This window comes from Haliotis cracherodii, unplaced genomic scaffold (genome assembly GCF_022045235.1).
Source record: "Haliotis cracherodii isolate W230 unplaced genomic scaffold, xgHalCrac1.p SCAF_2, whole genome shotgun sequence".
NCBI classification, from domain to species: domain Eukaryota; kingdom Metazoa; phylum Mollusca; class Gastropoda; order Lepetellida; family Haliotidae; genus Haliotis; species Haliotis cracherodii.
In genome coordinates this window covers 75,093,293-75,237,471 of record NW_027266275.1, presented here as the reverse complement: position 1 = coordinate 75,237,471, position 144,179 = coordinate 75,093,293, and the positions used below count along the sequence as shown (strand labels likewise).

General features: G+C 41.2%; 4 protein-coding genes across 6 annotated transcripts in view; 2 read left to right on the top strand and 2 right to left on the bottom strand.

The window, feature by feature from the left end:
* The window catches only part of LOC139468517 (chondroitin sulfate N-acetylgalactosaminyltransferase 1-like), a 65,975-nt gene extending 8,774 nt beyond the window's left edge, over window positions 1-57,201 (top strand). The window contains exons 2-3 of one of the 2 annotated variants that reach the window (XM_071250520.1): window positions 15,732-15,946; window positions 48,397-57,201. In XM_071250520.1, the coding sequence (XP_071106621.1) occupies window positions 48,483-50,081 (1,599 nt within the window). In that variant the 5' untranslated portion in view covers window positions 15,732-15,946; window positions 48,397-48,482 and the 3' untranslated portion in view covers window positions 50,082-57,201. Of the gene's footprint in view, window positions 1-15,731; window positions 15,947-43,907; window positions 43,998-48,396 lie in introns of those variants that run through there. The other variant, XM_071250521.1, reaches the window with a different exon arrangement.
* On the bottom strand, window positions 37,529-38,314 carry LOC139467802 (uncharacterized). Its single transcript, XM_071249309.1, has one exon. It carries the CDS (start codon window positions 38,312-38,314, stop codon window positions 37,529-37,531), a length of 786 nt encoding a protein of 261 aa, XP_071105410.1.
* A 26,922-nt stretch (window positions 57,202-84,123) lies between the features above and the next one.
* LOC139469642 (uncharacterized) lies at window positions 84,124-119,628 on the bottom strand. Its single transcript, XM_071251870.1, has 13 exons — window positions 119,162-119,628; window positions 117,764-117,887; window positions 116,192-116,290; window positions 116,013-116,078; window positions 114,680-114,745; window positions 112,868-112,959; window positions 111,846-111,943; window positions 111,070-111,257; window positions 109,936-110,010; window positions 106,319-106,438; window positions 103,611-103,742; window positions 102,087-102,217; window positions 84,124-84,894 (listed from the first exon to the last, which is right to left on the bottom strand). Exons 1-13 carry the CDS (start codon window positions 119,272-119,274, stop codon window positions 84,786-84,788), a joined length of 1,413 nt encoding a protein of 470 aa, XP_071107971.1. The 5' UTR covers window positions 119,275-119,628; the 3' UTR covers window positions 84,124-84,785.
* An 11,442-nt stretch (window positions 119,629-131,070) lies between these two features.
* On the top strand, window positions 131,071-138,505 carry LOC139469641 (uncharacterized). Of its 2 annotated transcripts, none has more exons than XM_071251868.1 (2): window positions 131,071-131,276; window positions 136,463-138,505. In XM_071251868.1, exon 2 carries the CDS (start codon window positions 136,531-136,533, stop codon window positions 137,395-137,397), a length of 867 nt encoding a protein of 288 aa, XP_071107969.1. In that variant the 5' UTR covers window positions 131,071-131,276; window positions 136,463-136,530; the 3' UTR covers window positions 137,398-138,505. The 2 variants fall into 2 exon arrangements, with proteins under 2 accessions (XP_071107969.1, XP_071107970.1); XM_071251869.1 differs by lacking the exon at window positions 131,071-131,276 and adding an exon at window positions 136,072-136,205.
* Window positions 138,506-144,179: the final 5,674 nt, after the last annotated feature.

Below are 144,179 nucleotides of genomic sequence, written 5' to 3'. Positions count from 1 at the left end.
TCGTAACTCCTGTACTGTAACATAGACTTAAACAATCGTAACTCCCGTACTGTAACATAGACTTACAACAATCGTAACTCCCGTACTGTAACATAGACTTACAACAATCGTAACTCCCGTACTGTAACATAGACTTACAACAATCGTAACTCCCGTACTGTAACATAGACTTACAACAATCGTAATTCCCGTACTGTAACATAGACTTACAACAATCGTAACTCCTGTACTCCCATACTTTAACATAGACTTACAACAATCGTAACTCCCATACTTTAACATAGACTCATGGCGATCGTTGCGCAAAAGTCGCTTTGTGGAATGAGGCCCTAGACAAGATGAAGGTGATTGCCTCCTGCGGCCATCATCCTCCCTTCTTGCCTTCACACACATTCAGCATATACTAGGTGCTGCTTTCCTGCAGACCCATGATAGATAGGTTACATCAAGCAGATCCTTGAATAACTAAGGGATGCAACTCTGCAGAGTGGGTTGAGAGGGAGCTAACTGTGGCCCTGTGGTTTCGAATAGATGGCAGGATAGTATACACATTGCCAATACCAGGGTTAGGAATGAATTCCTATTTTCACTAGTCTGTTAAAATGATATTCTATGGAGTTGCCAAGAGTGGTGGTCTACAATGAAATATCACCAGTCCTTCCTTAATTGTCTCTGACAAATGTTAGTTTCAAATCGTGATACTATATATATAAACCAGACATTTAGGACAAACAGCTGGTTTATCACTTCCTGAAGAAATGTGTTTTTCTAATATTTCTATTTTTAAAGGAACTATTTTTTTCAATTTCAGATGTAGTAAGAATTTTATACAGGTTTTCATATTCATTTTGTAAAAGTTTATTTTTACATGTGTTTCAAAGGTGTGGGGACATTTTCCTGTGTAGACATCAGAGCTCCGGAAGTGGAGAACAAATGAACCATGTCAGGGCTTGTATTTTTTGTGTTCACAAGCCACAAACCACATCAGGCCTATCACATGTTAAACTTGTCTTCACTCGTGTCTAAAAACACCATATGTCTGGAGCTGTGGAGAAGGATTGGCCCATGATGTAATACCTTCTCACAAGTTCTTCACAGTCAACATAGTTATCTTACACACTTATCTTACACCATTATCGGAGTGGAATTAAATTAGCTGTAATCATTGTCTTTTTACCATGTTTATACTAAAAAACACTGGCATGGTTTTATGGGTTTGTCACATCTAAACTATGTGGATGTTGGAAAATTAGGCTCATTGTAGCGCTGTTTTGAAGATATTGAATAACATCAACTGTTAGATGTACAAGTAGTGTAGGAAGCGATAGGTTTTCAACACTCTGTTGCCATTGGGTTTGTGAAAACTTTAGCTATCAGCTCCTAGATTGAATATGGTGATATCAAACCATGTGGGCAGTGGGAGGTCACAAGCCTGCAAAGCAAATACATAATTGATATTATGAAACTAAAAGAGCACGGTGAGCAAATTGAGATTAGAGAAATCTTGAAAATGTGAAATTTTCTTCATCTCATCTTTTCTGTTTAAGGCCATTAAGAAATAGAGCTTTTGAATTTAGCAGGGTTAGGTTGAAGTGGTTGGGAAATCAAAATATATGAGTAGAATGTGACCTACCCAGATCTACCAACTCACTCACACACTCACTCACTCACTCACCCATCTACCAATTGACTCACTCACTCACTCACTCACTCACTCTCACCCACTCATCCAACCCACTCATCCAACACAACACACTCCTGTAATTTAGGCTGCGTATACATGTTGAGAGACATGTTCACCCAACACCCAACACCCATAAGTATTAAGTATGGAATAGTGCTGACTTCCTGTAGACCTCAACAAATGCATTAAAACTGAAGATTGCTATCATGTGACATGTGAGATGTCTGCATGGGCCACTGGTGCTTGTCAGCCAGTGCTGCTTTATGTCCACTCAAGTGTTTCTCAGGTCACAGATCTCACTTCCTGTGAGAACATCACGGGTCCATTATCAGATCCTCATACACCTTCCCTTTCCTGTCTCAGGCTGTGCTTCTAACACTAGTCCTGCACCATGACTGTGGAATTTATAGTTTTTAAATAATTTTTACTAAAAGCCTAAGGCAAGTCTAGATCAAACTAAACCAAGTCTAGTTTCCTTGATTCACATGACTGAAAACAGCAGAGGGGGAAAGATTCTTTTGGAAACAAAAATTATAATAATTAGAAAGAAATGTTTTCATAGAAGTATTAATGTATTCTAGCAATTGTTAGTAGTGTTACAAACTTCAACAGTAGATCTATGTACTATGGCAGTGAAGAAGAAGAAGAAGAAGAAGAAGAAGATTTATTGTACATAAATAACTAGTCTGTCTTACAGACCCTGATACAAAAATATATCAAATACCGATCATGCAAGTCTATAATGTTTGGCAAGTCTAAATAAGTACAGTATCAGGAAGAGAGTCACTGGGCTCCCTTTTATTATATTTTTATTAACATAACTGAACAACTGGGGTTTTTTTTGTACGATATGTTCATTTCAGAGACTAGATGTTGGTCTAATTAATACCCACAGGGGGCAGGTTACAAATCATGAACATGGCTAGTTATAGCGAAAAGTTACAAACTTTGAAATACACCATGTGATACGCATATTGCTATTGTGTGCGTGGCGTGGTGTGATTTGTTTAGGTTTCCAGAAACAGTTCAATGGACTTGATGGGACGTTTACTTCTTTAAGATCAGATCTTTTACTCCGATGTGATACCTTGATCTCTGCTTGAAGATTTGAGGACGCCTCAATAGAAGGTCCTGTCGGATGACCTCTGAGTGAACTTTGACTGTCCAATCTAAATTAGGGATGTGTGGGTTCTTTAGGCAATCAGATGTCAGCTGTCTAAAACAATTCGTCAAAAACTCCTTGATAGTATTTTGGGTGTAGATGCCATGTCACTCAAAAATGACAGAATGCATGAAATATGCACAGCAATATAATAGCACAGCTTTATTATTTTGCATTTAGAACTCCCCAATTATTTTCAGTTTCGAGATGCAGAAATCAGATATTCTTGTCTGAATTCTTTGCTCCGTCACTGATGCTGATATGCTGATCAGAAAGTTTATGGGGTGTTCTAAGATCTGTATGAACAGAGGTATCAAATTGCAGTAAAAGTTCTGATTTTAATGAGATTGGTGTTGTTGACAGCTTTGGCAATATGTCAACCGGATAATCAGCGATAATCTCCGATATGAAATCAGATTTGTTACGAACCAATGGCTGATACAAGTCCCGACACAACATCAAGGCAATCAGGTTGTATTCAAAGGTAGCAGCCACTGTAGCCATCTGGCCCTCACTTTTAGGACATTTTCACAATACGCATGATAAAAGGAATTGTGTGGCTGGCAGCCCTGTAGGGATGCAGGAAGCAGACTAGGGTAAGTCTTCTGGTTGTGTCATCAAGCAGCCCTGTTGTCTGTACTCGATGGACACCACCTTTTTCTTCATTGCTGTGCATAACTGTCATGGCCAGGCTTAACTAGTTTCAAGCAAGTTATGACACTGGTCTTGGTTTGAATCCCAGATTCCAGCTGATTATGATCCTTGGTCTCCGGGTGCCGTACCCATTGTCACAGGTTTTAAAAAAAAGTAAACATCTGAGACCTGCATCACTTTGGGCTTTCCACCCAACACCTTCGACATGAAGGGATGTGACTGATATATTTTTTAAACCCACCTCTAGGACTGCTGTCATAGACATAAGACACTGATGTCATGATGCCCAGCGGGGTGACCAGGCTGACATCTTCTGTAAACCATGATGTGCAGTTCCCCCTGAGTGGGTTTCCTCCTCCAACAGATGACGACATGGTGCCCAGCTGGGTGACCAGGCTGACATCTTCTGTAAACCATGAGGTGCAGTTCCCCCTGAATGGGTTTCCTCCTCCAACAGATGACGACATGGTGCCCAGCGGAGTGACCAGGCTGACACCTTCTGTAAACCATGAGGTGCAGTTCCCCCGAATGGGTTTCCTCCTCCAACAGATGACGACATAGTGCCCAGCAGGGTGACCAGGCTGACATCTTCTGTAAACCATGAGGTGCAGTTCCCCCTGAATGGGTTTCCTCCTCCAACAGATGACGACATAGTGCCCAGCAGGGTGACCAGGCTGACATCTTCTGTAAACCATGAGGTGCAGTTCCCCCCCTGAATGGGTCTCCTCCAACTAATGACATGGTGCCCAGCGGAGTGACCAGGCTGACATCTTCTGTAAACCATGAGGTGCAGTTCCCCCCCTGAATGGGTCTCCTCCTCCAACTGATGACATGATGCCCAGCAGACTGACCAGGCTGACATCTGTAAACCATGAGGTGCAGTTCCCCCTGGATGGGTCTCCTCCAACTGATGTCATAGTGCAGCACGTCCCTGATGTTTCCTGTCATCAGTTTTCTAGATTCAGACATGCAGATAATTGGAAGACATTCCATCTTGATACTTCACCATCTCACATTTCTCCTTGTGTTGTGTTGCTTGTCAGCCACTTTCTGCTGGGTTGGTTTGTCATGTTTACTTTTTGGTGACATCAATGGTGGATGAGATTTATATATTCAGCAGTCATGGCTTCATCTGTATGTATTCAGTAGACATGGTGTATATCTGTGTATATTCAGCTGACAAGATTAAATACATTCAAGATATTTTTTGTACCAAACACCCTAAAGGGGGAGGGTGCAGAATCTATACTACAAGTATAACATTGTTTACATAACTCACCATAGAAGGACTTACATTTTTGGCACAGTAAATAGAAAGGGATTAACAACAGCATTTGAAGAATTATGTAGCTACAGTTCATGCATTAATGGAGGTAGATATTCTGGACAATGTATCATGATTAATTTATTATGATTAGAATTTCTGCTGCAATAAAGATAATCATAGACATGACGGTGTACTGTGTATGTATATTCAGTAGATGTGATGGTGTATGTCTGTGTATATTCAGTAGACATAATGGTGTATATCTGTGTATATTCAGTAGACATGATGGTGTATATCTGTGTACATTATCTTGACATGATGGTGTATATCTGTGTATATTCAGTAGACATAATGGTGTATATCTATATATATTCAGTTGACATGATGGTGTATATCTGTGTATATTCAGTTGACATGATGGTGTATATCTGTGTATATTCAGTAGACATGATGGTGTATATCTGTGTACAATTAGTTGACATGATGGTGTATATCTGTGTATATTCGGTAGACATAATGGTGTATATCTGTGTATAATTAGTAGACATGATGTAGTTCAGTTGACATGACGGTCTATATCTGTGTACATTTACAGTCCGTTTGACTCCAAATGAGAACGATGAATTGCAAAATAACTCGAAATCCAGAAAAGTGTATGAAACATCAATACGGTACTTGACCATGAATACCCTGTACCCAACAAAATCTGAATTTTGTTTATTTTAAGACCCATGACGGATGAAGCTCTTTAAGAAACTATCATGTAATTTTGTATAGAAATGTGTACATGACACGTAGGGGGGACAAACCGTGGAAAGCACAGCGCAAGCACGCATGCACTGCACGTTCTGTGATAGGGGAAATGACAGAGCGTTAGAGGGGCCGTCTCATGATAATTTCAGTCGCAATCTGACTCGCTCATGCCATAGATCTCGTCGTCAGAACTGCTGGTGCCTGAACCGACTGCCACTATTATAGGTTGGACTGTTGCTGGCTGTAGTCCATCTCGTGACCAATAAGGTGGCTCTATCTCATCAACAACTGTGGCCAAACAACGCCTCCATGTTTCTACTGTTACCCGACCAAGGGATTCTTTTACGAGTTGTTCAGCGTCTTGTAATTTGAACGTTGTGTTCGATCGTCCAACGTCACCCTTGACGATGCCTCATACCAACTCGATTGGATTCAGGTCGCAGTGATAAGGTGGCAGTCGTAAGACAGCGTGACCCTGACCCTTGATGTAACTGTCAACTTTATACACGGGGTCAGGTTTCATAGTTTTGATGATTTCATAGACCTGTGGTTTCGTCCCTCGAGAAGGAAAGGTAATGTTCCTTCATTGCAGCCAAGTAACCATGTCTCCTTTACGGTTATTAGAGGTTGGAGTCTTGCTTTCTGGATCCTGCACACTATGATACGGTGCATTGTCCATGACAATGAGAGACTTGGTAGGCAAAGCAGGGACTTATTTATCTTTCACCCACTCCAGAAATACATTGCCATTCATTTCTGTGTGGAATTCCCTGTTGTCTTTGGCCTTGTATCTAAAGACGAGGTCACAGTCTGGGAGAAAACCCTGACTAGCAGAACCAGAATGGAGAACTATTAGTCTTTCACCCTTTCCCATTGGTAACTTTCTACCAGACTCCTTACAGTCACCACTGTGTACCAACTGACTGCTGGCTATGTGTGACGCATTTACCCATGTCTCATCTAAGAAGACGGGCTCATATCCTTCTTCACGTTTCTGCTTGATGGTACGAAGGTAATGATTTCGGAGACGAACAATGTCAGACCGTTCACACAACACAGCCCTATTTTCTCCAGTTATCTTTTTGTATTTGTAACCAAATGTATGCAACAGCTGCCATAGTTTGTACTTTGTAACACGTAAATCATGGTCAGTTTCAAGATGTTTCTTCAAAACATTTTTAACAGTTTAACAATTGCACGTCTGACTTGATCCCTCTGAAAACTGTCTAATTTATCAACCTTGCGTGGTTTTGACATGTTCCCTATCTCCTTGGTCTGACTATTTGTATCTCGTCGACTAAAAACATTTTAAGTGAGTGAGTGAGTGAGTTGGGTTTAACGCCGCATTTAACAGTATTCCAGTTATATCACGGCGTTAAAAACATTTTAAAGTTTCTGAGGGGACATACCAAGAGCTTTTGAAGCTCGTTTCAAGAATTTATTAATTGCATAAAAAGGCTTTGCTCTTTCTGCTTCACTTCTAAAGAAATCATACACATTCAACATCAACTGTTTAACATCTGCTGAGTAGCGCATCTTGTCATTGAATGAACACGGTCACTGTGTAGCATGTGCAGACCGTGCTTGCGCTGTTCCTTCTACGGTTTGTACCCCTACGTGTCATGTACACATTTCTATACAAAATTACATGATAGTTTTATAAAGAACTTCATCCGTCATGGGTCTTAAATTAAACAAAATTCAGATTTTGTTGGGTACAGGGTATTCATGGTCAAGTACCGTATTGATGTTTCATACACTTTTCTGGATTTCGAGTTATTTTGCAATTCATCGTTCTCATTTGGAGTCAAACGGACCGTAGTCATGGTAGTTGACATGATGATGTATATCTGTGTATATTCAGTAGACATGACGGTGTATATCTGTGTACCTTCAGTTGACATGACAGCGTATATCTGTGTATATTCAGTTGACATGACAGTGCATATCTGTGTTCATACAGTTGATATGATGGTGTATATCTGTGTATATTCAGTTGACATGATGGTGTATATCTGTGTACATTCAGTTGACATGATGGTGTATATCTGTGTATATTCAGTTGACATGATGGTGTATATCTGTGTACATTCAGTTGACATGACGATGTATATCTGTGTATATTCAGTAGACATGACGATGTATATCTGTGTACCTTCAGTTGACATGACGGTGTATATCTGTGTATATTCAGTTGACATGACGGTGTATATCTGTGTACCTTCAGTTGACATGACGGTGTATATCTGTGTATATTCAGTTGACATGATGGTGTATATCTGTGTACATTCAGTTGACATGATGGTGTATATCTGTGTATATATTAAGTTGACATGATGGTGTATATCTGTGTATATTCAGTTGACATGACGGTGTATAACTGTGTACATTCAGTAGACATGATGGTGTATATCTGTGTATATTCAGTTGACATGATGGTGTATATCTGTGTATATTCAGTTGACATGACGGTGTATAACTGTGTACATTCAGTAGACATGATGGTGTATATCTGTGTATATTCAGTTGACATGATGGTGTATATCTGTGTCTATTCAGTAGACATGACGGTGTATATCTGTGTCTATTCAGTAGACATGACGGCGTATATCTGTGTATATTCAGTAGACATGACGGTGTATATCTGTGTCTATTCAGTAGACATGATGGTGTATATCTGTGTATATTCAGTTGACATGACGGTGTATATCTGTGTCTATTCAGTAGACATGACGGTGTATATCTGTGTCTATTCAGTAGACATGATGCTGTATATCTGTGTATATTCAGTAGACATGACGGTGTATATCTGTGTCTATTCAGTAGACATGATGCTGTATATCTGTGTATATTCAGTAGACATGACGGTGTATATCTGTGTATATTCAGTAGACATGACGGTGTAGAATACCTTGTTCACTTACTACAGCAATAAACCGCACTCACTCATTCACTCACTCAATCACTCACTCAATCACTCACTCAATCACTGGAACATTAAACTTCCTTGCATCCCTCACTCACTCTTCACTCACTCACTCACTCGACATTGAACTTCATTCAGCCCTTACAGAAACATTATACCCCTCCATCCCTCATTCACTCGTGAATAAGATTAAACCTCCCTTCTTCCATCTCTCCATCCCTGCAGCCCACCCGTTCTCTCACTCACTCACTCACCCACATGAACATTGCTCTTCACTTGTCCCTCCATCCCACTCTCCCCCAGAGAGGGTTTGTAAGACCATGTCATTCGAAGTAATTTCTTTTCTGCCACATTTTTAATTGTTCATTTAACTTTGGCTAAATGTAAAAATAATTGCCAACACCTGAAGGGATGATGTAAATCACTCACTCACTCACTCACTCACTCACTCACTCACTCACTCCCAAACACCCACCCATGCACCCACGCACCCACTCACTCACTCACACCCAAACGCCCAGTATACATGCTATTCCGGTAACTATATGAATATATCCCCCTGGTGCCTCCAGTGGTCCCTCCACTGAGCCCAACAGCATCCCATCACACTGCCAACAGCATCCCATCACACTGCCAACAGCAGCAGAACAAATTGTGACCAGTTGTAAAGTAAAGAGCTCCCCAAGACATTCAGTCTCTCCAGGTGAAGCGGTACTTGCCATGGCTCATGACACCTGTCCTGACGAGTACAGGCCCACCTGGCCAGCTCTCCTGGAAGCATCTTATATTATCTTCTGACATTTGTACGGGGAATATGTAATGCCCTATCTATTGTTCCTCCCCTGGAGGGGGGGGTGTGGGGTGGGGGTTGATATTACAGTCAGATTGCTGAGCATCTACAGTTGCTGAAACAAAGATTATGGTGTAGTGTTCTTGTAAAGGGCAGAACAGAAATAGGAGAGCCAGGAACAGGGGTGGGAAATGATTGTTGGAACGTGCCGACATTTGTAGTTGGGCATAGACTCACATGTATTGCATATGTGTGCACAATGCACACAACTCGTGCACTTCCGCTGTTTGGAAATGTTTTTGTGGTTAGAAATGTAGACATTTTGATTAACATAAACTGATAAAGTACATCTGACTTAGGAAACTTTTAAATCTCTGTTGATGGAAGGGACAAGCATTGTTCAGGCAATAATTAGTGGATTTTCATTACAATCATTTTATGTGATACAGATGGAGTTTTATGTTTCAGTTTTGTGTTACTTGAAATTGATTATGTCATATCTTTGACTTTTATGACAGACTATCTTGAAGGATTACCATGGTTACAGAAAAAGATGGGTGGTGACAAATGGCTGGTGGCTATAAAAAGAATCAATTTATTGGGTGTGGACTGACATTTGCTTTCACTTATTACAGACTGGTGTGAAAACATTGTGAGAATGTGGTGAGCATCACACTGATGAAGGAAGTGAAATCTGAAGCTGCAATCGAGGTTGCATTATTGTACATTCAGGCCAACTCTCACTGTCGGTTGTTAAATTGTGTTGACTGCAGTTCAAAATGATGAAGTGATCAAAGAGATCTGATTTGTCCTGTATATGATGCTCGACAATGGCCCAATATGCTTACAAGAGGGATACAGATAGACTAACATCTAGTCTCTGAAATGCGCATATCTTACAGAAAAAAACAGTTGTTAAATTGTCTTAATAAAAATATAATGAAAAGGAGCACAGAAACTCTTTCCATTTTCAGATACTGCAGTAATCTAGACTTGCCAAACATTATAGACTTGCATGGGCAGACTAGGATACGGATACAATGTGAACAAACTGGCAGCAGCAAAGATTTTTCCGAATGCTTTAGCTTAGTATCATTATATTTAATATCTTTGTGATCATTATATTTATTTTCATTATCAAAACCTCCATGTTTTTGGCCACATATAAACAGGTGTTTGAGCCCTTGAATCATTCTGTCTTACACACCCTGATACAAATATATATCAAGTACAGCCCATGCAAGTCTATAATGTTTGGCAAGTCTAGATCACTGCAGTATCAGTATCTGAAAATGAAGAGAGCCACTGGGCTCCTTTTTATTATATTTTTATTAAGATAACTGAACAACTGTTTTTTTTATGTAAGATGTGTTCATTTCAGAGACTAGATGTTAGTCTACCCTTGAATCATTCGAGAGAGAAATGAGGTTTTATACCAATCAATGTTTATTACAGAAATGCTGAAAGGCCTTAGGCCTATAGTACATATCTTTGTGGATCGTGGGTGGACGTATTGATGTCTACTTGTTTAAGTCACTCATCTTATCATGTCTAAAATTCATTGCATGGAATATATATACGGTTTCATGTCAAGAGTGAACATTTTCCCAAGTCCCCTGATGATATCACCTAGTCAATCACCGCCATCATGACAAATGGACAGTGTCGCCCATGCTAACTGCTATCAGTATAAAGGGCATCATGATATTTGTAAATAAATACTATGAAATCATGCTGATGATGAGGGCGCAACTGCATTGATGCCAAATTTTGTACAGGCGTGGATACATCAAGATACGAATTTGAGGACGTTTATCAAAAAGTCATGTTCTCAAATGGTTTTGGTCACCATTTTTTTTCACCATTCAACCTTTTTTGCCAAGGAATGTATTCTTTGCTGGTTCAGATTGGCAGTATACAGCCAAGTCATATCTCAGCCATAATACAATTAGGGTGATTTGGCTTTCATGTTTTCTCAATTTACAACGTTGGACACATCCAGTCCTCTGTTTATCCTTAATGAATTTATCAGATTATCTATAACAAGCTGGATCCGTTTCAGCCTAGATAGCTATACAGAGGTGGCCGGGCCCACTGGGAGAAAGATGGGTGGGATAAACTGTCTGTCTCACTCATAGGGGTGTTTCCTTATAATCATATCTTGAGGCCTTGTCAGAAGCATGCTTCCATTTCCCTCTCATATCTTCTATTTACCCTTTATCAGCCTGTGAACTGTAAAATCTTGTGGGAAATGTAAACAGGTTAAGAAATAAACATGCCTGTATTCCCAAGCTTTTGATACCACACAATATGGTGGAGCATTAAAACAAGATGTGTGTATTTCATTGTTGACCCAGTATGATTCACTGGTTGTAACATGTTGTGTGGGAAGTGGTACCTTGTTTCACATTGGTGTCTGTTACATGTTGTGTGGGAAGTGGTACATTGTTTCACATTAGTGTCTGTTACATGTTGTGTGGGAAGTGGTACCTTGTTTCACATTTGTTGCCTGATAGATGTTGTGTGGGAAGTGGTACCTTGTTTCACATTGGTGTCTGTTACATGTTGTGTGGGAAGTGGTACCTTGTTTCACATTGGTGTCTGTTACATGTTGTGTGGGAAGTGGTACCTTGTTTCACATTGGTGTCTGTTACATGTTGTGTGGGAAGTGGTACCTTGTTTCACATTGGTGTCTGTTACATGTTGTGTGGGAAGTGGTACATTGTTTCACATTTGTTGCCAGATAGATGTTGTGTGGAATGAATGAATGAATAAATTGCTTTACCCCTCATAGATGTTGTGTGGAAGATAGTCTACATTGTTTCACATTGTGAAATGTTTCATGTTGTGTGGAATATATTACCTTGTTTCACATTTGTTGCCTGATAGATGTTGTGTGGAAGGAATGAATGAAAAAATTGCTTTACACCTCATAGATCTTGTGCATGTTGTGTGGAAGATAGTCTACCTTGTTTCACATTGTTGCCTGTTTGATGTTATGTGGGAGATATTACCTTGTTTCACATTGTTGCCTGTTAGACGTTGTGTGGGAGATTTACCTTGTTCAATGTCGCTGCATTTCATTCGTGAACAAAATAACAAGCACTAGTTATCAGCCCAAGAGCACACATCTAATGGGTCTCTGTCTGTTGTCGATGTGTTGTAAGATTTAGGAACACACATATAACTCCTCGGCTGACCATACCTGTTTCATATTTGCACAGCTGAGTATATTAGGAAACAGCTTCAAATCATGAAGTTAAGAGAGTAGGTTTTGTGAAATATCAAATCATGTCTTTTATTTATTGAGAGATTTACGACTGTTTTGTTATTGGCACATTGCCATGGTAACTAATTTGAAGTTTGTCACTCTTTCTATTGTAGTGATAAAATCCTTGATGGAGAATATTTTCTATTTTAATTTGTCAGTCTGATGTGATCAAGTTATGAAAGATCAGTGAGGAGAGCGGTGTCAGTGAGTCAATGATTGAGTGAGTGGACGAGTGAGTGAGTGAGTGGGTCAGTCAGTCAGTCAGTCAGTCAGTCAGTGTAACCAGCTCCCTAATGGAAATGCCTGTGTCTTTGATGATTATCAGTTTTGGGGTTTCAGTAAGGTGGTGGGATGTATAATTGTATTTATACAAGTTAAGAACCAGTCAAGGTCAAATTAGTTTGTGATAATGATTCATCTAGTAGTTCCACATGTACTTCACTGCTTGGCTAATGGTTAGAAGTGTATCAGCTGAAACAGGTTCTGTGGGATGGACTCTCCCCAGGGAGTTGAGAAAGCAGTTTGTATGCTGATCAGTTAACCAAGATATTGTTTGGATAGCATCATGAGTGTACTTTAGGGTGTGTAGCATAATATAATAGTTGAATATACATCATAAACAATCTTTATTGTTATGACATGTGCAGGAATATCATATTTATGTCATTTCAGTTTGGGACTGTTATTAAATTCATGACCTTTTGACCAGAAACCCAATTCCCTAATTCATCTTCTCAAATGTGGTAATATCTCTCTTCGTATGGTACTGTTTCTCCAGACAGTGTTATTTGTTTTGCCCTGGCTACGCTGATCAAATCATCGTGAGGTCAATGATGACACCCAAGCAAACCTACCTCCTCATACAGAAGGTCATATCCTGGTGGGACAGAGGCCGGTTTGGGATATTTTGAAGGGGTGTCAAATTTTGAATTTTAAAAATTATGTGAGGGGTGCATTCAAGTCAGACATTGAGATTAAGATGGAGAGGGATACTTATGAGTCTGACTGCATTCCATTGTTACTAATGAATGTTTTTGGTTCATGTCATCGTGGTCCATGTGTGGGGATCAGAAGGGATGAGGTGGGAAATCCCCCCCCTACTCACCTGGATCGTCCCCTTCTTTGAGAGGCATTTAGAAGCATTTTGCCCCCGATGTACACCTAACCCCTAGTCTGTCATACAGACCCTGAAACAAATAGTTCCAATACAGCCCATGCAAGTCAATAATATTTGGCAAGTCTAGATTACTGCAGATCAGGAGTATCTGAAAATGAAGAATGTCTCTGGGCTCCTTTTTATTATTTTTAATAACTATAATTTAACAACTGTTTTTTTTCTGTAAAGTATTTCATTTCAGAGACTAGATGTTTGTCTAACCCCCTCCCTCCTAGCATCATCAGGCACCACCTTTCAAGGAATTTCTTACTTCATTTTTTCTTTCAGTACCTGCAGTTTTCACCAAACATTGTTTTTTTTATTTCCCTATCAAATACACTGAAGTTATTGTATTCCTTTAATTAATTTCTACTTTCTAACAAGGTTTTAGTTAAGGGAAATATGTAAAACAAGACAACTTGGTTTGGCCTCAGATAAAAGACAGAATACTGGACATATTGAATCGAAAAGTCAAGTATATGTATTAGAATAGAAGTATATTGTACAGAGCATCCTCTGGGTAAGGGTACAAGCCAGGGCTTGATATATGGAACGTTTAACTTGTACTGGGTGCATGTTGACATAAATTCTAGTTGCACCAGACAAAACCGGGTTGCACCCTGGTCCCTACAAATTATCAGAGTTGAAACACAGGTGCCTAAACTAGACAAAATGTGAAGTAAAATCTCAGATCTCTGATGACTGTGCCATGATTTTACATAAATTTATGATATCTTGCTGTTAAACATAATAGGAACACATGATCTTGAAGTCCCAAAGTTTGATAATGTCAAGAAAGCATGACAAGTTACAAGTAACAGGGATTAGTGATGTAGTATGATAGTAAAGCTTAGCAGTTTTTAGTGTGTTGAAAGATCGATGTTGTGTGGAAAAGAAAGATTAAGCAGACACAAGTTTTTAATTTTTGGCATGCACTTAGTGCATGTAGACATAAATATTAGGTTGCATTTTTCAATAATAGGTTTTACTGGTACATGTTTTATGCAGCTCATCGAGCCCTGCAAGCATATTAGTTGTAATATATATTTGGCATAATAATACATTATATATTTACATAGAAACAAGCTGGACATATATGTAGTGACATACCGTATTCAACGTAATAAGTGCCCAGGGCGATATCAAAATCAGAATTAGGGGCTCTTAATAGAATATTATTTTGGTGAAAAAAAAACAGTTGAAAGAAAATTTTTGTGGTTTATGCAGACAGCCTGAAATGTTTATATACGACAGATACATTTTTCCAGAATTTAATTGCCCATAATTAAGGGTGCATATAACACATGAGTACGTATTATAAACGAATAAATAAGTCTTGTATACATTGATCAATCGGAAGGTGTGCTAATTGGGATTGTTCGCGAGCCAATATATTAGCAAATATAGCCGTGGGCGCTTATTGGAGCGGTACGCTTATTACGTCGTATAAAGTATATTGTTTGCTAAATTGGTATCGAATGGTTGCATCAAATTATGCCGATAATCTTAAAATACACACTGGGTCATGGCATTATATGTATTGACTGTAGTGTAGTCTCGGTGATATAGCAAAATATATAGTATCTTTTGTCTGAGGCAAAGATGGTTTGGATTGTACTTTGGCTTCTCTTCATAACACATATGCAATGAATGTTAACAGGTGATTGCTGAAGATATTGGGGTGAAAGCTATTGCATTATAAGATACTGTATGTTTGTACTTGTATTAATATGAAACAGTTGTAATAACAGTCTGTGTGTATATTAGATGTTGTTGTCCTGCATCCCCTCCCTCCTCCCCCTCCTCCTCCCCCTCCTCCTCCCCCTCCTCCTCCTCCTCACACCAGCAAGGGTTAACCCCTATCTTCATGCTGGTGTTCCTTTGTCAGTGCTAATTAGTGCCCTGTGGGGTTACCAATTACATGTCTTGATAAACTTGGCTGTTAATTGCTGAAACATTGCTGGTGTGGCATTCAGCAATTTAGCAATCAGCAGTTGCTCACTCTTGTAGTGATGTGTTTGATTGATGTAGAATGGCTTATGGATATTTTATGATTGTTTCCCTGCAGACTGGGGACGACTCCCTGACAGCTCCGGACAGCCCCATCAACCCCTACCCCCCTGGTGTCACGTTTCTCCTTCTGCACCATGAGGGTTGGACCGATGACCACGTGCGGGCTCTCATTCCCGCCCCTTCCCCTCCATGCTGCTGGCAGCCTCTGAGAGAGATGGCCAGTCAGACTCATACAGTGTTGCAGCTTGCACTGGGAGGGCAGCAGTATGGGTGAGTGATAAATGTCTTATAGAATGGTTTAAATGTGTTTGTGATATGGTATAATGAACTGTTGAGACTCACAGTGTTGCAGGATACTTTGGGAGGGCAGCACTATGGGTGAGTGATAAATGTCTTATAGAATGGTATGAGGTGATATATGTGTTTTTGATATGGTATGATGAATAGTTGAGACTGACAGTGTTGCAGGATACATTGGGAGGGCAGCACTATGGGTGAGAGATAAATGTCTTATAGAATGGTATGAGGTGATATATGGGTTTTTGATATGGTATGATGAATAGTTGAGACTCACAGTGTTGCAGGATACTTTGGGAGGGCAGCACTATGGGTGAGTGATAAATGTCTTATAGATCTTAGTGATTGCTATCCCCAGGAATGTAATACACAGGGATGAATGTGTCCATCTGTCCAATACTGCACACATGTCAACAAAATTGTGCCATTTTAATTTGATGGATAAGGAATTTGAAATTTCGTCATTTTCAAAGAATGAAGTTGGACTTGGCAATACTTGGTTTGTATGACAGCAAGGGTTGTTTCATTAGCACAACTTAAAAGTTACATGAGACATTGATACTTGACTTGGTAATTGGAAAGTTTGGCTTGTGTTTGCATTCAAATGTGAGTCCGAGTCAGTGTAAAGCTTGTCCTATGAGACTCAGTGTTGGGGGGTATGTCTGATGACTCTTATTCTGTAGGAGTCTTTTCATCTGGTAAAGGGTGCACGGGTGGCCCAGTCGTCCAAGGCGCCGCTTTTCGCTGTGCAGAGTTGCATCCCCTGGGCACGCCAGAAACCTATGATTGTGGGTTCGAATCCCGGTTCACCCCGATTATGTTTCTAGGCTTGTCAGCACCATACCCGTGCTCGTGGGTTTTACCAAAGTGGTAAACCTGTGAGACCTGCCACCTCCCACATTAAGCTGACACGACGTAATATAACTGTAATACTGTTAAAGGCGGCGATAAACACAACTCACTCACTCACTCATCTGGTGAATGTTCAGCAGGTCCAGCCACCATGAAGTTTAGAATAAATCTTCAACAACCCATGCCTGTCTCCCTGTTGAGACCCAGTTAGAATCGGTTTTCAGCAACCCATGCTTGTCTCCCCGTGAAGATCTGGGTTAGAATTGGTCTTTGGCAACCCATGCTTGTCTCCACGTAAAGATCTGGGTTAGAATTGGTCTTTGGCAACCCATGCTTGTCTCCACGTGAAGATCTGGGTTAGAATTGGTCTTCAGAAACCCATGCTTGTAAGAAGTGGCTAATGGGATTGGGTGGTCAGGCTTGCTGATTTGGTTGATGTATGTCATTGTATCTCGGTTGTGTAGATTGATGCTCATGATATCAATCACTGGATTGTCTTTTCCAGATTTGATTATTTACAGACAGCTGTCATATAGCTAGAACAGCTGAGTGTGGTGCTAAACAACAAACAGAATCATATTGATGTGTTTAGCTACATATAATCAGAGCGTCCTCCCTTAATGCCTAACAAAGTCGGGGAGTGCCCCAGTGGTCAAAGGCACTACACATTGATGTGCAGAGATGCATCCCTCAGCCATGCCAGAAACTTAGGACAATGGGTTCCAATCTGAATTGACGATGTTTACGAGCCTTGGTTCGACAGCATCCCCATGCTCATGGGTTTCCACGAAGTGGTAAATGTTTCCGACCTGCATCACTTCAGGCATTCCTCCCACTTGCACATGATCAAGCAGACAGGTAGTGATGTAACCAAGCAATCTAGGATCGGTTGGGAACTTTCATGGAATCTTGCTTGACCAAGATTCTACTGATGGTGACAAAACATATTAACCTTTGGGAGAAGGGTGCCTATACCTTGGTGGACATTTTGAAATTTTGACCCATATTGATAATTTAGTCACATGGAAATGTGCAAGAAATGGAAAATGCCTGCCTGTTCACTAACAAAATCCTTAGCAGTCTACAAAACCTAGGTTGTTGAATAAAGTCTTGACGGTTTGTGGGTCAGGGAATTGAAGCTATCTCCATAGTATTGCAATTGTTAAACTGCCAACAATGGTCACCTAACCAGGCACTGCTTGGCGGTATCGTATCGTATCGCAGTCAGATGGGAGAGGTTTGCAAACAGGCCCAGTGTGGCGGACATGTTTTACCTATTGCTACGCTGATGATAAATGCAGTCAGACACTGATAATGACAGCCACAGACATTGATTTGACAAGTGAAGCTGTGTACCAATGTTGGTAGAGGATAGATGATGTGTGAGGTAACTAGGATTTCAAAAAATAGGCCTGCTCGCTCGCTGTTTCCAAGAGGACAGTGGGAGTCGAGTCAGGTGGTTCTGCTCGGGAGTTATGATACAGTTGATAATGTCGCAAACATGGAACAGATTCCTTTAGCAATTGTATCTCTGATTGATGGATGTATTGGAGTGTCTGTGTTATGCAGACTGGATGTTTTCTGTCGGCATCTGGTTCCGTGAATTATGCACTGTTTGCTTGGTCCTGGAACTAGTGTTTATCTTCACTGATAAGAAATACGCACAAAAAATTCAACTTTTTGCTGTTGCTGTGAACTGATAATGGTTTGCAGTAAGATAAACACATTATCTGGGGTTAGCTCTTCAGTTACTCCTTCTTTGAGGAAAACTTTCTTTGCGGGGCACCAGCTTTCTGGACAGGTTTATATCATGCTAGGCAAGTGTGCATGGGAAAATGAGTCGTTTTTCACAAAAGGATAACAAACATCACTGATTTTCCTCCAAACTTTTGGTGTTAAACTGTTATTACTATCAAGCGTAACTGATGTGTTATTTTGATATTTCAGTATTTTGATAATTAGTAGATAAAAAATTACATTTATCGTGATGAAGATTAATTCTGGTGTATATGTTGTTGATAAGGTTATCGGTGGAGTGTGTGGCCAGCCCTCCTCTACTGGTGTGATTCCAACAGGCTGCATGAGCTGACCCATGAAATGCACTTTCTGGCCTCAAGATTAGCTGAAGCTGCCTAACAGTGTGACCAGCTGTTGGGGGGGGTGGGGGGGGGGGGTCACCCTGGGGCAAAGTGGAAGGGCAGAGTTCTGACTGCTTGATGCTTATATTATTATATTACTTTCAATCCACCATCTGCTGCTGTCTTGCCCATGGTGATTACTGCTTGTGCAACCCCCTCCCATTCACCCCCAGCTCCCTGTATATTCCCCCACTGTCCTCGAGCTCCCCTCTCCTCCCCCACTGTGTCCTTGCTTCTCCACCCCAATTGTGTCATTGCATCATCTGTCCTGTGAAGATCCAGGAGCATCCAGGAAGAGGATAGGTCTTCAGCAACCCCTACTTGACGTAAAAGGCGACTATGCTTGTTGCATGAGGCGACTTACAGGATCGGGTGGTCAGGCTCGCTGATGTGGTTGATGCATGTCATTGTATCCCTATGGTGTGGATAGATGCTCATGATGTCAACCATTAGATTGTCAGGTCCAGACTCGATTATTTACAGACCACCGTCATATAGCTGGAATAATGCTGAGTGCGGTATTAAACAACAAACTAAACAAACGTTGTGTTTTCTCTTCCCCACCCACACTGTGTCCTTTTCCCCCTCCCCCTCTTCCCCTCTCCCACTGAGTCATTGAGTCCTCACCTCCCCTCCCCCACTTTATCCTTTCCTCCCCCGCTGTATCCTCTTCCTTCCCTCTGTGTCTTCCTCTCCTCCCCCTCCCCCTCTTGTACTGTCCTCTCCTCCCCACTGCCTTCTCCCCCTCCCCCAGTGTGTACAGGTCCTGTGACCCCCAGTCACAACACACTTGGAGGGACGCTTCTCTTCAATGGGGGTAGATTAGACCAATTACTGACTGCCCCCTGCCAGGACCTGCTGTCCTGCTCAGACTCCTGTAGATCTGTGAGACAGGGAGTCCTAGGTGCTGAGACATGTGGCAGGGAGGAACTAGCTTCATTGTCCAGATTGTTCCAGTTTGGGCGAGACAGCTTTTAGTGGGGCTGGTAATATGTCATGTATGTTTGATAACATAACATTAAATTCCTGGCATTATCACAATTATCAGAAGGTTTATTTACATATTTAATTCCAATGTGAAGAATGTAAACAGCGTTGAAGAATATTTGTATAAAGAGGTTTTGAGGGTGTGATTAAATTATGTAAGTAGATATTAAACATGTCAGAGTGGTGATAGCTGTTGTTTGGGCACGATAAGGAAACGGAACAAATGCTGAATAAAAGCATGCATGCTTCTTGTGTGGAAATGGACTTAATGAACTGTATGATCTACAACAGGACAAGCAAGAGAGGTACGGAAACACTTGTATATTACATATATTTCTGTTCAACCACCTAAAGTTAAAAAAATATGAACAAAAATCCTTTTTTGAATGGTTCATGTTTGCTTGCAACAGCTTCCAAATTTTTCTGACTGAAGTAAGTAACGTGAGAGTCGGCCATTATTTGGGGAATGGTGTTAGAAGGATCATTAGGATAATGCATTTGAAATATGAAAGGCTTTCTTGAAAATAATCTCTTAACTTATTTTACTTTTTTGAGGCACAAGTTGTGAAATATGCATTTTTGTGTCAGGAAAGCATTAGCCTGTGCAGTGGAGTTGTATCTCTCTGCTGATGCTGCGGGCTGGTGATGACCTACATCAGGTCACCCAGTACAACCACCAATGTAATAGACAGAGACTCCCTGGATAGCTGGAGTAAAAGTGTAACCAACAGCGCCTGTGACTGATGGCTTCGGGGGTTCTTACCATAGCAAGATAGGTGTCTGGGTAGAACCCATCTTCACATCTTCCTTGTGGTATCCTGCTGGTTTAATGTGACCCATAAATGTGCATCCAATATGCACAATTATAAACTACCTACACGATAAGTCACTAAGATCAAAGAAGAACGAAGCATGGTTTATTTCACGATAAAACATTGTTCTATCATGACATCATTTCTGGAGATTTGGATAAGCGCTCGCAACTTGATGATGTCATATATTGAGCGCATTAATTTTGAGTGGGAAGTGTCTTGTAAGTTGTTCCCCATAGATGTAGCTGGGCCTCGCAGATGAACGAAATGGGTGAATGGTCATGACAATAGTATTCAGAGAAAGGGTACAGATACTGGATGTGAGAATTGCGAGAATATGCGGGAAATACCGAACTTCACCCACCTGTTCTTTAAAGGGGCACTAATCTCTGCCTTTTTCTCGGCTGTCTGACACTGCCTGCTAGTGCTCACCATCTGTCGTGAGTTGTTTTGCTCCATAATGCAACAGAGCGTACCGTCTGCAAGGACAACTAAATTAACTAGGAAGCAATATTTGTTTCACGGATTTTTAAACACGATTGTTTACCCCAGATCTATGAAGATTTCGACAAAGGGCACGTGTTGATTAATTTCTTTAGCCTAAACAAACAGACAAAAAGAACGCTGAAATCTCATCGGATGTTGTTATTTGTAAATACCCCTGATGGTTATAGTTTAAGTATAAAAATAAGTATTCCTGCAGTGAAAGCATTTTCGGAATTCAGATTCCATGGATAATACGTTTTCTACTCTCTTCTTGTCATCCATGTTTTCTGGTATAACCCTACACTTGTGTATTTGCCATCATTCACATGATGCTCAGTTAATGAATTTATTACAGGCATAATTAGTGGTAGCACCACTCAGATTACCTGATGAAGGTTCCCATTTGGCATTTCTTGTGTCTGTGGTAATTATTCAATCTAAATCCATGTTTGAAGTGAGGTGAAATGTGTGTTATGTAATATGCAGGTGAACCCAGCAAGAGATGAATGATCAGTTTGTATACTTTTCTGTAAATCAACGGATAATTCCTAGCCGTCAAAGGATCAACAGAAAATACGTTGATTACTTAATCACTGTTATCTTGCAAAGTGGATATGTCAAAAGTAAGTGTTTACATGTGTAGGTTTAATAAAGCCAAGGAAATACACTCATATCATGGCATTAAGTGCCGATGTAAAAACAACATAATTGTTCAAAGGGCTAATAGATAATACGTTGATTGAATGCTCATTGTTATCTAACTCAATGGATTTGGTACAATAAAACACTGTTTATTCCCCCTTGCAGCGTTTTATTGTATGATAAACATCTCTCATTCGTTGTTTATTTCTTAAATAAGGAGTCTCACACCTTTTGATATTAAATGTATCAGCACAAATCAATAAAAGTTTTTATCTCTGAGGCTTGGCTTTTGTTGATGAGTGTTGATATATTTCATATAGAAAATATGGGAGAAAATCTCTTTGTCATTAAAATCTTTCTTCCAACCGTTTCAGTTTGTAAACAGTAGTGAGCTGTGCCTAGAGTGTCCTAATTGTAAAAAGTACAGCTCACTAGCTTCAGTAGCAGAGAGATTAGTGATGTCATTTGATTGTGACCTCATGGTAGACGATGATGTCACAATGGTCTGCAAGCACTGACACATTCCATTGTAGCTGTATCTCCTGGGAGATCTCACCCAAGCCATATCATCTGTGGAAGCCAGATGTGGAAAATAAATATACAAAACATTAATCATTCTGCATTAAATTAATTAATTAATTTATCAGTGGTTTGAAGAGTTCCAGCTTCTTAATACACACTGTTTCTTATCATAATGATAACTTCTTAAGTTATACCATGTCATGGTGTAGTATGGCCACTTACACTTACGAGGACCCTTATGAAAATACTAATTGAGTTCTCGGGCCCCTCTTCAACAAACTAGAATAAAAAATCTGATGATGTATTCTAAACTCTTATTTGTCGACAGCCTTTCTAACGTTGATAACATTTTCCTATGGCACTTTCAGCTGGATGTGCTTATCATGATTAAGCTACTGGAGCCCCTTGGTCAAGGGAATACAGGAAGCGGGCATTGTAGACTTACCGTATTCGACGTAATAAGCGCCCTGCTCCAATAAGCGCCCATGTCGATATTTGCTAATATATTGGCTAGTGAACATTCCCAATTAACACCCCTTCCGATTGATCAATTTACTAGAGACTTATTTTTTGGCTAATAATATGCACTCATGTCTTATATGCAATTTTAGTTATGGGCAATTAAATTCTGGAAAAATATATCTGTCGTATATAAACATTTCGGGCTGTCTGCATAAACCACAAAAATTTTCTTTCAACTCTTGACTTTTTAACCAAGATAATATTCTAATACAACCCCCTTTTTCTAATTTGAGATCGCCCTGGGCACTCATTACGTCGGTGTTTGGGAGTATCCCAACAATGTGAAACTGTCTGGACCTCCTCTTGAACCATGCCTACATGTCTCAGAACTTTCAGGCCAAAGTCAGATACACATTGGAACAGGTTATTAGGGCCTGATGTTGTTGGTGCCTAAGGCTTTGTGATACACTGGGATGGTATCGTGTATAAGCCATCTGTTGAGTGCCAAGTTTGGTAGACACAGTGAAATCCCTTCATCATGTTTAGTCCAGACCCTGTCAGTCATGAAATCTTGCTTTCCTGTCGATGATGCAAGGAATGTCTATGTAATTTTATACAGTAAGGTATCGTTGATTCACTAATCCTGAAACGTATTAATCCAGATGATTAATCAAGAATACCAGAATAAGAATTTTTATTGTACAGAACACCCTTGTAGGGTAGGGTACAAACTGTCTACATATGGACATGTTTATGATTATAGACATGAAAGGAAGATATATATGATGTACATTATACATAGAGGTATTACATGTTATTTCACAGCATATAAACATTTATGTATATCATGAGGTGGCTGGCAGCGTACACTTAGTGTTGATACTGCATTGATGGACTAAAATAGAATTTCTCATTGCCTCAGCTTAAACATGTGGAATACATGATGATATGACTGGTAATCATACATCTGAATTAATGGGGTTTCACTTGTAAAAATGGTTCATCTGGATTAATGGGGTTTCACTTGTAAAAATGGTTCATCTGGATTAATGGGGTTTCACTTGTAACAGCACATCTAGATTAACAGGGTTTCTAAGGTAATGACACATCTGGATAAATGGGGTTTCACCGGCAAAAGCACATCTGGAAAGAAAGGATTTCACTGGTAATGGTACATCTGGATAAAAAGGATTTTACTGGTAATGGTACATCTGGATTAACAGTGTTTTACAGGTATTAGTACATCTGGATTAAAGGGGTTGCACTGGTAATAGTACATCTGGATTAAAGGGGTTTCACTGGTAATGGTACATCTGGATTAAAGGGGTTTCACTGGTAATGGTACATCTGGATTAAAGGGGTTTCACTGGTAATAGTACATCTGGATTAAAGGGGTTTCACTGGTAATAGTACATCTGGATTAAAGGGGTTTCACTGGTAATAGTACCTCTGGATTAAAGGGGTTTCACTGGTAATGGTATATCTGGATTAAAGGGGTTTCACTGGTAATAGTACATCTGGGTCAAAGGGGTTTCACTTGTAACAGTACATCTGGATTAAAGGGGTTTCACTGGTAATAGTACCTCTGGATTAAAGGGGTTTCACTGGTAATGGTATATCTGGATTAAAGGGGTTTCACTGGTAATAGTACATCTGGGTCAAAGGGGTTTCACTTGTAACAACAGTACATCTGGATTAAAGGGGTTTCACTGTATTTCAGAGTTAAACTGAGAAGGTACAAATGAACGACAATGTGAATTAAGTGCGTGTATTGGGTACAAAATCTCTTTGAAGGATGCTCATGGATGAACGCAAGATGAAGGCTGTGGCCGCCCATCCCCACCTGTCAACAGAAGCAGCAGCTGGTGGGGGAAGAGAGGTGGTGTGCGTGCCACTGTATCATGCACTCACCAGGGCTTCATCTCAAGTTCAGGGGCAGTCGGGTAGTGTAGTGGTTAAAGCTTTCGCTCATCACACAGAATGTGTGAAGCCCATTTCTGGTGTCCCCTGCAGTGATATTGCTGGAATATTGCTAGAAGTGGCGGAAAACTATACTCACTCACTCATCTGATGTTCACTGATAAGGATTGCATGTCTCTAAGGCAATAGAAGAGAGGGTGTCAATTAGACTTGCATAAGTCTCTAAGGCAATAGAAGAGAGGGTGTGAAGTAGACTTGCGCAAGTCTCTAAGGCAATAGAAGAGAGGGTGTGAATTCGACTTGCTCAAGTCTCTAAGGCAATAGAAGAGAGGGTGTGAATTCGACTTGCTCAAGTCTCTAAGGCAATAGAAGAGAGGGTGTGAATTAGACTTGCATAAGTCTCTAAGGCAATAGAAGAGAGGGTGTGAATTAGACTTGCACAAGTCTCTAAGGCAATAATTATTAGTTTAAATCATAATTTCCAGATTATGCAAATAATAAGAACAAATTGTCCCTATAAGAGACTGGAGTCCTTGTACTGTCCACTATACTAGACTTGCCTTTTAGGAGGATAGAATTACTACACATCCATGGACTTTTCTTTCAATACAGCCTGGGAGCAGGGCTAGGTGTGAATATACTGGGATCAAAATGAACCTATTTGAAAAGTTTGCAATTTTGCTCCCAATTCCTTTCTTTCTACTTGTATGTATTGATCAGCGTGTCCATCTGTCATCATCAGCTGATTGTGTTGTGGTGCCCACTGTCTGGGTGTTTTTGAAGCCTGTGATGTGTTTGGGCACATGAAGCTGACACTCCACACTGACTGAAATACTGTTTCAGTTAACATTAAACCAAACTTACTCTAAGCTTTTGGTCATTTTCAAGGAACTTGTTTGAGAAAGATTCCACTGATGATGTCAACTCAATAGCAGACCTCAATAGTCCTTTGAAGCAGACCTCAATAGTCCTTTGAAGCAGACCTCAATAGCCCTGTGAAGCAGACCGCAATAGTCCTTTGAAGCAGACCTCAATAGTCATGTGAAGCAGACCTCAATAGTTAGGTGAAGCAGAATTCAATAGTTAAGTGAAGCAGAATTCAATAGTCATGTGAAGCAGACCTCGATAGTCATGTGAAGCAGAATTCAATAGTTAGGTGAAGCAGAATTCAATAGTTAAGTGAAGCAGAATTCAATAGTCATGTGAAGCAGACCTCAATAGTCATGTGAAGCAGAATTCAATAGTTAGGTGAAGCAGAATTCAATAGTCATGTGAAGCAGACCTCAATAGTCATGTGAAGCAGACCTCAATAGTCATGTGAAGCAGACCTCAATAGTCATGTGAAGCAGACCTCAATAGTCAGGTGAAGCAGACCTCAATAGTCATGTGAAGCAGACCTCAATAGTCATGTGAAGCAGACCTCAATAGTAAGGTGAAGCAGAATTCAATAGTCCTTTGAAGCAGACCTAAATAGTCCTTTGAAGCAGAATCAATCGTCATGTGAAGCAGACATCAATCGTCATGAGAAGCAGACATCAATAGTCATGAGAAGCATATTTGCAACTTGCAATACTTACAAGCTTCGACTCCGTGTATAAGACGACCCCCCTTCTTAGCCCCCTCATTTTAGGTACGAAAAACTCGCCTTATACACAGCGATATACGGTATGTGACTTCCAAAGCTGATTTTTGTACACCTGTATGTTGTTTATAAATTGGTATGTTTAGGAGGAGTTTTAGCATGAATTCAGACATGGCACTGATGAGATACTACACAGTCCCAAGAAGCATAACTGCTCCTCTGGAGGTTGTGTTCGCCGGGAGATGGAAACCCAAACTCATTTAGACAGGAAGAAGTGTACAATAAATCACACAGAATTTGTTATTCAAGAGTAGAGTTCACTTTACATACATATAAAGCTGACATGATTAGCCATTCATTCCATGGTGTATATTTTATGAGGATTGTTTGTCGGCGTGGTAACTAGAGCCAGGTGTGTTCCCTCACAGTGGGACATGACATCCCAGGGGGGACAATCTACATCAGACTTGCACAAGTCTCTAAGGCAAATATTAGTTTAAATCATAATTTCTAGATTATGTAAATAATAAGAACAAGTTGTCCCTATTAGAAACTGTACTGTCCATTATCTAGACTTGCCTATTAGGAGGATACAATACCACACATCCATGGACTTTACTTTCGGTACAGCCTTTGAGCAAGGCTTAATCTACATGTGCAATGCATTTCTCCCACAAACCTGTAGGACATTCACAAAGTGTAGCATGTAATCTGATGTAATCTGATGTAGACATCAGAAATTCAGTCATGACATGGCAACAATGACCTGCAGAGCTGCATTGTGTTGAGGTGATTGGGCTGCTTTGTCTGTGTCTGACTTAGAACTTAAAGAGGTTTTAGTAGACTAACATTTAACAAGAAAATATTTTAGAATCTTCATTTTTCACTTGTCCTTGTAATTACTCTATGTTTGATAAGGATATTTCCATGACACACAAAACTGATTCTCATAATGCCCAGTGTGTATTTAGATATATCTGACATGACTGATGGTCCTTGTCAAAAGTTTAGTAGTATATGTTATACATAGGGTTCCAGGGGATGTGTTTCGTTTCTGAGACCCTGGAACTGAAGAATTCCATTCTTTTCAAAGAACTGTCGCAGCGATAGAAATTGGCACTGGTCCTGCAATCCTTGCCAAATGCCCAATAGTTAAGGTATCATAGTGAGTGTGTGAGTGAGTATGGTTTTACGCTGCTTTTAGCAATATGCCATCAATATCATGGCGGGAGACACTTGAAATTGGCTTCACACATTGTACCCATGACGGGAATCGAACCTGGGTTTTCGGCCTGATGAGCCAACCCTTTTACCACTAGGCTACCCGACAGGCGCTAAGGTATCATTAGGACTGGTAGTAATTTGCCATTTTGTAAGGGGTTTGCTGTATGTTGTCATTGTAAGGACAAGTGGTCTAAACATGTTAGTTTCTATTATTGCTGTACATTTGCTTGGGAATGTTTGGATGTGTTTGGGTCAGGGTTTGTGTGAGAGACTTGGGTTTTAGAAGCACCTTTAACTTTTATGCTGTACCATTAAGCATGTTAATTAGTATTTTGTCACTAAACTTTCCATCCTAACTTTGAGTGCTGTGTATGAGTGAGGGAGTGTGTCTGTTAATATGGTTGTTGCTGCTTCTAGCATTGTCCAAGCAGTATTGCACTAGGGGACACCAATAATGGGCTTCACCCACTGTACTGGGAACAGAACCTAGGTCTTCAGTAGTTTGAACTGACACTGTAACTACAGGGCTTCCTCAGCGCCCCTGAATGATGTTTTTAGTGGTCTAGTGAGGTCCCTGGTGTGTCTAGGTTTTAAGTGAGTGAGTTAATATTGCTGTTTGCCGCGTCATCAGGTTTTCTGCTCTTTGCAGGGGTTTAGTTAGAAAGTTTGGGAGAGACAGTGCTTGAAGGCAAAAGTCAGCTGAAACAAAGGTAGAAACCTGCGTTGATGAGGATGGAGAAAGACAATGGATGATATCCTAGAATCAACTCAATCAAGAATAACAAATTTCATTCTACAGAAATGCCCAGTTGAGACAGGGAACAAAAATAGAAGATTTATATGGCAGTGATAAGAACATGGCAAATGATTATGCAATTTCTGATTTAAATGCTGTGCATACTCAGTAAGGGTCATCCTGTGGCTTGTATTTATTGCCTTTGTGATATAATCTTTTGGTCCATGCTGGTCAGACAGATTGGACCCAGATGTTGCAGCTTATGTTTTTTCATCAGTTGACACCTGTTTTATATCAATAAGATCAGGGGCAGTCGGGTAGCCTTGTGGTTAAAGGGTTCGCTCGTCATGTACCCAAAGATGTAGGAAAGGATAATTCAGGTGGCATTATCTTGAAGGATGTGATTCACTGGGGAGGGTATAGTGAAAGTGAGCTGATTACATATGGGGGGATGTGTACTGATACAGACAATATAACTGGAAGAAGAATTGGAAGTTGGAATAAGCTGATAAGATATGTAAGACCTGAGTTCCTTGGGTCAGAGAAACAGAGAAGGGGTGGGGGTGGGGGTGGGGGTGGGGGTGGGGCTGGGAATCCGGATGATATTCAAGAGTGAGAGGGGGGAGGGGGGATTACCTGCAGGAGGCATCACTTGCCCTGGAGGCCCGAGTCTGTGGAAGCATTAACTTGGAGAGAGGACTCTGCCTTACTGGCAAGGGCTTGTTATTGTTCCATTGTGAGTTGAGACACAATACTCTTTCTTATTCTTATTTGTTATTGGTATATTTGTAGTGTAGCTTTTGTACCCTGACCCATGAAGGCGTTTTGTAAAATATAATACATTGAATCTATATTATGTATTCTTTGTCTATCGCAGGTCATCAGTTTGGACAGTTTCTTATAGATAGTGCTCAGTATGCCTGCTTAATCTATTATGCATGTGTATATGATGACAAAAATAACATCAGATAAACAGAGTTCACTCTCACAAGTGATGTTGCATGGCGAGATTACCATGAAAATGTTCAAGTTCATAAACACCAGTTATCTGGAGTTTACATGAATAATATTCAAATGTCAACAACCTGAAGGAAAAAAGAAGGACATACATAGCTTTGGTTCAAATACATCTTGATATGGTTGAGCGTGTGATATCATGTTCCATTTCTAATTCTTAAGTGGTTTTGCATGAGATGTTTTGTGGGTAGCTACGTGATTGGGGCTGTTGTGTTTACAGGGGCCACTTCCGGGCTGGAATTGTTGGATGCTTGAAAACCAAGCAGGGTACCAGACAGACTTGCACAAGTCTCTATTGCAATAATTTTTATTTTAAATAATAATTTCTATATTATGTAAATAATAAAAACAAGTTATGCCTATAAGAGACTGGAGTCCACATATCCAGACTTGCCTATTAGGAGGATAGAATTACAACGCATCCATGGACTTTTCTTTCAGTACAGCCTTGCAGCAAGTCTAGGTACCAGACACAGCCACTTCAAACATTTAATAGATTCTTGGATGCTAGTTCTGATGATTTTTTTTTGTTGCTTTATGTTTTACATTGATTGCAAATTAAACTGTTTATTTTGGTCCAAGGTCATGCGTTGGACTGGTTGACCTTGGGGTGGCCAAGTGGTCAATGTGCTTGCTTGTCAGGCAGAGATCCAGGTTTGACTCCTCATATTGGTGACGGCATGAGGACCATTCTTGGCTGGTTGATTGACTGCAAATGTTGCTTAAATGGTTCCTATTTTGTAGCTGTGGTTTGTATAATAAGTGTGTTCTCCTTGAAATTTAGCCTTCATTTAAGACCTTGGCTTACCTATTTTCTTGAAGCACTCACCATCAGCATTGTGCACCTCCCTCATTCCCAGCACACACATGCGTCCCTCATCAACGGGTACTTATCATCAAGTATGTGTTTGAGATGTGCCAAAGGTCCACCAATGGAGGGAACAGTTGATAGCTGCTCTTCATGTTGGATGCTGATCTGAAAGAGTGGGAAATTGTTTATAATGTGATTTGAGTATTAAGACTTTTAAACCACTCCAATAACTCTTGTTTTGTTGGTGGTGACGCAGAGCTCCCAGATTGACCCTGATTGTAATGGTGCACTTCATACCTGTTATCAAGGCTTTAACCAAAGTGGTCTCTCACTGAGAGTCACTGTGAGCTAGACTTGCACATGTCTTGAAGGCAGAAATTATTAGTTTAGATCATTATTTCTAGATTATGTAATTAAGTTGTCACTATAAGAGACTGGACTCCTTAGTACTGTCCACATATCTAGACTTGCCTATTAGGAGGATCGAATTACTACACATCCATGGACTTTTCTTTTGGTACAGCCTTGGAGCAAGGCTAACTGTGGGCCTTCTTTTGGACATTATACTGACTTGTTCTCTTTAGGCCTGTCTCCGACACTAGTGAAGTGAAGAGGGTTTTACACCGCTTGTTGCAAAATTCCAGCAATATCAAACACTAGAAATAATGTTGTACCAATTTAGGGAATCAAATTCGGGCCTTCGGCGTAACGAGCGAACACTTTAACCACTAGGCTACCAAACCGCCCCTTTCTCTGACACTATAGTGACTGGACATGATACTATGTACATACTGATCAAGGCAGTGTCAACACAACTCACTCCCATCACTTTGTATGTGTTTGTTGTGACAACGGCCTGTAAATAATCAAGTCTGGACAAGACAATCCAGTGATTGATATTATGAGCATTGATCCACACCACCAGAGTATGTAGACATACCATGGAGTCTGACCATCCGATTTATAAAGTTACCTCTACAACAAGTTGCTAGGGACCAATTCTAACCTGGAATCTCCACTGGTTCCCATTTTAGTTGCCTGTTATGACAAGCAATGGAGTGGCTGGGACACATTTTCCCTGATCCCCACTGCTTTTGTAATATGTATTATGCAAATTATTCTTTTTAACTTTCCTTTGAAGATCCGGGTTAGAATAGGTCTTCAGCAACCCATGCTTGCCGTTAAAGGCGACTATGCTTGTCTTAAGAGGTGACTAATGGGATCGGGTGGTCAGGCTCGCTGACCTGGTTGATGCATGTCATCGTATCCCAATTGCATGGAGCGATGCTCATGCCATCAATCACTGGATTTTCGGTCCAGACTTGATTGTTTACAGACCGATGCCATATAGCTGGAATATTGCTGAGTGTGGCGACAAAAAAAACAAACCCAAAACTTTTTTTAATTTTGGCACTCAAAATGCCCAAACCACATATGGATTTAATTAAATTTTCAATTTGTTTAACAATGTACAAGTCTAACTTTATAAGAAATGGATAACAGTTAAAACCTGTCCACCATCTGTGCTAGAGTGTTTGTTTTCATCTCAATAACTGTTAATGAAACTTCCTATAAGTTTGAATGGCGACTCTCATGGGCCCTGGCCACAAGATGGGTTAGATGCCCTGGTGCCACAAGGAACCATTTGTTCTACAGACATGATTTGTGATAGAAGTTGTTGAAGGACAGCCATGTGACCCAGAGAACAATGGAGCGAGTGTCTGCCAGACAGCATGGCTGCCAATATGGCCACCAGTCAAGCCATCATTTCAGCTGCTCCAAGGGGGCTGTTGTCTGTGATGGGAGTCAGTTTATACAGAACTAGTGGCAAGAACTGATTTATCAGAGGGTTATTATGAAGGCTTGGTTCATCTAGAACGTATCAAGTCAGGCAGTTTATTAATTTTGTTTTTTTTCATTGCTGTGAATGAATTACAAGTTTAATATCATTAGAACATAGGTTAATTCCAGATTTCATGGGAAGAGAATTATTCGTGTTTTACAGAATTGAAGAAATGCCCAAATTGTACCATTGCATGCGTGTCCTTGACCTTCAGGTAGTGTTGCAAGACATAATTGTGCTATAGGACTTCAGGGGCTTACTATTGATATTTGGGTGGGAGTGAGGCGGGTGGCAGAGAAGGGGAGAGGGGTGAGAGAGAGAGGGGTGGGAGAGAGGGTGAGGGAGTGGGGGAGAGGGAGATGAGAGAGGGAGATGAGAAAGGGAGAGAAGGAGATGAGAGAGGGAGAGAGGGAGATGAGAGAGGGGGTGGGAGAGAGGGTGATGGGAGTGAGAGAGAGGTTGATGGGGTGGGAGAGAGGGAGATGAGAGAGGGGGTGGGAGAGAGGGTGATGGGGTGGAAGGGAGAGAGATGAGATTGGGAGTGAGGGAGAGGGAGATGAGAGAGGGAGATGAGAAAGGGAGAGAGGGAGATGAGAGAGGGGGGTGGGAGAGAGGGTGATGGGAGTGGGAGAGAGGTTGATGGGGTGGAAGGGAGAGAGATGAGATTGGGAGTGAGGGAGAGGGGATGGGAGAGAGGTTGATGGTGTGGGATTTGGAAAAACATAATCTGTTCCTGACCATGCTGGAAAGAAAATGTCATTAGGTTTGAAAATTGATGGATGTTTTTGACATGTGGAAAAAAATGTTTTGGGGACATTTGGTTTTGCTCTTCCTTTCATATAATTCTTTTATGTCACAACTGTCAGGGGGCATAAGGACCAGTTACAGTTGATGTTGTGAACTTAATCAAAAGGCCTTGTTACTGGTGGTTAGGCAGTGACTTGTTTATGATTTATTCAGTCAAGTGATATATGCCACACAAGATATTTTGACAAACAAACATATGTTCAAGAAACAATTTGGGAATAACCCTGCCGTTACACATATGTCAGATAAGCGGTACGCAAGGAATGTAAAAAAGGTTGAATATTGTAGGAATATGGAACTGTGCACCTCCATCATGTAACTGGTACGTGGTTCTTTGGGGAATTTACAATTATATATATTTTTTGGCAATTTTCGTGGAAGTCGTTGCATGGACTTTAAACTTTACATGAATATTGTGTCTGAAGCAGCACTTTATTCCCTTGTCTACATAGTGGGGATGTGAGACGGTTGTGAAGTAGTTTCAAAATATATTCAAGTGGATCATCAAAACCATTCTATATTCTTCACAAGACTTTGCACAGACTAAATGGTACAGGGCAGGTGATCGTGAAGCTTGGACAGTGGTGACAATCTGCCATTTGGCCAGGACTCAGGTGATTGTGAAGCTAGGACGATGGTGCCCTAGGACGATGGTGCCCTAGGACGATGGTGCCCTAGGACAATGGTGCCCTAGGATGATGGTGCCTATCTGCCTATCTGCCCATCAGCCCCAGACTTGGGGGATTGTTAAGCTTGGACAACGCAGCCTTTGAAATCCATGCTCGTCTGCTTGCCTGAGACTGCTAAATTATGCTGATGACAAGAAAAAGTCAATTGACTTGTAGCATTTGAGGACTCAAATTAAGAACCAGTTCCCAATGTTTCAATTTCAGTTGGAACTGAATGTAACTGACAGAAAATATAAACATAGCAAACCCGTCTTGTTCAAACAGTACATGAAGTGAAATAAGTTTTGCACCAGTCCTCTGTGGACTAGTCTTGAAAGCGAATTCCTGGGGCTGCCATAGTGACAAGCTTCTGGCTGTCCAGGAATCAGGTACAGTTGCTGCTACATCATACATTGCATTTGCCTCAGTGACTACAAGAGAGGATTCAGTCGAGGTAGTGTGCCCCTAAAGTTGGTCTTGCTGCACAGATGGAAGATATTGCTGACATTTTCATTATAATCAGGTCTCTAACTTTGATAATTTGATATGTCTCTCTCAAGATTTGACAAAAATTCATTGGAGGTCACATGAACCCTGGTGAACCGTGGATGGATTTTTGACCATCCAATCAAAATGAAGAATTCATTGGCTTTTGAGCAGCCAGTCATATGTCAGCTTTTAAAAACAATTTGGTTTCATTGTCTTGGATAGCATTTTGACTGTGTAGAAGAAACCACAGCCAACAGAATTTTGGATGTCATTGATTCAAAGACTTATCTGAAAGAAAAGAGGGTAAAATATCCACAAAATGGTGTGACCATTATTATTCTCCATTTTGAACTGCCTGCTTTAAGAGATCCAGAAGTCAGATATTCAGCTCTTAATACTTTGTTCACTTGTACAAAGAATTGAGAGCTGATTTGAAAGTTCACCTCATGTGATGCAATTCTGTTTGTTATGTCTTGACACACAGAGAAATATGTTTACATTGAGAATAAGATTTGATTGTAAAGAGATTGATATTGCTGAAGGACAGTGTAGGGGAGGACTGATATTGCTGACGGAAGGGGTAGGGAAGGACTGATATTGCCGAAGGAGGGGTAGGGAAGGACTGATATTGCTGTCGGAAGGGTAAGGGAGGACTGATATTTCTGAAGGAGGGGTAAGGGAGGACTGATATTGCTGAAGGAGGGGGTAGGGGAGGACTGATATTGCTGACGGAAGGGGTAAGGGAGGACTGATATTGCTGACGGAAGGGTTAGGGGAGGACTGATATTGCTGACGGAAGGGGTAAGGGAGGACTGATATTGCTGACGGAAGGGGTAGGGGAGGACTGATATTGCTGACGGAAGGGGTAAGGGAGGACTGATATTGCTGACGGAAGGGTTAGGGGAGGACTGATATTGCTGACGGAAGGGGTAAGGGAGGACTGATATTGCTGATGGAAGGGGTAGGGGAGGACTGATATTGCTGACGGAAGAGGTAGGGGAGGACTGATATTGCTAAAGAACGGGGTAGGGGAGCACCATACCATTGTGGAAATTACCATGACATAAATCTAAGACATTCATCACTTCAAACTGACAAGTGGCACAGCCTGACAATCTCACTCACTCACTCACAGCAGATTCATGGAATTTACACCCGTTTCTTACAATAGACGTTTTCTGAAGTACAGACTCCACTTGGCTGTATGTACGCTGATCAGATTAGTTGGCTTGTATTAGATCTGACACCTCTCATCACTCAGCCGAACATGCCCCGCCACGGTTGCCACTGACAACCTACAGCATGGCGGCAGACACTTAGTTTATGAGCCATAACGTGCCTCCATTCTTCACATGGCAGAAGAAATCAGGCAGCATCATGTTTTAATTTTTCATCTAAAAAATATAAGAGAACCTCCTTGAATTTCTTCCAGCAAAAAGCTGTTGAACCCTCTCTAAATAACTGTATGGGGAGATTAGGCCACCCAACATGCTCCCTGCGGTGTTGGCCCTGCTTTTGTGTGAAGGCCTCTCGTTAAGTCATTTGTTCAGGTCTTTAACCAATAAGATATTGCCTGAGAAGACAGGAGAGCTTTCAGTCAATCATGTACAAAGTTCAGGTCATCTCGAGACATACTTGTTGCCCTTATATTTTTTCTCAAGCTAAACCCTAGTCATTTTTGCCAGTGTTGTTATGAGAGTATAAACAAAGTTTATGTGGCGTCATGCCGAAATATCAGACCAGGTCTTAAAAACGGAAGTGATTGAGTGGTGAAATGATAGTAGATATAACTTTCATTTTTTTCAGTATGTATTTGTTAATTCTTTTGTCAGTATCTGCTTGAACAGGAGGGTTTTGTGGATACAAAACGCTGGATTGGTTTACAAATAGAATTGACGGAATGAATGGGATGAAGGTTCTGTGAAGCTGCTTTTCTCAACTATGTCTGTGCAGACACAGTTGTAATAAGCTGTGGTTTCGGCATCAGACACAGTTGTAATAAGCTGTGGTTTCGGCATCAGACACAGTTGTAATAAAGTGTGGTTTCGGCGTCAGACACAGTTGTAATAAGCTGTGGTTTCGGCATCAGACACAGTTGTAATAAGCTGTGGTTTCGGCATAAGACACAGTTGTAATAAGCTGTGGTTTCGGCATAAGACACAGTTGTAATAAGCTGTGGTTTCGGCGTCAGACACAGTTGTAATAAGCTGTGGTTTTAGAACAGAATCAGTTCTTGCCATAAACAAATGTAGATCTCATTTTACCGACAGCATTTGAATACTGACATCCATTTTAGCTGACCTGTCTGAAAGTCAAGTGGGCGCATGTCATGGCCTGTCTGGCAACAGTTGTGTGTCATTATAAACATCTCTTCCTCAGACACCACTGATTCAATGGACCTGACATTTCACATACTTCTTCTCACAAATGATGACAAACAAAGATTTGATTCTGATTTGAAAGATTTTCTGACTGAAGAAGCTATTTATGCCCCAAGTCAAAATTTCATGAACTTTGGTACATTTGTTTGTTGGTAGTGGGGCTCCTGTGTTTATATTTTTGCAGTATCTTAAATTTTGACCTTGATTTGACCTTTGCACTTTGACCGTACTGAAAGTTGAAACTTCTTATGGACATTAGTCCTGTCTTTCAAAATATGATGACATATGGTGTATCTGTAGGTAGTATTGAGGGTCAACAAGTGAGCTGTTTTTCATTATATTTTATGCCTAATTTTTCTCAAAATGCATATTCTTCCACTAAAAACATAATCTTAGAAATTACTGGACCAATGAAGCTGGAACCTTTTGTGGTTGTGACACAATGATGACGGGTGACCATGTTGAAGAGGTTCCATTTATGGCTGTTGTGTTCCATTTTTTTAATAATGTTTCTTAATGTTCGAGTGTTAGTGTAAGGTTTTTGTCTATATTTATGCAGAAAATAAATAAATATCATCATTGACAGCAACATTTGTTAAGTGGCTTTGTTAACATTTTAAATTATTAACTACATATCCAGGTGAGCTACAGTGCTGTGGCACTATTTTTCAATTCTTAAACCTTTAACAGTAGAGGCTGAGAAAGCCACACAATCATGAACAAATGGTCCCTGATAAAACCTGGTAAATATTTCTGTTCTCCCTCTATAAGACAAGCTTGTTGCGATAAAGCACATGCAATGCTATACAAACAAAACAGCCGCGCTGTCTGCTGTCATGTAGGTAAAGAATAATAGACAATAACCAGCATGGCTCCTTTATGTTTTCATAACATGTTATATACACATAAACATATAGTTATTGACTCACACTATAAATACCAACCATGCTCAGCATAGGAATACATGGAGGACTATTTGAATAAGTATTTCAAAGAAATCAGCCACAGTTTGGTGTTGAAACACAAATTGTACCTATCATCAAAGTATTTTGTTGTTTATCAGTGGTTCAGTTGTTTGCATGTTGTGTGTTTTGTTGTATGGCGGCAGGAGCGTGTTGTAGTAGAGTGTGTGTCTTGTAGTCTGGTCTAGGTGGCAAGAGTGTCTTGTAGTCTGGTCTAGGTGGCAGGAGTGGGTTGTAGTAGAGTGTGTGTCTTGTAGTCTGGTCTAGGTGGCAGGAACGTGTTGTAGTCTGGTCTAGGTGGCAGGAGTGTCTTATAGTCTGGTCTAGGTGGCAGGAAAATGTTGTAGTCTGGTCTAGGTGGCAGGAATGTACTGTAGTCTGGTCTAGGTGGCAGGAGTGTCTTGTAGTCTGGTCTAGGTGGCAGGAGTGTCTTGTAGTATGGTCTAGGTGTCAGGAACGTATTGTAGTCTGGTCTAGGTGGCAGGAGTGTCTTGTAGTCTGGTCTAGGTGGCAGGAGTGTCTTGTAGTCTGGTCTAGGTGGCAGGAACGTGTTGTAGTCTGGTCTAGGTGGCAGGAGTGTCTTGTAGTCTGGTCTAGGTGGCAGGAACGTGTTGTAGTCTGGTCTAGGTGGCAGGAGTGTCTTGTAGTCTGGTCTAGGTGGCAGGAGTGTCTTGTAGTCTGGTCTAGCTGGCAGGAACATATTGTAGTCTGGTCTAGGTGGCAGGAACGTGTTGTACTCTGGTCTAGGTGGCAGGAGTGTCTTGTAGTCTGGTCTAGGTGGCAGGAACGTATTGTAGTCTGGTCTAGGTGGCATGAATGTGTTGTAGTCTGGTCTAGGTGGCAGGAACGTGTTGTAGTCTGGTCTAGGTGGCATGAATGTGTTGTAGTCTGGTCTAGGTGGCAGGAACGTATTGTAGTCTGGTCTAGGTGGCAGGAACGTATTGTAGTCTGGTCTAGGTGGCAGGAATGTGTTGTAGTCTGGTCTAGGTGGCAGGAACATGTTGTGTTGGAAGATGAAACCAGCTAGACAACAAACACCAGGAGATGAGTTGCATGTTGCCCACAAAGCCAACGGATCACACTCCCATTGCCTCGGTGTTGATGGAGGTGTTTGTTTGTTCACGTTTACCTTCCATATTGTACCCACAGGAGCTAACACAATGTGGCCTATCTCTCCATACTTACTGAAAACCTTTCCAGAAGCACTTGTGTTGCATATAATGCATAGCATACCCCAGACGGGAGATATGATAACCTCATGATCAGGCAATTCACCTTTCTATTCATGCTGATCAGCTACAAGGTGTGTTGTGAAGGAGGGGAGAGCCCATTTTTCAACATGGTGGCAGATCTTTATATGAAATGGAGCATCTGCTCCAGTGTGAAGACTCATATGATATGGTCCTGATTGTCCATGTTCTTCAATGTAGGTTATGGTAACCTTCAGGTCCATGTGTGGAGACGGTGAGTTGCATCATACAGCACCAGGACATTTGTAGCAGGTTAAGGAGGGGTGTTCTGGTGAGATGGATTACAGGACATTTGTAGCAGGTTAGGGTGGTCATGCTCTGGTGAGATGGATTACAGGAGATTTGTGGCAGGTTAGGGTGGTGTGTTCTGGTGAGATGGATTACAGGACATTTGTAGCAGGTTAGAGTGGTCGTGTTCTGGTGAGATGGATTACAGGACATTTGTTGCAGGTTAGGGTGAGATGGATTACGGGACAATTGTGACAGGTTAGGGTGGGGTGTTTGAGTTAGATGTATTACAGGACATTTGTTGCAGGTTAGGGTGGGGTGTTCTGGTGAGATGGATTACAGGACATTTGTGGCAGGTTAGGGTGGGGTGTTCTGGTGAGATGCATTACAGGACATTTGTTGCAGGTTAGGGTGGGGTGTTCTGGTGAGATGGATTACAGGACATTTGTAGCAGGTTAGAGTGGTCGTGTTCTGGTGAGATGGATTACAGGACATTTGTTGCAGGTTAGGGTGAGATGGATTACGGGACAATTGTGACAGGTTAGGGTGGGGTGTTTGAGTTAGATGTATTACAGGACATTTGTTGCAGGTTAGGGTGGGGTGTTCTGGTGAGATGGATTACAGGACATTTGTGGCAGGTTAGGGTGGGGTGTTCTGGTGAGATGCATTACAGGACATTTGTTGCAGGTTAAGGTGGGGTGTTCTGGTGAGGTGGATTACAGGACATTTGTTGCATGTTAGGGTGGGGTGTTTGAGTTAGATGGATTACAGGACATTTGTAGCAGGTTAGGGTGGTCATGTTCTGGTGAGATGGATTACAGGACATTATGACAGGTTAGGCTGGGGTGTTCTGGTGAGATGGATTACAGGACATTTGTAGCAGGTTAGGGTGGGGTGTTCTGGCGAGCTAGAATACAGGAGATTTGATGCATGTTAATTTGTAGATATTTAGATATTTTAATCACTTATAAAACACTAAGCTGCCCTGAGAGGAACATCAGAGGAACTGCCCAGAATGATTACAGATACGATCAACTACAGTGCAGTGACATGCAGTACACCTAGTCAACCAGAAAGTTTCAGAGAATAAGACAGCTCTCCCCGTGCTTCAGGGAGCCTCTGTTCCCCAGCCTTCAGGGAGCTTCTGTTCCCCGTGTTAATTGGCTCCTGGTGGACTCCTGTCTAGAGCTTGTAAAACATTGGAAATATATCATGTGATAATTTGTTGTTTTAACCCAGAAATACTGTCAGTGACTGCTATGAACTTCCTGGAGGTGTAAACCGCACTTGACTCGTGCGCAAATGTTGCCGTAAAGAATGAGTTGCAGCACATGGCGTCATAGGTTGGTAGATTTCTGATCCCGATGTGTCATGTTTCCTTGACAGACACATATGTTATCATCATTACTTTTTCTGGAGGTTATGAAAATAAACTTGATTGGACATTAATTGATTATTTTATAGCTTTTGAAACTTGAGAGGCATAAAGGGAGATAACTCTAATGTCATAAGCCTTTGACAGGTGTGGATCAGATGAAGACGGTTCTGGTTTCGGACACCGATGGCATCATCAAAGGTTCGCGGAGCTACTTGTCTGACTGAATCTCCGATATACATCTAAAGCTGTGTTTTACTGATCAGCTACAACCAGGGGACGTTTTTATACACATCACTTCCTGTATAGATGTTACTGGGTTCAGGAGTGGGGAAGATGTGTGGAGGGTTCTATTAAACAGTCAGACCACACGCTTTCACATCAGGTAGAGATCAGTGCTCTTGACCTTCGTTAACAAAGGCATGGTTAATCTGAACTGTTTTCAGTTATGATGACTGCAGCACCCTTGTTATAAATAATTAGATACACTAAGGTCCTTGTAATGGATGACACAGCTTAGTGTTGTTGTTCTACAACAAACATTAGTTTAAAAGAAAGACTGGCTTGAAAAATGCTGAAATTAGTACTGGACATAATGTGAGAAAATAATATTGGCAACTTCTATAAAAGATTCTAAATGTAGTGAAGAATTTCTGTCTACCCTGGGGTGTACAAGAACATGAAAACATTTAAGGAAAGTTAAAAGGAAAGTAATGTAATTTGAACAAGATTTTCGGACCCAATTGTTATTCCCCTGGTTTGAAAAATGGGGGGATATTGCGATTAGCATGTCCGTCTGTCCGTTTGTCAGCCATCCGTTTTCCGTTTCCGGAGCAGAATGCCAAAACCGTTAAATATTTCTTTTTGAAACTTTCTATGTGTATCAGTCTAGTGGCGAACTGGTGCCCTTTGATCATTTGGAATTTGTATTCTGTTTTTGTTTGTTTTGTTTTCATGATTGTTTTTCATTTCTAAACCTGTGAAGTATTTCTTGTTGAAAATTCCTATACAGATAGGTCTAGTGGTGAATTGGTGCCTTTTAATGATACAGGATTTTGTTTTCTTTATTTTTTCATGTTTTCATGACGATAAGTTGGACTTAAATGAAAATGAGGGTGGTGCTTGTTTCTGATGCCGAACTCCAAAACCGTTGAATACTTTTGGACGGAACTTGCTATACAGATCAGTCTAGTGGTGAACTAGTGTCTTTTGATGATATGGAATTTTGGAAAATACTAAACATTATTTTTTTCTTCGCTGAACTGAAGGTATCCAATGGCAATGAACCAGAAGTGGGGTATAAGTAGCCAAACTCCATTTTCCAGTTGTACCAGGCTGGGGTGGATACGACATCTCACGTTTTCGCGACCACCTGGTGTCATCACAGTTTGATTTATAGTGATTAATAAATGCATGCTCATGATGTAGTTGGAATGATACAAAGGACTTACACAGGTGTCTTTTGATTGTGGAAATGTTTTATGTCTATTTAGATGTGGCAGAAGGCTGACTGTGCAGTGTTTTGATTGCTTCTTTCGGGCTTATTTCAGTTGAGTGTCTGGATCCAGTGGGACGTGTAACGGGGTACTGTATGTGTCTGTGTCTGTGTCGGGTACAGTGGTTGGTGCTGTTCACAATCACAGCACAAGTGTATGGGTTGTTCTTACAGGCTTATGGTGTGCACAGCTTAATGTTTTGCCTGCAACTCCATTCACTCACTCACTCTGTCAGAAAAAAACCTGACATACCATATATAACATAATTAGTGTTCCTACCCAATTAACTATGGTTCGAATCCCAGATGGGACTCGACCTCAAACAGTACTAGGATCTATGCTTTACTCAGAAAGCGTTCAGATTTGACCACTTTCTAAATGGCATTGTGTGTTCATAACTATGCTACAACTCTATTGCTTGTCATAAGAGGTGCCTCAAGAGGATCGGTTAGCCGGACTCGATTCCTAGATTGATGGCATGGCATCATGTCCCAAAGGTGTGGGATGTAGAGAATCTCACCCGAGTGTCTTTTGATATTAAATATATCAACAAAAGTTGATAAAAGTGGAAAAATTCCGAGGCTTGCTGAGGATTTTTGCCACTTTTATCAACGAGTGTTGATATATTTGATATCAAAAGACACCAGGGTGAGATTTTATTTATCATCCAACATCATTCTTCCAACTTTTTCAATTTGTAGACAGTAATTAGCAGTGTCTTCAGTGTAAAAAGTACTGCTAACAGCTTCAGTAGCAGAGCCATTAGTGATGTCATTTGATTGTAACATCATGGTAACCAGTGACATCACAATGGTCTGCAAAGCAATGTGATGTAATTTCATTGCAGCGATATCTACACTGATCTCATTCAAGTAGTAACTGGATATGGATGGTGATATGACGGATACTGTTCAAAGCGACATTAAACCCAATTCACTCACTCACTCTCTAATAAATTTGTATATATGGTAAAGCAGCTTTAGATATAGGCTGCTTGTCATAAGAGGCGAATAACAGGAGTGGGTGGTCAGGCTCGCTGACTTGGTTGATGCATGTCATCGTATCTCAATTGCAGGATTGATGCTCATGATATCAATCACTGGACTGTCTAGTCCAGACTAAGTTATTTACAGACCGCCTGTCATAAAGCTGGAATATTGCTGAGTGCGGTGTGAAATAACAAACAAATAAACAAACAAACAAGAAATTGGCACTAGTCTTGTAGTCCTTGCCAAACTGCCCAATAGTTAAAGTATCATAAGGAATTTGTCATTTTTAGTTTTTTTCTATTTGTTATCATTATAAGGACTAGTGGACTAAAAATGTTAGTTTTATCACTGGGTAAAGCACTCATGGGTTTTAAAGCCTTGAAAAGTGTGTTCATTGACTTCAGAGACCTTGAAAAGGCTTTTAATTTAGTGGTTCACTTTTGTATGAACCATGGAAACCATATTTGAGAGAACAAGACGCATGACTGCTGTGACCAGAGAGACTGTGATGAGGGTGAGAGACTGGATGAATCACAGACTGTGTTCCTGGTGTGCAGCCTATCTGACTGGACCTTGGGGCGTTTCCTGCCACTTGATCGGGAAAGAGGAGAGCTGTGTGTGTGTGGAGGGAGGCACATGATTACAGCCTTATTGTGTTGCCGGCCTTGTGTCCGCTCCTTCATCCAGGACATGGATTTATCTGTGTGTGTTTGTCCGACATTGCAATCGCATATGCATCTATGTCTGTCTGCTTCCATAGCGAACTTCAAAGAACGATTGTTTGAGTAGTTGGTGAATGGCCCAACAACGTAGGGTAGAGATTGAGCTCAGGTGCCTCCGATAATCTCACTTTGGGGAATATTGACCTGTGAACAATGTTTGGTCAGATCCATTTTCAACCTTGCCTGACTTTAGGTTTTCTCAGCAGCATGTTAGAACGTCCTGTTCTGCATCTTCTCTTCATCAGCACATGCATGTTGGAACGTCATGAATTGCAGCTTGCATTAGGATGGGTTGATGATTTGCAGGTTGGTGGGTTTTCATAAATTTTGCAAGATTGACAAAATACTCCATTGTACGTTTGATATCGTTCTATACTCCATTTAAATTTAATGGCAAATGTGTGAACAATTTTGTCGCTTATTGTTGCCGCATGTGTGATTGCTCATTGTGATGCCTGGAGCCTGCAGGCTGGGGCTTCCTGTTAAAAAGGCCGACTTGAGCCGAATGTTGGCGTCAAACATTCAAATGTTGAGATTGCCGCACAAAGTAAGGTTAGTGGTTAAATTGATTGTGAGTAGTCTTGAGGAAAACAGTTTCAAGTCTCCCACTAACCCTGCAACAGGTAGGCTCCATCTGGTTTATATCCTTCCCAGAATTCTTAATCAGAATGATTATGTTCTTTGAAACTGTAGGTTGAGGTCAGTTTTACTCTGTGCTATGCAATATGTACAAGATCTTCGTTTTGAACATGTTGAAAGCTGAGCGAATGTTTCATCAGTCTGCTGCATGTGGAGCCCGGTCGAGATCAGGAATCAGTTGATAATGAGATGAAACAACACTAAATCTTCATTACCTTGTACTCACATTTAAAAAAGAGTATTTTGATAGTTGTGTCACCATGTAATCTTTTGTAAAAACATGAGTAAGAAAATTTGCTGTGACTGTGTGGTTTTCCAAGCTAGCCAATGCAGAATAGAAAATGTGATAATCATAGGATGATGGTGAGTACATTATTATGTCATTCGCTGAGGGCCCCACTGAGCTGTGTGTATTGCAGGGAAAACCCCATCAATCTTGCATGGTAAATTGCTATCTTGGCTTGCATTCTCCTTGGTGCGTGTTGCCTGTCCCTGGATCTGTCAGGAGTCAGCTTGTTACAGGGGGATTTAGGAGAAGTCAGGACTGTAGAACTGTGCCAAAATTAGGGTTTCTTCTATGCATGTGAGGTTACTATTTGTTTGTTTGTTGTTTAACGCTGCCCTCAGCAATATTCCAGCTATATGACGGCGAACTGTAACTTATCAAGTCTGGACCAGACAGTCCAGTGAGTGATATCATGAACATCAATCCATGGTATAGTGATGCAACGACATGCATTAGAAAAGGACATTGAAACCTGGTTGTTGGTTGTAATCAACTCTGCATGTCCCTTGATTCACTGTTGCAATATAATTGTCTGTAATTGTGCTGTACTCTTCATTCAGTATCAGTAAGTATCATGTCATAAGTTATATATACATGTGGATGTGGTGTAGTTTTCAGGGGGCAGTTGGGTAGCCTAGTGGTTAAAGCGTTCTCTCATCATGCCAAAGACCCGGGTTCGATTCCCGACATGGGTACAGTGTGTGAAGCCCATTACTGGTGTCCCCTGTCATGATATTGCTGGAATATTGCTAAAAGCGGCGTAAAACCTCACTCACTCACTATAGTTTTCAAAGGGTCTTATTTGACATTTTGACTTTATTATTTTGTTTAATCAAGAGATAAACATCCTGTGTTTTCAATGTAGGGGTAGGCTACCTGCTGATTAAAACCATGCTCAATTGAATTTGGAACGGAAATCTCAGCGTGAGGTTTCAAATCTTAATAGATTGAGTGAAGTGGCATGGGTTGAGTCCAGTGTTTTGAGTGGGTTGTCAATCAGAATTTACAGAATCGCTGACAACAGCCTTTAAACAAAATATGGCACTCTATATTCTCAAGCAGTTTGTTTACAGCGAAATACTTCACTGGAACCTATGACAGGCACTGAAAGCATGTAGCACATCAACTTCGTAAACTAGCATGATGTGGGCACCCCTAAAGAAACACCTCATGTCACTATTATGATGTCATATCGCTCATTGTCATGCAAAAGATATGACATGACAGTCGTATATAGAAAAGCTCCAATTAGCAAGCTGTCTGTTGTTTAAATACATTCTTGTTGATACAGTGATACCCTGATATTGCGCTCTTCGATAAAGCGTGACCTCGGTTACTACGCGTGGTAACGCATGGCTCCCAAAATTTATGTACTCTTTTAATATGTATCTATATCATGTTTTCTGCACGAATTGTATTGCCATTCATAGCTTTGAATATTGTAGTAACCAAAACTTTGCATTTTGTTGCCTATAATTGTACATTATTTAAATATGACTACCAACAATGACTGTAAAAGAAGAACAATTCTAAAAATATTAGCTTCTGCGGTGATGCGGATGTCACATAAGCTGTTTCAATCAGAGGGGATTTATTGTGATTTCCTCCATCCCACTCACTCGCTCACTCACTCACTCACTCACTCACTCACTCACCCACTCACTCACTAGAACATTACACCTTGCTCCATCCCACTCACTCACTCACTCACTCACTCACTCACTCACTCACTCACTCAACCCCTATAACACGGAGTGGATCCAACATGGGAAAGAGAGCACGTAGGGATTTTGAACCGTTTTATCAATATCATAGCTGTTGACTCCTCACTCACTCACACTGAAAAACGGGGTAGTGTGTAATATCCTAATATCCTAATGACAGGACAAACGACTCATACATGTGAATATCAATTTGATAAGGTGACACACACGCTTTATATTTTCTGTTCTTCTAGGAAAGTACAACTGTGGAAATATACATTATACATTAAACCTTCTCTGACCTTTGTCTGCTTTCTTGTCATCATTTGTGCACAGCAGGAAAATGAAACAAATATAGATCAGTTATTTGTGGTGTCATAACATTATGGCCCATGGTAGTTTATCCTGTTTAAAGAACACTATCCTAGATTAGGCCTGACAATTTCCATCCCAGTAAATATCTGAGAGTAGGCATTGAAATGTAGCATTCCTGTTGCGATGTATTCATCCGAGGATTACCTGGCCCATGTTTCTAGCTATGATTGGGATTTTAGGCATGTGAGTTAATCTTCCACTGATGTGGCTTATGCTGTACAGAGGCCCTGTGGGTTGAAGGTGAAAATGGCTGACTTTCTTATTTTCAAAAATATAATTTCAATAAAGTTGAATGGTGGATTTGAGTCTTAGACACCAGCATCAAAGTACAATTATGTACCTGTGCCTGTTTAGTTTTATGTCATAATGGAAACGCAAAAGGCAGGTAAATATGAAGGCATATCTCCTGGGCTTGATGGTGAATATGAATTTTTTTTTAACTCATGGTCAAGATAAAGTCAAAATCATACTATCAACTCTGCTTTTAGCAGAGATTCTTATGAACATGACAAGGGTTTTGGCGCTTGTGTTGAGAGTCAAGTATTTGAAAGCACCCTCAGATAAAATTTCTGATGGTATGTTTTGCTTATTTATTGTACTTTTATTTAGTCAAAGAGAATATCTGATGAAAAGTTCTACCGAAAGCTTCTAGAGAATAAAATTTTCAATTTTAGAATGCACAGCAAGTCGGTGGACATAAAACAGATTTCCTTGGCATAGCAACACATGGTTTAGTCAACAACCGTTCATTTGAATGTTGTATGAATTAGAAACATGTTATCATTAGATTGATTGTACTAAAACCAAACTTTCTGTTTTGCTTGAAAAGTTTGTGTTTATTTTGTCGTCCTGACTACCTGATAGGTGTTCAATGAAGATAAGAGGCCTCTGCTGAAGGATGGCGCCATACAGCTATACTTATGTACTTACCTAATTTGACAATAAGTGTGATTCGGAAACCATGAGCTTCACATGAAGATTCTAGCAGCTGTCTGTGTCTAAATGGTCTTCCATGTGACACAAGCATTAGCAGCGAACTAAATATGTTATAATGCTCTCAGCACCCCCACATATCACAGCTACAATCAGTTACATGTGTTGCCACAAGCAGGGTAATTTGTTTATGTTTCAACCCATAGTCTATCCTACTCATGATCCAAATACTGACAGGAGTTTCTGGAGAGCTTCCAGTGCACCAGGCTTGTCATTAATTTAGGTGATTCTTACGAACTGAACTGGGGACATGTTGTGCGTATCTGTGGTTTGTGTGGCCCACCAGAAGGGTCAGGTTCAACCTCTGTGGAAACTAAATCATCAGGGTGAAGGTCATGTTATATTCAGTCAGGGTGAAGGTCATGTTATATTCAGTCAGGGTGAAGGTCATGTTATATTCAGTCAGGGTGAAGGTCATGTTATATTCAGTCAGGGTGAAGGTCATGTTATATTCAGTCAGGGTGAAGGTCATGTTACATTTAGTCAGGGTGGAGGTCATGTTAGATTCAGTCAGGGTGAAGGTCGTGTTACATTCAGTCAGGGTGAAGGTCACATTACATTCAGTCAGGGTGAAGGCCATGTTTAACTCTAATTAATTCAGAGTGAAGATCTGTTATCATAAGCCTAGTTTCAGTTTAATTAACATAGTTTGGATTAATGTGGTAACTTTATTTCGGGGTACTTCAGTGTATAGCATCATGTTTTCAAATGACTTTCCAGTTACGGATAAAAAACATTGGATATCAAACCTATTAAGCAAAAACTAAACTGTGTTTACCACAGGGTCTGCTGTTTAAAGTGATAATCTACCATGCCTGGAATATTGGTAAACCTGATAACTATGAGTGAGAGAGGGAGTAAGTCAGTGCTTGAAAATCCTTTTAATTTATAGGGACTTGCTGCGAATAAGCTCGAACATTGTGGCATGATAAAACAATGTTTTCTCACTCACCAACTTTATGAATAATAATGAACCTATTTCAATGAGATGTATCTTGTCCTGATGGTTGTGTTACTGTGTTTCAGATGAGTTGATTGCAACCAGGTGATAATGGGGAGAGAGCAGGGAGGAGGGTGATTGAGGGAGTCGCTGATCACCGCCGCTGCACACGATGCCACGCATACTCTTCCTGCTATTCAGCTTGTCGGTCATGACCATGATGTTTGTAGCCAAGTTTGGTTTGGACAGCCACTTCCAGCAAGCCACCCAAGGCATGCCCAACATCCGGGACCACACCGCCGAGAGTCGCATGGTGCGAGATATGCTGAAGGACAGAGAAGTCCGACACAATCGAGAAGTAACCATCCTCCGGGATCGTATCGGCAGCCTGGAGCATGAACTGAAGTCAGCCAAGGAACGAGTCCATAACCTGACACAAGCAGCAGCAGCACGTCCAACTGTGGCCGAGTTGACATCCAAGGAGATCCTTGAGGGGAAGAACATTGTGATACAGAACAAGACCGAAGACTTCATCAGGTACTTCCAGGAGAAGGTGAAATCTGCGGAAATTCATCAAGGAGTTGCCTTGAAGACTGAGTACGATATTGTTGCATTTGATCGGTTTACTCTCAACAGGGTGTACATGCATGAACCTGGCCTAGGGAAACGGGTCATAGAGAAGCCCATTGGGTATAAGAAGCGAGATCTGTTTGAAATGGTTGCATTTGGAGTGGATCAGCTGAATGTGAATAGATCTGAAAAGGCCAAGCCATATACATTTGAAGATTTCTTGGAAGGTGTTTTCAGGACAGAGCCGACCTCGGGGTCGCACTTTGAGTTGTACTTCAGAAATAAGGACGCTAGCAGTCCCTACTCCTATGTCAAGCTGGTGATGATGAGGCCGTTTGGGCCTCCGATGCTGATCAGGAACACCACTGTGTCCACCAGCCAGGAGTGGGTCAACCTCATCCTGCCTCTCTCGGGCAGAGTGGAGACCTTCCGGCTGTTCATGGACCGCTTCATCACCACGTGTATTAAGCAGGATAAGAGGGTGTATTTGACTGTGGTGTATTTTGGGAAGGAGGGACTTGTGGAAGTGAAGAATATTATGTCTCAAATTGCTAAAGCTTACAAATTCAAACATTTGAAACTTGTAACATTGAATGAGAAGTTTGCGCGAGGCCGTGGCCTGCAGATTGGTGCCTTGAACTGGAAGAGTGGAGATGCCTTATTATTTCTTTGTGATGTGGACATTGTATTTAATAATGAATTTCTTGAGAGATGCCGACTCAATGCAGAGCGTGGAAAACGGGTATATTATCCTATAGTGTTTAGTCTATATAATCCAAATGTCGTCTATGCACTACAAGACATGCAGATTCCATCCCTGAAGGACCAACTCATCATATCTAAAGACACAGGATTCTGGCGTGATTTTGGATACGGAATGACTTGCCAGTTCCGGTCAGACTTCTTGAAAATCAAAGGTTTTGATGAGCAAATAACTGGTTGGGGCGGGGAGGATGTGTTTCTCTATCAGAAGTATGTGAGGAGTGACTACATGGTGATCCGAGCGACCGACCCAGGCATCTTCCACCTGTGGCACGAGAAAGTGTGTGATCCCAACCTTAGCTCTGAACAGTACAAAAGTTGCATACGTTCCAAGGCTTTGAATGAAGCCTCTCACTCACAGTTAGGGCTCCTTGCTTTCAAGGACGAGATGGATATTCATAAAGGTTTTGAAAATTCCAAAAAGAAACAAGTATTATAACCATGGACAAGGTGTTTTGCTTCAGCTGGACAGAATCTATATGGCAATGTACATGTATTGGGCAACTTCTAATCCAAGACGACATGTTCCATTTAGTTCCACTCAGTAACCCTGGGATGAATGTATTGAAAATGTCTGATTGTTTAATATAGTAGGACAGGACTTCTAAAACAGGGTTCGCTTGCCAGGATTTATATTTATGATTATCTTTGTTGTATATCCCTTTCTTTCTGTTATTGTTTAAAGCAAGACGATGCTTTATGGTCTGGTTGGACAGTCGGGTAGCCAAGTGGCCAAATGGTTAATGTGTTCGCTTGTCACACCGAGAAGCCAGGTTCGATTCCCGGGTGCAATGTGTGAAGTCCATTTTTGGTATCCCCGCCGTGATATTGCTGGAATAGTGCTAAAAGCGGCGTGAAACCAAACTCACTCACTCAAGCACTCAGTGGTCTGGTTATGTAATAAGTACCTGCGTGAAACAGAAGCGTGCCTTTGAGTATTTAGGGTCATCAGCTGGAGATTATAATGGTTGTTAAATAGGAGTTAACAGGCAGAGCATGATGTGTTTGAGGAACTTGAATCTAGCTAGGATTGTCCTGAGTCTATTCCCTTTGGGTGCGGTGGGGTAGCCTATTGGTTAAAGTGTTTGTTCGGCCTGCAGAATGGCTGTGTTCTATTCCCAACATGGGTACAAAGTATGGTGCCCATAGCTGGTGTCCCGTGTTGCGATTCTCCTGGTACCCCAGGTATGTTGCTACAAGCAGCGTAAAACCCAACTCACTCACTCACTATTCTCTTAGACTAACTTGAACTCTCTGAAAGAAAACTATTGTAAGATTATTCTTTTTTAAATTGTATTTTAGTATATAATGAGAAGGAGCCCAAAGGATCTCTTCAATTTCAGGAACTGAAGAATTCTAGACTTGCCAAAGTATTGAGACTTGCTTTAAAGTTATAGGATAGGCTTGTTTCAGGGTCTGTCGGTATGAGGGACTAATGGAGGTGAATGTTCTGTACAAACAGGTTTTCTCTGCTCGTATCCCAGGGGTGGAACTATGTGGAATATACAGACCAGGCTCTCCTGGCTGATTGGACACTGACTCTGTGTTCCAGGACATACACATCATACGGCCTGTTCAGTGCTGTGTTTATAAACAGGTTATTCACTTTGGTTAGGAACAAAGTTTAGCAGTATTTGCATTCCCCAGGACAGGTTATATATAGTCTGTAATCGTATATACAGACAACACAGACATACTTTCAGCAAATAAACCATGTTGTCTAGTGACAGCTTCATCTCAGAAGCACCTTCAAAGACATTCAGAAATCCATAAAACATGCTGCACACCAATTTATTTGAATTTCTTCTTAAAAGGAGTCTTTATTTAAACAAGTCAAGCATGTTATGACTGGTCTCCAAGACATTGTGTTTATTTCTTTCCCCTTAAAGAGTTATATCAAAGGGAGACCATGCTGCTAGGTAACAGGCAGACTGCTGGTTGCCATTGAAACGTGACCAGTAAACACAAAAAATCCCATGCACCTGTGTGCTCCAAGAGATGTTTGGTTAAGCTACCCACAGTCCCGTCCAAAGTGTGTAGTCCTGTTTGACCAGTTAAGGTGCGTGTAGTTGCCTTTTGTCATGGCTAGACAAGTAATGAAGTATTTTCATAAGTATTTTCAATTAAATTGTTTTATCTTTATTTTCATCTTTTTCATTATGTACTATTCAAAGTGCAAAGTTAAATTTGAAGAAAATGAAGACTAAATTCAACACTTTATTTGCCGAGAGTCAGCAAGACTAACATACGAGGGACCATATCTGCGGATGATGGACTGAGAGGTGTTGGGAATAGATTGGTGGCTGGGCACAGAGTCTAATTACTACCATATGATCCTTCCCAAGTCAAACATGACAGCAGACTCGAAGCATCTTGTCTTTCAGTCAAACAGCATTTTGTTGTATTCTTTTCAAACATGGCACATAATATAGATTCCTTAAATGTACTGTTACTCATCGGAAATTGTCGATCATAGGTGTTATGCATTTGACTGTATAAATTAACTTGTCAGTATGTGTACTATTAACTAATTGATCAAGTAACCATGTTAATTGAAACCACATGTTCTATATGCTGCACAGATGCAGAGAGCATTCCGCCCCGTCTATCAGGGACATTCTTCTCATCATGCAGATTCCTCCCATATCTGTTAAACTGTTAGCGTGATCACGGAACTATTGTGTTTTCTCAAAACTTTATGAATATCCACATATCTGTTGATTATTTGTCATATTTATCCTGTTCCCATGGCAACATTGATTTCATGAAGACAGGACTATCATTTAGGGAGGTTTCATCGTCAAGGCTTCGTGCACAGGGTCTGCTGTTGATCAGTGGAGAGCAGGTGGGCTGGTGTTCAACTATGAGAACCTTGGTACAACTCAATATACATGTCGTAAGTCTGGGGAAAGGCTTTATGTGGGATTGTTACCGAAGCAACTGTAACTGAGTATTCAGGAGGTCAGGGCACATTTAAATGTCCGGTAAGCAATATTTTTAATCGGACATTTGAGATTCCCAAACGGACGTGTCCGGCGCATATGACAGTTTCCGGACCCCTGCATATACCATTCACTCACTCACTCACTCTACTGCCAGGCAGGCACGATGAGGCACCAGTATTCATTCTGCAAGTCAATAATGCTAAGGGATGATATACTACTCAAAAGAAGTTAAAGATCACCCACTTTATTCATATATTTCCATGAAACATTAACTTAAGGATGAAAGAATCGAGTGTTCTTTAACTTCTTTTGAGTAGCATATTTCATTTTTGCTCTTGTATTAACGATTGACATTTTTGAATAACCTTTCCAAAGGAAGTCTGTCAACCCTAGTCAACCGTATGTACCCGGGGTATTGCTGTATATCTGTTTAACTCTAGTCATAGGTCATGGAGTCATACAAGGTGCTATAGCCATTATGTTGTCATGTTTCCTGTATTCACAAACTGCATTTCTTAGCAAGTATTGATTAAAACACTCATTAATTTATTCATTGTGTTTTTCAATCTACGTATGCAGCATTTGTTATCAATCATAAAGAAAAAAGAATGTTGTTATTTTTGTTTTATTTTTGAATTCCAGTATAACAAATGTGCCAATGTTTATATTTTATGAACAAGTAATGCTCTTGCACCTGTATATAGTGCATTTCCGGACACATCTTGCCAGTTATTGTGTCACAGTACGCAGCCAGTGCCATAGATTTCAGTATTTCATATGTACAGGTGTTTACATGTCCTTAATCAAAGACCGTGAACACTGATACTGACCTATTTTGAATTGTCTCAGGTTTGATTAAAAAAAGTGTCATTTAAGTCCTTAAAAAATGTTTTTCATCAGAAGGTTATTTTCAAAATGAAAAGGTCACCAGACTTTTTTATGTTTCCCCTTTCTTGTCATCAGGCTGGTGAACAGGAAAATCATTCAAACCAACTTGAGAACAATCATTTCAAGGAAAGATAACTCCTATGTTCAAATCCAGACAATCACAACTAATCGCAAACATTTTTTTATTTACAAGACCTGAAATGATTGTTCACTTGAAAGAAAATTATTCCTAAAACTGTTTAAAACGGATAACTGATGAGGAACATTTTTCAGAACTTTAAATGGCCTCAGCTTCCATGCTAATGTCATCAGTTGCAATGTTGATGTTAAAATTTACAATATCGTATCATTTTACATGTGACAGATATGAAGTTTACAGTAACTATTTTCGATAGCATGTACATTTAGTTCGTCCCTTGTTGGTTATGGGTATTTTGGTTTACAATCTCATTAAGATCTGATCTTTACTACGATACAGTTCCCATCTGCATGAAGGTATCACAAAAGGTCAGGTGGACCCCGAGCTTACTTTGACTGTCCAATCTAAATGAAGGATGCATGTGTTCCTGAGCCAATCAGACGTCAGCTTTCTGAATTGATTTATCACTTTACCACCTTGATTTGGAAATTGTGATTGGTGCAAATGAAAACCCACATAATTATTCCTGCGATGGTATTTCTGTTTGGGTGTAGATGCTATGGCGCTCAGAAACAAGAGTGTATAATGGAGCCTCGTTGGTGATTACCTGACTGGAAAGTTTACCTGACACAATCTCCCATTGAGGTCTTCATGAAGAGAGATATCATATCAGAGTAAAAGATCTGAGGTTAATGAGATTGTTTGGTTTTGCTCTTTCTAGTCAACTTTAAGTATGTCTCATTGCGTTTGTCTCCCTTGTTTTATTATCTTGACTTCACACTTCTTTCGTTTTGTTGGTTGCATAAGGCCAGGGTTTTTTTATTTTAAGGATTACAGATTTTTCAGCCCATAGTCCTGGGTTGGAGGAGGGAAAAAAATTCTTTATAAACATATTCTGTGCTCAAAAGTCCGCCATTTGTGACGATAAAGCCCCTTGTAACAATAAAAATTCTACCACTTACAACAAGGACAATTGTCAAGAGAGGCTATTGGAGATCAACAATGATCGATTATGTATCTCTTTACTAGTTTACAACGGTAAATTCATATGTTATTTATTAAAAGATGATGATGACGAATGAAATAACTGACTACGTGGCTGATTTTTTTTTTACATTTTCTCAAGAATTAGAGTCGGCGGGTCCGTAATCCGAAAAATATATAACGCCTGGCCTTAGCTGTATTCAATTATTATATTGGTTCTTATATGTTGCTATATACAGTGGTATATTGACTCATCATATATATTTATAGACATGACTATGACAAGGAAGATTACAACTTCTGGGTAATCCAAGAGAGATCCTATATCAGCAAGTAACTCCTTATGAGGGCCAAAGATCAATATGTATTTGTTGAACATGGTGTAAACTTTCTTCCCTAAGTTTTGAGAAGTATGTATGTTTTCTGTAAATAGGTAGAGTGTATAGATGTAGGTCTAGCTTTGAGTTGTATACACCTGGGAAATGTTTAGCGGAGCTAACTATATATTTACATATAAAATATTTTTACAAATTGTATCATAGTTTCATTTTTTTTACAATACACATGTTGGTTTTGTTTATGAGTGACATCTTCGTTCTGACATACAAAAACTGAACTGAAGATCCAGGGTAGAGAATATGTCTTCAGCAACCCGTTCTTGCCGTAAAAGGCGACAATGCTTGTTGTAAGAGGCGACTAATGGGATCGGGTGGTCAGGCTCGCTGACTTGTTTGATCATGTCATCGTATCCCAATTGTGTGGATCGATGTTCATGATGTCAATCACTGGATTGTTTGGTGCAGACTCGATTATTTACAGACTTGCAATACAGCTGGAATATTGCTGAGTGCGGCGTTAAACAACAAACAAACAAATAAAAAACAAAGATTATCTGATAGTTCTTATTCTTCAGTGACCTTACCTGCCGGTACTTGACTACACGTTTCCTCTCTGGGTTTGTATGTATGGTGTGACTCAGTACTTGTGACCACATAGAGAAACAGAGAGAGAATCTCATCCAAGTGTCTTTGGATGTCAAATATGTCAACACGAGTCAAGACAAGTTTAAGACTCTGAGTCTTGCTGAGCAGTTTTAAACTTTTGTTGATGAGTTTTGATATATTTGATATCAAAGGATACTGGGTGAGAAATTTTTTTTGTCATCCAAAATAATTTGTCCAACTATTTCATTTTGTAACCAGTAATAAGCAGTGTGCAAAAAGTTCAGCAAACCTGCTTCAGTCACATAGAGATTAGTGATGTAATTTGATTGTGGCTTCATGGTAACCGATGACATCACAATGGTCTACAAAGCGCTTTGATGCAATTCTATTGTACTGATATCTCTTAGGAGAGATCACTTGATCTCATCCAAGGAATGTCTATATGGCTGAAATATTGCCGATGTGACGTTGAATTTTAATTCACTCACACTCACCAAGGGATGTACCCTATAGAGGCCAGTTTGGGATGATAAACAGTGTCCTTATCAGCTCCATGATCTGAGACAATTATCCAAAGGTTAATGAGGTTGAAGTTTCAGATATTCCCCAGTTATAAAATGGCGGATGGGTGATGCCTATTTGTTCCCCAGGTGTATTTATACCTTGCCTGTATAAACGTAGTGTGTATAGGTCTAGGCATAGCCACTGTCCATGAGGTGATGACTCTTGCAACACAATACCTCAAATAATCCACTAAGACAATCCGCAATGATATCAATCACCATGACAGTGACCACAACGCCAGGGCATAACATGGGCCACTGCATAACATGGGCCACTGCAGAAAGAGAGTTGGAGATTTTATGAGTGCTTTCAGCAGTGCTGATTTTTCACATGCCATGTTTTCTGTTAAGTAATGTTTCTGCAGTATATCTTAGAAGTATGACTCTGATAATTCCTAAGTCATCTTAGTGCTCTTTCTATCAAATGCCTATGTTATTCTACAGGAGTTATCACAGACATAATTCTACGATTGCTTAATGATGACCTCTGAATTTATGTAATGTAAAATTATTATTTTCTAACCAGATGTGTTATTTGTTGACTGTAATAATTGTATGTGTTAACACAAAAGAAACATTTTCAACGAAAAAACATCTCATTGAACTGTTGGGACAGGGAGTTCTGTTCCTCCCAGCTAACCTTGGGAGGGTATTTTACAGTGGAGGCTTGACGAGTAGTCAGCAGTGGTCATGAGATGTGATCCCTCCCCTGACTCAGAGGGCCATTTCAAAGTTGACTGATGTTTCTTCTTTCAAATATTTGCTTGGAGTCTCCATGTATATGTTCTCCTCGTGATGTTGTTTTGGAATGGAAGCCTCTTTAGAATACTTGTTCTAAAATAATAATGTTGCTATTACAAAAACAAGCTATGTTTTCATCACCAGGAATATGTACAAGACTCACTCTGTCATGCAATTGGCAGCCTCGGCAGTGATGTGAAGAGTTTATTACGAGCAAGTGAGGCGACGGATGTCTATAGTTAGCACAACTGTATTGGGAACTGGAAGTCTATTTACTGCTGAAAACAAATTTACCAGATTGACTGATTTAAAATATCATTGACATATTTTTCATCATATTTATTGTCTTACATATCTCTCCTAAATTATGCCTTCAGATCTGATCATTGTAATGAATAAACATAGCTTTCATTTATGTGTGGTGTTGGATTGGTGTCTGCATGGATCTTGCATCTGCCTACAGTTAACACCTACAGTTAACCCTCTCCCTGAGTGTATTGTTTGTTTGTTTTTTGTTTAGTGCCACACTCGGCAATATTCCAGCTGTATGATGGCAGTCTGTAAGTACTTGAGTCTCGACCAGACTATCCAGTGATTGACATCATGAGCGTCGATCTATGCAAACAGGACACAATGATATACAGTCCATGAGCCTGACCTAATGATTCAGTCTCCACTTACGCATTGCTGAAGACCAATGCTTTCCTGGATCTTTACAGGAGTCTTCCTGAGTGAGTGAGTGAGTGAGTGAGTGAGTGAGCAGGTGAGTGGGTGAGTGAGGTTGCTGAAGACCAATTCTTACTTGGATCTTCCTGAGTGAGTGATTGGGTGAGTGAGTGAGTGAGTGAGAGAGAGGAGTCAACAGCCATGATATTGCTAAAAAGGTTCAAAATCCCTGCGTGCTCTCTGTCCCATGTTGGATCCTCTCTGTGACGTAGTGGATACAGTGTCTGCCATGACAGTGATAGGGGGTGGTCATTCCCCTGGCTGTGTCTACCAAACAATATTATAAGATGGTCCTTGTGATTACAGCTTTAAGGGGATAAAACAGGATTGTTTGCTAGGAGTTTGTATACTGTGTCCGTGTGGCGTATTCATTTTAAACTGCAGCATGGTATCTCAGTGGGGCTGGTTCTATAAAACGGTCATATGTCCGGACTAGTACAATCAGCCAGAGATGCACATGCACGCATGCACATTGCTACAAGATAGTTAACATATACAGCCAATTTAGTAAATACAAATGTTTACTCATAATTGTGCAGAACTTGCCAAACAGGATCATGATACTTGTTCACAATTTGATGACAGATACATGTGCTGGACACAGAGGGTGAGATCTCCCTGCTGGACACAGAGGGTGAGATCTCCCTGCTGGACACAGAGGTGAGATCCCCCTGCTGGACACAGAGGGTGAGATCTCCCTGCTGGACACAGAGGTGAGATCCCCCTGCTGGACACAGAGGGTGAGATCTCCTTGCTGGACACAGAGGGTGAGATCCCCCTGCTGGACACAGAGGGTGAGATCCCCATGCTGGACACAGAGGGTGAGATCTCCTTGCTGGACACAGAGGGTGAGATCTCCCTGCTGGACACAGAGGTGAGATCCCCCTGCTGGACACAGAGGGTGAGATCTCCTTGCTGGACACAGAGGGTGAGATCCCCCTGCTGGACACAGAGGGTGAGATCTCCCTGCTGGACACAGAGGGTGAGATCTCCCTGCTGGACACAGAGGTGAGATCCCCCTGCTGGACACAGAGGGTGAGATCTCCTTGCTGGACACAGAGGGTGAGATCCCCCTGCTGGACACAGAGGGTGAGATCCCCCTGCTGGACACAGAGGGTGAGATCCCCCTGCTGGACACAGAGGGTGAGATCTCCTTGCTGGACACAGAGGGTGAGATCTCCTTGCTGGACACAGAGGGTGAGATCCCCCTGCTGGACACAGAGGGTGAGATCTCCCTGCTAGTCATAGAGCACTACAACACAACACAGAAGGGGAGATCTCCCTGTTAGACACAAAGCACTACACACACACAACACGGGATGAGATCTCCCTGCCAGACACAGAGGGTGAGATCTCCCTGCTAGACACAAAGCACTACACACACACAACACGGGGTGAGATCTCCCTGCTAGACGCAGAGCACTGCACACACAACACAGGTTGGCAGATGTCCCTGCTAGACACAGCACTGCACACACTACACAGGGGGTCTGATCCCCCTGTTTGGTGCAGAGATGTACACACAACACATGTGGTCAAATCTCCCTGCTAGACACAGAGCACTGCACACACAGCACAGGGGGTCAGATGTCCCTGCTAGACACAGAGCACTGCACACACAACACAGGGGGTCAAATGTCCCTGCTTGGTTCAGAGATGTACACACAACACACAGGGTCAGATCTCCCTGCTAGACACAGAGCACTGCACACACAACACAGGGGGTCAAATGTCCCTGCTTGGTGCAGAGATGCACACACAGCACAGGGGGTCAGATGTCCCTGCTTGGTGCAGAGATGTACACACAACACACAGGGTCAGATCTCCCTGCTAGACACAGAGCACTGCACACACAACACAGGGGGTCAAATGTCCCTGCTTGGTGCAGAGATGCACACACAGCACAGGGGGTCAGATGTCCCTGCTTGGTGCAGAGATGTACACACAACACACAGGGTCAGATCTCCCTGCTAGACACAGAGCACTGCACACACAACACATGTGGTCAAATCTCCCTGCTAGACACAGAGCACTGCACACACAACACAGGGGGTCAAATGTCCCTGCTAGACACAGAGCACTGCACACACTACACAGGGGGTCAGATGTCCCTGCTTGGTGCAGAGATGTACACACAACACATGTGGTCAGATCTCCCTGCTAGACACAGAGCACTGCACACACAACACAGGGGGTCAAATGTCCCTGCTAGACACAGAGCACTGCACACACTACACAGGGGGTCAGATGTCCCTGCTTGGTGCAGAGATGTACACACAACACAGGGGGTCAGATCTCCCTGCTTGGTGCAGAGATGTACACACAACACAGGGTCAGATCTCCCTGCTTGGTGCAGAGATGTACACACAACACACAGGGTCAGATCTCCCTGCTTGGTGCAGAGATGTACACACAACACACAGGGTCAGATCTCCCTGCTTAGTGCAGAGATGTACACACAACACACAGGGTCAGATCTCCCTGCTTAGTGCAGAGATGTACACACAACACACAGGGTCAGATATCCCTGCTTAGTGCAGAGATGTACACACAGCACACAGGGTCAGATATCCCTGCTTGGTGCAGAGATGTACACACAGCACACAGGGTCAGATATCCCAGTTTGGTGCAGAGATGTACACACAACACACAGGGTCAGATCTCCCTGCTTGGTGCAGAGATGTACACACAACACACAGGGTCAGATCTCCCTGCTTGGTGCAGAGATGTACACACAACACACAGGGTCAGATCTCCCTGCTTAGTGCAGAGATGTACACACAACACACAGGGTCAGATCTCCCTGCTTGGTGCAGAGATGTACACACAACACACAGGGTCAGATCTCCCTGCTTGGTGCAGAGATGTACACACAACACACAGGGTCAGATCTCCCTGCTTAGTGCAGAGATGTACACACAACACACAGGGTCAGATCTCCCTGCTTAGTGCAGAGATGTACACACAACACACAGGGTCAGATCTCCCTGCTTGGTGCAGAGATGTACACACAACACACAGGGTCAGATATCCCTGCTTGGTGCAGAGATGTACACACAACACACAGGGTCAGATCTCCCTGCTTGGTGCAGAGATGTACACACAACACACAGGGTCAGATCTCCCTGCTTGGTGCAGAGATGTACACACAACACAGGGTCAGATATCCCTGCTTGGTGCAGAGATGTACACACAACACACAGGGTCAGATCTCCCTGCTTAGTGCAGAGATGTACACACAACACACAGGGTCAGATATCCCTGCTTGGTGCAGAGATGTACACACAGCACACAGGGTCAGATATCCCTGCTTGGTGCAGAGATGTACACACAGCACACAGGGTCAGATATCCCAGTTTGGTGCAGAGATGTACACACAACACACAGGGTCAGATATCCCTGCTTAGTGCAGAGATGTACACACAGCACACAGGGTCAGATATCCCTGCTTGGTGCAGAGATGTACACACAGCACACAGGGTCAGATATCCCAGTTTGGTGCAGAGATGTACACACAACACACAGGGTCAGATATCCCTGCTTAGTGCAGAGATGTACACACAGCACACAGGGTCAGATATCCCTGCTTAGTGCAGAGATGTACACACAGCACACAGGGTCAGATATCCCAGTTTGGTGCAGAGATGTACACACAACACACAGGGTCAGATATCCCTGCTTAGTGCAGAGATGTACACACAGCACACAGGGTCAGATATCCCAGTTTGGTGCAGAGATGTACACACAACACACAGGGTCAGATATCCCTGCTTAGTGCAGAGATGTACACACAGCACACAGGGTCAGATATCCCTGCTTGGTGCAGAGATGTACACACAACACATGGGGTCAGATGTCCCTGCTTGGTGCAGAGATGTACACACAACACACAGGGTCAGATCTCCCTGCTTAGTGTAGAGATGTACACACAGCACACAGGGTCAGATATCCCTGTTTGGTGCAGAGATGTACACACAGCACAAAGGGTCAGATATCCCTGTTTGGTGCAGAGATGTACACACAACACACAGGGTCAGATATCCCTGTTTGGTGCAGAGATGTACACACAACACAGGGGGTCAGATATCCCTGCTTAGTGCAGAGATGTTCACACAACACACAGGGTCAGATATCCCTGTTTGGTGCAGAGATGTACACACAACACAAAGGGTCAGATATCCCTGTTTGGTGCAGAGATGTACACACAACACAGGGGGTCAGATATCCCTGTTTGGTGCAGAGATGTTCACACAACACAAAGGGTCAGATATCCCTGTTTGGTGCAGAGATGTACACACAACACAGGGGGTCAGATATCCCTGTTTGGTGCAGAGATGTACACACAGCACAAAGGGTCAGATATCCCTGCTTAGTGCAGAGATGTACACACAGCACACAGGGTCAGATATCCCTGTTTGGTGCAGAGATGTACACACAACACAGGGGGTCAGATGTCCCTGCTTAGTGCAGAGATGTTCACACAACACACAGGGTCAGATATCCCTGCTTGGTGCAGAGATGTACACACAACACAGGGGGTCAGATGTCCCTGCTTGGTGCAGAGATGCACACACAGCACACAGGGTCAGATCTCCCTGCTAGACACAGAGCACTGCACACACAACACATGGGGTTATATGTCCCTGCTTGGTGCAGAGATGTACACACAACACACAGGGTCAGATCTCCCTGCTTAGTGCAGAGATGTACACACAACACACAGGGTCAGATATCCCTGCTTGGTGCAGAGATGTACACACAACACACAGGGTCAGATCTCCCTGCTTAGTGCAGAGATGTACACACAACACACAGGGTCAGATATCCCTGCTTGGTGCAGAGATGTACACACAACACACAGGGTCAGATCTCCCTGCTTAGTGCAGAGATGTACACACAACACAGGGTCAGACATCCCTGCTTGGTGCAGAGATGTACACACAACACACAGGGTCAGATATCCCTGCTTGGTGCAGAGATGTACACACAACACACAGGGTCAGATCTCCCTGCTTGGTGCAGAGATGTACACACAACACAGGGTCAGATATCCCTGCTTGGTGCAGAGATGTACACACAACACACAGGGTCAGATATCCCTGCTTGGTGCAGAGATGTACACACAGCACACAGGGTCAGATCTCCCTGCTTGGTGCAGAGATGTTCACACAACACACAGGGTCAGATATCCCTGCTTGGTGCAGAGATGTACACACAACACACAGGGTCAGATATCCCTGCTTGGTGCAGAGATGTACACACAGCACATGGGGTCATATGTCCCTGCTTGGTGCAGAGATGTACACACAACACAGGGTCAGATATCCCTGCTTGGTGCAGAGATGTTCACACAACACACAGGGTCAGATATCCCTGCTTGGTGCAGAGATGTACACACAACACACAGGGTCAGATATCCCTGCTTGGTGCAGAGATGTACACACAACACACAGGGTCAGATATCCCTGCTTGGTGCAGAGATGTACACACAGCACACAGGGTCAGATCTCCCTGCTTGGTGCAGAGATGTTCACACAGCACACAGGGTCAGATCTCCCTGCTTGGTGCAGAGATGTACACACAACACACAGGGTCAGATCTCCCTGCTTGGTGCAGAGATGTACACACAGCACAGGGGGTCATATGTCCCTGCTTGGTGCAGAGATGTACATACAACACAGGGGCTCAGATGTCCCTGCTTGGTGCAGAGATGTACACACAACACACAGGGGGTCTGATCTCCCTGCTAGACACAGAGCACTGCACACACAACACACACGGTCAAATCTCCCTGCTAGACACAGAGCGCTGCACACACAGCACAAAGGGTCAGATCTCCCTGCTTGAGCAGAGAAGTACACACAGCACAGGGTCAGATGTCCCTGCTTGATGCAGAGATGTACACACAACACACAGGGTCAGATCTCCCTGCTTGTACACACAACACAGATGTGTCGGCAGATCCACCACAAGGCTGAGCAGGAGAAGGGCGAGGGACTCTGTTGTAAACATGTCATGTATTTAGAGACTGTTAGTGCTGATTTGTATATTGCCCCTGTCGGAACTACTGACATTAAAGGCTGACGCATCCCGCCTGTACTTGAAGGTTTTATAACCATGCCAGGAAGACTGTGCGTGAAGGATGTCTTTTCTCCATCTTCCCCTACTTCTGGGCTCTGTATGTCAGTCACAGCAGTAACTTGTGGGAATGCACTGGTAACAAGTTCTCACTTGATCTTCAGGGGACTGACTTTACGAAGGCAGCTGGGTTGCTGGGAGTGAATGCTGTTTAATGACAGAGTCAGCCTCAGCCATATTCCATACTGCCACGGCACTTTTACCGACAGATATTACGGTCTCAGTAACCGATAGTTTGAATCTCAATTAATTGGAACCAGAGCCCAGTTAGGCCACAGTTCATATTTTGCATATAACCCTGATCTAGATTTTGAAATGAAATACTTCTAAAAAACGTAAAAGAACACACGATTCTTTCATATTACTACAGTTAATCTGACATAACATTGACGTCTTTGGAGTAGCATTTAAACTGACGGCCAAAAGAAATTTAATTCTTTAAAAACACAAGTTCAAAATAAATCAATGCAAAACACATCGCCCACAACACACACACCATTACCATCTGTGGATTATATATATGGCATGTACTCTGCAAAAAAACCCCGTAAAAGTGATTTCAGATGTATATTCTATATATCATATAAACAATCAACAGATGCAATCGATTGTTCAAAATTGGCACACATCATTGTCCTTGACCCAGGTTCCGTATGGCAAATATGGAACAGTAGATTTTGAAGGCGAATGTCATCTGTGCTAGGGCTGGGACGGGTAACTAGGGTACTCGGGTCGGGTGGGTCCTAAGTAGTACCCGGGTACCCACAGGACTACCCGGACCCGTGCGATATATTGTTTAATGACAAAAACTCACTATAGCTATAGCTGGTAGATTTGAACTCATCCCATCCCATCTGTACTCATTATCTTGTGTGGCCACCACTAGAGTGCCAAACTGACTGGTATCCCGAATTGTGGCCTGGGGAATGTTCACCCACTCTTCAGTGCTTGTGACAACCGTCGGGGGTTCTGTGGCTGTTGCTGACGTGCTCGCAGTCGTTGATCCAGTGCGTCCGATAAATGTTCGATTGGGTTTAAATCAGGAGACCTGGAGGGCCATGGCAGGACCTGGATGTTGTGATTCCTGAAAAAGGCTGTTGTCAGTCTTGTCGCGTGAGGTCGGGCATTGTCTTGTTGGAAAATGACGTTCGCTTATGACATAATGGGAAGGACGTGTGGCCGAAGAATTTCATCCGTGTAACGTTGTGCCGTTGCATTCCCTTGAACGTGCACCAAGTCTGTTCTACAGGTGTAGGAGATGGCTGCTCACATCATCACATCATTATCTGTCCACTTCCTGTATGCGGTGTCGTGCATAACGTTCCCCGCGACGCATGCAAGGACGACGTCGCCCATCCGCACGGCAATGCATAAACCATGACTCATCACTAAACCAAACTTGTTTCCATCGCAGTTGTAGACATACTCTGTAATCTTGACACCACTGACGTCGCAGCCGACGATGCAGGTCCTTCAAAAAGACCCCTCGAATACCCGTAAAAAGTGCCAATGACGTTGTAAGATTGTGGGGGCATGCAAATGAAAACCCCACTTTTCTATAGCCCAACAAGTGATGTTACACGTGCATGTCATGTTGTTGCGTTTCAGCGCCAGGCTCTCAAGTGATTGTGTTTTTGCGATCTTTCCATCTTTTTACCATATTTCTGCAGTACCTAATTTTTTCCACACAAATCAACCCCAATCCATGCAGAAATGACGATTTCGTTTTGGGTATTAATTGTATATGGATATTGTGAACACTCTGTCAGATATATACAATATTATTACTTTAGCGGGTTTTTTTTGTTTTTGTAGAGAATATATCAAGACATTTATAAATTATAACAATGATAATAAACAAATAAAACACAATGACTTCGTGGTGGAACTTTGTAGAATAGTCATTTTGTCTTATTTCCTGTGCACTGGGCGAGCTACAAAGGATACGATACTTTGTGGATGCTTATTTATAACTGTTTTGTTTCAGTATATTATTTGAAATCTTTCAGGGGAAAATACATTTATCCAAGATGAAGGGGCAACTTAATATATCCTGTGGTTAAAGCATCTCAATCCACATTTGAAAGGGGCGTTACGGGGCATGCACATACCATGAAGTCAGCATTTTCAAAATAGGATCCAATATTCTGATGTTTCACTTTCCCTACCTACATCTTGGCGTAATTTGGAGAAAAATATGTAAAACAAGAAATGGAACTAATCTGAATCTGTATTGCAGATGTACCATGCGTCGTTCAAGGCCAGTCATCCCACCAACTCAATACACGACTTGTCAGTGCTGCTGCCTGCTCGGGTTTTTTTGGGGAGGACAAAGGTTACTGACTTAATTGCCTTGAACATGACGCGTGGTTCCATCAAACATGCCGCTAAACACCACACGGCACAGCAGCATCATGAAGATAATGAAGACGACCGAGATAGGCGACAAGTGGGTCGGTTCTTGCGATGATTAGGCGGTAATTAACTGTGCCCACTTCATGGAAATTCTGATTATGGTACTGGTGCACCAGTGGCTGAATCCTGATTAGGAGCGTGCGTGCGTGCGTGCATGTCTCTGCGCGCATGCGTGCGCGTGTCTTTGTGCGTGTATACGTGCCTCTGCGTGCGTGTGCGCGTGTCTCAGCGTCTGTGCGGGTCTGTGCGTTCGTGCCCGTGCGTGTCTGTGTCTGGACGTGTGTGAATGCGTGACTTGGTGCCTGTGTGAGTTCCTCATGCAGGAAGCCTTGCTAATATATAGATTGTGTGTGACTGCCTGTATCGGTATGTGTGTACGAGTAGGATGATGTACCAATCCGCTTAGCATGTCTGTAACGGCATGTGAGCACATGTGTGCAGCCGCACTGGATGTAACCAAGCTCCTTCCCAGCGCGTGACACCTTCGTTACACTCTCGGTAACATCGGTGCCACAAGTGTGGGCGCGGCCATTTCAAGAATCTTGAAATTTGCCCTCCAACCCCATATGTAGTAACGTTTATACTTTTGTTTATGTCTTGGGGAATGCCATCATATTTCAATTTGAAAAGGTTTACGACTGACCATGTTTTCCAGATGAATTTACTTTGTTGTTTTGATAATCAGATTGGTTCGAGATTGCAGGCTAACGGAAAATCAACCAACTTCTCCCTTACATTCTTACTATATCAATAACACGATAGTTTTAATGAAACAGAAATTCAAATTGACAAACGAAGAAAGTAATTTAGCAGCGATAAGTGTATTCGGCGTCACGACAGTCGTCACTTGTTTGTAAACATAACGGTCATTCGGTTGCTAGTTCAACTCCATGTATGGTTGTAGCCACATATTCACAGTGGGGAGTTTTGACTTGTGGCAGCGATAGTATAGAGAGCTCCCGGAACGTACTATCGCTGTGAGGAGCTTGGGATGTAACGAAGCAAGGGAGATAACACATAACAGGTGCCCCATCCTTTCATCCACACCGGAAGTTCATACATAGCGTGACCTGACCTGCGCACTACACACTAGTACACGATAAAGGTTTCAGCAATTATTACACGTCTTGTCGTTTGAAGTAAGGGTATACACTATTTATCTATGTCCAATGTTTCTAGAACATATAACTCCCGGCTCCTCGTAATATAGCTCAGAGTATGATAAATTGTACTGGAATCTTCAAGAATTATGTGAGTGAGTTGGGTTTACGTCACTGTTTGCAATAGTCCAGCACTATCACGACGGGTGACGCTAGAAATGGGTTTCACACATTGTAACCATGTTTGGAATCGAACCCAGGCCGTCGCTGTGATGAGCAAATGCTTTAACCACCACTGCCACTGCCACGAATCTTCTTGGACGCCCCTGACATGGTGGATGGTGTCACATCTAAAAGAAGAACCGCATGGTGGTCGCTGGTTGATGGACATGGGTGTATGTGCTGCAAGATCTCTATTGTCACTGGTAGGACCCGTAAAGAGGTCTTCAACAACTCATGCTTGCCGTAAGAGGCGACTATGTTGTCGTAAGAGGCGACTAACGGGATCGGGTGGTCAGGCTCGCTGACTTGGTTGAAGCATGTCATCGTATCCAAGTTGCGTGGATCGATGCACATGATATCAATCACTGGATTGTCTCGATTATTTACAGACCGCCGTCATATAGCTGGAATATTGCTGAGTGCGGCGTTAAACAAGAAACCACAAAACAAAGAATGTTGCTGGTAGATGGACGTGGATGTATGTTGCGTTGTCTCTCTTGCTACTGGTAGGGAGGTGAATGCATAGCCAAAGCTTAGCGTTCTATGTCCTTTCCCCTTCTCCGGATGCATTAGCCGTGTTCTAGCTAGTCTCTGAAATGAACATATTTTACAGAAAAAAAACAGTTGTTAAATTTTAGTTATAAAATATAATATAAAGGAGTCCAGAGACTTTCTTCATTTCCAGACGCGATACTGCAGCAATCTAGACTTGCTAAACATTATAGACTTGCATGGGTTTTATTTGATATAGATTTCAGGGTTTTTATGGCAGACTATCCAGCTCCGAACAAGCTGTCAGACACTATGGTAGGGAATTGGACGCTCGTCCCGGCCTATCTTTGCTCCAAGGCTGTACTGAAAGATAAATCCATGTATGTGTAGTAATTCTATCCTCCTAATAGGCAAGTCTAGATATGTGGACAGTACAATGACTCCAGTATCTTATAGGGACAACTTGTTAATATTTACATAATCTAGACATTATGATTAAAACTTATAATTATTGCCTTAGAGACTTGTGCAAGTTTTATCCCGGCCGTGTGTGTGTTTGTGTGTGTATGTGCGTGCGTGCGTGCGTGTTTGTGTGTGTGTGTGTGTGCGCGCGCGCGCACACATCTGGCAGCGACAGCCACTTGGCGACCCTTCCTTCCACTCACAGGACGTTATAGGAGATATACCTCATGTTCTCTTATACACAACCTATCTTCATGCAACACATGTTAGCCGTTAACCGCGAGAGGGGTTTTCACTTACGAAGCAAGCGATTATACGATACGTGGCAGTCAGGATGTATGATTGATAATCCAGAAGCTGAATGCTGTTGAGATTCCTATGATTGCAGGGTTTCTAGAACCATTCCACGAACTCTTTCATTGAAACACTGTAATTAAACTGTTTACCAAAACAACATCGCCAAAATAAAAAAATACAACATATGTGTATTTTCGTGTTAACTAATTGGATTCGGTATTGCATGTGTATCACGTGATAAGGCTTCTTTATAATGATCATATCTGCCTTCGTGTGTAAAGAAACATGATGTGTTAGTGAGAGGTGGGGCGGGTTTGGATCCACTTTTGTAAATTCCGGTACCATTTCGGTCGGGGACATCAAGTATTGAGGTTCCAAATGTACCATTCAGGGAACTAGGGCCTAACCATCAAGCTGCACAGGAAGAACGCATTATCGGGAGAAGGCCTAACTACAAAGATGCACGGGAATAACGTATTATCGGGGGAAGGCCTAACTACCAAGATGCACGGGAATAACGTATTATCGGGGGAAGGCCTAACTACCAAGATGCACGGGAATAACGTATTATCGGGGGAAGGCCTAACTACCAAGATACACGGGAATAGCGTATTATCGGGGGAATGCCTAACTACCAAGATACACGGGAATAACGTATTATCGGGGGAAAGCCTAACTACCAAGCTGCACAGGAAGAACGTATTATCGGGGGAAGGCCTAACTACCAAGATGCACGGGAAGAACGTATTATCGGGGAAAGGCCTAACTACCAAGATGCAAGGGAATAACGTATTATCGGGGGAATGCCTAACTACCAAGATGCACAGGAATAACGTATTATCGGGGGAATGCCTAACTACCAAGATACACGGGAATAACGTATTATCGGGGGAAGGCCTAACTACCAAGATGCACGAGAAGAACGTATTATCGGGGGAAGGCCTAACTACCAAGATGCACGAGAAGAACGTATTATCGGGGAGGCCCAACCATCACGCTGCACGGGGATAACGTATTATCGGGGGAAGGCCTAACTACCAAGATGCATAGAACGAACGTATTATCGGGGGAAGGCCTATCTACCAAGATGAACGAGAAGAACGTATTATCGGGGAGGCCCAACCATCACGCTGCACGGGAATAACGTATTATCGGGGGAAGGCCTAGATATCAACCTGCACAAGAACAGCGTATTATCGGGGGAAGGCATGACCATCAAGCTGCACAGGAAAAGCGTCTTATCGGGACTGACCCACACCGTACACAGAAAGTGCGTTATCGGGGAGGGGTCAAACAGACCCTGAAACAAATATATCCAATACAGCCCATGCAATTCAAGTCTATAATGTTTGGCAAGTCTAGATTACTGCGGTATGAAAATGAAGAGAGTCTCTAGACTCCTTTTTATTATATTTGTATTAAGATAATGTAAAGACTGTTTTTTCTGTAAGATATGTTCTTTTCAGAGACTAGATGTTAGTCTAGGGAGGGGCTGATCCACGCCCTGCATAGGAAGACCGTAGTATCGGGGGAGGGACAGATCTACACACTGCACAGAGGACTGAGAGGGGCTGACGGACACAGGCTCGCGGTGTACATCCCGTATAGGGTGCTCTTTATTCCATGCATTTTGCTTCAGACTTCAGACGATATTACATGTCCATTGACATTTCCACAATCGCTAGGGTTAAACATGGACATAATTACATAATAGATTTAACAAATGGCTGTGGTGATGAAAGGGTATGGCATGGGCGTGTGTGAGAGTAGTTAGTGTTCAAATGTTCTTGGATAGGCGATGACGTTGAAATGATCGCTCATTACACGACCTTGACCTCATCGCTCTCATCGCTAGGATTCGCGTGTCATGAATTGGATTTATGTCACGTCCATTTCTGCAGGACTTTGTTACATTCGAGAGACACAATCTGGAATAACAATACGAACAACAGAAGACGATTCTCCAAATCAACATGCTGGTGTCATAAGCTAGCCGCTTAGCGATAACGTTGCCATCGAGTAGTAAGCCAATCTGTGGCACCACGTTGAGGAGGCGCAACCCCTTGTTAGAAATGTGCCTGGTTAGCAAGGAGGTCGTTCTCAGACACTTGGCTGTGTCCAAATGACGTTCGGTTAACCCACATTCCCTACACGTCAATAAGACTTCACATAAATCCTTCTCTTTTTATATTTTCGTGAGAATATCTTATCTTTTGAATCGGTTAGAATACTCCACACTTAATGAAATGCGTCATTTAAGGATTAAACTGTTAGGTGAAAAACGCACATTTTCCTTCGTTATGGAATGATGACATAATTAAAAAGCTAACCAGCTGTGAGCAGGAGCCTGGCTGGTGTATGCTGTGAGACGCTGTGACGATCAGAGGAGGAAGACAGACCTTCCAGACACGTCCACCAAGTGGGGACCGCAGTCCCTCAACCCAGCCATCTATCTAAACTCATCTTAGCGTTATCGCGTCCATTCCCTCTGTACCATAACAAGGAAATTCATCTGGGTACATTTCAGTCTTCTTATTCAGGGACACGGGGACATGGGGGCACGGGGACACGGCCGAGTTGTTTCGTACAAAGGAAATTCTTTCAGCGTGCCAGAAACCTATACAGTCGAGTCTCGTTAATCCGACAATCAGCTTTATCCGACACTAATGATGGGAACCGATTAAATCAGTGCTATTTAGACCCGTTCATACGACAGTCTCGCACTCCGACTCCGACACACCTAATTTGCAACAAATTGCTGAAATCTCACTTATAGATCAGTCTCGTTAATCCGACACAGTGATCAGCGTATTCCGTGGTCATCTGCCCGCGAGTACACAGCCCCGTGTTTTGACGCGAGACCGACCGCCTCCTTGGTCTAGTGATAGAGCGTCCACCCGGAGAGCGGAAGGTCCGGGGTTCGATCCCCGACCCGCGTCATACCAAAAGACCTTAAAAGATGGTACTTGTTGTTACCCTGTCTGGCTAAAACAAGGACTGGTCGGTTCGGAGTCAGTATACTGTGTTTGAGTGGGGTATTCATGTTAAACTGCGGCATGGTATCTCAGTGAGCTAGCACTATAAATCGGCATCAGTCCGGACTAGTACAAGCAGCCAAACACACACACACACGCTATATAAGTGCAATAATCTTGGACGCGCCGTTAAACCCAATTTCACCTCACCTCACCTGATGCGAGACCAGTCGGCCAGTAGCTGAATACTAGTATTTCGATACTGCAGAGATAAACATGCTTAACAATAAACAATTACTGCTTTGAATAAACAAAACAGGATTAATCACATGCTTAGATTACCACAATCTCATTTCTGTTTCTATTTCGAATCCCAGTTTCTCCCTGATTATGTTTTTAGGTTTGTCACGACCAAACCCGCGCTCGTTGGTTCACCAACCTGATAAACGCCTAAGACCTGCATTACTTCGGGCTTTCTTCTCCAACATGAAGCCGAAGATAATTGAAATCCTGCTCAAAGCGGCGCCAAAACCAAATTCACATACCCACACACCGCCCTGTTCAAAGAAAGCGGATGGCGCAGTGGTCTTTGACGTTGCAGTGCACTGTGAGGAGAGGCGTCCCCAAGCCGTGCCGGTACGCTGGGTGTAGGTTCGAGTCCAGATTCACGCCGAATCTGACCCTTGGTTTATCAGCACCATACCCGTGCTATTAGGTGGCAACATGTGGTAAGTATCATTCGCCTGCGTCACTTAAGCATATCTTCCTCATTAAGTTTATGATACACTGGATTAATTAAGTTTTACGCCGAAATTGTGGAGCTATTCTCGCCAAGTCGACGCCTATCAACTGATTTACTGTTCAAAGCGCAGCAACATCCACCTCAATGACTCACTCAAACGTATTAGAACACATATAAGAAACACGTCGAAAAATAGACTTAAAATAACAATGAAGAGTTTTTGACCTACCATCAGCAATATTGCAGTCATGTGATGTGAGACCCTGATAGAAATACCCACAACGCATTTGTCACCACTCGCCCCTTTCCGTAACCCGAAAGAAGACTCGCCCCCTGTCGATGAATGCTATGTGCGAAAATACGACAAACCAATCAAAATGAGCGTGTAACGTCAAGTACTTCCGTCAAAGAATCCCTCAGGAATAATGTTTGATTTTACACATGTCTTGCATCTAAACATATACCCAACATACAGTTAAATGTGTTCCATCATACTGTATAACACCTGAAGTCCCGATGTGTCTTAAATAGCATCTGAAATATATATGACTTATGCGTGAATCATTACGCAACGAGTTGACAATTCTTTTAGTTGTGTCCGTTTGCGCTTAGACGGAACCCAGTCGCACAAAATGGCCACGAGTCGCTATTCGGCTTGTCCCGGAATAACACGAGTTAGTCACAAATGACCGACAACGCCAAAACTACAGCGGTTCCTACATTCTGTCACCACCAAGACACATCGCCTCGTTTATACAGTTGATGACAACTGGTCTATTTTCCAAAAAAATTACAATTCAAACCATTGGAGACCCAAAATCCATTCCCAAAATGGTAAAACTGAAGGAACAAAACAACTTGATATTGGTGCTTGAAGCGGCGTGAGTCTCACTCACTCACTCACTCACTCGCCTACTTCTCCGGTAACAACCCGCTGAAATTCTCAGTTGAAGCCCAAACCTCGCGGGATTACACACTCTGGGTCCAAGTGAATATGGCCCCGATGTCACAGGGAAATTACAACTTACTATTTACTTTTCATGTACACGGCTGACCTCTGTACGTGTTATCTCTGGATAAACTTATATTGTCCCGTCAGTGCCAACTTTGAGGTGCAGGAAGTGATACAACAATGAACTGCGGCACAACGAATTTGACACCTGGCTTAGGGATGGATGGGAGAGAAATATAGCAGCCATGATATATCAGATTGTGTATAGAAAAGGCAAACTTGATGAAACTGTCAGCTGGAACATCCCTGTAGTAGAGGACTAGAGAACACCTCTGTCCTGAGTTGTCTGCCTCCATGACACCAAGAACTCTGTACGAGATGGAATACTTCTGTAGTACCTTTTTGGAGGACAGAATATCGACTGAATAAATAAACACCTGCCCTGTCTAAAACTGAAGATCGCCTGAATAGACACCTACCCTGTCTAAAACGGAAGTTCGCCTGTAAAAATAGACACCTGCCCTGTCTAAAACTGAAGATTACCTGAATAAATAGACACCTGCCCTGTCTAAACTGAAGATCGCCTGAATAATAGACAACTGCCCTGTCTAAACTGAAGATTGCCTGAATAATAGACACCTACCCTGTCTAAAACTGAAAATCACCTGAATAAATAGACACATACTCTGTCTAAAACTAAAGATCGCCTGAATAGACCCATACCCTGTCTAAAACTGAAGATCGCCTGAATAAACACCTGCCCTGTCTAAAACTGAAGATCGTCTGAATAAATAGACACATTCTCTGTCTAAAACTGAAGACCGCCTGAATAAATTCTACCTGTCTATAACAGGAGATCCCGGAATAAACAGAAACTGAAGATCGCCTGATTTACTATAGACACATTTACCGTCTATAACTGAAGATCGCCTGATTTACTATAGACACATTCTCTGTTTATTACTGAAGATCGCCTGATTTACCTTTGACACATTCTCTGTCTATACCTGAAGATCGCCTGAATTACTGTAGACACATTCACCGTCTATAACTGGCATAATCTGAGTCTGAACAACGCTTGGAGAACTACACACAAAACGTTTGAAGAACAAGTCACCAGCTGAGAAAACACGTGGTGTTTTGTTTACGTGCATATTGTTGCATGGAGTCGATTCTGGTGCGATGCAAACACTACCTTCCCGATACACAATTGACATATACGTTACAAGGTGCACAATCAAGACCGTGGAGTGTTTCCATACCGCGCACCTGCAGCTTTCCGAGCTGAATTCCACATAGACGCCATCTACCACTTTACACTATTACATGCTAATTAGGGATCACTGTTCACCCAGCAACATGCTAATAAACATTCCTCACAAGGAGGTACGGCATGTTGGCGTTGCAGGCTGCAGCTTTTAGTGATGGCTGTGTTTCCGTGGGGATTCTGGTTTAGAATAGCCCCTAGCAATCTTGCCTGGTCGTATGAGGCAACTTAAGGGATCGGGTGGTCAGACTCGTTGACATTGTTGATGGCGTGTCAACGCTCTCTGACGCTCATAATATCAATTTTTGGATTGTCTGGTCAAGACTGGATTATTTACTGACCAATGTCAAATAGCTGAAAAAGTCCGGCGTAAAACAACAAACAAACAAACAAATTATAATATCGATCAGTGGATTTTTTGGTCCAGATTCGATTATTTACAGGTCGTCGTTATATAGCTGGACTATTGCTGAGTGCGACATTAAACAACAAACGCACACACACGCGCACGCACGAACGCTGGGATGGTCTCAGGCGCACATGCATAGGTGCGCTCAGCTTCAACAGAATGTTTCAGATCCCAGGCAATATTCTGATTATGCAGAGTTCACAACCAGGACACGACACATGGAAACCATTGAGAGCACTTTTGTTAGACGGTGCAAGTCAGCCATAGAACGAATTGAAGTAACGCAGACAGTCAACTTCACGGCATGCATGCTCGCTTGTGTTTGTGTTTCGTTTGGGTGAGAAACAAGTACACAATGCCGTGTAGCTATATTGACGCCATGCTTCATGTGTTCATCATGCTCAGACATGCGATACCCACTTATTCTTAACCCAGGAGTATTCTCGTACAATGACTGCATGTAAGGCACCAGAAACACATACTCCGAATTATTGATCCCCTTTGCACTAAACGCGTAATCGTGTGAAACAGACAGCGTTAGCCTGCAATGTGATACGATCTACTGGAGAGCGGATACTCATTGTAACGTCATTTGTATTTTTATATATTCACTCATTTGCCAGCTTGATTATTTACCCTTCCGCCCTGGAAAATTATAAACAAATTTCCCGTTTTTCAAAAATAATACGCGCTGCATGTTATCGCAAGGGTATTCAAATGAAAGTAACGATATTTTTGTCGTCTTTGAACCCTCCTGTTTTGTATCATCAGGACTCTTATACTGATACAATAACAGTTACAGCTAACCGATAGCTCTAGTCTTGGCCAAGGCTGTTTATTCACTCACTCACTCACTCTATGACGACGATCAGTAATATAATCGAGTCTGGACCAGACAATCCAATGACTGACATCAAAACATCGATCCAGGCAGTTGGGATACGATGACATGCAAATCAACCAAGTCACTTAGCCTGGTGCACCACCCGATGCATTTAGTCGCCCCTTAGTCGCTGGGGACCGGAATCCCTAAGGGTCTATGAATAATGCTTGCATTGTGCCTCACGATGAATAAATTGGACACAGGTATGGTTTTACTTGGTTCGAGACTGTGAGTAGTTCAAGGTTGACTCAGATCATTCAAACCCACTTGGCTTATCTGCTTACACATAGTTTAAGATGCGTTTCCATCCAGAAGTTGATAAACGTCCTTATTACAGTTACAGTGTCTATAGTTCTGCACCACAAACAGTCGCTTGTCCCTCTTTTAACGTTTTTGGTTATGATAGAAGTCGCGGAAATTCGCTGTGCAGAGTTGTGTCCTTCAGGCGTGCATGAAACTTTTGATCGTTGATTCGATTTAGATTTCTAATTTTGTCAGCTATATATCCACAAGGGTTTCATTTATGTGGAAAAGACTTTCCTTCATACCCAGTGATATAACTAAAATACTGTTCAACTTACAAAACGCGATCCACGCCTTCAAAACAAGGTGACATAATTCGGAAAGGTGACTTCCGAGTCCGTCACGCAGGTTCGAATCTCTGGTAGGTAACAAATTGTGAAATCACAATAATATAAACTAAATCATATTCCGCATATATATCGCCAAATGTTTTAGAGTAAACCGAAAGAATTACCGCAGTAAATGCGGTTTTACGAAATTGTGGACTGTTTATCCCAGTTCTGGTCGCTGCAGACGCAAAACTCACACTGACAACTTGGAGCCATCTTCCGCCTACTCTGTGAACAAACTGTGATGGGCCAGTTGTAACACGAGCGGCTGATGAGCAGACGATAGGCTCCATTCAGACAGACAACCTCTTAACTGTGCGAACACCATGCACGGTGCTTGATTCCTGCAGTGCAGGTGTCGGAGGCGCAAGTGATGTGTTGTGTAATCGCTTGCTATTGGGCACGTAATCGAGTTTATTACACTTTAATTCTAAAGGTTCCTCTCGCAGCTTGTGTTTCAGGAGCCAGGGCTTGTTTCAGTTGCGACTAACATAAAGTCTGGGACATATCTTTATTACCCAATACATTTCTCTCTAAAAGTGTTTTTTGGTTAGGCTTGCTTCTTTATTACCTAGATGGTTATGTTTTCATAAAATACATGTATATTCCACAGTCATGATGCAAGACTAGATTCGGTTGGTGGGTTTGTTTGTTTGTTTGTTATTAAGCGCCGCACTCCCCAATATTCCAGCTATATGACGGCGGCTGTTGATAATCGAATCTGGACAAGACAATCCAATGCTTAACATCATGAGCATCGATCTATGCAATTGGGATACGCAGACATGCATCAACAAATCCCGTTCGTCGCCTCTTACGACAAGCATGGAATGCTGAAGACCAATTCTAACCTGGAATCTTCACGGAACTCGTTATAGGAGTAACATTTACTTAGCTTTGGTAAGATTTACCGATTGAATTTATTCACAAGATGTTCTGGAAGTTATATTTTGAACTATTCCTGGTGGGTTCTAGGCGATGCGTTAACTGAGAAAATGAAATAAAGTCAGTTCTGTCATTATGTTTGGAATTGCAGAAGAATTCAGAAATGCACGAATACCACACATGGACATTGGTCTTCTGAACCAGGACCAGACAATCAGAACAATTGGATCTGTACATTTTAAACACGTTCATCGTCAACACACGGGTTTGTATGAGTGTACATCCGTTCCAGCATGGTAGGGCAACGTATACAAAACCGGTGATGTTCTGACGCTGGAACTGGTCAAGGCAACTCTTAACATATATATACACCTATTCTCAAAAAGCCTCCTTTCCAAATTTGAAGTGAACTATCTAATTGAAACTAACCAAGTACCAAGTACTGTCAACCATAAACTGCGCCATCTAGGGACCATAAAAGAATACCTACGGATTCAAAACCTGTCTTGGGAGTTGTCAAAACACAAGCCACATGGGGGCCCTACTGAGCTACGGCTGATCTCCCCTTCGAAAGGGGCTGATATACCAACACACACGCAGAAATACAGACTGTGTGCTCACTGCGGTCAAAATGGATGTAGAGTCCTGAAGAAGAAGATTTATTGTACATTAACATCCACAGGGGCCAGGTTACAAAACATGAACATGACTAGTTATAATGGAAAGTTAAAAACACTGATAAACACACTCAATGGAATACAAATATTGCTATGATTAAGGTCAAGATAGGAGATGCAGATTTTCTTTGCATGAACATTTTGAAATATGAGATAACTTTTGCAGAAGGCGCTTGTGGATTAAGTAGTATTTTAAGTGATATTGGGTGCATAGCTACGGCGGGTGATGATATTAGTTCCACTCTCAGATCTTTGTAGAGAGGGCATTGCAACAGGAAGTGTTCCTCATCTTCTATTTCGTTAATGTTAAGGTACATGTTCTTTCATCTCCTGGAGTGTTCGCGTATCTTCCTGTCTCAACTTGAAGGTCGTGAGCACGGTGTCTTAGCCATGTAACTGCTGGTTATGTACATTGTAGACAGACACAATATGCATATATAATGTTGTTATTATATGTGCCAAATTATTATTGTAATAACTGTACTCTGTTCCGAGTGGGCATTTCGTACATTACATTTCTTTTTCCTCTTCTCACTCTTCTTCGTCTTCTAACCGACAATTTCCAAACGCGGCTTTGTGGCTGATGACGGAGACTTGAACTCTGCAATGGATCCTGTTAACTGTGGTCAACTGATTCTCACGGCTTCGTACAACTAATTATGTACATGTCATTTAGTTTCTCGAATAAAATGGCAACCTCTTTAAAGTAACAAGAAAAACTGTTTGGAGCTTCATCTAATTCCATCAACTTACGAGGAAAACCGCTTGTCAAGTTTGTTTTTTAGTATGTTTTTTTTTTAAACGGATGTCGTGCCATTACTAACGGTTATGAATATCTGCGAGGAACTGACACACTGGCAGTTACTGTATCATGTGCTGAAATAACGACGTTATATGGGTCCAAGGAAGTAAGTCGATTGAAATGCCTGATGAGTGAATGTTGTGTAATTCCACAGTCAGCAATATTCTCGCAAATCGCGACGACCTGTAAATATTTGATCCTGGACCACATCAGTGTTTGATATTATGAGCAACGCAATTAACTTACCGGGTCCATTTTCTTACAGCATGAATATGTTACTTGGGAACCCCGAACTCCCCAGAACCGACTACGTGGTCCAGTGGTTCCAGTCGTTGGTTCCATTCCCGGCCTCGTCATACCAAAAGACGTTACGAGATGGTACTTGTTGTTACCTGCCTGCATTATGGGGCTACTGATCGGCTCGGAATATGTATATTGTGTCTGAGGGGGGTATTCATGTAACACCGCGGCATGGTATCTCAGTGGGCCAGCACTATAAATCGGCATTAGTCAGGACTTGTTCAAGCCACACACACACCCCGTCGTGCCCCTCAATGGATGAGTGAAGTCAAAGCGCTTTGCAGATTTTACGGACGCTTTTCGCAGTATAATAATGAAGTCTTTTGCAAAGAAGAGTTTTGGTTTATCATTTTATGTTCAACGACGCACACATCAATGTTCCAGATATATGACAGCCGTTTGTAAATAGTTGAGCCTGTGCCAGACAATTCCGTGATTGACATCATGAGCATAAATCTACGTAACTGGGATACGATAATACAGTCAATGGGCCCCGAGACTGACCACCCGATCGCGTTAGTCGCCTCTTACAAGCATGGGTTGATAGGGGCCTATATTCTTACCCGTAATTCCTACTATTCTCTAATGGTAGTAGTTAATAAGTATTTAGGGAACATAGGCAAAGCAAATATATCAGCACGAGTTCATAAATGTTTAAAATTTCGAGTCTTACCGGGAAGTGTTCTTTTATCGACTAGTGTTGTTATATATCTTAAGGCATGAGGAAAAACAGTAATAGTGTCCTGTGTGTCATAAGAAAAATGTACCAGCTTCAGCGACAGATTCGTGATGTTATTTAATTGTGATGTCATGGTGACTGATGACGTCACAATGGTTTCCAAAGCATTGTAATGCAATTTTCATTGCAGCGATATTTCAAAGGAGATATCGCTTGATTTCACAAAAGCGACATATCCTGTGGAAGGCAGAATTGTCTGATAAATAGTTTCCTATTGTTTTCTTCTAAACTCATCTAGCTGGGTTTACAGTCTAGTTGCACGTGGATGAATCATCTAGCTGGGTCTCATCTAACTGGGTCTAAAGTATAGTTCCACATGGATAATTAATCTAGCTGGGTCTACAGTCTCGTTCCACATGGATAAATCATCTAGCTGGGTCTACAGTCCAATCCCAGATGGATAAATCATCTAGCTGGGTTATTTTGAAGAGATCAAACAGGTTTAAATCTTCCGATACTTGTACCACGTTTATTGACTCGGAAATTGAAATATTCAAAGTTAAGTATTTACAAAATCCGTTTATTAGATATATTTAGATAAATGATGAATGACATTATTTCAGATTGTATGAACACTCGGTATTAGTCTCCATGGTAGACTACAGTAGCACACCCTGACCCACAACTAAATGTCAGCGACCCCTTGTGGCAGGTGAAGGCAATTAAGATATCTGTTATCTTGAGATAATATTTCTTTTGAAGATATTTATCTACATATTGTCAGCATGTGTCCTACAGACATATCTTAGTAATGGATAGTGTTGTTAGAACAGATTTAATACTCAGTCCAAACATAAAACACAAGGAAAAAACAAAAGCAAAACCCCGAAACATATATGTAAATATAAAACAGAACAGAGCCACAAAGCGATCGGGGCTGAACACAGTGTTCTTGTCTTTCAAAAACATTCTGTAATCCAATAGTAACTATGAGACCACTTAATGGACCACGTCTAGTAATGAATATAGATGTTACACTTCTATGATCATTTGTAATATCTTCATGTATTATGTTTATTATATGTATATTACATTTTATGTTTGCAAGTAAACATGTATGTACTCCCAAATTAAGCTATTTTGTAGTTTGAGATTATTATACATCCATGGAGTAACCCTCAGTAGAGACGAGGAGCAAGGCTATTTTGATTTTCTAATATCACCAAATCACTGAGTGTCTAATTACCCAGGCACTGAACGTCTTCTGTTCGAGGTCTCTTTTCTTGACATTTCAGAGACTAATTCCAAGTTTACAAGTATACAGGGCCCACAAAAGTGGGTCACATATCTGCTTCTGATAAGAACTGACCCCATACCAGTTGCTCCAGATTCACACATTGCTGGTATCTGTGTACACTGTGAGATACACGTTCATATACACCATCAAGCACTCAAGCACAGGAACTCGATGTTAGTGTGTTCAGCATAATATAGGAAATATAGATACATGTATATAGGGGTGTAATTTTTCTATACGAATATATTATGCTGTACACGCTTACATAGAGTTGCTGTGCACCCAAGATTACGTTATACAGCTTAGTGCTGTTGTTGATAGTTCCACAGCATATATGTCACTGTGTGTGTACATAACACAGATAGTGGGTTTGAAGGAAATAGAGCGTGTATTCTCGAGCTGAAGTTGTATATTGGTTTGTTTGTGTTTAAAAATAGCTGGCGTCCTGGTTCCGTTTTTACCATCTGGTCTGAAACTTGATGAGTTAAATCCAGACCAGGAACAGAAATAAGCTCAGCACAGGGCCCAGCCCTCTATATTGATCTCTACTCCACTATACTGCATATACAACATACCATTCTTATACCCTGAGCTGAGATACACATCTTCCAGAGTTCCATCCAATCGCCTTGTTTCAACACATAGGATGCTGATAACTGTTTATTCAAGTCGCAATGAGCTTCTCCCCGGTTGCATTTTATAACGAGGTGTTTTATATACCATGAAGATAACCTCTTCAGAAGCTAGCATCATCTTCACGCTTCCTGCCGCTAATCCAGACCGACATGCTTCGGTACTTGGTGTACAGCTATGTTGTCTTGGATGAAGCACGACTCAAAGGTGAGTAACTCAAGAACCATTAGTGTGGCATGTTTGTACTGAAAGGTGAGATAAGATAGCTGTGGTGACAGACATAGGCCAGTTAGCCCAAGTGTTTGTTTTCAAGAGGAGTTTGTTGCAGGTCTTGTCTTCGAGAACTGAGGAAGCACCAGTGACCTCAACGCTGTATCGATGTTGTTTGAAGTTTCATGATGATATTACAAGTTGGTTATTGGTTCATCTTCTTAAAGATCTTTTACAAACATTCACACAAAGTTGTGATTGTGTAACATGAGGGACGGTTCACTTTTCTCTTCATCAGTAAACAGACACTTGGCATGTGCAATAACAGATTATATGCACTATATCACAGTCTACAGAACTCATCATCAATGTCAAGAACAACCTGACATTCTGTGATGTAAATATGTTTTATTGCACATATTACTAATAGTCAACATTTCTTCACAAAGTTTTGATTGACATTCGATGATTTGAAGTAGGTATAATATGAGGATAGAGACTTTTATTTACACTTTTGTATTTGATTCAGATTTGCTTAATAAAAACACTAAACTCTGCATCGAAAACATACAAACAGAAACTTCAATACATGACTCAATACAATAGAGTAACACATTATGGTATGCTGATGTGCTTTGACAATCTTATCATGATCAAAATATACATGGAATATAAAAGCTATAAAACAAAAAGCTTATTCGCAATGAACCACCACATTACAATTGAATTCTATATATTCAAGGAATTGAAAAATATGCTATTTGAATCATTTTTTAAAAATATAATAATAAGTAGGTAGATTGACATGACTAGCAATACATGAGAAGAATTTCACGGTGAAACTGTATGTGATGTATTGTGAATACTGCATGAAGATCATGGGGGCATAAGTATTCCATATCCCCTACATGCCATCATGTTATATAGCATACACTGTTTCCATGTACTATATACTTTATAGCATGATCATTGGGGACTGGCGAAAAACAAATTGTACCAGAAAATGCTTGAAAAAAAATTTATGCTTCAGACTATTGAATTTTTTTGTCTGCCACAAAAAATGCATTATTGCAAGATGCTTTTAAAAAATTTTATTTAGGCTCAAAGGTTTATTTAAGAGATAGTTCTGAGAGGTAGCTGAAAAAATGTCTCATCTCCATACAAGAATATAAAAAAAAACGCATCTTGAACCAATTCTTTAATCCTGACTGTGCTATTGTAATCTATATCATACATCTACGTGTTTAAGAAAGACTGGATTCAAGATAAAACTCATAACTGATATCTTGCACCTGTGAGTCAGTCAAATGATGTATTTTTCAATTTGAAGTTTTTAACTTGTTTGATAGGCATTACTTAGAAGTTTTTAGTTTTTACTGAAGTATTAATGATAAGAAACTCCTAGAAGTACTGGTCTGCCTGTTTTCCCATGGTAGAATATTTCCTATGTGCAGATCATACAGGATCATGAACCATGTAAATACTGCTTCATGTAGCCTTGCTCCAAGGATCTACTGAAAGAAAGTCCATGGATGTGTAGTAATTCTATTGTCCTAATAGGCAAGTCTAGATATGTGGACAGTACTAAGGACTCTAGTCTCTTATTGTGACAACTTGTTCTTATTATTTACATAATCTAGAACTTATGACTTAAACTAATAATTATTGCTATAGAGACTTGTGCAAGTCTATGCTTCATGCTGCTTCATCACCTATTCACAGCTACACAATGACTTGATGCTGCGTGTCCGACGTACAATGATCTTCATATATACGGCAAAGTTGTAATAGTACTGGTATGGTATTAACAATATATCATTCATATTAAACATGAAGAAGTGAAATACATGTTTTGCATGGTATCAATCCTGGGATTAGGAAGCGTATGTCAGATGAGACTAATCATGACAGATGGTGTCAGACATAACGCTGAAGTGCCTTGCAGTGCCACACCATCGAAAAGTTCTTTATATTTGTTTTTTGTGTGTGAGATAAAAAAAATAACTGATCGTGAACGTTAAATAAAAAATAAATAATCCTCATGTGAGTTTAAGAGGGTGTGTGTGGGGGGGGGGGGGGAGAGGGAGTGTGTGTGTGTGTGTGTGCGTGTGTGTGTGTGTGTGTGAGAGGGGGTGGATGGCAGTTGGGATGGGGCCAGGGGTAGGGGAATGGGAGGTCAGGGGTTGGATGGGATGGGGCATGGAAATGGAACAGGGTTGGGGCCTGGGGTAGGCGGTTGTAGGGATGGTTGGGGTTTGGGGGTGGTGCAGGGGTTGGGGGATGGAGGGGGGAATGGATGGGTTGAGGCCAGGAATATGGGGGTTGTAGGGTAGGTGTCCAGGGGATGGGCCAGGGGTACTGTATGGACACACAAAAGTGCACCCAGCTACAAAGGCATTTATGGTAAAATTGAATTCAGAAATATAACAATCAAATAACACTTTGGTAAACTGTGAACAGTATATTGCATGTCAGACACACTCACAGAATGGCAAGGAAGATCAGGTTGAAATATGAACTGTTACAGCGGTAATGTTTCATATAAAAATGTACACAAACTGTATTTAAAAAAATATAAATTATCATATTTTAGATGGAATTTTGGAAGACAAAATGCAGTCTTCCACTTTCAAAGCTATGTTGTTGATGATACAGGCACATTCAAATGTTCAAGTGACCATCACTGTAATATCACAAGGCTTCCTCACAGCTACATGAATATATATCCCTGGTTGTGAGGTCTGCTATAATGGTCTTGTCAGCGCCGCAGCCTGGATGGTCAGCGTCGCCTGGACTGAGTCCAGGAGACCATGAACCTTCCCCAGCGACTCCAGGAGGTCCACGGCTCCGTCTCTGGGAACAAGAGCATCAGATAGATGTGTCACCTTTCAGTAGTCTCATGTCATGAAACACAGGGATGTGTCACTGTCAGTAGTCTCATGTCATGAAACACAGAGATGTGTCACTGTCAGTAGTCTCATGTCATGAAACACAGAGATGTGTCACTGTCAGTAGTCTCATGTCATGAAACACAGAGATGTGTCACTGTCAGGGGTCTTGTGTCATGAAACACAGGGATGTGTCACTGTCAGTAGTCTCATGTCATGAAACACAGAGATGTGTCACTGTCAGGGGTCTTGTGTCATGAAACACAGGGATGTGTCACTGTCAGTAGTCTCATGTCATGAAACACAGAGATGTGTCACTGTCAGTAGTCTCATGTCATGAAACACAGAGATGTGTCACTGTCAGTAGTCTCATGTCATGAAACACAGAGATGTGTCACTGTCAGTAGTCTCATGTCATGAAACACAGAGATGTGTCACTGTCAGTAGTCTCATGTCATGAAACACCGAGATGTGTCACTGTCAGTAGTCTCATGTCATGAAACACAGAGATGTGTCACTGTCAGTAGTCTCATGTCATGAAACACAGAGATGTGTCACTGTCAGGGGTCTTGTGTCATGAAACACAGGGATGTGTCACTGTCAGTAGTCTCATGTCATGAAACACAGAGATGTGTCACTGTCAGTAGTCTCATGTCATGAAACACAGAGATGTGTCACTGTCAGTAGTCTCATGTCATGAAACACAGAGATGTGTCACTGTCAGTAGTCTCATGTCATGAAACACAGAGATGTGTCACTGTCAGTAGTCTCATGTCATGAAACACAGAGATGTGTCACTGTCAGTAGTCTCATGTCATGAAACACAGAGATGTGTCACTGTCAGTAGTCTCATGTCATGAAACACAGAGATGTGTCACTGTCAGGGGTCTTGTGTCATGAAACACAGGGATGTGTCACTGTCAGGGGTCTTGTGTCATGAAACACAGGGATGTGTCACTGTCAGTAGTCTCATGTCATGAAACACAGGGATGTGTCACTGTCAGGAGTCTCATGTCATGAAACACAGGGATGTGTCACTGTCAGGAGTCTCATGTCATGAAACACAGGGATGTGTCACTGTCAGGAGTCTCATGTCATGAAACACAGGGATGAGTCACTGTCAGGGGTCTTGTGTCATGAAACACAGGGATGTGTCACTGTCAGGGGTCTTGTGTCATGAAACACAGGGATGTGTCACTGTCAGGAGTCTCATGTCATGAAACACAGAGATGTCAGTAGTCTCATGTCATGAAACAGGGATGTGTCACTGTCAGGAGTCTCATGTCATGAAACACAGGGATGTGTCACTGTCAGGAGTCTCATATCGTGAAACACAGGGATGTGTCAGGACCAATAAAGAGGAAGAGGCTTAAATGCTTTACTTCACATTATTGCATTGAAATAAAATGCTAAACTACCACTGAAATCAAATGAAAATAAACTTTAAAAAATCAGTTTTCAGTCATCAGTATGTCACTGATTTGGAAGTCGGTATGTGATATAGGAGTAATATGATAATTTATGCTATTACTGGAGTGAGTGAGTATGGTTTTACACCGCTTTTAGCAATATTCCTGCAATAGCACGGCAGGGGAAACCAGAAATGGCCTTCACACATTGTACCCACGTCGGAAATCAAACCCAGTAGTATAGGTAATAGGGGTTCTGGACCACTTCCACTGGAGCAGGATTCATATACCTATACTGCTACTACAGGGGGAATTTTTTATGCCAAAATGATTATGCGATTCAATGATAGTCATGATTTGTATTAAAGGAAACATCAATATTAATTAATAATGAATAAAATTTACTATAGCCCACGAGGATATTGGAAAGGTGTAGGAGCAATAAAAAAATTAGCCACCGCGGCTAAGGTATCTAAAGATGTGGCCAAGGATTGGTTAAAGAAACAAGCGTTGTGGCAAATATATTTACCGGCACCGCGTTATATACCGAGGAAGAAGTTTGATATTTCTACGACGAATGAAGTTCATCAGGCTGACCTCTTGTTTCTTCCTCACGATAAGGTAAAACGCAAAACGTATAAATACGCTTTAACAGTAGTGGATGTGGCTAGTCGATACAAAGAGGCTGAGCCATTAACCTCGAAAGATTCAACAGAAGTAGCTAATGCACTGAGTCGCATATATAAACGCGGACCGCTAAAATGGCCTAAGCTATTTCAAGTAGATCCCGGTCGAGAGTTTATGGGATCGGTAACTAAACTTTTAACAAAGCACAACGTCAAAATCGTCCGTGGTGAAAGAGAGGCCCACCGTAGTCAAGCCATTGTTGAAAGATTTAACCGGACTCTAGCGGAACGTTTGTTTGGCTATCAGTATGGGATCGAAATGAAATCCGAGCGATTGAGATCAACCGAATGGGTGACACGATTATCAGCCGTTGTATCAGCGCTGAATAATGAAGTGACGAGATTAATAGGGAAGAAACCATCCGATGCGATTAAAATGAAATCCGTGACTTCCGAATCTTCAGCACCGAGGAGAGGCAAAGAACGAAAACTTACGAATAGAGTAAGGGTAAGATATTTATACCAGCCCGGTGAACTCGAGGGAGGCCTACGTCGCGCAACCGATCCCATATGGTCCCTTAAGACGTATAACATTAGTAGATTGGTTACGAAAGAAGGAGAGCCTATTCTTTATTATCTTCAAGATGGACCGGGTAGGGCATTTGTACGAGAAGAGTTGTTCATAGTTCCCGACGGTACGGTATTACCACCATAACCATAAGCATAGGTAGTTACACCATCATTATCAATCCATCTCTTTGTATCTAAGGGGGATAATGATGTCTTGTTCATTCTTAATCCATATATCCTATGATCATAACTTCTTAAAGAGTTCATCTCGTGTTTGAACGTTCTACCATTGAATAATGATTCTTTATACTGTTCGTGTTTGATATGCTTTTTTACCACATACTTCTTAACACCCTTGGCTTTTCTTATCTCTCCATTATCGGACTTTTTTATAGAATACATCTTAGGTCTTAATCCTACATACTCCGCTATAGGGGTCCCAGCACATTCATCCTTCATCTTACCTAACACCTTTTTATTTACTACGCTGTGCAGTGGATTATCTTTTGGGTAATCGCTCGTGTCGTACATATCTATTTTTTCTGCCATATCTTTATACACATCCTCGGTTTGTATTTCCATCAACAAAGAATCTGTGTCGGTATATAACACCTCGCATCTATCGCCGTATTGCTTCTTAAGTTCGTTGTAATAAAAGTCATACATTAAGTGTTTTGACAAGTCGAGAATACTCATACCGACGTACACCGGTCTGTTGAATTTTATATTACTCTTCTGCATATGCAACGCGGCTAAGTCGTTATCGAATATCTTGCTTCTGTTAAAAGCCGGACTGGCTATGAGTTTCCTGAGTCTTTCTTCCTCATTAGATCTAACTAATTTAACATCAACACGCTTCCTTAGATTCTCCATAGTTTTACCGAATACAGAGTTATTCATGAGCTTATACAGATTCTTTTCGAAATCGCTGGTGGCTATCTTTCTTAAATCTGTGTTCAGCCTTATATAGGGCTCCATCCAAGGGCTTTGATCAAACTTAAGAACTCTGTGTATTTTCTTAAGTTTCATACCTAACGATAGATACAACTGGAGATTTCTGTAGTGAACTATATATTTTGTCTTATCCATCAAATTTGGTACGAGTTTTTCTACGTTAGCTAACCTACTATTACCCATCAATGAACGTTGATATTCCGACATCCAGTCTTTGTTAACCATTAATCTTTCGGGAGCTAGTGGATAACTGTTATGGTCTTTATGTAAGGAACTCGGATATTCCAAGTCAACTTCTAGTATGTACCCTTTATTCTCATCATTCACATTGATATTATGGATATCATTCACTTCGATATCATTCGCATTGACCCATTCAAAACCACCCGTGGGTAAAGGTTGACTCATAGCCCATCCGTACAAATTGTTAGCGTCGAGATATAATATATGCGTGTCGGGTTTACTCGGATCGTATCCTTCCACTAATTTATTATTAGCCTTAGAATACCTTTTCGCCGCCATCGATATACCACCTCTTAATCCTTTCTCAATAAACAAGTGCATATCGTAATCTGTGAGTAATTTTAGTTCTACGCCGGTCTTCTTCAACAATGCATCCCACGATAGTCCGGGACTGGAATAGTACCATGCCGGGTCCAAGCCGTATTGTTTTAAACACGTCTTTCTAAATATCTCGAATATATCGGCGAGTAACAGTACATCGGTTTTTAAGTACAGATCGTGATAATCACCTAAATTCTTACAACCTAATTTATCCCAGACCGTCAGAGCGTGTTCATAATCGGCATCTGTTATTCTAGATTCCGTTAAGTTACTATAGAATGATTCGAGGGGTGGTAATTCAGTTTCTTCGAATCTAGACCAATCATCCATATATTCGTAAGGATATACACCTTTTCTCAGCAGCAAATGACGAGTTATCTGATCGGTATATTTATTTGTTATAGCGAAGTCATCGGGATTGTTCGCTTTAGCTAAATTGTCAAGGGAAGATAACAGAAACTGTACGGAGTCTATGAATCTAAGCCCATTACTTTGTTTTATTCTAGATTTCCCATCCTTGTCCCTATAATGTATAGGTTTAGTCAACGAGAACGATATGTATTTTTCCATGTTGTTAGGAATGCACGTTAAACCGCCGTCGGTCTTTGAGATAGCTTGCATAATGAGATGTGAATCGTATCCTCTAAGGTTATGAAACACAACGGGGATGGGTATTGTTTGAGCATTCATTTTTAGTTTCAAGTTACACTCGTTATGAGCGGCTCCCCGATAATTACCCGTGACGTGACAATGATCTCTTACGGAATCCCCATCCAGGGGTTTATTACAAACGTGACAACTCGTTGACTTCTTGTGGGCCCTCCAATCATCTATCGACATACGCATGGGTTTCTTACACGATAATTCTTCCCTGATTATTCTCTCTTCATTTTGTAGATATTCTAGGAACTTTCCAGCTGCATCGGGACCTCTGTAAATCACGGGAGTGTTTGTTTTCCCATCATACCTTACAACTATATATCCAAACCCACAAGGAATATGTTCTTGAGTTTTGTACGTAAAACTACTCTCTTGATTATTATGGTTGGTATTTTCTATGGGCTTGATAAGCGCTTCGAAGTCGGCATAAATTACGTACGGTACTGGCATTTGATTACAATAATGTTCAAATTTTAATATATTTTTTCCCTCTTTAGGCATATCGATCCTGATAGCTGTCTGTCCAACACCTCTACAGTCTTCTTTATGCGATTCTAATAGATCTTGTCTGCTGTACCCATGCAGGCATCTTTCGCAGAAATATTTCTTTCCCTTATATTTAGTTTGATCGTATAGCACCCTGTTTAAACTCTTTATCCACGTATAATGATATTTACCATCTTTTTCGATCAGAAATGAATTGATTCTGGGAATATGTTCCTGAGCGGAGCTTATTCTGTGTACAACAATTCCTTTAGAATGTCCGAAAACATTTATAGCTAAATTATTTTGCTTTTCCACCTTATCAATTTGCGATATTGGTGTAGGTTCGTCTATACCATCGAAGTTGAGTCCATCGTTTTGGGGATAGCTAGAAGGTCTATCCGGATGCTTGTCTACGGGGAACAATGCAGATCTTATCATCATTCTTAAACAATCATCGGATTTATTTTTTACATTAATTATGGCTTTTTTCTTCTTATAATACGGGGGTAAATCTATATAAGATCCACCTTTGAAGGGCATATAATTCGCTATATCTAAATATAAACTATCGATTCTATCCACACCCCAACCCGAACCTCTATTAGTCCAGCGTTCTAAAGTTTCCTGTATCCTCTGAATTGATGTATCTAATGATGCGTTTATAGTATCGGATTCGGTTATAACTTCTTGATTGCTACGGAAATATGGTTCGGTATATTCGGTACTATCGTCTGCGTTACTTTTACTCAATGTCATTTTAATCGTCAGCTGGTATTTTATACTTTGTAAATCATCTAATTCCTCGTTAATTTTACTCGATATGATGGGCTTAATATCGTTAACATCCATGTTGGAATTAATATCCATCTTCCAACCTCTTAGATATTTACCAACGCCGGCGGATGTGGGTACAAATATTAATTCTTGTTGTTGTTGATTATTATCATTATTATGTTGAATATCATCCTCGTCTTGTTGATTATTATCTAGTAAAGCGATCAATTCAGCTCTTCTCATTCGAGAATAACCTCTCAGCCCACTGTTTCTCGCTCGAACTCTGAGTTCTCTAACAGTCTGGGGTGGTTCCAAACCGAGTAAGGTAATCAATTCAGCTTTTCTCATTCGAGAATATCCACGTAGACCACGTTGCTTTGCCATAGCCTTCAACTCTCTGACAAAAACCATTGTGGTTGAATGGTATATGCAAAATGATTCATTTGTCTAATTGGTTGTTTTCATATATCTAAATACGTATCCTCCCCAACCTATTCCTCTCATTGATGTAATCTCTCTTCCTAGCATAAATAATCTGATTCCTGACCCTATCAGCACCGTGTTTCTTACATAAACAATAACGACCTTTGACCCCTATCCTGCATTCAGAACACTTATAGTTTATGTGTCCACGCTTGATGTAATAATTGTGTATACCGCAGTAAACATCAACACAGCGGCGGTTACATAGAGTCGTCTTCCCCATGAGTGTAAACTTGCAGTTATTCATGGTATATACATCTATCATATCACTTGTCTAAATGCAAATTACATCTACACTAGTGTATAGCTGAAAATCAATACAGCGGATAACCCAATAATAACAAATGCGACCTCTCGGTCTTTCTGAGCCTCTGACGGTGTATAAAACTGACTCATTGTTGGTCTAGGTATTGGGTCGAGTTTTTTCCCATAAACGAGGTAGTATTCGTGCATGGCGGATTCGACATCCTTAAACGTTTGAATTGAATGTCCTTCCTTAATCAGTTTTTCATGAATAAAGTCTAATCTCTTCATTCTCTGCTGCGTATATTGTAACTGAGCTGCTTGGTATTGTTCTAATGCTTTATTATGTCGTTTACGCTCCTCTTCAACTTCTTTAGCGTTTGATTCCCTCATACTGGAAAATAAATAATTACTCCCCGAAAAAGCTAGAGCATTAACAACAGCTCCACCAACCATCATCGCAATTGATGCCATATGAATATAAATATTCAAATGTTTAATTACTTCATTATGTCTTCCGGGATAAGTCCTTGTTTGATGAGCATATCCTTCGTTGCCATTGCTAATCCAATATCCAGAATCATCATACCTATGTCATATCCATTAAAATCTAGCTTGGGAGGTGTGGCTTTAGTAAGCATTTTAGCCATACGGGCATAGCCAATGGCCAAGCCGGTGACCACCGCTGAATGATACGTCGCGTTTACCAACATTTTACCGTCTGTAACTGGAGTAGTCATGCTTCTTATAGCATTATATGAGGACTAACCTCTAATTGAACTTGTTGTTGCGGCGGGGGTGACGTTTTCTCTTCTCCGGTCTTATAAAAGAACCATACAGCCGCTATACCAGCAACTCCTACTAGTGCCCATGTTTTAATCGGATTTGAATTATTTATTAATTTTGCTTTGCGCGCCAGCCCTCCCTTTCTTCCTGCGGCTATTTTTTTGGGGTTCTTAGTAACTCTGGGTTGTTTTTTTGTTTGTGGTGCATCCTCATTCACTTGTAGTTCCTCATTCACATGTGGTTCCTCATTCACTTGTGGTTCCGCAATCTGTTGTGGTTGCGCAATCTGTTGTGGTGTCACCTGTTGTGTCTCCATTATTTATTTGAACTTCGTTCTTTATATTATTTAGTGGGCACGTATGTTTAAATTGACAATACCTAGCCGTTATTAAAGCTGTGGTGAGTGGAGCTAAGAACATTCCGAATCTATGATAAAACTCACAGCTCACTGAGCTTATAGCGTGTTCGATGAATGGGTCTTTCTCTAGAGATTCGCATAAATACATGCGATGTTCTGCCGGGATGGGGAGAAACGTACTAGCTACGACTGTGTATAGTTGTAATATAGACGACCCTATAGTTTTAGTCATGGTAGCTCCCAGTCTAGACTCGTAACGCGCGTACAGTTTTTTAATCTCTTCGTCGGTCATGTTATCAATTTTTTCGATGGTATAATTTTCTCCCAAATATTGGGAACATTTTCCACCGGCTACCAAAGCCGCGAGTCTTTCTCTATGTTTATCTGCATGTTCTTCTGTATGTTGATCAGATTCTTTGAGAATTTGTTCGATGAGTTCGTCGCATTCCATAATGTAATACCTAAGGAGATATTTAAGTCTAACATAATATAATATGACGTATCCAATACATCCCGTAATAATGAACTGTTGTGAAAGAATGAGGATTTCGAACCACATTTTATGTAATATTAACCTCTAATGTTCAATTTGCTACATTTTGCTACATTTTGCTATAATTTTGCTACATTTTTGCTACATTTTGCTACATTTTGCTAAGCAATTGCATAAGCAGCTGGTTGATCGGTTTTTAATACGAGTTTACAGTGCTTCGTTGCTGCTAACACTTTTCTGACTTTGTCACGTTCATTCTTGGTATAAATGACGTCATTTTCGCGTAAACATTCCTCGAATGAATCTCGGTCTTTGCAATGAAACAGCGCTACCCATTTGGTCTGCTCTCTGAGATCTTTCAGGACAGAGTTGTATTTTTGAGTAAGTACCCAAACGCTGTGTTGAGTATGCCGTCCGGAGAATGCTAAATACGAAAGCATATCTTTCTTTTTTGTTAATTCTTTACTCGCGCTGCAGTCATCTATTACGAAAAGGGTTGATTCTCCTTTGTATTTTTCGTGACATATTCGGAGACAGTCTTGTAAACGATCGCCCGGATCGACTCTGTGTATTCCGCCGTCATTCATTACCCAATCTCTCGATAAGTATGTTTTATTAACGCTTATAGTCGGGCACAGAATAATAATATGATCGAAAACGTCCCGATAATGACTTTCTAAAATATCTAGAATAAAGGCTGTTTTTCCGCAGCCCGTTTGCCCGCATATGATAGCGCAGTGCGGATCTTTAGGTAAAAGATTATCAATAGATTGCTTGCACGAATCTCCCATTTTGTATATTAAGTTGCGCATCCATAATCACGTACAAATATATGTTTAATTTACCATCGGTTTCGAGGAGCTTCGATATCTGTATGGTGACACCCTCGCTAGCATTTTCTATTCTCCTCCCACTGCCGTGTAATTGGTCATCGTCCGTTGTTCGCATGTCGAGCCATAGCGCGTACTTCGAGGTGAGGTATTCACCTATCGATACACTCCCGAGAGACAGATCTTTCACGACCGCGTTAACTTCCGGGGAACGTTTTATAGAAGGAAGTTTTTTAATCTCATCCCACTGGTGATGTGATAGCATTCCTTGGCTATATAGTTGATTAGGAACGCCCTCGATAGTCAATTCTACTTTCGTAATCTTTGGATTGTAGAACTTCTCGGTATTTCTTTTAAACGCATCGGAGGGGTCCTCGAACAACATTAAAATACCCTTCAAAGACCTCGTGGAGACGTTTAGATTGATATTCCACAACGTATCTTTTTTGTCCTTCGTGATCTTTCGGTGTCGCAGCACGCGATCGTACAAAATGGCTAAACTTCCCGAATACTGGTTACGAATTTGTCTTGCTAATTCGGGATCCGTTATCATATCGTACTCGAGCGAGATATTGTCAATGGAATAGCTAGCATCTACATTAGCGGATCTGATTACTCTACCGTAGTCGTTAAAAGTGAGTTCGTATTCTAACCTATCGCCTAGGGATGCTTGATAAAAGGGCATGTGGGAATCTAGTAATTCAAAGTCTAGGGGAATATAGAATCTGTTACCTAATGCGTCGGCAACGGCCTGATCTTTTACGATGGTACCATCACCATTAGAAGCATCTACTCGCAGTCTCAATGTGTTCTTATTACAAATACCTTGGTACTGTAAGTTTTCCCGCTCTTTATCCGTTCTCCAGAGATCCATGTAACAATAGTATACATCGCTATCGTCGATACTCAAAACCTCATTACCGCTAATTTTAATGGCGATTTTCTTAACGATAGCACGACCTAAGTTCTGAACCGGCTCCCTGTTAACGTCGGTAGAATTCAAAACAATCGTAAATGATAGTCGGACAGTTCCCGGAACTAACACATCGTGTGCGCCGAGATTAGGAAAGCGAACCAGAAGCGTTTGATTCTGATCGATGGTACTAGGGTTATTAGTTATAGTTACAGACTGACGAATTGCTTTGACCCCTAATGGATCCCGAAGTCTGCGTTGTGGGTTTAACTTGCGTCCGTATTGCGAAGACATTGTTATATTGAAAACATGTACCCTATGTTTAATATAAAAATGACTAATTTTGAACATAATGACTTTGATCTTGATACTAGTACCATCGAAGAGGGTACTGATGAAACCAGCTTTATGATCCCAACCGTAAATGATGAACTTTTACAATCAGCCGTTGATGATTATTACGATGCATTAAAAGATGATAAAAATTATGTTACTCCAATAGGTCGTGAATATTCAAAGTTTGAGATAGATAGTAAAGGAATATTGCGACTGCGTGGCGCTCCGGATATTGATCTTATGCATTCTCGTACTCGTAAGCCCCTAGCCTTGTCTACGATAGCCGCTAAAAAAGGCATCGGCTTTGTTCGTGATGAATTAGGTTTTGTAGACTACCGATGACTTCCCGCGAAGACTACTAAGGCTCTTCAGACTATGAGGAAAGAACTCATTAATACAGATGATTTGGAAGCAGCCTCGATGGTGGCCTCGGACGGACTCGGAGAAATCTTAGATACCTATTACGATAATTCAACGCATTCGGAGTTCAGTATTAGGGAATTACGAGGTCTTGACAAGGCAATGCAAACTATGCGGGGAGAACTCATCAATAATATAGCCAAGCTATCCGAAATCGACAAACATATAGCTCAAGAGAAAACAAAACTCGAACAGGCGGGCGATGAGTTCAGTAGACGCCGCGTTGCTGAAAGATTGCGTAACTTAGAAGAGGAAAGATTGGCCCGCCTCGAAGCGGCTTCCAGTAATAGAAAGGCACTTCGTTCGCAAATCAGTCGTATTCGAGAAACTATCGATCAAGTCCTCAACGATGACACTACACTGGCCGATAAAATTAAAACATTGTTCAGAGAACAGGGAATAACAATTGCTAGTATTTTAACCGCGTTGGGATTTATTATATCGACTTTGACTCTCTCGTTAACAGGTGGTACAGGTGGAGGTGGATCACCGCCTAACGATAAAAACGGTATAAGAGAGTGGATAAAAAAGCATTTAAAAGCATTAGGTTCAGCACTGGGAAAGCTAGCTGAGAAAGCCGCGGCCGCACTTCCCGGTATAATAGGGAGTGTTGTTTCCTGGCTATTGAATTTATTAGCTAAGACCACCACTTGGCTTAGTCAAAACTTGTGGGGGTTGATCGTAGCAATTGCAGGGCTGTTGTACGTATTCGCTAAGAACTATTTAACCAAATTATGAGTAAACCAACCGAGACTCCACCCACTACAAGCGCTGTTTTTTCATCGATATGTTGTTGATTTTTAGCCGCAATATGCGGTGACACTTGTGCATCAGTAGATGGTTGCGCGATAGTTGGTGTTTGTGGCTTGACTATTCCCTTTTCGCCCGTGATCGTTTGCGTTATTAATTCGACGTTCATATCTGAATTTATACCTGGTTTTTGTTGATCGGTAGCGATAACAATTTTATTATTATAACCTATCACTTGACCGATCTTAAGTTCCATATTACTCGGAGACATGTATAGTCCCGGCGCATAAACAAAGTCCACTTTGGATTGAGCGTACTGTAATGCATCTTGAAAACGCTTTATAGACGATGGTATGTCAACTGGTGAATTAATGGCGTCCTCCACGTTTGAGACAAACTGTTTTTGCGCATCGAGCGCCGTCCCAGAACCGATAATGGACGTTCGTGTTTGAGATTGCGCACCGAGAATTGCCCATACATAAGTTCTTATCGATTCATTAACTCTTACAAATCCTGGATTAGTAAAATTATTTTCCGTTTTATCATTAAGAAATTCATTCCAAGCGTCTGCGGTATCGTTCATTTGTATAAATTTTTTAACAATATAAATTAACCCACTCTTAAAACTCATAATATCCCCTCTCCAATCATTACTATAAAGTTCCCAGCCTTTATACCAATCACCGGTTTTATGCCAATGATCATATATTCTTGCGTAAAGTTTGCTGGTACTATACAACTTACCAAAATTAACTGGAGGTTTATTAAGTTCTCTATATACATAATCGCTTTCTTCTTTGACGGATTTATTTTCCTCTGTGTAAGGAACACCTAGACCATGGTTTGCTCCTTTAATACGCCAATCTTTACTCGTAGAAACATTAAATTCCTGACAAATACGCTCATACGCGGACCTATCATAATTATTATTTGTGGAATTCCAAGCTCGATCCTGCGGTAATGGAGCACTAATTTCTTTAAGTATACGTCTAATCTGATAGTACACGTGAAATGACATAACATACTTATTCAGTTCAAAAACCTGGAGCGTAAAGAGATACACCACATCCCGTTGTGGCACACCATATGGCAAAGTTTAACTGATTCTGCCAAAATTGCATCGGATTGTGAAACCAATCGTGCACCATTTTATCGCTAGTTGCCGTGACCCTGTATTTTTCAAAGATATCGGGGAATTTAACTAAAAATTCAGCACCAGAGGCAGTTACTATAATCGATTGATTAGTAATGTAAGTTGATTTCATATTTAAGTTATGATATAGTATCATTGTATATTTAATATGTATGTTACACTCCCGGGAATAACAAATGGTCAGTCTATTGAACTGCTTCAAACTATCGATAACTCGGACGGACAACTCGAAGTAGCTCTATGCGATATAACGTATTACCAACGGTGGACCAATATAAGTGCTGCGAGAGGTAATAATAAGATATTTAAAATAAGTGACAAAGGTAGAAGTAGTACTATACCTGATGGGTATTACAGCATAAGCTCACTCAATGATGAATATTTTAATAATGGATTTTTTAATAATTATTTAGATAATGAAATTAGTATCACACAAAGTGAGGCCACTGGGACAGTGAAAATCATCAATGAAAACGAAGATATAATTATTAATGAGAACTTAGCATACACACTTGGATTTTATCGGGCAATAACAATACGACGCGGTGTACAAGTGACTGCAGGTATTAACAACGTACCTGATTTAGTTCCCTATAAAGAGTTGTTCATCCATCTTGATCAAATAAGCACGACGGATAATATTCAACTAGAAAGTCCTTCAACTCTACTCAGAAGTGTTCCGGTCAAAGATGTAAAATACAATAGCGGTAGAACGGAATCTTTCTCGTTATTACAATATAAAAAATTAAAGCGGGGTATTATTTCAGACCTTAAAATTTCTGTATTAGATGTAAAACACCAACCTATACACGTAGGATACTTAAGTGTAACACTCCATATTATAAATAATGGTTGATTCCATATTTAAGTTATGATATAGTATCATTGTATATTTGATATGTATGTTACACTCCTGGGAATAACAAATGGTCAGTCTATTCAACTGCTTCGTACTATCGATAACTCGGATGGACAACTCGAAGTAGCTCTATGCGATGTAACGTATTACCCACGATGGACTAATATAAATGCTACGAGAGGTAATAATAAGATGTCTACAGTAGATGAAAACGACGGCAATGTTGTTTACAAATCCATTATTATACCTGATGGGTATTACAGTGTATGCTCACTCAATGATGAATTTTTTAAGCCTAATGGAGCTAGTCTCACACAAAATGAGGCGACTGGGAAAATAAACTTAAGCACTGGAAAAACACGTATAATTATTGGTGAGAACTTAGCAATTACACTTGGATGGAGAGTAAAAGTAGATTTAATCAAGGCATCAATTCAGGGAGATACATTACCCGATTTAGCTCCCTATAAAGAGCTGTGCATCCATCTTGATCAAATCAGCACGACGGATAATATTCAACAAGAAAGCCCTTCAACTCTACTCAGAAGTGTTCCAGTTAAAAATGAAAAATACAATAGCGGTAGAACGGAATCTTTCTCATCATTACAATATAAAAAATTAAAGCGGGGTATTATTTCAGACCTTAAAATTTCTGTATTAGATGTTAAACACCAACCTGTACATATAGGATACTTAAGTGTAACACTCCATATTATAAATAATGGTTGATGCATCAGGCCCTGGAACGATAAGACAATGTAATACAATTGCGCTTTCCGATCTCGGAGACACGGAAGGATTCGGTAAACCCGGTACCAATGGTAAGTTATACGCTTTACACTTACACGATAATGTATACAAGCGGAAAGAAGTCACATTCGTGGGTAATCTAGAAGATTTAAGCGATGTCGACGTTAGTAGACTCCTTAAAACCACTCCGTACAATATTATTTACAACAGTGAGAATAAATGGACTATGGTCGAAGCAAACATCAAGTGGCTGCTGAATATCGTCATTACCCCACCTTATGCGATGATGGGTAAGGGACATAATTTAACTAAGATAATAAATAGTGGTATCGTACTCGCGGCCTATATCCCATCAAAACGAAAAAGTGTGTTAGTCACTCCCCTGCCAGAAAAACCAGGTCATATGTTATATAGTCGTCCGGCAATCCAAAATGTTAGTTTAAATTTGGTTACAGAATTCGATGATATTAAACAGAACTTGAGTGCAATACCTAATATTTCTACGCTTATTATTGAAGTCTTGTTCGGAGATGCACCGGTAGATGCCTTCGAAATATTACCAGGTCTATCGATTAAATGGCTCAAGAAACACGAGCGTCAACGTTGCAGTATTATTCATGTCGGTGCATCACCCGTTACATCCCTCGAGGGGGTTCAAATTATTAAAAGTGGTAGTATTTCTCTTTCTAAGATATTCTTGCCGTATAATATACATTTGATAAGGTTGATGTATACTCTCAAAACATTTAAGCAAGACCAATTAAAGACTATTATATATTCGTAATATACACTATGAGTTTATATCCAGCGCTCGATGAAATGAAGGAAACTGTTGATGGATTTCGATTACATCAAATAAGCGACATAAAACATCGAATAGAAAAGGATAGGGAGTTGAGACTTGGATTGTATAAAAAGTATCGCAGAGCCGTGAATGCTCTGAACGGAGTTGACACCGCTCTTGTAGTAGCTGGCATGGGACTCGGTGTAGCCGGTGTCGGTTTACTATCAACTATAATCGCCGCGCCTATCGTGCTCGGCATGGAAATAGCGGCCGGAGTCTCGGGACTGGCAGGAATAGCGATAAAATTCATTTCTCGTAGGTTACAAAAGAAAGCATTAAAACACGATAAGATTCGGATACTCGCCGAAGCAAAGTTGAACAGCATCGAGGATCATATTTCGACAGCAATGGCCGATTGTAAGATATCCGAGGAGGAGTTTCGTTTAGTGATGTCGGAACTCTCAAAATACAATAAAATGAAGCAGGAAATTCGATCAAATTCTCGTAAGACCAATGGTATTAGCGAAGACGATAAAAAAAAGTTCATAGAACAAGGGAGGCAACAAGCGCGTCAATTATTCCGTGCCAAAACCAAAGAACTGGTTGGAGATTAAAAATATCGTGTGATTACATTTAGACAAATGCTTACATAAATATATAATAATGGAAAAAACTATTAAATGGAGAGAATTACCACAAGGTTTTTATTATATCAGTGATGTCAAACCAACCAAATACGGTAATCAATTGTTTCTTATCAATTTACAAAAAGAGTGTAGTTATATAGTCTGGTCTCCTAGTAAAATGAACGAAGAACTTAATAAAAATGTTGAATATCGCTTTATCGATAAAAATAATTAAGAATATTTTTATTACCATTTAGACTCATCTAAAGCAATGATTGGACCCAGGTATTGGTGAGCTGGAGTCATGACTATCGTTAAATCGCATAATCATTTTGGCATAAAAAATTCCCCCTGTAGTAGCAGTATAGGTATATGAATCCTGCTCCAGTGGAAGTGGTCCAGAACCCCTATTACCTATACTACTAACCCGGGTCTTCGCTTCGGCATGATGAGCGAAAAACTTTAATCACTAGGCTACCCAACTGCTCCTGCTATTACTGGAACATTTAGACATACATATCATGAACATTGTACCTCTGCTGAGACCTGTGACTCTCACCTCAAGAGCTGCTGAGACCTGTGACTCTCACCTCAAGAGCTGCTGAGACCTGTGACTCTCACCTCATGAGCTCCTGAGATATGTGACATTCACCTCAAGAGCTGCTGAGACCTGTGCCACTCACCTCATGAGCTGCTGAGACCCGTGCCACTCACCTCATGAGCTGCTGAGACCCGTGACACTCACCTCCTGAGCTGCTGAGACCTGTGCCACTCACCTCAAGAGCTGCTGAGACCCGTGCCACTCACCTCATGAGCTGCTCAGACCTGTGACACTCACCTGATGAGCTGCTGAGACCCGTGCCACTCACCTCATGAGCTGTTGAGACCCGTGGCACTCACCTCATGAGCTGCTGAGACCTGTCACTCACCTCATGAGCTGCTGAGACCCGTGGCACTCACCTCATGAGCTGCTGAGACCCGTGCCACTCACCTCATGAGCTGCTGAGACCCGTGACACTCACCTCATGAGCTGCTGAGACCTGTGCCACTCACCTCATGAGCTGTTGAGACCCGTGACACTCACCTCATGAGCTGCTGAGATCTGTGACACTCACCTCATGAGCTGCTGAGACCCGTGTCACTCACCTCATGAGCTGTTGAGACCCGTGACACTCACCTCATGAGCTGCTGAGATCTGTGACACTCACCTCATGAGCTGTTGAGACCCGTGACACTCACCTCATGAGCTGCTGAGACCCGTGCCACTCACCTCATGAGCTGCTGAGACCTGTCACTCACCTCAAGAGCTGCTGAGACCTGTGCCACTCACCTCATGAGCTCGGCTGTTGTTTGAGAGGGACTGTATGACAGCAATGACAGTATGGCTCTCATCCCATGAACCCTGATGCTGGGAGTGGTAGACTTGATGCAAGTCTGTACAATGTCCGACACGTACGGCACCTGCAATCAGGCCAACCATGCTGTCAGGAACACAATACAAAGTAATTTAGAACAATACAATTTTTGTTCTTAATATATAATATTAATGATACGTGAAGACAAAAAAATAATAATCTTTTTATCATAAAATATCATTCACTAAAGTAATGTTAAAAACAGTAGAAATACAATGCTTTAGCAAACTTCTTCTATATTGTGCCAAGGGGCTAGTTGCTGCCATGTGAAAAAGGAAACCTCCAGTGGAACATCTTGATCATACTGTGCAATAGTTTCATATAATAAAGCTATTGACATTAACACCACAGGCCAGAGCTAAGTGAGTGAGTGAGTATGGTTTTATGCCGATTTTAGCAATATTCCAGGAATATCACGGCGGGGGACACCAGAAATGGGCTTCACACATTGTACCCAAGTGGGGCATCGAACTCGGGTCTTCGGCGTGACGAGCAAACGCTTTTACCACTAGGCTACCCGACCGCCGCCCAGTGGTAAGTGACAATGTTTAAACATATTGTTAGATTCTAACAGTTTTACGTCTGTGTTGCTGATTAAACGCCCCTCCTCATGCGGAGAGAAACCTGTCTGCTTTGGGTCACTATGCCATAGGGAAGTCACATTTCATTCAAAACATTGTTTGTTAATGCTAATTAGATCATTAATTGATTTTGCTTCATATCAGACACTGCAACAGTTGATTGCTGTTTTAACCCAAATGGGTTTATGTTTGTATAGCTTTGGTATATCTGACTTTTTGTATCAACCAATTTTGTAAAATCCAAGTTTGTAAAGTCAATCAGATCCAGCTTGCTAATAGATCCAGCTTTGTGATTCACTGTGTTGTCAATCAATCAATCAATCTTTATTGTATGAAAGGGCATTGGCCCATATACACATACAGATAAACAATATCATTTACAGCTGTACAGCGCATTATATGATTATTGGATACTAATATGATGCTTGACATGTCATAGAGGTATTGTAATAACAGTGGTAATAACCACAGTGGCAGCAGTAGTAGTATAAAATTCAAAAGGAATACAAAAGGGAAGGAATGGAAATATGAAGTTTTACGTCACAAAGGCTTTCAGCCATAGCGCGACGTTTGACGAGGATCTATCAGTAATATACTCAACATGTCAAGACAATTTGACAATTTAAATGTATATGCATTTCTAGTAGAAACAAACAGATAAAAATGAAATGTAGATATTCCTGATCTAGATGCGAAAGTTTCAAAACAACTTATTATTTCTGGACATATCGGATTAACTAAGTAATTGACTACGCACTCGTAGACTTTGATAGATGTATTGTAATATCTTAGTTAATTTTTTACATAGATGGAGGTAGCATGATAATGAGGTCTGAAGATGCTATTGGCATACTGTACCAGTCTATCTGAGTTTTGCTTGAACTTGGAGAAGTTGGCGATGGCACGGCTGAGTTGTATCTTGAGATCACTATTGCTGGGGGAGTTCTGTAGGAGTTGGCACACTCGCACCATCACGCTCTGCAGGCTGCTCTGTCGGGAGAAACAAACTCCACTCATTCTCCCAAACATTCTGACACATGACTATAGATCTGCAGGCTGCTCTGTAGGGAGAAACAAACTCCACTCATTCTCCCTGACATACTGACACATGACTATAGATCTGCAGGCTGCTCTGTCGGGAGAAACAAACTCCACTCATTCTCTCTAACATACTGACACATGACTATAGATCTGAAGGGTGCTCTGTCCGGAGAAACAAACTCCACTCATTCTCCCTAACATACTGACACATGGCTATAGATCTGCAGGCTGCTCTGTAGGGAGAAACTAACTCCACTCATTCCCCCTAACATACTGACACATGACTATAGATCTGCAGGCTGCTCTGTCCGGAGAAACAAACTCCACTCATTCTCCCTAACATACTGACACATGGCTATAGATCTGCAGGCTGCTCTGTCCGGAGAAACAAACTCCACTCATTCTCCCTAACATACTGACACATGGCTATAGATCTGCAGGCTGCTCTGTCGGGAGAAACAAACTCCACTCATTCTCCCTAACATACTGACACATGACTATAGATCTGCAGGCTGCTCTGTCCGGAGAAACAAACTCCACTCATTCTCCCTAACATACTGACACATGGCTATAGATCTGCAGGCTGCTCTGTCGGGAGAAACAAACTCCACTCATTCTCCCTAACATACTGACACATGGCTATAGATCTGCAGGCTGCTCTGTCCGGAGAAACAAACTCCACTCATTCTCCCTAACATACTGACACATGACTATAGATCTGCAGGCTGCTCTGTCCGGAGAAACAAACTCCACTCATTCTCCCTAACATACTGACACATGGCTATAGATCTGCAGGCTGCTCTGTCGGGAGAAACAAACTCCACTCATTCCCCCTGACATACTGACACATGACTATAGATCTGAAGGGTGCTCTGTCCGGAGAAACAAACTCCACTCATTCTCCCTAACATACTGACACATGACTATAGATCTGCAGGCTGCTCTGTCGGGAGAAACAAACTCCACTCATTCCCCCTAACATACTGACACATGACTATAGATCTGAAGGGTGCTCTGTCCGGAGAAACAAACTCCACTCATTCTCCCTAACATACTGACACATGACTATAGATCTGCAGGCTGCTCTGTCGGGAGAAACAAACTCCACTCATTCACCCTAACATACTGACACATGGCTATAGATCTGCAGGCTGCTCTGTCGGGAGAAACAAACTCCACTCATTCCCCCTGACATACTGACACATGGCTATAGATCTGCAGGCTGCTCTGTCCGGAGAAACAAACTCCACTCATTCTCCCTAACATACTGACACATGACTATAGATCTGCAGGCTGCTCTGTCGGGAGAAACAAACTCCACTCATTCTCCCTAACATACTGACACATGACTATAGATCTGCAGGCTGCTCTGTCGGGAGAAACAAACTCCACTCATTCTCCCTAACATACTGACACATGACTATAGATCTGCAGGCTGCTCTGTCCGGAGAAACAAACTCCACTCATTCCCCCTAACATACTGACACATGACTATAGATCTGAAGGGTGCTCTGTCCGGAGAAACAAACTCCACTCATTCTCCCTAACATACTGACACATGACTATAGATCTGCAGGCTGCTCTGTCGGGAGAAACAAACTCCACTCATTCACCCTAACATACTGACACATGACTATAGATCTGCAGGCTGCTCTGTAGGGAGAAACAAACTCCACTCATTCCCCCTAACATACTGACACATGACTATAGATCTGCAGGCTGCTCTGTAGGGAGAAACAAACTCCACTCATTCTCCCTAACATACTGACACATGACTATAGATCTGCAGGCTGCTCTGTCCGGAGAAACAAACTCCACTCATTCTCCCTAACATACTGACACATGGCTATAGATCTGCAGGCTGCTCTGTCGGGAGAAACAAACTCCACTCATTCTCCCTGACATACTGACACATGACTATAGATCTGCAGGCTGCTCTGTCGGGAGAAACAAACTCCACTCATTCTCCCTAACATACTGACACATGACTATAGATCTGCAGGCTGCTCTGTCCGGAGAAACAAACTCCACTCATTCCCCCTAACATACTGACACATGACTATAGATCTGAAGGGTGCTCTGTCCGGAGAAACAAACTCCACTCATTCTCCCTAACATACTGACACATGACTATAGATCTGCAGGCTGCTCTGTCCGGAGAAACAAACTCCACTCATTCCCCCTAACATACTGACACATGACTATAGATCTGCAGGCTGCTCTGTAGGGAGAAACAAACTCCACTCATTCTCCCTAACATACTGACAAATGGCTATAGATCTGCAGGCTGCTCTGTAGGGAGAAACAAACTCCACTCATTCTCCCTAACATACTGACACATGACTATAGATCTGAAGGGTGCTCTGTAGGGAGAAACAAACTCCACTCATTCTCCCTAACATACTGACACATGACTATAGATCTGCAGGCTGCTCTGTAGGGAGAAATCTTGCCAACATACTACAAATTCGATAACATGATTCACAACAGAATATCCTCTACAATGATAACCAATGGCTACACACCTGGTCCTCAGCGCTTGTGGCCAGGTTTCCTATGAGACACACAGCGTTACAGAGAATCTGCTCATTCTGTGGGTGACTGCTCAGGGCCTTATGGAGACTGCATCCTGAACTGAAATCCTCCTGGAAATAAAGTTTGTCATCATTGATGGGTCTAAGAAATAAGGAAATGCTTCTTGGGTGTTGGCACATCACTTTAAATCCTGCAGATCAGTCATATGTCATGGGAGGCATTGTATAAAAGAGCCGAGTTCACTGTGTGCCCAGTTCACTGTGCTGAGTTCACCGTGTGCCCAGTTCACTGTGCTGAGTTCACCGTGTGTCCAGTTCACTGTGCTGAGTTCACCGTGTGCCCAGTTCACTGTGCTGAGTTCACCGTGTGTCCAGTTCACTGTGCTGAGTTCACTGTGTGCCCAGTTCACTGTGCTGAGTTCACTGTGTGCCCAGTTCACTGTGCTGAGTTCACTGTGTGCCCAGTTCACTGTGCTGAGTTCACCGTGTGCCCAGTTCACTGTGCTGAGTTCACCGTGTGCCCAGTTCACTGTGCTGAGTTCACCGTGTGCCCAGTTCACTGTGCTGAGTTCACCGTGTGTCCAGTTCACTGTGCTGAGTTCACTGTGTGCCCAGTTCACTGTGCTGAGTTCACTGTGTGCCCAGTTCACTGTGCTGAGTTCACAGTGTGCCCAGTTCACTGTGCTGAGTTCACCGTGTGCCCAGTTCACTGTGCTGAGTTCACCGTGTGCCCAGTTCACTGTGCTGAGTTCACCGTGTGTCCAGTTCACTGTGCTGAGTTCACTGTGTGCCCAGTTCACTGTGCTGAGTTCACTGTGTGCCCAGTTCACTGTGCTGAGTTCACAGTGTGCCCAGTTCACTGTGCTGAGTTCACCGTGTGCCCAGTTCACTGTGCTGAGTTCACCGTGTGCCCAGTTCACTGTGCTGAGTTCACCGTGTGCCCAGTTCACTGTGCTGAGTTCACCGTGTGCCCAGTTCACTGTGCTGAGTTCACTGTGTGCCTAGTTCACCGTGTGCCCAGTTCACTGTGCTGAGTTCACCGTGTGCCCAGTACACCGTGTGCCCAGTTCACTGTGCTGAGTTCACTGTGTGCCTAGTTCACTGTGCTGAGTTCACTGTGTGCCCAGTTCACCGTGTGCCCAGTTCACTGTGCTGAGTTCACTGTGTGCCTAGTTCACTGTGCTGAGTTCACTGTGTGCCTAGTTCACTGTGCTGAGTTCACTGTGTGCCTATTTCACTGTGCTGAGTTCACTGTGTGCCTAGTTCACTGTGCTGAGTTCACTGTGCTGAGTTCACCGTGTGCCCAGTTCACTGTGCTGAGTTCACCGTGTGCCCAGTTCACTGTGCTGAGTTCACTGTGTGCCCAGTTCACTGTGTGCCAAGTTGTAGTTGTTGGTATTCATGGTGGGACAAAGCCTTCATTCCTCATCACTATTATTTTGGGGCCCAGTCGTCTATGGCACTATAATTGATTGTGCAGAGTTGTGTCCCTTGGGAAAACCAGAGATCGTGGATTTGAATCCCAGTTGGCCCTGATTGTTTCCAGGTTTATACCATACCCATGCTCGTGGGTTTCACAAAAGTGGTAACCATCTAAAACCTTCATCACTTCAGGCTTTCCTCCCACACAAAGCTGACATGCCATGATATAACTGGAAAACTGTTCAAGGTGGAGTTCCAAACCCAACTCACTCACTCACCAAACCCAAACCCACCAACCCGAGGCATTTATATCATATCTGGACTTTGATAAACACTAGCTTCTAATCTCCTTAAAGTTGCAATTAGTATTGTGTGACTCATCTGCCTCTAAATAAAACATGCCCGAAACAGTTATTCTGCACAGCGTTTGGCTTGTCTGCTTCGCTGTTCGGAGTTCCATTGTTTTGGTTTGAGAATTGAATTATAACTCAAGGTTTGAGTCACACTCGAAAATTATTTCAAGCATACTTTAGAAACACCCAGACAGGTTGAGGTACTGGCCCTTCAAACATGGTTGCCAAGGAAGCGACCCATGAAGATCCAGGTTAGAATAGGTCTTCATGAACCTGTGCTTGCTGTAAAAGGCGACTAACGGGATAGGTTGATGCATGTCATCATATCCCAATTGCTTAGATTGATGCTTGTCAATCACTTGATTGTCTGGTCCAGACTCAATTATTTACAGACCGCTGTCATATAGCAGGAATATTGCTGAGTGCGGCGTTAAACAACAAACAGACAGACAAACAAACAAGCCATGGAAGGCATGTTGGAAATGTCATTGAAATGCCAAAAACTTGTCCATTCCAAGATATTTTGTTTTTGTTTTTGTATATTTATTCTTGAAACTGCTATGAGGTTTTATCTTCAAACCCCCTGTACATCTAGTGTTTCTGCATATAGCGTATCTCTGACACATCTGACACCTCTGGGCATTTGAAGCTGTACAAAATGTTGATGACCTTCCAGTACAATGTGACCATGACCTACCTCTACAATGTGACCATGACCTACCTGTACAATGTGACCATGACCTACCTGTACAATGTGACCATAACCTTCCAGTACATTGTGACCATGACCTATCGGTACAGTGCAGTGACCAACCTGCACAATGCGCTGATGACCTACCTGCACAGTGTCATGATAACCCAGGGGCACGGGTGGCCCAGTCGTCTAAGGCGCCGCGCTTCGCTGTGTAGAGTTGCGTCCCGTGGACACGCCAGAAACCTATGGTTGTGGGTTCGAATCCTGGTTCGCCCCGATTATGTTTCTAGGTTTGTCAGCACCATACCCGTGCTCGTGGGTTTCACCGAAGTGATAAACGTTTGAGGACTGCATTACTTCGGGCTTTCCTCCCACATTAAGCTGACACACCGCGATATAAATACTGTTAAAAGCGGCGTTAAACACAACTCACTCACTCACTCACTCATGATAACCCACATGTACAGTGTCATGATAACCCACTCACCTGTAGAGTGTCATGATGACCTAACTGCAAAATATGACAATAACGTACCTATACAATGTGACCATGGCCTTCCTGTACAATGTGACCATGACCTACCTGTACAATGTAACCATGGCCTTCCTGTACAATGTGACCATGGCCTTCCTGTACAATGTGACCATGACTGACCTACCTGTACAGTGTCACCATGGCCTTCTTGTACAGTGTAACCATGGCCTTCCTGTACAATGTAACCATGGCCTTCCTGTACAATATAACCATGGCCTACCTGTACAATGTGACCATGGCCTACCTGTACAATGCGACCATGCCCTACCTGTACAATGTGACCATGACCTACCTGTACAATGTGACCATGACCTACCTGTACAATGCGACCATGACCTACCTGTACAATGCGACCATGACCTACCTGTACAATGCAACCCTGACCTACCTGAACAATGTGACCATGACCTACCTGTACAATGCGACCATGGCCTACCTGAACAATGCGACCATGACCCACCTGAACAATGCGACCATGACCTACCTGTACAATGCGACCATGACCTACCTGAACAATGCGATCATGACCTACCTGTACAATGCGACCATGGCCTACCTGAACAATGCGACCATGGCCTACCTGTACAACGTGACCATGACCTACCTGTACAATGCGATGTCGGTGCCAGTCGGTGCCGTTGGAGAGATGTGCCAGTATTTTCAGGGCGACCTCCTGGGTCTGTAACACCAAGAAATATATAGCCGGTCACTCCATCCGTTTTTTCATATTTTATTTTATGACAGCTTCAAAGGACAAAAAAATCTACATGCCTGCCCAAGTTTTCCTTTTAATGGTTTGCTGATTATTTACTCACAGGATAATTTATGTGGGATTTGTATTCTTTAATGTATCTGAATTGTTATTATTATTGTCAGTGAGCTCCCTCACTCACTCAGATGGTGGCACACTAGGAACATGTCTGCACGTATCTGCCTCCTTATTCTGAATGTTGCCTAAAAACACAAATATCCTATATGGATGAAGAGGAGGTGCAGTCGTATTGGTGCTTGTACATGCCCACATTACATCACTGTTGGGAGATTCATATCTAGACTCCCTTGAGATAGGCATAGTTAAAATGTTTTATCTTATATCAAGTCTGATATCATGCTGATATGAAGAGTATGATAACATAAGTAGAGCTGGTTGTGAGGGTTCTGATTGGTAGTCAGTCACTCTTTGAAGCTGTCCGATGTAGATGAATGTCAGTCATAACAAAATGTATCATTGTCATTAGATGTTTTTACATGATACTCCATTTTGACAAGTTTCCATTTCAAGCAATGTTAGGTTTAGCTAGGTTTGTTGTTTAACGGTTGATTGGTTGATGTAGCATAGGAATAGGATATCTCAAGGTTCATGTAGACTTGTATAAGTCTCTGCGGCAATAATTATTAGTTTAAATCATAATTACTAAATTATGTAAAGAATAAGAATAAGTTGTCTTTATTAGAGACTGGATTCCTTAGAGGTTGTACTGTCCACATATCTAGAGGAGGATAGAATTACTACACATCCATGGACTTTTCTTTCAGTACAGCCTTGGAGCAAGGCTAAGCTTCATTTTGTCATGTAACAGAAAGCAGCTGATTTTAAATGGAGACTCCACCATGTGATTCATATCAACATGGAATAAGTTGCCTTTCCAAACTCAGCCCACATAGTTGAAAATATGTCCAGTTTGATGAGCGGTATGGTTGTAAAGTACGATAGAAATCTGTTTCACTTGGTACTTACCTGCTCATCTGATGATGCCGTCAGAGCCAGTATCCGTGGCAACGCATTTCGTGAGGATTCTACTATTGCATCATGGGTATCTGGGTTCTCCACAATGAGGCTGAGCGTGCAGAGTGCCAGGAGTGCCAGGGTGGGGGATTGGTACATACACAGTGTCAGCACTGGGTTCAGGGCGCCATCATCCAGGGCTGTCGGCAGCAAAGATACAGGTCACTCATCTAGTCATGGGTTCATCTAGTCATGGAGTCTTACGTTCATCTAGTAAAGTGTTCAATTAGTCACGTGCTCCTGGAATCATCTTTATCTAGTCATAATGTTCATTTGGTCAAAGCCTTCATAGGATTTATCTAGTCTATCTTGTCTTTGATCTATCTAGTCATCTGGTCATATAGTATTCATGTGGTCACCTGACACTTGCCTAGTCATAAGAGTCATTGTGTTCACCTAGTCAGCGTTCATATAGTCCATGCATTCATCTAGTCAGCGTTCATGTGGTCATAGTGTTCATCTAGTCATAGCGTTCATCTAGTCTATGCATTCATCTAGTCTGTTCATCTTGTCTTTTCATCTAGTCATAGCATTCATCTAGTCTGTTCATCTAGTCTAGGCATTCATCTAGTCTGTTCATCTAGTCATAGCATTCATCTAGTCTGTTCATCTAGTCATACCATTCATCTAGTCACTGCATTCATCTAGTCATAGCATTCATGTGATCATCAGGTGAAAGCGTCTGGTCTTAGAATATGTACCATAAATGTCCCAAAGGAAATACTTACCCTTTTTCTTGAGTTCTGGTGATTTACAGAAGATCATGAGGGAGCTTATTCCATCAGTCAGAATCTGTTCCTCTGCTTCACGGAGTCGGGACAGGATGCTGTCAAGACAACTAGATGTCAGTTAAAGTGACAGTCACATGCAACACTGTCAGCCGGGATCTTGTCCAGGGTTGTTATTTGTGATAAATAGTGATGATGAATACGTGCCACCTTTTGTGAATAGCACCTTGTCATGTATTCATGTCCTCTCAACTTCTAAATGACTATCAAAGACTTGATTTTAGTGATGATATGTTATACAGTTTTATATTAGCCACAAGGATATGGGTGTAGTTATTTTCAAGAATTCTCATTTCTTGAAGCTGATTGGATAGTTCAAGTCAAATGTTCAACAACGTTCATTATTTGCAAAGCAGCCCAAAGCAGAATGTTGTCATGATGACACATTGTCTCAAATACTAAAGATGGCCTCGTCCATTGTTCATCACATCACAGACAGTGTTAAGAGACATCTTTTCAACTATTGGTGAACTGAGCTACTGTGTGAACTCGATATCTGGAAACCCACTTGTTTCTACACTTCCTCTACACTTATAAAAAGACATAGTAATATGTGTACATAGAATAACCTACAGTAAAACACATTTATAACGAACATGCTTATAACGAACTGATGGATATAACGAACTGGTTTTTTGTCCCGACTATTTGCTATAGTTATGCTGTATATATGCTTATAACGATGTACGGTGATAACAAACTAAAGTTAGTGGTCCCTTCAAGTTTGTTATAACCATAGTTTACTGTACTTGCAATTGAGAATTACCATGGCACGGGGCTTATATAACTGATTCACGAGGGACAGATAATTACTTGTAGCTTGTAGGGTTTTCTCCAAGTTGGCAATATTGATACATGTATATGTGTATAAGTTTCTTGTGTCCCTAGATTTGTTATGATGCACAGAACAAGTTGGTAGCCATTGCTATCTGTCAGGATGACAGCGACCTGGTACTAGATACCTGCAAATGACCTTGATTGCACCAGCAGTGGCCAGTTCCTGATGAAGTGGCTGGTGGGTGGCAAGTGCCTGGAGCCCCGACATCACCGATCTCTGAAACACATGGACTGACATCACACATCTCTGAAACACACAGACTGACATCACACATCTCTGAAACACATGGACTGACATCACACATCTCTGAAACACATGGGCTGACATCACACATCTCTGAAACACACAGACTGACATCACACATCTCTGAAACACATGGACTGACATCACACATCTCTGAAACACACAGACTGACATCACCGATCTCTGAAACACACAGACTGACATCACGGATCTCTGAAACACACAGACTGACATCACACATCTCTGAAACACACAGACTGACATCCCACATCTCTGAAACACACAGACTGACATCCCACATCTCTGAAACACATGGACTGACATCACACATCTCTGAAACACACAGACTGACATCACACATCTCTGAAACACACAGACTGACATCACACATCTCTGAAACACACAGACTGACAACACACATCTCTGAAACACACAGACTGACATCACACATCTCTGAAACACACAGACTGACATCACACTTCTCTGAAACACACAGACTGACATCACACATCTCTGAAACACACAGACTGACATCACACATCTCTGAAACACACAGACTGACATCACACATCCCTGAAACACACAGACTGACATCACACATCCCTGAAACACACAGACTGACATCAACTCTGGAAACCTACTTCTTACCATTGTATTGTTCAGTGAACTTGCCACTTGGGGTATTTGGGTGCATCCATTACAGTTTATTGTAGCTTATGTTAAATCACAGATAATTTATCCACAAAGCAATATTTTGTGAGGGGTGTATAACACCCACGGTACGTATAGATGGATACTAGGGCTGGGACGGGTAACTCGGGTACTCGGGTCGGGTGGGTACTGAGTAGGACCCAGGTACCCACAGGACTACCCGGACCCGTGGTTAGTCACGTGATATATTGTTTCATGACAAAAACTCACTATAGCTCAGTGGTTACTCTTTCTTTCTGACGATGCACACATTCCTTTTGACTTGTATATGTTTGAGTAAAGATAAAGCTTCAGTCATCTTCAGTGAACGCATGATCTGATTGATTGATACATGTATGTAAACAGTTTTAGTCAGGGCTGCGGTAAAACAATTACCAATCAGACATTTTGTTCCCAGCTCTTAAAACTTGCAGTGGGTACCCGAGTAGGCTCGGGTAATAGGGGTCGGATACCTGGGTAGTAAATTTGGACTCGTCCCAGCCCTAATGCATACAGAGGGGACCCTCGGTCCCACCTTTGAAAATCAAATGTGATGTATGTGAGACACTGATATTATGTATTCATTTCTACTTTATGATCTGTGAACAGTTAGATTACCAGTTTTGATGTAAAGACACATTGTGATCAGACCAAAGCCATATAGACAGGATCAACGAAATACTCCAACAAACATCTGCCACTGCATACCAGGTGCTGGCGAAAACAACCCTTCCAAATTATGCAAAACATTTTCAACATACAGTCTGTTATTTTACCCGTGGCAACATAAACATTATTCACTTCAAGTCACAAAACCTTCATAAAATCGATAGAAATGTTGATAACAAATGTTTGAAAAGGTGTTATCTCAAATGTTTGCTTTGTTAAGGAAGGTAACATTGAGAATATTTATCAAGTTATAAAACTTCCTTCCTTCAGCTACATACCATTGAACGATATGAAGTACTCTGTAAGCTGGTACCCCCTGACGTCAGATACTCACCAGGATCTGGACATTTTCGGTCTGTGCCAACACAATGAGAGTCTGGATGCCGCCCAGTTCCACCACCTGCAACAAGAGGGAGTATGTAGCAGTGGGAAGAACATATTTGGAAAATATCTGTCGCACCCAGTTGACAGTACACATGCTTTGCAATTCCTGCAGTTCACCGAAATCGATCCAATTTTGATTGGACTATGCAGAGACTCGTTGGTCAGCCAAAATATAACTCCTGAATTCCAGCCTAGGAAACCGGACTTTTAATCAGTTAACTTCCTTGCCTGGGGAAGATGCGTGCGTGCGGTGCTTGCGTGTGTGCGTGTGTGCGTGCGTGCGTGCGTGCGTGCGTGCGTGCATGCATGCGTGCATGCGTGTGTGTGTGTGTGGGGGGGGTGGTGTATGCACTGTGTGTGCAGTGTGTGTGGTGGAGGGGGTATGTGTGTGTGTATAGGGGGAGTAGTGATGTAGTGTGTTTGTAGTGTATGGTATGTTTGTGTGTGTGTTGTGGTGTGTGTGTGTTGTGGTGTGGTGTGGTGTGGTGTGGTGTGGTGTGGTGTGGTGTGGTGTGGTGTGGTGTGGTGTGTGTGTGTGTGTGTGTGTGAGTGAGTGAGGGGATGTGTTAGTGTGAGGGGTGTATGCACTGTGTGTGCAGTGTGTGTGGTGGGGGTATGCACTGTGTGTGCAGTGTGTATGGGGGTGGGGTGGGGTGGGAGGTAGTAGTGGTGTAGTGTGTTTGGAGTGTATGGTATGTTTGTGTGTGTGTTGTGGTGTGTGGATGTAGTGTATGGTGTGTTTGAGTGTGTGTGAGGGTGTGTGAGGGTGTGTGAGGGTGTGGGTGTAAGTGTTGGTATAGTGTGGTGTGGTGTGGTCATAGTGTACGGTATGTATGTGTATGTGGGGTGGGGGGTGGGGGGGAGTGGTGGTGGTGGTGTGGGTGTGGCATATGGTGTGTGTGTGTGTGTGCGTGCATGCGTGTGTGTGTGTGTGCGTGTGGTGTAGGTGTGTGTGTGTTGCAATGGAAACATGTGTCATAGTATTCAGCAATGACACCAAGTACAGCTCTCCTCTGCCTAATTACACATAGAGAGAGAGTGCTGCAGAAAAGTACCGACAATGTTTCGTATTTAGAATATTGATGAATGTTATGTGTCTTCCATTTAGCAATTAACATTTGAAATCTCTGGTTTCCCGCTGTTGGGTCTTAATATAATCAGATACTTAGTAAATTCTCAGTAATAATCTGAGAACACATAATGTTTGTCTCCAAACTGAGAATACATTTCATTTGAGGGTTCAACTGAGGACATTTTGATGAGATTATGTGTAATTGACTTACCCTTTTAATGGAATTATGATTCTTGCATCTTTCAGTGAGACCATCGGCAGATTCCACTTGAAATTGCTGAAACAATAATAATCCTTAAAACAACAGTTTGCATACGAAAATCACATGAATCACTAGTGAATTTAACAGAGAAGTTTGAGAGTAAAACATGGCCACTGCAGATGACTCACATGCATTTGGGACCTGGCCTTGGTGATGAGCTGTGTGACCGGAGCACACGCGTCACACACGCGCTCAGCATCCTCGATACCAAGCTGCGGCAGCGGCATCTGTACACAACAAACAATTGTATTCCCACTGGCTTGGAACTAACGCAAATGGCAAAGTTCAATTCACTAAATTAAATTTTTTATTTTGATTTGAAGGAATATTATAATCCACTATACTGCATGTATAACAAGTAGTACTGTACAAACAGAAATAATTAAATACTTTGAGGCAACAAAGTGTATTCCCTTATTAAATTGTCGGCCTGCAGACTTCCATGTCTTCTGGCCCCCTTCTACATGCTTTCTTTTAACAAGCGATATTTTGTAAAAAGTGTTCACCTGAAAGCACCAAGTGTCCAGCAAACCGAAATCATCCCAGTTTTGTGTGTATTTACATGATCTAGACAATAACACACAGCTGTTGTTGTTGTTGTTGCATTAAGTGTTAAGAGGTCACCTTCTGCCTAGGCAATTTAGGCTGACCTGTCCCTCTTTGGGACTCCAGTGTGTGAGTAGTGTTCACATAATTTCTGTTTTTGTATTGATATGATTTCTATTTTCTTATATTGATATGATTTCATTTTTATCCTTGGCTGCTCTGTTTATATACATTCAAGTAGCTGTCCATCTCTCAGAAATAGAGTTAGTTTGGCCTTCGCTATTGCATCTCTTGGCTTTAGGAGATCTATGACAGATAGCGGATCTAACTGCAATTCTTGTTTTTAACCTAGCCCGGGCTGGGGCATGGTCTTGACATTCTAGTAACACGTTATCAATGGTTTCAGCCTGATTGCAAGATGAATAAACCTTGTCATAGTGCATTTTGTGACCGAGTCTGAGGTGTGAGATAGCAATTTCAATTTTCCTTCCACACAGCAGGAACATGCTGATGTTTATACATACTGACGGTTTGTATGCCATGTTATGTGCACTAAGTAAAATGCAAGATGGGAAATATATATTAAACAAAACCTAGTGGGAGACGGGTGTTAGTGGGAGACGGGTGTTAGTGGGAGACAGGTGTTAGTGGGAGACAGGTGTTAGTGGGAGACAGTGTTAGTGGGAGACAGGTGTTAGTGGGAGACAGGTGATAGTGGGAGACAGTGTTAGTGGGAGATGGATGTTAGTGGGAGACCGATGTTAGTGGGAGACAGGTGATAGTGGGAGACAGTGTTAGTGGGAGACAGGTGATAGTGGGAGACCGATGTTAGTTGGAGACGGATGTTAGTGGGAGACAGGTGATAGTGGGAGACAGTGTTAGTGGGAGACAGGTGATAGTGGGAGACAGTGTTAGTGGGAGACAGGTGATAGTGGGAGACAGTGTTACTGGGAGATGGGTGATAGTGGGAGACGGGTGTTAGTGGGAGACGGATGTTAGTGGGAGACGGATGTTAGTGGGAGACAGGTGTTAGTGGGAGACAGGTGATAGTGGGAGACAGGTGATAGTGGGAGACAGGTGATAGTGGGAGACAGGTGATAGTAGGAGACAGGTGTTAGTGGGAGACAGGTGTTAGTGGGAAATAATTTACCTACCCTCTCCTTGCAACATTTATTACAAAGCACACGTCCACACTGACGGCAGTGATGTTTGCGGCGTATTTGGTTGAATTTGTTGTTACAGAGGATGCACGTAGACACCTGTTTGTCTTCAACCCACCTGTTGACATTTACAAAAAAAAATTACGTAGTTACTGCATGTTGGATACCTAAAATACCAAAATGATCTTGTCAGTGTTTAGAGACAAGTCTCAGTGAGAGAGAGAGAGAGAGAGAGAGAGAGAGAGAGAGAGAGAGAGAGAGAGAGACAGAGAGAGAGAGAGAGAGAGAGAGAGAGAGAGAGAGAGAGAGACCAGATTTTAACTTGGGAATTTATTTGTTTCTACAGACCTTGGAACTCAAAGCTCAATAATGTTATATTTTTTTGTTTTTGGATACAATCAACCAACAGCTACAAACTAATACAAACTTAAAGGGGAAGTGGTGTACACGCAAAAATCACTTTCTTTCTTTTTCTAAACAAAACGCAATTTTAGAATTAGTTAGTATCTGTGTTTGAAAATATACACTCATTTTTTTTCACAGTGAAAGTAGGAAGCTCACAATAGTGTGAAAGTGATATGCCGTTATGAGGCCTTCGTTTTACGAGCGAAATAGGCCTGAGTTATCCCCCTTAGATTATGACGTAATTGGTGCCAATTCAACTGGGTCCCTGTCTATTCTCAACGCAAAAGATATCAAGGACCAGTTTGCGGTAAAACAACATGGTCTACGACACACTCCGGCGCAGTGGTGACTCAGCATAACACAATTCTGGCTGGCATCTGAGATGCTAGAATCACAAAACTGTACCTACACCACGTGAAGCGGCTCTAACAAAGCATGATGACTTCATAATGTTTATCAATTGGCACCAATGACGTCATATTGCAAGGGGCATAAGCCATGGTGTTTTTGTTATGGAAATAGAACACTTGGTAAATGTGAAAAATATAAATCGTTTTAGTGCAATAAATATGTTAATTAAATATGACGTTTTTATATTTTTGTCTATGACACTTCTATGTTAACACTTTTAATGTGGAAAAAGTACAAGAAAAAATGGTTCATTTCCGTGTGAACTTGCCCTTTAAAGTAACTAATTATTATTTGAATAATAACTGTAAATGAAGTGTATGCATTGTCTCCGGCCACTGCAAACATCTTTCAATGGAAATACATCGTTATCAGAATACGTGTTAAGGTTAATGTAAAGAGTATTTGCATTTATCTTTATTTTTGTTTCACTAAACCAACGGACACAAACAACTACAAAAAATATAATTAAATAATTAACTATACGATTTCATGTTTATTCATATTTCGAACGACTGATTACTTTACCCACACACCTTAAAAACGATTAAAAAAGTGGTCTAATTAGTACTCTCCTACCTTGCTTTTGTCAGAATGAACCTCGGTGATTGGTAGACATCCGCTGCCCCGTCTACTCGGGCTGGGTAGACATCCTGCCCTTCTAGCTTGATGCGACATCCCAGCAGGGCCATGGCGTGACAGTGACACCCACACTTACTTAGATCAATCCGATTGTCTCTTGTATCAAACACAACATATCCTCCCTTCCTCGCTTCTGTAACAACATGGATCTTCGTGGGCCTGTATAATTATTGTCGGCCTTGGACGATGTTGGCTTGTGGAAGATTTATGACGAACTTTTTATGTCAACAGTTTCCTCGGCTAGTGGTTATTCCGATCTTTGCACTGTTGAAAGTCAGACAATGGTCCGTTTGGACCTGTTAGTGATGAGCTGGGATGTGATAACAGATATCTGTCGGTGACACAACTCACATGGTTGTGAAGATGAGAGGGGGCGTGTCAAAAGCTTCACGCGAAAAGAGAGTTGTCTCCCTTTAATTTACGTTCTCGCATGACCGTTGGCGCCAGTATTGGCACATCAAGCTATGATGTTCGTGATCACAGCTGAGGTCATGTTTATACGCTTACTCATTTCATTCGCTGTTGTGTTCATTGAGTTATACATGTCACAACCGTTATCACCCCAACACATATGAATAGATCTGTATGAAGGCTAACTGATATTAATGTATTCTTTTGTGAACATGTTGAATGTAGTCGCTTGTAAACGTTTTGATCACCCCAGAATTTATTGCGTCCAGCTTGTGTTAAGAATATTAGTGGGGTTTGGGCGTGTATACCCCGCTATACAGCTTCATGGTGGTGTGACATTGGTGTCAACTCGTAGTGTTTATACAAAAAACTGTGTCAGTGTTTTTACTCAGCATATGGTATGTATTTATAGAAGCATGCGACAATCGTAACAACCCTTTTCATGGATTTCCAGTGGTTGGTTGGTTTGTTGTTTAACGCCGCACTCAGCAATATTCCAGCTATTTGAAGGCGGTCTGTAAATAATCGAGTCTGGACCAGACAATCCAGTGACTGATATCATGAGCATCAATCCACGCAATTGGGATCGATGACATGCATCAACCAAGTCAGCGAGCCTGACCACCCGATCCCGTTAGTCGCCTTTTACGACAAGCATAGTCGCCTTATACGGCAAGCATGGGTTTCTGAAGACCTATTCTACGCCTTCACGGTTCATGGAAGTGATGTGTATCCGTGTACACAAGACACTACGTACATATACAATAGGGCTGGGACTGATTCCTTGACACGGAAGCACCGAATGCTCTCCAAGCTTCGATTTCGAACCAAGATGGCGAAAGTGTGAAAAAGGTCAATATCGACGTGCATGCACGCCTTTGTGCGTACGTGATTGCGTGTATGTGCTTGCTTGTGTGCCTACTTATGTGTACAATAACAATTGTCAAGAAGTTATATATATGCATACAAATCCTTTTGATATATATATATATATATATATATATATATATATATATATATATATAGATATATATATATATATATATATATATATATATATATATATATTTGTTCAGATATTAGGCAGCATTTTATTCACACAGTTTCCGAAAAGCTGTTAAAAATAAAACAAATTCTCGCACAACGATCACTTTTCAGATGAAAATGTGCGACTGAAACAAAACTCGGCATCATAGCACCCTATTGTTGCACCAAGCATGAACAATTATTGGATCATTGTAGATGAATACTAGATTAGCGTTAAGTGAGTGTTTTTTTAAGGTTGTATACAAAATACAGGAACTAATGTTAGGCAGATGTTGGATTACTCAGTATACTCAGTGACAAAGCTTAAACACAACATGTTTATACACAATGTGTTCATTATACATTATAAATACTTGTATATATATGTGTGACGTCAGACGGCGAGTGCACGAGGAATGACGTAATACATTGTGCACCTCGGCATGCAGTTATTTACACGGCGGAACAAGCCGATGAAACTCGGAATCTTTTGCAAATTGCAGCGCCATCTGGCGTTCTTTATTGTCAACCTCCTTTCGTGTTCACTGACGTTCTTTATTGAAAACGTCCTTTCGTGCTCACTGACGTTCTTTATTGAAAACGTCCTTTTGTACACATTGTTCTTTCTTTTCTCATGACGTCTTTTCGTAACATTTGACTATTAATATTGTATTTTGAGCTTTAGTAGTTACATTTAGCTTTATTCGTAATACTTGCATGACCTTAATTGCATATTTATGTCCTTTTTTTAAACTTTGTATTTTTTGAATGGCCGCCCATAAATATTCGCATTTCTTTCTGACGATACACACATTCCTTCTGACTTGTATATGTCTGAGTAAAGATAACGCTTCAACTTCCGTGTACGCATGGTCTGATCGTTTGAAACATGTATGTAAGACTTTTAGTCAGGGCTGCGGTAAAACAATTCCCAATCAGACATTTTGTTCCCAACCCTTGAGTGAGTGAGTGAGTTTGGTTTTACGCCGCTTTTAGCAATATTCCAGCAATATCACGGCGGGGAACACCAGAAATGGGCTTCACACATTGTACCCATGTCGGGAATCGAACCCGGGTCTTCGGCGTGACGAGCGAACGCTCCAACCACTAGGCTACCCGATCGCCCCCCCCCCCAACCCTTGAGACCTACAGTGGGTAAATTTGGACTCGTCCCAGCCCTATTGTATATGGACGTAGTGTCTTGTGTACACGGATACACATCACTTCCATGAACCGTGAAGGGGTATAATAGGTCTTCAGCAACCCATGTTTGTCATAAAAGGCGTCTATGCTTGTGGTAATAGGCGACTAACGGGATCGGGTGGTCAGGCTCGCTGACTTGGTTGATGCATGTCATCGTATCCCAATAAGGTGGATCGATGCTCATGATGTCAATCACTGAATTGTCTGGTCCACACTCGATTATTCACAGACTGCCGTCATATAGCTGAAATATTGCTGAGTGCGGCGTTAACAACAAACAAACTTCCAGACGTGTACATATTTAGTATGGTTATGACAATTGTTATTGTTCACATAAGTAGGCACACAAGCAAGCACATACACGCAATCACGTACGCACAAAGGCGTGCATGCACGTCGCTATTGACCTTTTTCACACTTTCGCCATCTTGGATCGAAAACGAGGCTTGGAGAGCATTCGGTGCTTCCGTGTCAAGGAATCAGTATCGAAATGGCTTCCACCAATTTGAGCCCGAAGACTGTGTGGACCAAAAATTTAAACTGTGTCCCGGTCATAAGACCCGGTTTTGTTGAAACTTGGGTAAACCAAATTGCAAAAGTCCCCAGAAAAGAATTAAAAAGAGCCTATGGCAATTTTTGGGAGGGATACATATTCGATGTTGAAGGTAGGGGCTTGGTTGTGTCGGCAACCCGGAAGTGATTTTTCCGTTAAATATTATCTTAACAAAGTCCTGCAAAAACACACATCTTGCGTTTTTTATAATACATGTGACACCTAGTATTGTTGATTGGATAATCATTACATCACATTGTTTAGTAAACAATAAACAACACTTTAATTTGGCTGTGAAGTTGTTTCGATTTGTTTTCTTATTGCTGAGTCCAAATAAGAACAGCTTTTGAAATGAATAATCAGATTTTTTTCATTGTTTACATTCCACCTGAAGTATAAATATTTTCCGAAACAAAAAATGTGGTGAATAGCTTCCTACTGTAGTAGCAATGAAAAATCATTAAAAAATATTGGGTGTTGTGAAACATGAAATGAGTAATATAACAGTATGTGTAAAACTGAAATTTAAAGGTAAAAAAATATATATTGCTGCGTTGATCACTGTATGATTTGTATGACTTCTCATATGTCACATAACTATTGTTAGGCTGAAGCAGATACCATATTTTATGGTCTCTGGCTGAAATAATACTTTCTTCTGTTATGTGCATTCACCTATCAAAACATAAATTTATACTCACATTTGTTGTAACCTCAAAGAAAACGTGTGGAACTTGTGAAAAAGTCCCTTCATCATCATAACCCTAAGAACCAGCAGCAACTCACCTTAAGTAAAGATTTGTTTCACAGTTTTCCATCAATTTTGTTTTTCACTGTACATAGTGTACCATTCATGTTCAGTGTTAAACATTACCAGGGAGCTCAGATAATGTTCTATTGCCCTCCACATTTGAGTAATATGTGTCCATATGATCTGCTGTGTGACCCATCAACATTCACATAAATCCAAAGAAGTATATGTGTAATAACTCACCATTTTATGGTAACATGAGTCAGACTAAAAGTAAACACATACAGGCAAATTAAATACAACAAAGAATGATATAAATTGTATACAAGGGTTTATTTTACAGACCTGTTCTAAATCAATTATATACATTGATATTATCATGATTATAACAGGCAGGATATTCAATTACTTTTATGATTATAGTATCTCCTCAGCCTGGTGGAGCAGTTTGCAGAGCTCGAAGCTTCAAGTCAATAAAAAAGAATGAAACCCCTTATCACATGAAGGTGAATAAAACCGAAGGGAAATTGTGTTTTTGTACTCAATAAATTGTTTCATATTTTCTCGTTAAGATACATTTAAAACAATTGTGGCTGTGAAAATAAAGTACTTTTTGATGGAAAGATAATTAAAATTCTCATTTATTGAAAACCCACACCTTGAATCAATAGTCTGAAGAACAATCAATTTAGTGAAGAAACCTTTAGTATGCTCAGGGCTTAGAAAAGATAACTGGGTTCCCTGCATAATTATTTTCAAGTCATGGTTATAATTGGACAAGGCCAATTAATCCTCATAAGTGCTATTACACTGAGCAGATATTACCACATAAAACAATAATAACAATAGACTACCAATGATATTTTTCAGATCTGGATCAATACAACCGATTCAACTCTCATAGAGCAGACTTCATGTAATTGTGAATCTGGCCAGGGCAAATGTAATCACGTGATTGGTTTACTGTATTTGTTACAACACTATCAATCCCTTGACTTAAAAACAGTGCCACCTGCATTGTCAAAAACATCGCTGCCACAGACATGGCATGTTCCACAAAGAAGTAAAGGCCTTTTTGCCAAAAAGGTAGACCAAATCACTGTTCCAAAAATAAAAACACCTGCCAGTGGATCTGTTACATATAAGTCATCAACAGATACTACCTCTTCTACTGCCCCTACTTCATCTGCTGCCTCTACTACATCTGCTGCCTCAACTACATCTGCTGCCTCTACTAACACTTCCTCTGCTTCTCCTACACTTACTCACTCATCATCTTCCAATGCGAAACCTGTCCCTTTAAAAAAGAACTATAGAAGCTTAATGTCCATGCTTGTGGAATTGTCATTAACCATACATGTCCATATCTAGCCACTTCACCAGACAGGCGGGTATATGACCCATCTGAGAGTGACCCTTGGGGTTTGCTAGAAATCAAATGTTCCACTGCACAATCCATATCAAATATCAACTACCTTAAGTTAACATCTCAAGGTACATACAAGCTCAAAGAAACATTCCAGCATTATCATCAAGTAATGGGTCAAATGTTACTCACTGGGGCCAGGTGGGTCGATTTCTTTGTTTGGTGCAAAGATGATTACCACTTGGAGAGAATATATTTCAATGAAGAATTTTGCAATGAAATGAAAACCAGGTTGGATCTGTTTTACTTCAACTATTTCATAAATTCCATGGTAAAATCTAAACAATATTATCAGTAAGGGGCAAGTTGACTGATGTAATGAATGGAAAGTAATTTGCCAAGTAGCTTGTACGGTTGGAAACCAGACAGACTCTACTGACATATCAACCCGTAAATGTCTATTTTTATGGGTAATGAAGTTTTACATTAGTAATCGGGTTATGATGTGATTCATACATCAGCCAAGTGACATTGTAATTCATGTGTTTCATGAAGGGTGAATTTCTTCACTTCTCTGACATGAGACATTGACAATTAATGTGTTAGACATGTAATCATGGTAAGATATGTACACACATATTCATGAATGATCAAATTGTTATGGTATTGACATACTTCAGTTTTGAAAACTTTAGTTGCACTGTTTCAGCATGAATGTATTAGTAGTACAAGGAAATAAAGATGTTTCCACTCTCCCATTACCATGCCATTCAACTATGACACAAGAACTTGCAAAACTGATTGCATAATATACCATATTGAATTAATGTACCAGTAAACAATTATCACATTTCTGTTTAATGAGTATTTATCAAGATGACACACCATGATGACATGGTTCAAGTAATGGTCCAAAGTCACCAGACTCTCGGTACACAGGCATTAGCCATGTTATGTTTCATTAGTTTTCTCTTTGCATCACTTAAAAAAGAGATCCCCTGATAGACAGCAAACAGTCCAAATTTGATTTACAGATACTACAATCGTTAATGGAATTATGCCATCAAAAATATCGTATTCCTTCACTCTTCTGATAGCTCTCTCCACATGTATACGTAGTCTGGATATTTCCTGTGTGATTTCTACATCCTTTCTAGTAAACTGATAATCATTTGATTTTGAGAGGAAGGGGGGGATAATCAAGTGAGCACCAGTAGACTGAAGAAGATCATCAACCAAAAACGCTTTGTCAGCCATAACTCCATCGCCTACCTCTAACAATGACAAGAGACCACTCTGTTTGGTTATTCCCTTATCAGAAATACATCCTTCATAAAGTGAACTGATAAAAGTAATTGGCCCATAGGGAGCAATACCAATCAATGCTTTCATAGTGGTGTGGGTTTTATAATGCGAAAACATTTCTGAATTGACAACCCTGGAGGTTGGCGTTTGACATTTCAATTCAGTACAGTCAATAATAACCTGTGTTGCAGGATAAGAACATTTACATTCTGGTGGCATTCTTTCATTTATCATTTCTCTAGAGGGCCAAATGCATACACATCCAAGCAAAAAATACAGATAATTGGCCCATGTAATAGTTATTCTACAAATAGTTGAAACACTGACATTAAACAGATGTGCCAAGTGTGTTTCAGGGTAACCTTGTCTTACACTAATGAGAAACACAAATAACTGGTCAAACAATGACAAAGAACATGGGTATCCACAGTGTAGTTTGTCAACATCAGTGCCTCTCTGAAACTGTGTCCAGGTTTGCATCTTTCAAGCAGTAGGAGCCACTGAAAAAAATGATCTAGCTCATTGAAATCAGCAAAACCTGTATAAAAATTGATGTCCACAGGACTGGTAGCGAAACGCCTCATAGAAAATAATTTTGCAGACTGAACATTTACACAATTTTGTAAGCGTTTTATCTCTGCATGTGCAGAAGCTAATTTTTCTTCAGTTGTGGCGTGTTGTTTCTCATGGTAAACATGATCTGCTGTTGGGTGGGGGGTAGATGTTTGGGTCGGGTCACTGGCCGTAGTCGAAGCCAGATCTGCAGTGTCAGCCGGTGTAGGCATTGTTGGTACACTGTCCATGCTATCCAACCTGAAAAGTGTAAGTCACGGAACATTTCATATTCCCTCGTAAATAAAGCATATCCTAGAATAGTAATTTTGGTACCATAAAATATATTATCAGGGATGTGTGCAGGTTTTCCCTCAAAAAGAGGAAAACTTTTGGGGGTTCACATAAATATTTTATACTTTTGATTGCATTTTAAGCAATTGGGTGCATTTTGGACAACACTCACACAAACAAAAATGTAATAAGTCAATGACAATAGTCAAGTCAAATAAACAAAGATGGCGGATGCAGTAAAATTTCGAAGTTAAATCAGTACTTTTAAAAAATCAGACATAGCTTCCGCGCACCTCTCTTACCCGCCAGGTCTGGGAGCAATACTGCCATTATTATAATAATAATATATTTATACATTATTATAATCATAATACATTTACAGTGTCACACACTGTACAGTACATGCACTGGAATAGAAATGAATGATTAAATAAAATATTAATGTCATGACAAATTATGATTACAACTATTTTAGTGAACTGTATATTATATGTAATAATTGATCTGATAATAAGAGATAGTCAAATCAATACCTTCTGTCCTGGACCTTGTTGGTTGGTCTACTCTTGGTGGCACTGTTCCATCTAAACATACATGGAACAGCTCCTGGAACAAGCCTCTTTTTGTGCCCTCCCAGACCTCTTTTAATTTCACATTGCTTGAAGTGGTTAGAGCATACAAAAGTAATATTGCGACCAATCTGAAACCAAAAAAAATTAACATCAATAAAATATTTAACAATGTTATTAAGTTTCTATTATTCAAAATAGTGAAGCTGTACAAAAACATATATGTAGATAACCATTATTACAAAATCTATGGCCATAAAATGTTAAAAGTAGCATACATAAGGTAGATGTTACCTGTATATGACCTTAATGTATGAACATTTTCAGTACAAGGATTGCTGAAAATAAACCTGACTTGCAGGATTGCAAAACGACCATAACCATAACATTTCATTAACCTGTAGTATCCTTTAATCAAAATAATATTTACATTTTTTTTCAGGCAGCCATAGAGACAGACATGCTTAGTCAATATAGATCTATAGGCCTAAGGCCCAAACCACAAATATTTATTACATAACTATTTCTCAAGTATAAGGTCGACTATTGTGTCAGTGTTACTTACTGGCATTGCATTCAAGTAAATATTTCCCCAGATTATCAACATTTAAATAAATAATACATTTATTACATAACATTAGGTTTGCCGTCTGTTTATGTCAACCCATTCACTCATCGTGTGATGAAGTTGTCAAGAGCTCATCGGTGACGAATGGCTCGAAATATGGAAGTAAATTTTGAAATTACATGTAAACAATTATTATTATTATTATTATTATTATTATTGTTGTTATTATTATTATTAGTATTATTATTATTATTACCTAGAAGACGATGTTCTTGTCATTTTATAGTGAAATATAATTTTGTGGTATCATTGAATGCAACAAATTAGTCGGACTTCTTGTGAACTGACGATAAACATTTTTCGTGATTCGACACATGTACCACTACAGACAGGCTGCTTACCTGGAAGGAGTTGCTCACATCTCGACGTATGGCTGCGATCCATTTCCTCCTGATATGCTTGTCTTTAGGAAAATTGAAAAAAGACAATTCCGAAGAAACTGCTTTTCTCCGATCGCTCGTACAGAATGCGACAGAACAGTGAACCATTACTTCCTGTGTGTTGACACTACCTGCAGAAGCAGCGATGCTCTCCAAGCCTCGCTTTCAAACCGGAAGTACCGAAGTGTGAAAAAGGTCAATGTAAGTGCAATAATCTTTCTTGGACGCGACGTTAACCCCCTTTCACCTAACCTCACCTCACCTCACCTCACCGTAACGGAATCAGTATCAGCTCTTTTCAATATCCAGATTTGTACTCAAGTAGGGGTAAATAAACGCCGCGGGTCGTGCTTAACTGAGCTCAGACACAATCATTAAACTGTGAAAACCGCATCTGAATAGTCCCATGCGAAAATCCATTTGCAATAGATATGATTCAACAATTCAGTTTACCCATGTGTGTCTTGAGAAACAAACAAACACAAAATTAGTTATGCAAAACGACGCGAAATAGCGCATTCTTTTTACGTGACGTCATATTCGATTATTCATACCTCACAATGACGTCATCACATCACGCTGTATGACGTCATTCTTGTACATGCTTTTAGGCTTCGAAGGGAAGATGGCCAGCTTACGTTTCATGGTTGCAGTACTAGCGTTTTCTATTGTTACCCTCGTGTTTTTTTCCATTGGCTTGTTAGTTGCCGATTTTGCCGACTCGAAGATGGAATCTGATACAGTCGGTGTTTCGTCTGTTTTTATTGTAATGGCGGCGCTGCAGATTGGTTTCGCCGTTTTCATGATAAAAAAAAGAAGCACATTTGGTTCGAGCTCGTTGGAACTACAAATAAGTGATATAGTTGTCACGGAGTCGGGTAGTCCCTCTGATGATGTGGCAGCGACACAAGTAAAGGTAAGGCTGGACACCTGTGGCGATTGCAGGTCAATTCACGTGGTTAATGATAATTTTAGACCCGTGAAGATCCGGGGTAGAATAGGTCTTCAGAAACCCATGCTTGTCGTAAAATGCGATCATGCTTGACGTAAGAGGCGACTAACGGGTTCGGGTGGTCAGGCTCGCTGACTTGGTTGATGCATGTCATCGATCCCATTTGCGTGGATCGATGCTCATGATGTCAATCACTGGCGTGTCTGCTCCAGACTCGATTATTTACAGACCGGCGTCATATACCTGGAATATTGCTGAGTGCGGCGTTAACAACAAACAAATCGATAATTTTAAAACCGATGTCTTCAGTTTTCTAATTTAGGAAATTCACTTGCTTTTTCTTACTTGTGGAACAAGTTTTATAGTGAAACAGAGAGGTTTTGCTCAATATTGGAAATATTATGTAATGTACTCAGACACAATATGTAATGGGACACGGAAAAGTAAACAGCATTACATACCCTACTAAATATTTCTCTGGAAAGGGATTTCATTTCAGGAATTTATTTCATACATTGAAACATTTCTTTTCCGAATATTCTTTTCAAATTTCGAAATGTGAAAAAGAACGATAATTTTCGACAATATCGCTATTTAAAAAAACAACAAACCATGATGATGTAATGCCGTTTAAGGAATCAGTATAAGATATACTGCTCAAAAGACGTTAAGGAACATCCAATTCGTTCATATTTCTATACAGTTAATCTGTCATGGCATGACAGTTTCATTGTAGTCATATGAACGAAGTGGGTGATTTTTTAACTTCTTTTGAGTAGTATATATTGTCAAACGTATGAATTATATGTAACAGCAATTTTTTGTATGGATAGAGCCTGGCAAGTTCGAATATCTTTTGTTTAATCATTGTGGCATTGAGTTTGTTAAAATCTTAATATGTTTTTAATGTGCGGATACGTACAGTACATTTTTCACATATCATTGAATGTTGGGGAATGACCAGAAGACAAAAACAGAATGTTGTCTTGTAGATCACGTATTACCAAGACGTGCACCTTTGGGGTGTTAGACACCCATTTTATATTAATGTAAACAAAAGTCACAACGGGGCGGTCTATTATAGATCTAGTATAGACTTAAATTGCGGCCTACCTTTAGAATACAGTACCACAAACTTTTCAAACACGTGATCATACCCTATGACGTAATTTGTTGCCAGTCACACTGGCGAAACAATGCCCTGTGACGTCAGGGGTCATCGAGTGTGCATAAATTGCTATATGGCCTCCCCCAGACTCGATTGTTTACAGGCAGTGGGGTATAACTAAAATATTTCTGAATTTAGCGTTAAAAACAACAATCACTTATGCTCCCTTCACCATATGTATTCTCTAAATCGTTACACGAAAAGCTAGATCTTGTCATTTATCACAAAATATAATATATGAAACTTCATATGTGATATTACACACATGCCAGCTTTAGAAACTAACAGTTTTCGTCCACTAGTCCTTATGATGATAACATATAACAAAATTCTTAAAAAGGGCAAATTTCTGCTAGTCCTCATGATATCTTTACCATTGGGCAGTTTGGCAAGGACTTTAGGACTAGTGCCAATTTCTAATGCTGCAAGCATATGAAGATCAGCTTCTGGCCTTGGCGTCTTTAATGCCTTAGTTTCATTTGTATGCATGCTTTTACTCGAAGTTAAGCTACCATTATGGCATACGATATTTTTGTATGACTACGGTTGGTATTGTGTGTCGGTTACACTCGAGCACTTATACCCCACCCAACTCACCCCATTCAGAGCGTGACGAGTCAGGCGCGACGTCGTTCATTCGCGTCACGTGATAAGACGGAGCGCGTAATGCAGACGTTTTTATCTTCGCGTATTGTTGACCCGCGTTCTTACAGTAGAGGTCGGTGGTCGGTCGTACCCATGACCACACGCGAACCTGACCCACATATACCCTGGATAATATTCGTATAGTGTACCACACAACCCGTACCAGCACAACTAATAATCAATAGTAATCAGTCGAGGATTCTGGCCTGCAATACGCCATGTTGGGGACACGCACAGGCAGTCAATGTGGTAAGTGCGACGGGTAGAGACGATACACACTAAACATGTAAAGTAAGATTCGGGAAAAGTGTGTTACTTACACTTATGTCTGCTTGTATATATTAGGATGTGTTGATTTGTGAACTGAGTGTGAACCTGTGTTCTTAAGATACGGCGTGAGATCGTATCTCGCTAGTGACCGGGTTGTTATTCAGCCTTGGGATCAGCAATGTTTACAGGTCTTTACAGTGTTGTCACTACCCCTAGTGTACAGTTCATACACCCTTTGCATTCAAAAGAAACCACTCGTCCCGAACGGGTACCCGATATGTGAGGAGGATGTGAAAACCCTCTAGCGCCCGTAGGCAGCTTGGGTTGTGTACTCCCCAGGGTGTTGAGAATATATCTGGAATGCAAACGGACCCACTGGTCGGGGGACAAATAAAAACCGCATTTCAGCTGATAGTAGTACCTGGATACTTGCGGTATATATGTATTGTAACATAACATAAAACATAGCCCAAGTCACAAATATGGCTCTCAGTTTAAGTGTTACGCGGACACTGCTTTCTTCCAACCACTGTGCTGAGTCATGATGTGTATATAGTGCTGTCTTCACAGGGCTGCTATTTCACTGTCCGTGTATTGACAGAATGTCACGATCAGGATTGTTTTCCTATCAACTCTCTTTTCACAGCATGACTACTCAACCGTATCCTTTTAAGCCGTGATGTCAGCGATATTTAAAACAGGTTAAATCAGGGCCGTTGTTATTGTTTGTCAGCATTGCTATAGCGACGATGACTGGTGATAGGTATTATTTTGATTAACGCAAATCGCCACTGAATATAAGCTCCGTTACGTCATATGCGTGTTTCTGCCACCCATGGCGATTGGCAAACGACTATAAGTATCTTGGATACTTCATGTATGTCCATCAGTTCAGGCAGGGATCGATCATCTTAGTCGGGATATTATTGTTTATTTGTTGATGTGACCAGTTAGTGTTTGGGATTAAAGAAATCGTTTGAAACCAATCTGAATAAATTCAGAGAACTTAGATCTGATTTTCATGAGATTGGTTTGCAACCTGCATATGGTATTAATGTGAGCAATTATATTTCACTTAGATTATAATAGCTACAACAATTGACTTCTGACGTTTTTATTTTCCAAATAACATACTTATCTGATCAATAACATGAAACGTTCAGGAAAATGTATGATATTAATTTTTAAAGCCTGATATCAAAGGTCCTTTTCTCAAGGTAATAGAGATCGTTCACGCATCTATTTACAGCGCTGCATGACCCAAATAGTAACTACTTTGAACGGCCGAACACTATTTGTTCAGTTTATTGGGTCTAGAGGGTCTATATGTAATATGTTATCGAATGATTACAGCGAAGGAGGACTCAAAAGGATAGATAAAGTTACTTTTTGTAAACACATGAAAAGAGATTGTTGAATGGCGTGACTTGCCAAATCTGTTAATTTTCCCCATAGAAACATAATTGTTTATATAACCAATGAGACCGTTTGCGACACAGACGACTGTATATGTGTCTATAAACTGTTCAGAAAAAGAACAATTCAAATCTAAACTACTAAAGTTCAAATTGAGAAATAAAATTAGAAAACTCAGTAACAACTGAACTGTTATCCAGATACTTTGAATTGAATCAAGAAGCAACAGTTAACAATAAAACGTACACCTTTCTATTTAAGAGAGTATTAGTACAAATTCGTTTCTACACAAAATGGGCTGTCGTGATGACAGTTCATGTACTTTCTGTGAAAATAAACCTGAAACATTAGAACACATTTTCTTCACTTGCATTAATAGTACAGGAATTAATACAGCGATTTGTAAAATGGTTCAAATCCATCCAAAAGTAGTTATTGATTTAGGTTGTAGATCGACCGTTCTTGATATAGTTTGCCATTAAATCACTTATATGCAGTCACAAAACAATACCCATATAGATGTTAGTGTATAGAATCTGATTTAAGTTTTGAACTTCTGTTAAGTATCATGAGGTAAAAAAAAATAATTAGAAAGGTATATAAATCTGAAAAAACTTTGCGCCACAATATTACTGCGAATGGCTAACAATAGCCTTTACTACGTCTGGAAAGTTTTACAACATCCTGTTAAGATTACCAAATATCAAACTACTTTTACAAGTGACATATTTATTAGGAAGCCGTACGACTAAATTGTAACTCAGTGTCAGTCAGTGATTTTGAAACTATAGATGCATGTCTTGTTGACAAGGGAGGTTGGAGAAGCGTGTTTATCTAACAGAATAGACAGGTGTATGTCTGAGTTACTCTGTGCTATGTCAACAACGTGACGAGTTGTGACAGATAAGTGAAGTTAGACTAATTAGACTACTGGCACTAAGTGGCAGTGTGTAATTAGGGAAAACACAGGGTATGAGGGATTGATTTTTATTCATGTAGCATGACAACGCTTGGAAGTGATTTAAAAAATATGCAAGTCTTTTGTTTCTTGTTAGTTTGCAAAAAATATCTGTGTCATGAAAAACTCTCGCAGTTTTCGCAGTACTTTCTGCTCGTAAAACGTTCCAGATTTACCGTATATGGTGAAGTTCAGTTCAGTATGTCCAAAAGGGATACATTGTTTGGCGACAAGCCGATCTTTGAGGAAATCAATAACTGTGTGACACAAGATATCACTCCCTGATCTACCATTATCATTTTCTTACTCTTCCACCAGTCTTATATTTCTCCTGTTCTTCTTTCCCCTTCCACGTAAATGAAAGCCAGGTTTTAACAAACAGAACAGACGAAGCCCAATTAACCACTGGCCACGTAGACATGTAAGGGCAAATTATCGATTCGTGGCTTGTATAAGTGGTAATAAATCCTGAAATACACAAAGAAAAAACAAACAACAACAACAAAAACAAAACAAAAACAAACAAAAGATAACTCCCATTATGATTTGATTATCTTGTCAAATAACATGTTTATCTCACTGGGTGACCTAATAACAGTGTCAATATCACGCACTGAGCTATATATATATTTTGACAAAATGTGTCAAATATCCTATATGTTTTGTCTTCGTATTTATTTCGTGTGCAATATCTGCTGTTTAATTAATAATGAACAAAATGCATTGTTTAGAGTTCAGTTACATGGTTACCTTATGGACGGGATCTGTGAAGAACCGGGGTAGAATAGGTCTTCAGCAACACATGCTTGTCATAACAGGCGACTATGCTTGTCGTAAGAAGCGACTAACGGGATCGGGTTGTCAGGCTCGCTGACTTGATACATGTATCCAAATTGCGTGGACCGATGCTCGTAATATAAATAATTGGATTATCTGGTCCAGATTCAATTATTTACTGACCGCCGTCATATAGCTGGAATATTGCGGAGTGCGGCGTTATACAACAAACGAACAAAACCTTATGGACGGGGAGTTTGTCGTATGCAATCGTTTTGTCTTGCAAACTGTATATCAGTTGTAATAGCATCTGTATGCATCTATGTCAACAAGGGCTATGAATATCAGATTAACGGTCTATGATACTGCTTATTAATAATGTATACTGTATGCTCCATATACGGCTGTTTCTCTGGATCATTCTGCACACTGAAGGTACTATCTCAAATAATCTATCGTATTACCCCGTTAGCAGAAACACTATTGACTGAATTTACTGATAAATCTGTGACATCTAACAAATATACAATCAAATTATTTCATTGTGTTTGTGAATGCACTGTAAACATTTGAATAGAACTCCCTATGGAATTTGATAATGCCTATGCAATAATCATCGGATAATGACAGCTATTTATGTGTGCTTTGTGACGTCTGCGTGCCTCAGCACGACGCCATGTCATTAGCAAGAAGGGACCAAAGGGGTGATTATGCTCTGACATCAATATGTCCATGTTTTTTTTATGTTTATATGGGGTTTCAGGGTACACACGCACGCACAGACAGACAGACGATAATGCGTCCTTCCATTTACCAAGTGATTGCCCATGGCGCGACGTTATGATAACTGGAACAGTGTGCACTAACATGTTATTCTCAGCTCCCGGTGCATGTGAGGCACTAGAAGGTTACAGTCATTACCATCTCGTCCTACCGTTTACCTGCTGGGTAATTACGCAGAGGCGTATTTGAAACAACGTATTTCCAGACACCACGTACAACCTGTGCTTATTTACGGACAGGACCGAATTAAGCCCTAGAAACTCTCAGGAGGTAAACTTTCGGAACACGATGGTGTTCACAATATCAATCCCTGGTTTGTCTTGCCCAGGTTCGATTATTTACAAGCCGCTGTCATACAGCTGGAATTCTGATGACTGGATTTTAACAACAACTACAACGTCCACAATTGATCACACCGACAACTGGCCTGGCTGATCAAGTGCATGGCCTTTCCCCGACGGCAGGACTGAACATGGCAGTTTACATTCATACGAGCAAATATTGTAATAATCGACCACGACGTAAATATTGACCCCCTTTTTTATAACAATGCCGTGATGGTACCTGTAAGTTTGCTTTTATCATTGTGTATTTATGATGAAGCCGAAACTGATCTGAATTGATAATGTGAACGTCTGAAGTGTTGTCGCGACGCCGCGATGTATGTACACAGGCACTGTTTTGTGTGCATTATATTATATTGCGTCTTGCGTGCTATTTATACATAGCGCGTGTATAGTAAGGTCAAGTGTTATACTATAGCTCGCTGGAGGCGTGGTGAGGTGAAGGAAACTGGTGACGCGGTTAGAAACTCACGAGTCTCAATGCAAGGACGTTCTAGTGGTAAACAGTCGCAAGGAATTACATTTGTATCACGTGTGTGTGGTATAAATAGGTCATCCTTTGTGTGAAACCTCTCTGTTTTAATACTGCACATTTGAGGATACCACACACAAGCAGCCCCTAATGAGACGGTATGTAATGCGATGTGATAACATACACAATAATACACGTGCCTTAATAATCACTTAACAACTGTCTCAAAGAATAGTACTTTATGACGCTAGTATTGTCATTTTCAGTGAATAGATTTTGTTCATATGAAGAAATATTGGGTCATATATGTAAACAGTTTACATCATGTATGCAGGCTCACATTAGGGCTGATTTCTGTTCACAGTGAGAACACATTGACGAGAGTCATTGATATTATTGTGTACTCTTGTTCCAGGTGACGGCCATTGACTCCCCTGAAGCCGCGTCTTCTGAGCGGAAAGGACGTCAGTAGTTTGCCATGAGATGGGAAAGGAGAAACACCAGCGTTCAGAGTTGCACCGACGACGACGGCAGAGGAATACCGAGAGGGGCCAGCGTGCCCAGATCCGGAAGGGTGTGGGTGCCTGCATCTTTACATTGGGAATCCCACTAGCTATTGCTGGATCCATCATTCTCATAGTTGCCAATATCAAAGAAAACGCTCAAGACGTCCCGGCCTCCTTTCCTGTCCTTGGGCCTGTTCTTCTCGCAGTATCTATCATCTTCTTTGCTGCAGGCAGCTTCCTCACGGACATGATAAGTATCAAACCATGTGTTCAAATATGCTTCCCAGATGACCCAAAGGCATTCTGCTGGAAAAGATGTCCTATGTTATTTTCAATCCTAAGACCCAACGAAGTGACTCTGATACACAGGCGGGAGGCGGGCCTTCACGCCCTCCAAACAGAGCCTTCCAAACCAGTCCTCAAAAAACACACAGAGGTGCCCAATGTTCCACCTGTCCGAAGAGGCGTTAGGTTTTCCGACACAGATGGGGATGCGGGACCAGTGAGGATGTCGACATCTTCAGACGTCTCGGATACCGGCAAAGTTGAAAATACGTCTCTTCTGTCTCTGCGCCATTGCAAGATCTACCCCAAGGAGAGCGAGAAGTGGGGGAGTATGACATCAGAACCTGGAGTTAATGAGGAGGTGGTGGAGAATAACGATGAAGTCTTTACTCTGTCAGGAAGCAAGGCTGTGGACTGTGACAGTGTGTTTGTGTCTCCTACCGTACATACCACAGATATTGACAACTCGTGTGACGTGCCAACGGATATTCTGGTCACCCAGAACCATCACAACCAGGATGGGGAACATGAAGTGTTGGTTATAGAATGTGAACATTAGGAAAGAGATGAAGGAAGCAGCCATATATTTATATGTTTTAAAGCTGACAATTTTTTAAGAGTGTATTCTGTTAGACTGCTTGCTTGAATCCAAAGACATTTTGTAGGAATTTAACCAACGATACCTTCATGTATCAGGATCATGATACACTATGGGCATGTCTGCCCGAGTTTGATATGACTTACAGGAACACACACTCTGGAGATTGAACGCGAAATGACAATTCTTTCAAACGATCTCATCTTACGTTGTGTATCTGAACGAGCACTGTTATACAATATCCTGTTTTCTGGAGCGATTAACTCTCTCGGTAAGAGTAATATAGCAGTTAAGTGTATTCGTGCTGAATGAATTGTTGTTATTTGACGTTTACTTGAACAATTAATAACTGTGGGTTCGTTCGTTCGTTTGAAAGAAATGCTATTTTCTGTTTAATTCCGAGATGTAATTTCGTTTACTCAAACCTATTTTGAGTTTATTTCTCTATAGTCGGAAATGGAATGGAATGTAATATTTTGTCGCGTATGCGTTCATTGAACAACATTCCAATGTCTACAGTATCGACCAACGTCTACCAAGAACAGCTTCTTTGGGGAACAGGGGAACATAGCCAAATATGTTTTAAGACATGGGTTTAATTAAGGAACAACCATTTGAACATTTTCAGTCTTTGTTCAAAGACATATCACGTGTTCTCTGAAAGGAGGGACCAACCAATCTTTCTGCATCCACAACAAAATATTGTAAAACATCCAGTATGTCAGGTGAAGTAGTTTTTGGTGTGTAGAACCCGGGTACTTTTTTTCCGGCATAATGAACAAATTATGTTTGTTAAAAGAATCCCACACCTCCAGATTATCAAATTGTCGTCCTCTATCAGGCATTGATATCGTGAATGTCGTCTCTACATTAATTATATACCTCAGTTATTAACCGTAGAGGTGATCATATCGAAAGACGGGTGATTCTAAACAATTTTGTTGTACTCATTTGTCTCCATTGTCGCTTGTTCAATGCTGTCAGCGATTCAGTTCCATTGAAGTCTTGTAGATTGCAGTGGTCCAGATGTATCTATTTAGAAGGACTATGTATATTGAACGTGTACTTGGTTTTGACAGTGCTTAGCAATTAGGAAGTATGTATTTTAGACCATAATATTCATGGCGGCTTCTACACTCCATGTCTTACAAAGCCAGTTTGAGTTATGTCGGTGTCAAAAGTCATGCTTGCTATTCACTACTACCAGGAACGGGATCAACCCCAATAAACAAGTGATAAACTTGCCCTTACTATGTCAGTAGTATTTATGATATCTGATCTGATATGTTCCATGTGATAAATGGATTATGAATATTTATACCCTAGTTTACTGACAGTTTTATTTCTAATATTATGGAGATTGAGATATGTCCATGTTGTATTGATGTGATGTACAATCAGTCATATTTTTCGTGTTGTTTGCACATAAGTGTAAATTGTGTATTAAACAATGTTTTAGTATGAAGTTAATTGCCATTTATTGAATGTGTTTCCATATCAACTTGGACAGTGATGTTGTTTTAGAATGGAGCTGGCATGAAGATTGAGTACTCTTTGCAACAGGATTAGCTAGCTTAATGGACATTGTTAACTACATGGCCCAAGTCTGGTCGATATTCCCACCGGCCTGACCGACATACGTTCCCATTACACATGCGAATAATTATCAACCATGGATGCCAATACAGACTCAATCTATGCAGGTGATCAAACCAAGACGGCAAGAAGGACGTGTGATATCGAATACAGCGCCGCTTTGTATAACGGGGCATCAGCAACACTCAAGCTATTTGGCGACGGTCTGTAAATAATCAAATCTGGAGCAGGCGGTCCAGTGATTAACTAACATCATGAGCATCGATCATCACAATTGGGGTACGATGAGATACATCAACCACGTCAGCAAGCCTGTCCACCAGATCCTGTTAGTTTTCTCTTACGACAAGCATGGGTTGCTGAAGACCAATTCTAACCCGGATCTTGACGGACTAGATGAGAGAACTTAGAATATTCTGAGAAATGAATAGGGCATTCATGCACCTACATTTACAGACGCTCCGACACTACGCCCAGTTATATAATTCATCCCATTTTCTTCTACAGTTATAGACACTCCAAAACTACACTCGGTAATACAAGGCACTCCATGCACCTACATTTACAGACACTCACACATCACGCTCTGGTATGAAATGTACCTCATGCAAGGCCGGATACAAACACTGTAATATCAAAACCAGAACAAATAGACAATAAGAACACCCACAAATAAACCCTACACGGTTTGAAGTGATCACTGTCACCACTGCCAACGTGAGAACACAGAGTTTATATCCAAAAGCTGAACACTCACATAGTGTAGAGACGGCTCTCATGTTAACAACAGCGAGTGAAAACATGCAAGTCTGGTTCACTGTGTAAACCCAGGTTATACGATATCCAAGATCAACCAGAAAGTACACATCATATTTGAAACCAGCAGCGTGGTCTCTGGGTTTTTAGGCATCATGCGAACTGAGTAGACATCTAAGTAATATTTTACGGGTGCTTTGTTATATATATATATATATATATATATATTATGAAACCTTGATTCACTATATGATGAAACAGAAATCTGCTTGGAGGTAAATCATTATACAACATTTTTGACTGGACTAGGGCTAGAGGTAAATCATTATACAACATCTTAGACAGGACTAGGGCTAGAGGTAAATCATTATACAACATCTTTGACTGGACTAGGCTAGAGGTTAATCAGTTTACAACATCTTTGACTGGACTAGGGCGAGATGCAAATCATTTAACATCTTTGTACAAGGACGAGACGTAAATCTTTATACAACACTTTTGACTGGACTAGGGCTAGAGGTAAATCTTTATACAACATCTTTGACTGGACTAGGGTTTGAGGGGTAAATCATTATACAACAATTTTGACTGGACTAGGGCGAGAGGTAAATCATTATACAACATCTTTGACTGGACTAGGGCGAGAGGTAAATCATTATACAACATCTTCGACTGGACAAGGGCGAGAGGTAAATCATTATACAACATCTTTGACTGGACTAGGGCGAGAGGTAAATCATTATACAATAACAAAGGCGGTACATTGGAGAAACTATCATGATATAACACCTTTGATGGAGTGCTTTCGTTGGCAAGTATGAAACGCCATGCAACACAAGTGATGAAACATGGGAAATAATAACAAATACTTACAGAGATCGGGAAATAATCAGTAATTCTTCAACATCAGGGACACTCACTCTTCAAAGCCAGGACTATAGAGAGATTAATTAGGAGATATAGATACTGTGTTTTCAAAGTAGAGATATGCTATTTGTAGATTTGAAGTTGCTACATTTTAAATTTTAAACAGAATGCGGAGCATGATGATTCAAATGTTAAACTTGGAGAGACGAAAGTTCAAGCAAACCAGTTTTATTACGTATTCCACTCTTGACATGAACGATATGATCTCGTTTGCAGGTCAGAATTTATTTATTTTTGCACAATACACTGAAAATAGCAAACAAAAACACTAATGACTATTATTACTTGCCCGTGAAGAGATCATCCGTTTAGTAAACATACAGCTGTATTACACATTGTGTAATACCAAAACGCGTGCTTATGTACTCTCGAAACACGTTTCACCAACAAATATTGAAAGCTCTCAACATCCCTCGGCTTATTCAACGACATTGCTTGTGGAGTTGATAGATCACTGAGAGGAGCTTATGCACACTCGATGACCCCAGCAACCGTGTTGCTAGGCTGACGTCAGATGGCATTGTTTCGCCGATGGATCTTGCAACAAAAATCCACAAATTACGTCATCGAGTATTGTGACGTTATTGTAAACTTTGAGGTGCAAGGCCCGTTCCACAAGGCGATCGCAACGACAGTCGGTAGTCTGTTAAAGTATGTGAGTTGCGATAGTCTTAGCCCTACGATAATTTTGTGAATTCTAAAGGTGGACCGTTGAATGGTATTAAATTCATACGTTTCAACTTTTGACGTGTTTGAAGTATTATTCTGTTAAACTCAATTTGACTATGCCGTGGATCGTGTAAGTGTCAGCCTATTCATACTCAACAGTATAATTCTAAAAACGTTATAAAAGGCAAGTAATAAATAAAATACTAAACTCGCTCCCGTGGAAAACCAATTTTATGAAACTCGTGGACAGATGTGGTGTCTCACTCGCTTTCGCTCGTCAGATACCACAAATATTCACTCGTTTCATAAAATTGGTATTACACGGGAGCTCGTTTAGTATTTTATATTTATTAAACCCTTACAGCATTAGATTTCAAGTATTGATTATTGAGAAGATTTCATGCTTAAACAACTTGACTTTTATTTCTTTTTTTTTGTAATATAGACGAAATCACTCTGCTGCTATTTATTTTACAAGTTATTCAGTGAAAGAGATTAATACAATAAGAGTACTCACTTTGTGGAATTAACAATCCAAATTAAATTTAGAACTTCTTAAATAGTGACTTTGGTCAACGTCTGATTCTTGTATACGAGTAAAATTTACCTAAGAAGTATTGAACTGATCTATAGAACAACCAAATAACACATTTCAAACAAGATTTTGAGTCGGGGGACAGTTGAAAAAAATATGTGGGGCACTTTACTAGCATGAACCAGACACGTTACCCTTACATGAGCTAGCGGCCTGACTTGGCAACATTGGAACTGGACCTGGGTTCATCAATTCCAACCCCTGTCCAAACAACCATCCATACAGAGGAAGCATTTGACATCCCCTCCACCAAAGAAGCCAAAAGCTGTCCCATCAGCTGGATCGTTAGTGGCCTCCGTTTTTCTGGGATACCTAGGATGTCCAAAGGGCCAGGCAATAAACGGAGGAAACTATGCCGCACTTTTGAGTCAACAACGTGATGGAATTAAAAATAAATGTGAAGCTGAGAAAATGTAAGCTACTTCCATTAGGACAATGCGCCAGTCGACAAATCCTGTGCATTGGCTACACTCTACGAGAGAGGCTTGGAACTGCTTCAACACCCACCTCATTCTTCTGATCTGGCTCTGTCGGACTTCCATCTGGTCCCAAAGATGAAGGGAGCGTTATCAGGAACCGATTTTGACTCCAACGATGTCGTCATTGCAGCTGTGGAGAACGCTGTTGACAAAACAAGAACTTCTATGAAACTGATATTTAATCGATCCAACATCGTTGGCTAATGTGTATCAAAGTAGAAGGGGATTATGTTGAAAAGGCGACTATGCTCGTCGTAGGAGGCGACTAACGGGATCGGGTGGTCAGGCCCGTTGACTTGGTTGATGCATGTCGTCGGTCCCAATTGATCGATGATCATGATGTCAGTCACTGGATTGTCTGGTCCATACTCGATTATTTACAGACCATACAGCTGGAATATTGCTGAGTGCGGCATTAAACAACAAACAATCAAACAAACAAAATTAAGTTGAAAGATAAATCATGTTAATGTCTTTAGGTCAAGTCTTTCAATGTGAGGCTCAGAGCCTATCAATCAACCCTCGTATATTGAGATCGAACCCCCAACCTTCCGCCCTCCCGGCAGATGCTCATTCCGCTACACCAGGTGTCTGTCTGGTTTGGAATCGACTATTCACAGACCACGTGATGTAGCTAGAATGTTTCTGACTGCGTCGTACAACACCATTAACTCAATCCGATCCGAACGTTTCTTGCTGTAACGAGTTTTCTACGCCTTGTAATTGTACGAATGCATAAACTTTTAATAAATGTCAGTCATTATCAAAATACGTATTGCCAAAACAATATGCTCTGATATCTGAATTAATGCGATATAGTATGATAGCAATACATTAAATATGCATACGTAAATTATGTCTTTTGCATTAGTTTGACGTTTGCTTGACATTTTATGCATACTTTTATCTTCAGCCCAAATGTCAACAAATCAACCCACAAGTGGTCTCATTTAGAGTGAGCTCAGACGATGCCATTTATAAACTGACGTCCAAAAGAAAGTTTACCAGAGTTTGAAATCACTCTTGCTCAAAAACAACAAAACATACATGCATGAAGTAAAGTGTATTGAGAAGATGAATATATCAACATAATCAACACTGGAAATGACAATCATACCGCGACCGAGAATGACGTCAGAGACCCCCCTCCCCCAAAGTTGGGTGTGGTACAAAACTCGAGCTTTCCGAATCATTGACAATAGGCAGAGTACATAAACAATCGCTCACGTTCAATAACAAGTCATTAGTAGCGTGTGTGACCACCAAATGCCTCAATACACGCAAAAACTCTTCGATGCACAGAAAAAGTCAGTCGTCTGATGAGGTCACGTGGGATTTGACGCCATTCTTCTTGGAGGGCCAAGATCAGTTCTTGCCGGTTGGCTGGAGAGTGTGGTCGTTGTCGAACACGACCATCCATCAAGTCCCAGAGGTGTTCTATGGGGGACATGTCGGGTGAGCGTGCAGGCCACGGCAGGACGTTGACGTTGTTGGCTGCGAGGAAGTTAGTGTTAGCGTTGTCATGCTGAAAAATGACACCACGTGGCTGCTGTTGGAGAAATGGTAGGGCAACTGGACGAAGAATGTTATCCATGTAACGCTGAGCTGTCATGTTTCCGTCAACGATGACCAGCGGTGTCCTCTCCTGCCCACAGATCCCTCCCCACACCATGACACTCCCTCCACCATATGGTACGACCTCCTGCACGCAACACGCCGCC

What these genes read in the sequence shown, in the direction of transcription:
- LOC139469642 (XM_071251870.1), bottom strand. Translation starts at nt 119,274, where the DNA reads ATGGCCCTGCTGGGATGTCGCATCAAGCTAGAAGGGCAGGATGTCTAC. An exon ending in CCGAAAATGTCCAGATCCTG is followed by an intron (nt 112,960 to 114,679) that starts GTGAGTATCTGA and finishes CATGTGTTTCAG; the next exon opens with AGATCGGTGATGTCGGGGCT. An exon ending in ACCAGAACTCAAGAAAAAGG is followed by an intron (nt 111,258 to 111,845) that starts GTAAGTATTTCC and finishes TGCTGCCGACAG; the next exon opens with CCCTGGATGATGGCGCCCTG.
- LOC139469641 (XM_071251868.1), top strand. Translation starts at nt 136,531, where the DNA reads ATGGGAAAGGAGAAACACCAGCGTTCAGAGTTGCACCGACGACGACGG.
- LOC139467802 (XM_071249309.1), bottom strand. Translation starts at nt 38,314, where the DNA reads ATGTTCCTGCCACCTAGACCAGACTACAACACATTCCTGCCACCTAGA.